The 144179-nt window shown below is 41.0% G+C and overlaps 1 protein-coding gene, 1 long non-coding RNA gene and 1 pseudogene across 27 annotated transcripts; 2 read left to right on the top strand and 1 right to left on the bottom strand.

Moving 5' to 3' along the window:
• Positions 1 to 4953: 4953 nt before the first annotated feature.
• LOC128106479 (40S ribosomal protein S8-like) lies at positions 4954 to 5634 on the top strand (annotated as a pseudogene).
• Positions 5635 to 26893: 21259 nt separating this feature from the next.
• Positions 26894 to 129543, bottom strand: Slc25a24 (solute carrier family 25 member 24). 26 transcript variants are annotated; one of them, XM_052731746.1, is made up of 20 exons: positions 129236 to 129348; positions 127805 to 127985; positions 126074 to 126319; positions 124136 to 124473; positions 120345 to 120471; positions 109873 to 109960; positions 99049 to 99160; positions 94324 to 94482; positions 89570 to 89722; positions 82121 to 82228; positions 81103 to 81270; positions 55218 to 55344; positions 51975 to 52062; positions 47336 to 47447; positions 45162 to 45320; positions 43505 to 43651; positions 34947 to 35054; positions 33032 to 33199; positions 29827 to 29977; positions 26894 to 27430 (listed from the first exon to the last, which is right to left on the bottom strand). In XM_052731746.1, the coding sequence occupies exons 4-20, from the start codon at positions 124202 to 124204 to the stop codon at positions 27246 to 27248; spliced, it is 2229 nt and encodes a 742-aa protein (XP_052587706.1). In that variant the 5' UTR covers positions 124205 to 124473; positions 126074 to 126319; positions 127805 to 127985; positions 129236 to 129348; the 3' UTR covers positions 26894 to 27245. The 26 variants fall into 26 exon arrangements, with proteins under 26 accessions (XP_052587706.1, XP_052587710.1, XP_052587704.1 ...); XM_052731750.1 differs by having other exon boundaries at positions 124136 to 124277; XM_052731744.1 differs by having other exon boundaries at positions 124136 to 126479.
• A 73-nt stretch (positions 129544 to 129616) lies between these two features.
• On the top strand, positions 129617 to 143296 carry LOC128106338 (uncharacterized). Its single transcript, XR_008216667.1, has 2 exons — positions 129617 to 129748; positions 141078 to 143296. It is a non-coding gene; the product is annotated as an uncharacterized LOC128106338 (long non-coding RNA).
• The last annotated feature ends 883 nt before the right edge of the window (positions 143297 to 144179 follow it).

Below are 144179 nucleotides of genomic sequence, written 5' to 3'. Positions count from 1 at the left end.
CGGACTGGAAGCCCATGCATGGAATTGCAGGCATGTGCCTGAGCTTATTCAAGTGTCCAAGCTAAGCGGTTACCACTGACTGCCAGCTTGACATAATTTAGTCACCCAGGAAGGGAGCCTCAGTGAGGAATTGTCTAGATTAGTCTGGCATGTGGGTGTGTCCACGAGAGAATTTCTTAGTTGGGTTAATTGAAGTAAGAAGATCCAGCCTAATATGGGTGGCACTATTCATGGGCAGAGTAGACAGAGAAAGCAAGCTAAGAGTAAGTGTGTGTGTGTGTGTGTGTGTGTGTGTGTGTGTGTGTGTGTGTGTGTGTGTGTGTGTGTGGTGCCCACCATCCCTCTGCTCTTGAATGTGGACATGACTAACTGCTTCAACTTCCTACCATCTTGACTTTCCCCCTTTGATGAGCTAAGCTGGAATTGTGAGCTAAAATCTATCCTTTCTTCCCTAAGATGCTCTTGTCAGGGTATTTGGTCACAGCAAAAGGAAACAAAACTAGAACACCAAGAGTTGCCTGAGCGGAGAGATGTTCTACTTCCTCCCAGCAGGACACTTGCCTCAGCAGCAAAGTCACACCACGTCATCTGAAGGTGTCTGGTATGCTAAGCTGTCCAGGAGGCAGTTAATATTTTAAATATGTGATTTTGATAGTCTTAAAAACTTGTATTACCTCAAGGCAATAAGTAGTGCAGTATTTACAATGCTTTAAAAAAAAACTGGTTTATTGATGGCATGACTAAATGAATTGCTAACAAAGAATGGTTAATCAATAAAATATTGTAAAAGCATGCCATTTGAACCACATATCTTCACAAGATGAAAGCAGTCACATAAGTTGGTGATATATATTATATCACAAGTGTTATTTTGGCCCCATTTTGAAGAAAATTATGAATACATTTGCTGGGTCCATTAATGCTCCAAGAGCCTTTCAATGGTTTTTCTATCAAGAAAGCCAGATTCTTTGAATGTATGCTATACTCGACGAATATATACAATCTTGTCGATTTAAAAATGTTAAAGGAGCCGGGCGGTGGTGGCGCACGCCTTTAATCCCAGCACTCGGGAGGCAGAGCCAGGCGGATCTCTGTGAGTTCGAGGCCAGCCTGGGCTACCAAGTGAGTTCCAGGAGGGGCGCAAAGCTACACAGAGAAACCCTGTCTCGAAAAACCAAAAAAAAAAAAAAAAAAAAAAAAAAAAAAAAAAAATGTTAAAGGAAGCCGGGCGGTGGTGGCGCACGCCTTTAATCCCAGCACTCGGGAGGCAGAGCCAGGCGGATCTCTGTGAGTTCAAAGGCAGCCTGGTCTACCAAGTGAGTTCCAGGAAAAGGCGCAAAGCAACACAGAGAAACCCTGTCTCGAAAAACCAAAAAAAAAAAAAAAAAATGTTAAAGGAAAGCCAAATTGATAAACATTTGGTGTTCCCAATTCTTTTCAACAAAGCTGCATCCCTATGTACTCAATAGATCTTTCTTTCTACTTTTTTCCTTCCTGATCAGTTATCCTCACGACAGACCATGTGGAGAGGAGAGGGAAGAGAAAGATAGCAATCTGCAAAACTAGGTGGTGAAGTCTGTCCAGAGATGATCTTCTGTTCATTATTTCTTCGCTTTTCTTAGTTGCAGAAAGCTATTAGGTGAGTTGAGGACAGGTGAAGAGTGGAGTAAAGAGAAGTCCATTGTAACTGTGAGGTGGATTCAGGGCAGGCAAGAAGCGGAGTATAGAGAAGTCCATTGTTCCACATAATTGTGAGATTTTTGTAGGGAAAGAATCTAAGAATAGAATAGGAGCTGAGGGAGGGGATAAAAGCAAGATGGAGACACAGAAGGCAGGAATGGTAAAGAAAGGGGCACCAGAGAAATGACCACTTGTGAGCGTGGCTGTTGGGCTCAGAGAATGAGCATAAGCAAACTACTACTTTATATTGCCTTCTGAGCTACATGAAGTCACACAAGCCTGATTTCAACCTTCATCACCTGAAACCAAGAGCTCAGGGCTAGGGCCTAGAAAGGAAGGATTTGTAATAAGTCTAAAGATGGCGTCTATTGATGGAGGATGTAAAGTACATGGAACCTCTTTCATCAGGATACGTTGTTTCACTGAGAGACAAAGCTCAGGATTAGGACCTAAATAATTCTCAGGATCTGGGGGAAATTCAGGTGGAGGCTGGCACCTAATAGAATAGCAAAGGATCCCCAGGTTGTTTGATCACTTTCAATCTAGCATTCCAGGTGACCAGACATCATTCTTCTTCCTCTGAAGAACAGTCCCCACGTGTTTAACAAGCCCAATGCCTCCGATGCTTTCTTTAAACTGTACCTCCTACAGCTATAGGTAAACAATAAAACAGAAGAGAAGGAATTTGGGAAGCAGAAATGTGGAGAAGAGATTGGTGGGAGTGTTGGTAAAATGCAGGACTACTGGTTGAATTTTAATTTCAGATAACATTTGTAGTCATAAGTATATCGCAAATACTGCTTGGGATATACTTATGCTTAAAGTAAATTACTGTTAATAGCTTAATCTGGCAAACCTAAAAGCAATTCTCCTCCCCTGTTTCAAAAGCCTTTGGTTCTATTGCAGGGAGTGGATATTTCTCTTTTTTATTTGACATTGGGTTTCAAGCCAATTTTATTTAGATTCATTCAGTATGCCTTACATCACAGCAGCCAAGGTGAACTAAACAGTTTAATACAAATAAGCAGTCAATTCCCTGCTCCTAGTTAAAAGCCATTACCAACCCAGTTATCCGTAACTAAGCATCTTTTCTGTTTCCCACATCAGTTTAGTATAGTCCTAGCATTTTAAAATGAAGACTATTTTCTGAGTGTGTTTTATTTCCCATTCTACAAAAAGAGAGATGAGAAGTGGATTTCCTTTCGCCATCACAGGGTTAGTCAGCTTGAACAACCTTCCCAATCAAATCATCTCAAATGCAGATTGAAACACCGTTTTAGAAATAACTGAAAATGCATCCCAGAGCTGGTACAAATGAAGTTCAAAACTGAGCTGAGAGCAGGAATCCTCCACAATAAGCAGGGACCAAACCCTACAGGAAGAGTTCGCAATACCCTGGAGACAAATGGAGTAAAACTCACAATGTCCAGGAGAAGAAAAGCAAACTCCTTGAGTCCTAGACAACACAGAGAATCACATGGAGAGCCCTGCAAACGAGGGAGATCCCAACCATGCTCAGAATAAAGGTGATGAGCGACAAACGCCCCTCTCTCCACAGGAAGAACGCGTGTCTGCCCCTGATGCTGGTACAGGGGGAAATCTAGCCTCTCCTGAGATCTCACAGCCACAGAGGAGTCTCCTGGGGATCAGAGTCTAAATTTACCCAAACTCTATGCCCCAAGATCTCACAAAGAAAATGTGAGGTCCCTCTAGGACCTCCTCAAAGTGAATGATAGCAGTAGGGTGAAGTTACTGAAACTCCCCCAAACGTACCCTGTAAAACCAAGAAAAACAACCTAAAAATGCAGACAAAGGGAACCCACATCTCTCTTTCAGATGCTGGCCAGAACCTCAGGATGCTTTCTCTGGTACTTTTGGTTCTTTACTGTTTCTCAAAAGCTTCCCTCCCCATCCTGTGGCTGCTCCTCTGCCATATGTCTGGCTCCATGTCCACTTAAAAGGCCTAGATTTCTTCCCTTCTCTCCTCCCCTCCCATCCACTGGAATGTTGCTGAGATTTAGTTCACTGCCCTGCAGTGTTTTTTTTCTTTTAAATGCTAATAAAATTATTCTTGAGCTTAAAAAACAAGTTGATAAATACTCAACACCAGCTTAAAAAAAAAAAAAAAAAAAAAAGGTTGACAAATCCTCCACATTCCTGTGGGTCTTGGAAAGTAAAGTGACCCAGAGGACAGATGGAGGGAGTGACAGAAAGCCTCAGAATAGTCAAATCCTGAGCCCGGTACAACTGCTGCTGTACTGTAGCTGTCCCCACCATTTTAAATCTCAGAGATTTCCCCTAATTTTCCCCCAGTGCCTCCCACTGACAAATCAAACAGTCAGCTGACATAGGAGCTGAGAAAACAAGGCTACTGAATACCAACTTCTTGTACTGTACAGTAAGTAAGAGAAGGGACAAAGAGAAGCTCATGTCAGTCAGGCAAATGACCAGGACAGCCATAGTTTCTTCCTTAGCGCTATGATCAAGAAGCTTTTGTCATGGAGAAATGACAAACAGGGCTTTTTGTTGACCTTCATTGAACTTGTAAAAACAGTGTGTTAAACCATGGAAGTTTTGAAACAATGTGATCCTCTCGCACAACCTAGGTTGACTTTGGTGGACACAAAAATTGGTACCAGAAGTGGGATTCTACAAAAATAAATAAATAAATAAAAATAAGCCCAGAATTGTGACACTGGCCTGGTGGTCTATGCGTCAGAAAAATGGAAACTGCAGTCAGAAGCTGAAATGGTGGTCCATTTTACACAGTGAGAAGCATTGAATAAAACTGTCACTAACCTGGAAGGCAGATCACCTGTCAAGTGAATGTATATGCCTTAGTGAAGAGTTCAGAAAACAAAATGTTAGTTGTATGTTTTGGTTACAGCTGACTGCTTCCAACAAGGAGCCAGAAGTTGACGTAAGTTCAGATATTTGATCCTTTAGTGGACAAGAGAGAAATTGAACAGAGTCCACAAATTCAAGAACTCATACAGTGCAGAAGGTGACTGCTTCTCAACTCCAAGGAGATCAGACAAAATATAACACCGAGGAAGTTGGAGCACAGCAAACACCAATTAAAACTCAGCTTTAGGACAAAGATGCAGTTCAGGGTATGGGCGTCAGCATTCAGAATCCTGTAGCTCCAAACTGATGGAGGTATCATCTGGAATAGACACTGAATTAGCATGACAACCAACAAGTGTTTTCACTGAGGAACTAACTCAGCAAAAAAATATTGTGTCTGCAGCTCTTTCCAGCCAGCGCCGAGCAATGGGCATGTCTTGAGACAACTGGCACAAGCGCGCAAGACCGGGGGTAAGAGAAAGCCCTACCACAAGAAGCGGAAGTATGAGCTGGGACGGCCTGCTGCCAACATGAAGATTGGCCCTCGTCGTATACACACAGTCCGAGTCCGAGGAGGCAATAAGAAGTACCATGCCCTAAGATTGGATGTGGGGAACTTTTCCTGGGCCTCGGAGTGTTGTACTCGGAAAACACGGATCATTGATGTTGTCTACAATGCATCCAATAACGAGCTGGTCCGCACCAAGACCCTGGTGAAGAACTGCATCGTGCTTATCGACAGCACACCATACTGACAGTAGTATGAGTCTCTCTATGCACTGCCCCTGGGCTGCAAGAAGGGGGCCAAGCTGACTCTTGAAGAGGAAGAAATATTAATTAAACAAAAAACGATCAAACAAAATCCAAAAGAAATATGATGAAAGGAAAAAGAATGTTAAAATCAGCAGTTAAAATCAGAACTGGAGGAGCAGTTCCAGCAGGGCAAGCTTCTTGCCTGTATTGCCTCAAGACCAGGCCAGTGTAGCAGAGCAGATGGCTATGTGCTAGAAGGCAAGGAGCTGGAGTTCTATCTGAGGAAGATCAAAGCCCGGAAAGGCAAATAAAACATCATTCATAGCTCATGTAATAAAGATGTTTATTGTTCTATAAAAAAATATTGTGTCTGCAATTAGGAGAATTTTTGAAAAAAATGCAAGTTCATATCTGTGCTCATGTACACATACAAAACATACATATATAAGTTTTTGTTACTAAAAATAAGATAATTGTTGGAAGGAGGAGGGGATAGTATTAGAAAGGAGGAGGGAATAGTATTAGAAATAAGCTTCATCTCAACGTAAGTTATTACATGGCTTGACTTTTTAATCATTTTGTTTTATGTTCTCTGAGATACATAAGTTTTAAAAAACCTAGAAAATGGACATGAACTAACTAACTAATAAATTTGGTGTATATTCAAGTTGGTTGCATAACCATAAGACGATTAGAGAAATAAAAGTATTCACTTAAGTGGCCTTAGTATATTTTAATAACTATTATCTAGTGTGGTATATCGGGATAAGAACCAAGTTGTAGAGAAATAAATTTTATTCATTAGTCTCATTTTCAATATAATATTTCTGTTATTATTTTGAAACCAATTAATATATTCTATAGGATAAAGCAAGTAAGGTCTTATGTTAATATTTTCACAAAAATTCTCATGGTTACACTGAGAATTTTTTTAAAAATTAATCAACCCTGGCTGTTAAATTGGAATTGAAAATACAGGTTTGGCTCATGAGATCCCTGGCTCCATGTGGAAGCATAGGTATGCTCTCCTGTGCATCTGCCCCCACAGTAGCTAGGAATGGCAACATTCCTCCTTATTCAGTAAGAAAGCCTTCACCCATGCCAAACTGGGACACTCAGTGTAAAAAATATGAGAATGATATCAAAATAGCTCAGTCCTTATCAGTATGGGATTGTATCACACTAGTAAAGAAACAGTAGCACCTCTTCTTATGGATTGGGCCTAATGGAAATGAATTAACAGGGAGAGTCAGGTGACTATAATGCAGGAAAGCTGCTGGTGAAAGATTTTTCCGGAGCCTTTGTCTGGACTTTCCACGTGTATGCTTCAAAGCAGCAAGCCAAGAAGAAAGGACAGTGAAGAAGCAATCTGGCTTCCTGTCTTTGCTAATCTGGAATCTCATCATCCATATCAGAAAGCTGTGATCACATCCGAAGATTCTGTGTTTTACCACAAAATCTCTGTAAGAAGATATAATGACCAGCTAGCTCTGAAGATGATCTTAGAGCAGTTGCTGTGTCATAAAACAATCATATAAATGGCATGTTGTTACATTTCAGAATGTGACCTTGTCTATGAGCTAGTCATAGTCTTCCAACCTAAGCCTGGTGTACTGGGCTGGGAAAGTGTGTAAATCTGAAATTGTTGACTGAAGATATCACCCATTATAACATCTCCAAGGTGAGAGATTAGATAAAGAATTTTTTAAGTGACATGAATATGTTTTCTAACATCACTTTTTTTCTGTAGGATATATATTTTATAGAGCACAGTTTTCAAATAGAACACATAGACCACTGTCAACTAAACTTTAGGAAATAAATGAAGGGCTACACAGTAGTTGTATCGACTGTTCTGATGTCACTTGTCACATTTGAATCTCTACCCACATCTATGGAGCTAAGTCTTGCTCTTAAACTGCCAACAGACATCTACACTGAGATTAAGGACAAAAAAATGATTTATTTATATCCAAGAGCATCATAGATAACTCCATAGATTAAGATCAGTAAGACTAAAACATTAGAAAATACAGTTTAGAAACTCCTGAAACATGGTTGACAGGGCATTTCGAAGAAGGCATTTAATCTGATGTCTCCCGTGTTCAAGAGAAGTTAAATGTTAGTGGATGAAATTTTAATGAGATATGTCCTCTCATTTACAAACTGAATCTTGCTTTGTATATAGTACTATATTAAAGTAAGGTATAATATAATAATTTTTTTATATTTTCCTTATATCAATTTATTTTAAATCACTTATAAAAAAGGTATACACATTACCTTTGGAATTAAAACTCAAAAGGTTTTGTAGTCTCTTTATTTTTTTATTCTTTATTTATTTTATTTTTCAAGACAGGTTTCTCTATGACTGTCTTGGAATTTGCTCTGTAGACCAGGCTGGCTTCTGTAGACCAGATCCTGCCTGCCTCTGCTCTCTCGGGTGCTGAGATTAAAGGTGTGAGCCAATATTACCCAGCATTATTTTTTAGTAATTAATGGAATGACATTTTATAGTATAAGTTTAGATCTACAGGACACTTGAACAGCTAACATGGAAAGGTCCCTATGCCCATTTGGTACCCTCATCCTTCCCTGCATTCCTCTTAGTATTTCTATTCACTATAGTCCACAGTTTACATTAAAGCGTCATTCTTCATGTTGTAGGTTTTGACAAGTCATTATCACGTTTGTCTTACACTTTCACACCTAATTGCCTCACCACATTAAAAAAAACACTATCCTTCACCGATTCATTCCTGTGGTAGTTTGAATGTAATTGGCCCCCTTAGGGAGTGGCTATTAGGAGGTGTGGTCTTGTTGGAGTAGGTATGGCCTTATTAGGAGGAAGTGTGTCTCCATTCACTTCCTGCTGCTTGCCAATCAAGATGTAGAACTCTCAGCTCCTTCTCCAGAACCATGTCTGCTGCATGCTATGTTTCCCACCCCAAGGATAATGGACTGAGCCTCTGAACAGTAAACCAGCCCCAATTAAATGTTTTCCTTTATAAGAGTTACCATGGTCATGGTTTCTCTTCACAGCTGTAGAAACCCTAAGACAGTCCCAGTCTCCCTCCCTAAAACTCAGGAAAGTTCTGGTCTTTTAGCGTCTCTGTATTTTTGCTTTTCCAGGATGTCATATGGTTAGAATTGGATAAGGTGTAGACTCTTCAGACTGGCTTCTTTCACTTAGGCTCACCTTTTACATAATAAACATAAAACTCTGTTGTGAGAAACTATGGAAGGCCGAAGACATGTCCTAGAGTCTTAGATATAGATATAATATGAAATGTACTAATTTAGATTCACTTAGATACTTGCAATTTTCAAAAATGTGCAGATAAACATACAGAAAGAAAATAACCACAGGAAATGAGTAATTAGTACAAATTTCAGGGTAATTACCATTGGGGAGTAGGTTTGTAGTAGAATATTATTTTAATGTGTGTTACTTTTGTTTATGTTGCATTTGTTTAATTCTGTGAAGCTGTGTTACTGTGCCTGTGTAAAACACCTGATGGTCTAATAAAGAACTGGCCAACAGCAAGGCAGGAGAAAGGATAGGTGGGGCGGGCAGGCAGAGAGTGTATAGAGAAGGAGAAATCTGGGAAGAAAGATCTAAAATCTAGCAGCCAAAGGAGGAGAACTCCAGGAGCCAGCCACCCAGCTACACAGCAAGCCAATGAGTAAGAGTAAGATTTACAGAAGTTAGAGAAAAGGAAAAGCCCAGAGGTAAAAGGTACTTGGGATAATGTAAGTTAAGGAAAGCTGGCTAGAAACTAAGCCGAGCTAAGGCCGGGCATTCATAATTAAGAATAAGCCTCCAAGTGTGATTTATTTGGGAGCTCGGTAGTGGGCCCCCCAAAAAAAGGGCAAAAAGAACCTACAATATAAGTTCATTGGGAGACGGTTCCTTAAGGGCCTTCTGAATTTTTATAATGTTCTATTTCTTAAGCTGAAGCATGAGTATACAGCCATTTATTTTACTTTTCATTAAACTGTGCAGTTAATTTGATACATTTCTGACCATACATTTTAAAAATAAAAATTGGGGGGCTGGGGCTATAGCTCAGAGATAGAGCACTTGCTGTACCATGTGTGAAGACCTAAGTTCAATTCTTAACACTATAGGTGAAAAAAGAAGGGAGGGAAAAATAAGAGATTTTTTTAAAAAATAAAAATATTAGTAAGTGATTTTCTCAAACTGTCAACTAGCCTGTGGTTGTCTTGATGTTACCTTCTTAGATTTGTAATGACCAAGAAAAATAAATGAATAAACAAAACCTCATTAATTCTCTATAATGGTACTCATCTAAGCCAAAGCCAATCATTCTCATCTTTAGAACTATAGTTCTCATGTTCCTATATCTCTAAGCCCTGATGGTGTGCCTTTACTTCCTGCCCATTGTCGACTGGATCTCCTTTCAGCTGAAATGGTTGACTCACTTCCTCATATATGTTTAATGAAGTTGTCAGCAAAAACCTTCCTCAGCATTTCGCCCGGCTTGTATTTCACTTAATGTCTTATTAGCATACATAATTGTATTTGCAGAAAACACTGCTAATTAAAAATACCAAATCTGAGAGAATAGCCCAACATCATTCTTGGCATTTAGCTTGTATCTACACCAAGCAAAATGCACAGTCCTAATTCTTTTACTGGATCTGAGTAGCATGACAGAGCATGAGCAGTTTCTCCAGAGTCAGTGAAGAGGCATAGTCAGACAGAGGAGGAAGATGAGACACCAGCGTGTCTCATTAACAACACTGATAATTAGTTTACAAAATAGTGATGTGGTGGTTTGAATGACAATGGCCCCCATAGACTTGTATGTTTGCACACTTGGTCTCCAGTTAGTGGAACTGTTTGGGAGGGATTAGGAGGTGTGGGCTTGTTGGAAAAGGTGCATCACTAGGGATGGGTAGGCTTTAAGGTTTCAAAAGCTCACCCCATTCCCAGTTAGCTCTTTCTCTCTATCCCCCTCTCCTCCTTCTGCTTGTAAATAAGGAGTGTAAGCTCTCAGCTACAGCTACAGCACCATGCCTGCCTGCCTACTGCCATGCTCCTCACATGATTGTCATGGACTCACCCTCTGAAACAGTAAACCCCAATAAACACTTTCTTCTACAAGTCATTTTGGTCATGGTGTCTCTTCACGGTAATAGAAAAGTAACCTAGACAAATGGGTTTCATTGTGACATTTCACAAATATATAACTTTTCATCTTACACACATTCTCCTGTCAAGCTACCCTCCCCTCATACTTCCTTCCCTCCATGTTGCTGGCCCCCTCCCCTCCCCCAAATAGTTACCCCTCTGCTTTTGTGTCATACAAAAAGACATAAATATAGGTATACATACAGATACAAATATGATCTGTCCTTCCTCAATTATCCTCTCTTCCTACCCTATCCCTCCTTTTAGACCTGTCCTTACCTTCTCATAATCTCACTTTGATCTTCATGTCACATACACACACACATACACACATACACACACACACACACACACACACACACACACACACACACACACACGTTTATTTAAATCTAGCTTTTATGTATGATATTTGTTTTTCTGGATATAGTTTGTTTCCCTTAACATAATAGTCTCTGGTTCCATTCCTTTTCCTGCAAAACCAATCATTTCATTCTTCTTTAAAGCTGAACAGAACCTTACTGTGTGTATGTACCATGTTTTGTTTATCTACTCACTTGTTCCCGGGCTCCTGGTCTAGTTCTGTATCTTGGCTATTGTGACCAGTACAATTAACACAGATATGCAAGCATCTCTGTGATAAGCTAACTTAACTTCTTTGGAGGATACACCCAGTAAAGGTACGTCTGGGTCACATGGAGCTCCACCTGTCATAGAAGCTGCACCAGCTACATTCCCACCAGTAGCTCTCTTTCGCATACACACTTGTCAGCACTGGTTCTCATCTGCTTCTTCATGGCAGCCATACTGACCAAGGTGAGATCGATCTCAGTGTGGCTTTACTTTCCATATCTCTGGTGGCTAAGGATGCTTTATGCTTTTCCAAATATGTGTTAGCCATTTGTATTTCCAAGAACTGTTTATGCAATTCTTTATTGATTAGAGGTTTTTGTGTTTAAAAGTTTTAGTTCTTTATAATACTAAATATGGATCCCCTTAAATCAAGGTTGAGGTAATATTGACTTTCAATGTGAGTGAGTGGAAGAAAGAACATGACCACAACTTTTCACAACTCTGAGATATGATCAAGAGACCAAACCTGGGTCAACAAGATGGCTCAGCAGGTCTTACCAACAAGCCTAATGACCTGAGTTTGATCCCCAGGACCCACGTGGTAGAAGAGAACCAACACTTGCAAGTTGTCCCCTGACCTAAACATACCACACACACACACACACACACACACACACACACACACACACACACACACCCCTGTACATACACATATACAGAGAGAGAGAGATAAATAAATAAATAAATTCAATTTGTAAAATAAGAGACCAAACCTAAGAATTCATGGAATAAAAGAAGAAACTGAGATCAAAATACAAGCGTTAAAAGCTCTGTTTGATCCCAGCACTTGAGAGGCAGAGCCAGGCAGATCTCTGAGTTCAAGGCCAGCCAGATTTATGGAGCGAATTCCAGGACAGCCAGGGCTACACAGAGAAACCCTGTCTCAAAAAAAAAAAAAAAAAAAAAAAAAAAAAAAAAAAAAAAAACCACAACTCTGTTGAAAGTAATGTGAATCCAAACACAAGAGACATTTAAATACATGATTAAATAAGTAACCATCCAAGGCACGTTAGAGTCAAGATGCCAAAACTACAAAACAAAGAAAGAATATTGAAGCCATAGGTCTGGGTGGGTGGCTCGGTGGATAAAGTACTTGTTGAAAAGTATGAGGACCTATGTTAGCATCCATGTAATAGATAAGAGTAGCAGCTCATATCTGTAACCCTAGTGCCAGGGAGCAGAGACAGCCAGAGACAAGGCTTGCCTGCCAGTCAGCCTAGCCAAAACAGTGAGCTCCAGGTTCGGTAAGACACTCTGTCTCCAAAAATATGTGGGAAATGATAGAAGACATCCAAAGTCAAGCTCTGACCAACACACACAGGTGAGCATATACCACATGCATGTACACATACACACACACATGATACATAAAAGAGAAAAGGATAAATTTGTAAGAGAAAAACCTACTTTAAAAAGGCAAACACGTTGAAAGAGCATCACCAACAGAAACTGTGAAGTCCAAGAAAGCACAGAACAACATATATCAAGCTGTAAAAAAAAAAGAACTGTAAACAACTGCCAATCAAGTTTTGTACATACAGCAACACTGACTTTTAAAAAGATGGAAAAATACAGAAATGTTAAGACAAGCACAAACTAGAGCAATTCATGACCACCATGCCAGCGATGCAGAAGATAGCCATTGTTGGACTCCCAGACAGCATCTCATAAGACAATCGAATAGGTCCTCTTGCAACACATACTCATTCTATCAGTTCTGCTCTTCTGGAGAATCCTAACCCACCCTTGTGTATTTTCAATGTCCTTCCCTGCTTTCTTTTTTAAGGGATACAGTCTATTATTTCTTATCCTAACCCCTCATCATCGCATCACATGGCCACATCTAATCTGGCATCTTTCCTGAGTTGGTACCAAATAAACTATAATTTCCCATAGGAATATTCTCCTTTCCAGTCCATTCCCTTCTCATACCAACTCTGGCCTTCTCCTCACCAGCACCTTATTTTCAAGAGACTAAAATAGAGATTTTGGAACTAGACTGTCCTACATTCTAATTCTGACTCTGTCAGTTAAAAAGGATACAACTATAAAGAAGCTCTGTGCCTCCTCTCAGCCCAGTGGAATAGCACCCATCTCTAAAGATCTTGATCAGATACATTGGTAAACAGCAATCATGATCATTTCCTCCATTCTCAGTACGAAAATTCTGAGTGGTATCCCAGTGTTATCTTCTCTGGGGTTAGGAATGAGATTGTTTTTCGTCTTGCATTTATATTAAGAAAGAAATTAATATATTAAACTCTAGGAAATTCTTAAGAAAGAAATTAATGTATTAAACTTTTTAACCAAAAGAAATCTAATGAGTTGGAATTGTGTATTTGGAAAAAGAAGATTCCCCCAGTCCTTCACTCAATACCCACACAATTTGAAGTAGTTTACTAACTACTCCTGATATCTGAGAGGACCCAAGACCCGCTGCTCTGAAACCTCAGGCACAGGTATGTCTCCGTTCACTTTCCTAAAAGAACAGAACACTGCTGTGAGGCATGCAGCCATATTTCCTTGATGCAAGTCCCTCTTTGTTGTCTTTGTTTGTTTGTTTTACTTTTCTATTAATTTGACAATTTAACATCTCAATTAAACATCCTGGGGCCAGAGAGGTGGCTCAGCACATAAAAGTGCTTGCCTCCAAGGCTGATGAGCTGAGTTCGACCCCAGCGTTCCACAAAGTCGGAGAGGGCTGACTGGTTCTCCCCGACAATCCGTCCTCTGACCTTCACACATGCACAGCAACGGAAAAGCGACTAAGTACGGGGAGTGAAGGAAATTATGTATGTGAGGTTCCAGAACATAAACATTCTATCACCACTACCACCATCATGACAATGCGGGTGAAACACGCAGCGAAATGCTCTATTCTACTAGAAATGCATGAAAATAAAAAGGGAAGTGTTGACTGCTCAACAAAGACAAGAAACAATTCCATGGAATATGCATACACTGTCTTAGTTGGGGTTGGTTTCTATTGCTGCTGCAGTGAAACGCTATGACCCAAAAGTAAGTTGGGGAGGAAAGGGTTTATTTGACCTACACCCACACATTGCAGTCTATCATTGAAGGAAGCCAGGACAGGAACTGAAACAGGGCAGGAACCTGGAGGCAGGAACTGATGCTGAGGCCACGGAAGGGTGCTGCATACTACTGGCTTGCTCCTCATAGCTTGCTCAGCCTGCTTTCTTATAGAACCCAGGACCACCAGCCCAGGGAATGGCACCACCCACCATGGGCTGGGCCCTCCCCCATCAGTCACTAATTGAGAGCATGTCCAGCCAGATCGTATGGAGGCATTCTCTCAATTAAGGTTTCCTCCTTTCAGATGACTGCAGCTTGTGTCCATTTGGCATGAAACTGGCCAGGACATATATTAAGAAGATATCCTTGTTAGACAACAAGACACAAGCTTGAGTAAAGACCTACTAGTCTCTGAGCCCTCAGTCGTCCAGAATCTCATTGTTAAGGTAGCTGCAGCCAAACCTCTAATGCACACCACAAGAAGAGTAAGTCAATGAAATTACTTTCTGCTCTAGCGGATGGGAGAGGCTGCCTAGGAAAGGAAGGGGGCATTTATTCAGGAGAGGCATGAGTGCAAGGGCAGTACAGGCAAGCACCAGCAGAGATGATACAGAGAGCTGCCTCTTTGCCAGGCACCTAGATGTAGGGGGTAGAAGAGATAGGAGAAAAGACTCCAGAGGCCAAACCGGACAAAGCTGGAAGGGTCTTGGATGCTCTGTTCCACCGCTTCACCCTGGCAGAGGGGATAGAGGAGGCAGTGGCTGTAACTGGCTTAGAGCAATGAGGACAGAAAGAATATGGAGGTCATGAGGTCATGTTGGTGGCAAATTCCGAAGTAACAGGTGACAGAGAAGGAGGAAGAGATGGGACCAAGGAGAGCCAGCAGGTTCCCAGTAAGTAACTGGCTGTGTTTTAAAGAGTTCAGAAGGTGGAGTGGTGATAAGGGATGGAAGGAAGAGCAAAGGATATTCATGAGGCCCAGGCAATGAGAAGCCTGCAGTTCTGAGGCGCCAGAGTGAGCGTTTGAAAACAGAGGGTCATTACCAGAGCCTGTAAGGTGACACTGATGGACAGAATTAAGAAGTGAGAAATGAGAGAAGGCAATGGCTAGCCTCTGCTCTCCCTAGGAGCCTAAAGCATCCACCTCAGAGGCCAGTGATGAAGTGCTGAAACACACCACACAGTGGCCCAACCCCACATCCAAACTCATCCTGTGTTCCACAAACACTTCTGTTTAAGCTCCGTAGCCTGAAAGCGCTGCAGAGATGAAAGGGGGAAATGTGTTGCCCTGCATTAGAGTCCCTGGCATCCGTGTACTTAATCTTCAATGTTTTCAATTAAATCATGAGGAAATAATTATGCAAACTGTAATTTCACCATCCACGGGGAAATGATCAGTGCATTATCCTTGAGGGGTTTGTACCAGAGCATCTAAAAGCCTTAGATAAGGAACTAATTTAATTTTGGTCCCCCTCATGCTAAGATTTCATACTCTGGGGTAATATATACAAAATATGAAAAACATGCACAGTCTGTAGGTCAAGAATATCAATGTGCTTATTAATGAGCAGGGAGATGACTTTCCTATTTCTGAACTTCTTACATCACTAACACTCTTTCTCACATGCTAATCTCTTTTATTCTTACAGATATTATGATACGAGGAAAGGATCTAAAACTAAGCTATATTCAAGGCAAAGTGTGCCCTGGGAAGAGTCTCATTTTTGTATGTTCATCGTCAAATTTACAACACTTCAAAGAATTTTATTAGCTGTCTGAAATCAATTCAAGGAACCTCACTTATCTGAGTGTTATCAGTATAGCACAAGGACCACAGGGACCCACACGCTTCAGGCCATCCCTCTGGCCTCCTCCGAAGACTTTCATTGTCTGTCAGTTCCTTTTAAAAATCCAATTGTCTCTAAGTTTTAACTATCTCTATTCAAGCCCTTATCCGTTACTCTCTCTGGCTTTACCTTCTCTCCTCTACTTGTTTTCCTAAGTTTACAAACCTGCCACCATCCTTTGTTCGTGCCTTCCTCATAAGCTTCCTCCTCTCCCTCTTCCCTTCATAGCCAAAACTTTCAAAAGAATGTCTCCCCTCACCATCCACTCTTCCTTCCTCCCCCTTTTTCCTCAGCCCACTGCCTTCTGGATCCTGGGGCTGCCACTCCAGTGAACTCTTCCTTTGGAAGTCACTCAAGGTCTCAGTCCTGGAAAAGACCAAGGGACTTGTCCTTTTGCAGACATCTTTACTAACTCTTCTCCCTTGGCACCGAGCTACACGCGGTGTGTCTTTCCTGCTCAGCCTCCATGGCTGGCACTTTGCATTTATCAGCCACAAGCATTAAAGCCATGAGGGCTGAGTTGGCTGATCTAATGAGGAATAAAAGAAAGGCACAGGTATCTCAGCCCACCCACATCCTGAAGCCATGCTCCCAATGCAGACGTCACATGTTCTCCTCTTTCATTTATTCATTCAATACCTATTTGTCAAACAGAAATCATGTACCAAGGAATGTGCTTGACGCGCTGAGAACACCGTTATGAGGAGAGGGGAAAGCTGCTTTCTCTCTGTCCCGCCTCCAGCCGCCATGCTCTAGCTTCTCCTTCTCTTGGTAGGAGGTGGCAGCTCACGTGGGTCCTTCTGCCTAAACTCCACCTGCGATTCTTTTGGGAAGCATTCCTGTGGGCATGGCATGTAGATCACAGTCTGGTTTATTTTATTTTATGTATTTTAAATTATGTATACATGTGAGGGTGGGTATGTACACATGGAAGCCCCTGAGAGAAGGTCAGTTCCCCTGGAGCTGAAGTTACACCTGATTGTGATCTACAGAACATGGATGTTGAGAACTGAACTCAGGTCCTCTACAAGAATAGTACGGGCTCTTAATCACTGAGCCATCATCAGTTCAGTCACTTCGTCTATCTGCCTAATCGAAGTTGGTGACGTTGCCCCAAGTGAACATCACAGTACAACTGTGATTGTTCCAGAATGTACACCTTCATGCCTCCTTGTTTTTACATATGCTGTCGTCTCCCTCCAGAATCCTTCAACTACCGTCTGTGTGTCGTATCATTTTCTCCTTCTCTCAAAGGCTAAGCAGAACGTCCATCTCTCTCACGATACCTCCTTCACACCCCCTGCATCCTGTTCCCATAGCTCATCAACACGTTATAGCTCCTACCAGCACTAATTATATCGAAATAGTCTTTTTTCCTGTCAGCCTTCACACTAGATGATCTCTAAGAACAAACCAATGTGATATTTAACTCTGTGCGTGCTGATCCCTTGAGAGACTCTGACATAGTTATTTGTTGAATTAATGACTACATTGTTGTGGATACCATGAACACTTGCTACAGTGTGTCCTCAGCAACACTGAGGATTTTCTGGGTTGATGTCTTCTTTACCTCTCGCCACTTTTCTAGTCTATTTATGGACCTCAAATGGAAAAGAAAAAAAAACTGACCTCTTTTTTTCATCCCTCAGGCTCTTCTTTATTAAGTTGAAACTGAAAATACTAAGCCACAGAAAGACTTTTTGTCCAGACTCCTCCTCCCAGTGCATTTAAATAAAGAGGCCAGATTTCCTTTCATGAAATTTGACTCATTCCTTCATAACGGAATAAAGGTTAACTTTAGGGAAACAGTATATACAACCAGAGATAATTTAATGATTAATGAGATGTTACATAACCGTTTAATTGGTTATTCTTCATTTAAAAGGCACAACCTCTGTGTTCTACAATGTTGAATTTCCTTTCATTCTTTCCAAGCATGTCATTGTACAGTGATTTCTACACAGCCCTCTTTGAAAACCATGCCTTCCGCTCATCCTATTCCTGTCCTTTGAAAAGAGCCATACCCACCCACATCAGACCTCATTGAGATTGAGTTAAAGACGACACAAAGAAATATAGGTCATCACTCTGCCTCCAGGATACCCAGAGGCTCCTGCTGCTCGCCCACCCCACTGTGTCTCCCACTGAGATGTCGAGATTCCTCCATGCTCTCATGTTTGGGTCTGTGTATGGCCCCTATGCTCTCCCGGTAACGTGGAAGACTCTCACCTACAGCTGGACTGAGTGTTCCTCCGGGATAGAATATTCAGAGCTGCCTCTTGCTGCTCACCGAGTGTCTGCTGGCCACCAACACAGCCTTAAGAAGTCCAGGCCTAGAAGGAGAGGGGGCTGGTGGGATGCCATGCTGCCTCATATTCCTAGTTTAATTGGTCCGTCATGTGTTCTAAACATGATGGAGAGATGTGGATGCCCCCAGCGCCCGCTCTCCCTTTAGCCCATTGGCCCACGGGTACCCTCATTTAAAATCCCTGCTCCAACAGAGGTTCTGACATTTGACCGTGCATTGCCCTGCTGTCAACCCTGTCCCTCCAAATTACCGTCCACTTCCTCAACTTTATTAAAGATATTAGATACCTGGATCAACAGACATGTAATTTCAGCAAAGGGTGTGTAGCTCAGTGGTAGAGCACTTACCTACTATTCACAAAGCTCTGAATTCCATCCCTAACACTACCACTCCTCCAAACATCTTCACCCCATACCATTTCTCTGTTAAATTTGTAACTCAAACACTCTGCCTGACCCAACTCTTTCCTTCCAATTGACCTGCCAACCATTACTACTATTCTTAATTCTCTGGGACCTCCGATCCATGGGCCCACACACTTTTGTATACACGTCTACAGGTTTCCCATCCCCCTCTCTCAACTCTGCCTCACTGGACCACACTTCCTACACCCTCCCCAGAATTCCAATGTCCTTCCCTCTCTGGCTTTCCCCTCACATGCCCAGTGAAACCCTGGGTGGGCCCAGCACATGCTCTCTTTGTGCAGGAAATCTTACCCATTCTCCCCATCTTCTCCTGGCGGCCTCCATGGAATGCAAGGCAAGAGTTGCTCTCTGTCCTCTCCTGGAGGGGGCGCTGCTTCACCTGCTAGCTGCTCCTCCTCACCTAACTCCCTCCTCCCCTCTCTCACCTCCTACTAGAGACCAGTCTCCACCCTTACCCCCTCTACTCACTCCTTAGGTTATCATCTGACGTCTTGGCTTTAAATAGCATCCAGATGCTCATGACTGCCAAATGGTGCATTTAGAATTTCATAACTGCCTACCTGAAATTTTAACCTGAATATCTAATGATTTTCACTGTTTTCTTTTCTTTTTTTTAATCCCAAGCTCGGTGGACCCAACTTGATTGCATAAGAACCACCTGGAGGTGGCATTTAGAAAAAGAGGAGGGGGGGGGAGGAGGAGGAGGAGAAGGAGGAGGAGGAGGAGGAGGAGGAGGAAAAGAAAACGAGCTAGCTATGTAGCTCAGGTTGGTTTCAACCTCTCAATATTCCTATTTCAGTCCCAATTTTTCCTACATCCAAAAACCAATTCTCCAGCTCTCTGTTCTAACAACCTTGTTATTCATATTGCCTCTCCACCTGCATTATAGGCAACTTTATCATTCTTTCTTAGGGCAAAAGCCGAGAGTCATCCTTAACTCAACAGTTTCTCATCCCCTCTCTGACTCGTCTGCTCTGTCTAGAGGAGCACTGAAAAACACCGTGCTTCCTCTGCAGTTGTTTGGTTCAAACTGCTATGTGTGCACAATATTAGTTTGCATCCTAGACTATCCTAGACTATTAGTTTGCATCACTGCCATCGCCGTGAGGACCAGGCTGCGTCCCTCCCCCAGCAGTCATGTTCCTTTGCTCTAGGGTCAGTGGAGAGTTTTTAAAGCCACCTGCCTCCAGCTGGGTGTGGTGTCACTTCCCAGTAATCACAGAACTTTGGAGACAGGGGTACTGAAACAGGAGGACTGAGCGTTTGATGAGTATTTGGTTGGGTGTTTGAGCATTCCCAGCAGCCTAGGCTGTTGTCATATTTAAAGCCACTCTAGGTGGCTCTTGTGTGGTCAAGTTTTCAAGCCACTGTGCTAGGAACGTAAAAATATTTTCAAAGTAAAAATAATTAGTATTAATCAACATTTAAATGCTAAGTGGATTTGGGTATCATACACAAAGACAATATCCCAAATAGTACAGTAAATCATAAGTCGAACTGTGACGCTATGTAACTATACCCTAGCCTCTTTGCATCCCTTTAATCTTGGCTAATCTTTGATTTCTTATTTTTGATTAAAACCTTTTATGACTCTTGAATGTTGATCTTTTGCTGAGACTATCTTTCCACTACAGATCACCCATTCTCCGCTCTCACTCCTCTGTGTCTTTCCATTTCAAGTGCAGATTTTCTTTTCTGTGAATTTGGAGGAAATGAGCTGAAAAGAAATGAAACTGAGAACACAGCCACCACGGGCAGGGTGGACAGAGTTCAACGACTGAACAAGGCCACTTTCATCACCTCAACTTTCTTTCTGAATTTCCTAGCATTTTTCCTCCAGAGGCATTCAGGCTGTGGCGTTTTTATGGGGAGGTCACTTTGAAAGTTGTAATGGTTAGTTAACAGACAAGCGGAAAGAGACAGTTGGGAAGTAAAGAGTGACAGCAGAGGGGCTGACACTCTTAATTCTAGCATTGGGGAGGCTGAGACAGGAGGGAAGAGAGTCAAGGCCAGCCTTATCTCTGTGGTGAAAGCCTGTCTCAAAAAAGAGAAAGAGAAAGAAGAAAAAGAAAGGGGGGAGATTGGTACTGGGAGTGTGGCTCAGTGGTAGAGTGCTTGCCTGACATGCACAAGGACTGAGGTCTAAACCCCAGTCCTTGAAAATGAAAGTCAAAAGTGACTGGGGAATAAGAGGAAGGAAGAAGTGACGGGTAAGCATCTACCCCCTTCCTCCATTCCTGTCTCTGGCAGGGAGTTGGTAAGAAACCCACAGGTGGTCAAGCGGGTGAGACACGTCATCACGTCCGAACCTGACATTTCTCTTCCACATCCTAATTTCTATGTGTTTTTTTCCCCTGATCAAAACTTCTATGTGATGGTGGCTATGGGCTTTATTGGGTGTTTCTTTGTTATTGTTATTTGTTGTTACTGTCTTATTTTGAGATGGAGTCTCTCATATCATTGGCTTCAAACTTGTCACCAAAAATGACCTCGAATTCTTGATCTTTCTGCCTCCAATTTTCAAGTGCTGGGAAGAAATTTCAGGCTAATCCCACGATGCAGTTTAAGTCATGTGACTTTCCTACTAAATTCTTCCTCCGAGCTTGCTGCCCCAGCATCTATTAACGAGGAACTTCTTTTTCATTTCTCTGGTGGGGGAGCATGGGCGTGCGGGTGCCCTTGTGTGTGTGTGCACATGTGTGTGGAAGCCAGGAGTTGACACTGTGCATCTTCCTCAATCTCTCTTCCCCTTAGTTTGTGAGACAGGGTCTCTCACGGAACCTGGAGCTCAAGAATTCCTCTGAACTGGCTGACCAGCAAGCCCCAGGGATCTGCCTGTCTCCAACACGGGTTACAGACGCATGAAGCTGTGCTGGAATACTGGGGATCCGAACTCAGGTCCTCATGCTTGCACAATAGGCACTTTACCAACTGAGCCATCCCCCGAGCCCAGCCGCCAATTGTTATTTCTTTTAAAACATATCAACCAGAGTACTCCACAAAAATCAATGAAAACAACGCCTATAAGAAAAAAGAAAAAAAAAAGAAAAATCGGAGAAAACTAAATTCTGGGAGCATTTTATTAGTTATTTTATTTTTATTTCCACATTTGTATCATAAGCTTCAGTTACAATGACACCTTTTCAAATGATTTTGGGAAACGAAAAAAAAAAAAAGTATTTACCCACATAAATATCCCCGGAAATATTTTCCACGGTTGTGAACATGTACCTACGGTTCGCTCCGTCAGCAGCTTTGTTTGTTCTTCCAAACATGTCTCATTTCACTTTTAAAACACAGCATTTTTCTGGTTTTGGAAAAACGTCTTTAAAAGCAGGAACAAGCCCTTCTCTTCAGCGGAGCACATGAACGGCTTCTCTGTCGCCTCCTCTCCGGGAACGGTAACAGGCTGACCCTGATTTCACTCCTCTAAATAGGGTAACGGTGGTTTGAGCAGGAAATCTAAATCCGGCCTCCGAGGTAGCCCAGTGATTTTCCAGGTCAAGGCAACGGGAGAAAGCAGAGTTGGGAGCCTTTGCAGTCCTCTCCCAGGTACCGAGAGGCCCCGGCGCTCGCTGGGAGAAGTCTGCCACCTAGTGGACCATAGAGGCCACTGACGCCACTTGTAACCCTGTTAGTGGCCTCACGAAGTAACTGTGTGCAAAAACCACACTGAACCCCATAAATATGTACAGTGAGTTGTGTTATTTTTAAATAACAAGTTTAAAAAGTAAGTGTTTCTATACAGACAAATATAGCAAAGTTTCATGGTCCAAAGCTTCTGTTAATGCCAAGTAGATTAACTCGGGAGGCAGAGCCAGGTGGATCTCTGTGAGTTCAAGGCCAGCCTGGGCTACCAAGTGAGTTCCAGGAAAAGGCGCAAAGCTACACAGAGAAACCCTGTCTCGAAAAACCAAAAAAAAAAAAAAAAAAAAAAAAAAATAGTGCAAACCACCGCGTGGTGGTGGCATTCAAAGCCAAGAAACAAAATGTTCCTCCTAACGGAAACTGTGCCCGCAACTACCACGTAGACGTCTCCTCATACAGTAGTGTCATGCAAAGTGGAGTGTTTTTATTTAACAACCCTCTCATTTTGACAGCGACCTGTGTATCCTGGGTGCTTTTTTCCTCTACAGTGAATGAATACTTGGCCTATGTCTCAATGATTAAAGTCACACGGTTGTAAACTCCCATGCAAAGAGTATTTTCTAACTTGTAACATCCATGTAATAAATCACTCATACTGTCTTTTGGGAATAACTGATAGAGTCATGTGAAATTGATGAGGTCAGACCTAGAGCCCAGGCTGGGCCAAATGACTCTATTCGCGCTTTCTTCTTTTCATTCCATTTGTCACATTTCTTCAGGTTATACTAGATAATTGATATTAGTTTCTATTAAAGAGGCACAGGCACCATTTATATTTGATAGCATAGCCCAGACCCACCCCCTCCCAACTCTAGGCTTACTTTCTAGTTGCGGCTCTAATAGCTGGGTTGTGGGAGGGGGGGGGGCGTGCCATTTCCCTCTCTTGGCTTCTACCTGGACACTGTCTACTGAATTCTGTCTGCTGTGAAACCACACTGCCACATATCAGTGACACTTGGGGACTTGGACGTTCAGTGGATAAAATCTGTTGTTTATGCTAAACAAATGAAAGGAACCACCCCTCTGGGTACTGAGCTTCACACCACATATCACCAAAAGCTTCATCCTGAGTCACAGAGCACCAGACTAGAGACAGCTTGATATTCAGTCTCTCTATACCTTCCCTTTCCTCTCATCTCCAGCCTCCAGTTAGCATTTCCTCCCCTGTGGTGTTTAAATGTGGAAACAGAAGTCATTTTCAGTGAAAGGCTCTTCTGTTGTTGGGAACACCCACATTGCCTGTAGAGTAGACTCCAGGGGTCCTAGAGAAGTGAGCAGAATTCTCTCAGCATCATAGAGGAAAAGAGTGAACCCAGTGGTTGGAAAGGAGACAGAAGTTGCCAGATTCTAGTCCTATGTCATCCCAACTAAGCCCATTCCAAGTATGGCACAGTGGCTGGAATCAGACACACGAAGACTGGTATTAAAAACCTCTTGGCACTGACTGATGTGGACCCTGAGTCAAAGAGGCCAAGATTCACACATCACTGTCTGGTCGTTAAGTGATGGGGGGGGGGGGGGGTTCTGATAGGTTTAAATTAATTGCATGACCATGTCACACACTAAGATTCAAGTGGGCACCTGCTTCAAGATGACAGACTGGCTAGGGGGATGCATGTCTGCAGGAGACACTTAGAGGTGGCAGGATTTAAACTAATCTGCCCTGAGCCATGGCTGTGGCTAGTTCGGAGAGCCCGTGTAGAGAGATTAGTATCAACTCATTGGAAGACATGGGTGTCTAGGGGGCATCTGGAGTCTGTGGCAGGCTTGTTCTGACCGGTTCTTCAGAATGCATCAAAATCCCTGGACAGTTCCACTCCATGCCCACCCTCCCGAGTGACAAAACAAACCACTTGTTTACTATGGATGGTTTTGTGGAAGACAAAGGGAAAATGGAGGTTTTTATGTCTCTAAATTAATTCTCTTTAAAAATTTATCTTCTTCCTAGAGATGGACAGGCTGACAGCAGTGGGGGGGAGGACACTATTCTACCTGCAGTGGAAATGATGTCTATCTGAAACAGGCCTTCACCCACTGTTTCCAATAACGAAACCCCGGAGTAGAGACGTTTGGATCTTGTTTGGGGAACTTCACCAAAGAAGTGCTGCTATTGCAGAACTGGGCAACAGCAAAGGAGAACTAAATAGCTAACGGCCTTGCTGAAGCCCTCCCCATGTCTTCCGCGACTACCCTCCTTTGGGCTCACTTCCCACAGCCCTGTGCATTGGCCTGGCCTCCTTCATCTCCCTTCCTGGGGCCACTGCCCCTGCTGTATGCTCTACCCAACATTAGCAAGGCTTGTGCCCATCCATCTCCACACCCTTGTTTCATTTTTATGAATCAGAGTCTATACTTATGTTTAATTTGCATTAGAAAATTTCTTAATTACTTACTCGTAAACTTGCTCGTGTTTTGTCTCACACAGTTTCCAGGTAAAAACACTCCCCACCAAGATGTGTCACGCTAATCCTACAACCTTGGAGTCTTCTTGGTACTGGAAACCCCTTGGGCTGTGATCCTCACTCCTAAGTGTAGACTCAGAGTACCATGTAAAGCATGTCTTTTGCCCAAATGCGTGATACCATCGCTGCTCAGGGAAGGCAAAAGATTAAAAAAGACTCCAAGCAGCCAGGTGTGAAAAGCCTCGTTTGAACCACTGACAGTGGTATAAATGTGTAACAACAAAAAAGAATGTATGACTTGTCAATTCTTTTCCAAATGAGTGTCCTTAGTTAGCTCTGTCAACTCTCGGCTAAGAGTCACCTAAGACAGGAGTCTTGATTGAGGGGCTGACCTGTGGGCAAGTCTGTGGGTGACTGTCTTCAACGTCAGTTGTAAGAAGGAACAGCCCACATGGTTCCTGCTTCTGCCCTGCCCTGACTTCTCCCCATGGCGGACTGTGTCCTGTCCTTTCCTCTCTGTGTCGCTTAAATTCGGAGAGTTTTGTCCCAGCAACGGAGAGGACACTAGGACAATCAGGAAACAAGTCATTTTACAAACAGACATACATCTTTAATACAAATGAGCAGTAACTGTGTAGCAATGTCAGAAATAAGCTGTCTTCAATGAGAGGCTTTTTTCCCAAAAGATACAAGTTGCACAGATAAATCAGTGATACTTTACACATGTTCAATGGGGAGGCACTTTAATTTCATAATGAACTATGAATATTTTCATAGTTTTCATCCATTTGAAATTCCAAAAACATTAACAGAATTACTCATTTCCATAATTGTTATGAGTAAAAAAGGAATGAATCCTGTACCTTAATATTGTCATTCTATGCATTACTCAAAAGTACAATAACCCTGAGGACAAAGGAGAGTCGCTCCCTTGCCTTACATAGTATAAAAAGGCTGAGACAACAGCAGGCATCCGTCACTAACACAAACCAAACTATGTTGTAGAATGAGTCTCATAAACACAAGTCCATCTTTTCTCTTTGGTTCAAAAAATAAAAGAGGTAGGCTAGAGTCAAAGATTCCCATTTCACTAGATTTTTCATAAAGCAATTATAACATAAATTACCAGAAACTAAATGAGTATATGGACTAAATCTTAAAATGTTAAGAATATATATATATGGTTTTTTGAGACAGTGTTTCTCTGTGTGGCTGTCCTGGAACTCATTCTGTAGACCAGGCTGGCCTTGAACTCAGAGATTCACCTGCCTCTCCCTCCCAAGTGCTGGGACTAAAGGTGTGTATCTCCACTGCCCAGCTAAGAATATTGAATATCTTCTTATAGAAGAAATAAGATTTTTCTAAGTTGTAATAAAGCAAATCATAAATGATAATTGACTACAAAATCAGCTTCAGTAAAAAGTTTAAGTGCTGTTGGTAATACAAATGTCCCACTATCTTCCTAAATCTTGAGGCAAGTGAAAATGTGACACGTATGTTTGCAGACTGAGCCTTTCATTCAAATACATACAATGAATATATACTGCTGTTGAAATGTGCTGGTGTCTTAGCTTTGAGCCACTCCATCTGAGAAGCGCAGGTTCAAAAGACTTCAACCGTAAAAGTGAAATGAAGGTGTCATTTACCTGAAATCAACACTCAAGTCATGAAAAGAGCAATTTCAGATTGCTGTGAAGGTCCCAGGGAGCCTTCCTGATTAAGAGAATTTGATTCAAAGAGAAAAAAAAAAAGAACAAAACCAAGACACTCTCTAGGACATGGTACAAGTCAATGGTTTGTTCACAGATGTTTTCGAAAGCAATGGTAGAAGAAGGATCTACCAAATAACTTGTATCAATAATTTAACAACATATGACAATCAATGTCTAAAATTGGGGACCAAATAACAATTCAAGCAGAACAGAAGAGTGTCCACCGAAATAAATATTATCTCACTGCTCCTCCATACACAAATTTGGCTACTATAATTCATCCTTATTCTGCTGACAGATGAGGATATAAACTGTGCAAGATTGATTTGAAGTACAGTGATTTTTTTCTACTAATGTTCCTGCAGGAGAATTTTATATCTATAAAGATATCCAAAATATATAGAACAATTTAAGTCCCAAGGCTTTCTGATCTTTTTTTTTTAAAAAAAATTTGGGTATAAACAAATTGACATAAACTTGGACCAATCAGAACAAAGATTAGTGATTTATAATTCTATCACACAAAATGATTTCAGCTTAAGTAAGTACATTTTCAGATTTAGGGTGCAAGGCAATATAAAGTACAATTTTGTGGCCTCTTCAACACTTCTTGAAACTGTGATTTTGAACATGACTGAAGATATAAAGCTGAGCCCAGATGCTTGAGGTGATTGCAGAGTCTCTTCCCTTTGGCTGGGGAAAACAGCCTCTTCTGCAATAGATTTGCTGCAATCCCAGAAGACACTGGAGAGCGAGAGCTGACAGCTTTGGTCATCACGGAAAAGAAGGCTTGGACGCGTCACTTCCGAGCTACTCCTAGCATCTGCTTCATATTTTCGTACACCACATAGCTGATGCCGACAGCAGGGAGCACCTTCATGAAGTTTGGGGTGATGCCTCTGTAAAGTCCTGACACTCCTTCTTTGGAGACTATTCGCCGAAAAAGGCCAACCATGTTCAGCTGCGGGGCCCCTTCTACCATGGCTAGCAAACAGATAAACAAACAGAAAAAAAAGATAAATAAAACTGCAGGAACCAGGCTAATCCAATATTCAAGCATGCCTCATTATTATTACAACAGACACTTAGGGATTCAGAATGGCGTCTGGAATACAATGGACCGATAAAAATCAATTACAAAAGCAACCCTCTTTGTGCATCACCCACCAGTGAGTTACAATGATGGCAGCTCCTTATGAAGGGTTGTTCTAGGTTAATTACTTTCCATGCGAGCCCTTCAGGATAAATACATACATTTCATAATTGAGCAATTAGGAACTTAGTTAGCTAGTAGCGAAACCAAGAAGCTGTGGTTGATGCTCAAGCCCGCCACTTTTAACCACATCACTCCATCACAGCATCCTCCCCAAGCCCTGACTAGAATGGCTACATTTTGGATAATAGGGGAAGGGGAGATTTGGAGAAGTTTAGACAGAGAATAGGAGACCTGGGCCTTGTAATTATCTCAGGAGGGGGAGAGGTGAAGAAAGGAGGAAGAAAAAAAGAAGGGGTGGAGGAGGAGGAGGAGGAGGAGGAGGAGGAAGAGGAGGAGGAGGAGGAGGAGGAGGAGGAGGAGGAGGAGGAGGCAGCCCTGTATTGCTGGTACAACAAAGGACAAAGGCAGGAACGGGCATGGGGGAGGGGACCACGGTGATTTGGGGATGTGATTATCACCCATAGGGTACTAAGGGGCTGGAGATGCCCACATGTTGACTAGCTGTTTTCTCCAAATTGAAGCATCCCCACAGGATCGAGGAGACTCCTAAGACTCAGGAGATAAATAAAACCTACCAAGCTCAGTCAGCTTCTGAAACTAGAGGAGTCACAGGACCGCTCCCCACTCCCCAAGGTTACGTGCGCAGTTATAACTACTGCAGGTGGGAGACTCCAGGACACGTTTCTGGCAGGTTATGCAGGGACCTCCAGGGATTTGGCTTCCGAGGCTGGTCACTTGCACTGGTTGCAGGGTAGGGTGGGGTGGGGTGTTGCCCCTTTAAGTAGCCGTCACTCAACTCCAGTCATAACCCCGGCAAGCTCACCAACGCACTATGCTAGACGCGGGTGGACCTGTTCCTTTGGTCTGTCCTTACCCTATCTGGGTGAACAGACAGGTCAGCTCACTCTAGCCTCCACAGAAAAAGTCGCACAGCAGCAGAGTGGGGGTGAGGGAACTGAACCTGAGGCACAATATGATGGCTAAAGACTTCGGAATTCTCGCTGAGAACTTTGGAATTGACACTGGAAACTCTGAAAACTTACAAAAATGTCTGAGGAGATAAAGCCATGAGTGGGCCTTGATGAAGAATGGCAGATCTTGGCCGCTGTGCTGGGTCAGGACTTGAGCTCAGGGGAAGGGTGGGCTCACCGTGCAGCAGTTTCAATCCCGGAGTGGGTCTGAACTCCAGCTCCATTCCCTGACAAATGCATAACCTTACGGACACTCCTTAACTGTTTTTGCCTGTTAGTCCTTTGTCAAATGTGGATGATATTAGTATCAAGCTCCCCAAGTGATCCCAATGGCAAAATGACAAACTGCACACATTTAGTTTGCTATTTTGCATTCCTCTCTGCAGCCATGATTACCTCTCAGCCCCTCAAATACGCCACTCTGCAGGCCTGTTCCTGGCTAGCTCCCACCGCATTCCTAGGCTTCATCTGGAGATGGGGTAGAACTCACGCCATGGGGTGTTTTATAAAGGGCCATCTTCCAGTTGAATCCGTGTCTTTTCCACTCTCCAGTGACCACATTCATGCCTGACTTGCTGCTTTCTCTAACCCTAGCACCCATCCGACAGGTGTCTGGTCCCTGATGACTCAAAAGAGTGTAGACCAGTGACTGCTTGGGTGAAGGAGGGGTTGGGAGTGGAACCGCAGATGCCCAGTACTCATTTGGAAGGGCAAGTACAATAGGTGAAGGTGACCAGGGAAAAAGAAGAACAGAAAAGAAAGTCAAAGAGTATTTCATGCTTTCAAAGAGCAGGCATCAATAAATGCCAGGAAGCAGCAAGAAGAGAGTAGTCTTTAAGTGGCAAAAGAGTCAGGACAGTGCAGCCTAGGAGCCAGCAGAGAGAGTGCCACAGAGAGGGAGTGCCACAGAGAAGGAGTGCCACAGAGAAGGAGTGCCACAGAGAAAAGGGCTTAGGGTCTGAACAGCACTGATAAACAGTTCAGTCACCACTTTGAGAATTTAGCAACTGCCAAATTCTTTACACATATTCCTGTTAATTCTTTTTGTCCCTCTTCATGGAAGACAAAATGAAAAAAAGAGATGTGGAGCAAAGACCTGAGCCCAAATCTGCTAGATGTCAAACCTTATACTCTTAAAAAAGCATGTGATTGACACAAAGTGTTACCACACCCATCCTGGAATGCAGACTCACCTTGTGCCTGCATTCGAGTCCTCACCAAAGCCAGGGGGTAACTGGCCAGCTGCCCACAGGTGCTAGACAGGGCCCCACAGCTCAGTAGCACCACCACACCGGGGTTGACAGAGTCTTTTGCAAAGTTCTCCAGCCAGTAAGACTTCAAAAGCTGCCCCGGAAAAAAAGAAACCAATCAACCAAGGAGATACTCAGCCATCATTCACTCAATGTAAACATCTTCAGGGCTGTTTCATGTAGTTAACTCTTTAAAAGTAAAATATTTTAATCATAAACCATATATGCTAATACATTTTTTTAAAAGCCTATATACCTAGTTGTGCTGGTTTGAATGAGAATGCCCCTGTAGAGGTTTGAATAGATATGGCCCCCGTAAACTCATGTGTTGGAATGCTTGGCCCATAAAGAGTGGCACTATTGGGAGGTTTAGCCTTGTCGGAGTAGGTATGCCCTGGCTGGAGGAAGTATGTCACTGTGGGGGCTGAGACTTTGTGATCTCAGAAGCTCAAGTCAGTCTCCGTCTGCTGCCTATGGATCAAATGTAGAACTCTCAGCTCCTCCTCCAGCACCATATCTGCCTGCATGCCACCATGCTTCTCACCATGATGATAATGGACTGAACTTCTGAAACTGTAAGCCCGCCTCAGTTAAATGTTTTCCTTTATAAGAGTTGCTGTGGTCATGGTGTCTCTTCACATTCCCAGTTATCTCTCTCTGACTCTTACTTGTGGATAAGGGTGTGAACTTTCAGTTACTGCTCTAGCACCGTGCCTGCCTACGTGCTGCCGTGATCCTGGCCATGTTGGTCATGGACTCACCCTCTGAAAATGTAAGCCCCAAATAAACATTTTCTTTTGTAAGTTGCCTCGGTCATGGCATCTTATCAGAACAATAAAAAAGTAACCAAGACTCTCGCTTAATATTTTAAATTTGTTTTTGTTTTTGTTTGTTTTATAGAATTGTATTTCTCAATGGAAACCTTGTGGGCTAGGATGTTACATCCCAAGTACTAAGACTAGACAACAACAGAAGGACCCTGCCAACCAAAAACAGTATATTGACAAAGCTGTCTTTTGAATATGAAGGAGAAATTAAGAGCTCCGTGGATAAGTAAAAGCTGAGAGAATGTACCATCACTAGACCTGCAAGAGATGACAAAGGCATCCTTCAATCTGAAACAAAAGGCCAATAAGCTGCAGCAGGAAACGTGAAAAGCCCACGGTAAAATGAGTAAAGAGGAAACAATGGTCTTCTAATATTGTAATACGGGTGGGTATGTAGACAACTTTGAAATCTGATACAGAATTCAAAAATAAAAGCATGAGAATTCATTGTAAATCCATGTTAGGGGACTCACTATGAAAAGATGACTTTTGATAACTGCTTGTCATCAAAACAGAACAGGGACGCCCAGGGGTAAGGAGTGGCTTTATATACAATTCTGGTTGACTTGAGATAGATTTTTGCAATGTCAAGATTTTTAGATTGGAGGGATTTTTAGCTTTGTAGGAGGAGTTTGGGAGTGCTCCCTATGTTTCTATTTTTTAAAGTAAATTTTATATGAAGAGTTCAAGAATCAGTAGCAATCACTTGTCATTGTTACAGAGAATGCACATAACTGCAAGTCTCTATTACACACATGATTGCAAGTGTCATTCTTCTGTTCCACAGGCATCATAGTTGATTTCTTTACACCAACATCACCCCCAAACATGTGAGTCACTGGTGTTAAGACACTGGTGTAGAAAAACACCAGGCAACACATATTTTTCAGCTCCATTATAATCCATGGCAACACTGTCACATATGAGTGATCTCTCATTGGCCCAAACATTGTCATGTGACACATTGTTGCATGTATTGTATGATGTATTATTATTGAACCAATAGGAATAATGAAATATAAGACATGAATGAACTTTAAAGGCTTTCTGTTAAGTGAAACAAGCAGACACAAACAAATAATATTGTGTGGCTCCACTGATGAAACACCCAGAATACATAAATTCATAGAGACTGGGGGTAGGTTAGAGGTTCAGGAGGTTCAGGGGGTGAGGCAGAGGGTAACTGCATAATAGTTTGGACTGATAGAAAAAGTTTTGGAAATTTACAGTAGTAAAGGCTGTACATTAGTGCAAATGTAATTAACATTACTGAATTTCATGGTTAAAAAGAAGTTTTTATGTTTTATCACAATTTCACAAGTTAACAATGAAATATTCCAAAAGCCCATAGATGGTATGTTTTAAGTGGGTGAAATGCACGGCATGGGAATTGTACCTCAATAAAGCTGTTCAAAGTAAAATGAAGTTATTTTATAAAAATTAGGACACAAAGCTAGGTAGGTGGAGAAGAAAGAGATCTATGAAAAAGTGAAAATGAGTATAATAATAAATGAATAATCAATATATTTAAAAATAAGTCTTCTGAGATATAATATGTAATATATATATAATAAAATAAGTCTTCTGGGTGGCTTCCATTACCTTCCTTCCTGAGCTGGGGCTCAGCTCCCGCCTAGGGTGTGTGCTGACTCACATCTGTCACAGCATGACAGACAATCTGAATTTCTCTTCGGGCTTGCCCATCTCCTCACCAGACCTTTGGGTTCTTAAAGGCCCTGAGTCCTTCTTTCAACTCAGTATCTAAAGCAACGGTTTGAATGTAGTGTGTGTTCAGTAAATGTCTGTCAGATTCCTAAGTTAAAGGATCCATGTGGCAGGGGTGACCCACTGTTTTTGACCTGAGTGGCGGGAGTGACCCGGGTTTTGTATTCTGAGTTGCCTGAGCTGAGTTATCCGAACTTAAGTCTCCATGCTCATGCTTCATTTTATAGGCTGAGCCGCCCTAGGGACCTCCAGCCCTAGGGACTGCCAGATGACAAGGGATGAAGCTTGGTTTTATCAGTGCCCGATTTTAGTAGTCCTAACACATTTCTGCTTATTTTTTCTGTGCCTCCCAGTCCCTCATGCCATCTTCTAAACCGAATTTTCGTCCATACTCTTTGTGAACAAAAGTAAATATGCAAGGAAAGCTAACACAAAACGTGACTCAGTACATGTGTGCTCTCACAATCAGGGTGCTGGAAAGGTCGAAGAACACACTAGGGGCAGTCCAGTCACACACAGCTCTCCTACCGGCACCCAGCTCTCCACCTTGCAGACTACCTACACTGCGGACAGGAGCATGCTGGACCCTCACTCACCTCATACACAGCGAGATCGATGCCTGCATAAGGAATGATGCCCAGTAAGTTGGGAACATAGCCTTTGTAAAAAGCCCCAAAGCCTTCCTGTTTCAAAATCTTCTTGGCACAACCATATATTCCAGAGTATTGTCCAGTTTTGGCTACAGCTAGCCGGGTTTTCAGAACCTAGATACCAGAGAATGGAACACAGTACCATTCACATTTAACATCGAACAGTTCAAGCGTATTGATTTCATGAAGCACTACGAAATTCTCTCTCTCAAGAGAATGTCCAGTTCATTGATAGAGTCTCCCTCATGGGTTGCTTCCATCGAGAAGCTAAAATCAGAGCCAGGAAGGGCCAGTTATTTCAAAGAGAGTCTAAAGGAGAGCTTTGAAAAAAACAAAAACAAAACAAAAAATGTGAACCAGATAATCTTTTGATGTCATAATAAAATTAATTGTCAAGGAAGGTGAAGAAAATGGCCTAGGGGACAACTCCAGTATCTTCAGCTTGGAGCCCAGGCTGAGGAGGTGGAGGGGTGGGAAGGGGATGGTATTGGTTGAAATGAGGGATGTGTGGGTAGTCTAAAATATCTCTAGAGGCTCAGAGGTAACACAATCTACAAAGCACTTATGGTACAAGCATGTGGCCTTGAGTTTGATGCTGTAAAACCCACATAAGAAGTCAGGAATGGGAGTGGATGCCTGTGGACCCCCTGGGGAGGTAAGACAGACAGCTCTCTGGGGTTCACTGGCCTGTCAGCCTGGCCCATAACAGTGAGCTCCGGCCAGTGAGAGACCCAGTCTCAAAATACAAAGTACACAGTGCCTCCTGATGAATGATACCTGAAGCTGACCTCTGGCCTCCACAGGCACATGCACACACATGTGCACCCACACAAGCATGCCCGTGTGCGCACATACACACGCACACAAATCTATTGGCATGCATATCACAAAGAGGTTCAAGTTAAAGGTATATTTTGCTTAGGTCTTATAAGCTATTGAAAAACCTTAGTTGTATCCATAAAACTATCCATATCTACTGTATTGGTTTTGCTGTAAAGTGGGAGTTGGCAAACACTTTTTTGCAAAGGCCAAACAATAAACATTTCAGTCTTTGCTAGCCTCAAACGCGTGTCTCCGTTAACATGTTCTTTGCTTTCCCTTCACTTCTTCCTGTCTTTGTCAGGTGTAACAACAATTCTTAACTGAGGCTGTGCACACAGGGCACAGGTGGTCTACAGTTTGCTAGCCAGCCCATGTTCTTCTGGAAGGATGTCTAGTTGTTATTACCATCCTACAACCAAAGCCTCAGCTTCCACTGCTGGGGTTATGGTACAAAAGCTCGCTGGAAAGGAATGAGAGCTGTAACCCTTATCAGCTCCGTGGCAGCCAGCCTCTGAGACGGCTCCTGAGGGTCCTGTGTCCACGGATGCTCTGCTTTGCGGGGTCCCCTCACACACAGTACCAGGGTCAATCTGTGTAGCCAACAGGGCACAGTGAAAGCAACAACAGGCAACAGTTTATTCGCACGCCATCTCTTTTTCTCCCCTGGCTCACATCACTGACTGTAAAGGAAGCGAGGTTATCCATGCTGTGAGGATACACAGGCCATCTAGAAAGGCCTGCCTAAGAGACCGATGCTTCCAGCCGGCAGCCAGCGAGGCCTGGCAGCAGCCACCTCAGTGAGCCTAAAAGCAGACCCACTCCAGGTTAGCCTCTAGATGACGGCAGGCCTGGCTGACACCTTGACAAGAGGCGATGAAACAGCCAGGGAGCCCCAGCTGTGCTGCTCTCACACTCCTAATTGCCAGAACTGTGAGATGCTGAGGCTTGTTTCAAGCTGTTGAGTTTGGGTTAACTTAGCACACAGCTACAGCTGGCCAGTGCAAATGCCACCAAGCAGTCAGGCCACAGCGGTACTTACCTCCATGGGATAGATAAAAGTCTGTGCAGTTGCCCCAGCCATGGAACCAGAAACGAACCTCTCAAAGGTTCCTAATTTTTGTCCTTCTTCGGTAAGCAGCTTCTTGTACTGTAAAAAGGAAGTTTTAAGATGCACACTAAACCGCCGTCATTGGACTCTGTAACCTACAAGACCCACTCCGCTGCCCAAACCCACCGAACCCACATCCTCCCCCTGGCCAACCATCCCCCACAACATCGACAACCCCTAGAGGCACAAGCACCACCTGCACCAGCTGGAAGAACAGACCCACTCCACTGCCCAATCCCACCCACCCAGCAGCCTCCCCCTGAACAGCCCTCTCCAGCAATATCAGCAGACCCTATAGGCACAAGCGCCACCCACACCAGTTGGAAACCATAGTCACAGGCATAACCCACAACAATTGGAAGAACAGACCCCAAGGGCACAAGTAAAGCCCACACCAGCCAGAAGAACTGGACAATACACTAGATTTAGGCACCCAAACCCCCACAAACCTCAGCTGAGACAACCCTACTCAGCCTGACAATCAGCCAATCACCAGAGCCCTTGGGCATTCAGGGCAAAAGACAATAAAGGAACAAAACACACATCCAACAAAGACATCACAAGAATCAACACCTGTACCTATAACTATCCCAAACCCAGATGGGTAAACAGCAGGGTAAGAACACATTCAGCAACATAAAGAGCAATATGGCACCGCCAGAACCTAGTCATTCTACAATAGCAAGACTTGAACATCCCGATGCAGATGAAGCAAAAGAAAACAACTTTTAAAATGACTTTATGAAGATGATAGAGGCCTTTAAAGAGGAAATGAAAAATTCCCTTAAAGAAATGGAGGAACAGACAAACAAAAAAGTTGGAAGAAATCAATTAATTGCTTAAAAAAGCCAAGAGGAAGTGATCAAACAGGTGAAAGAAAAAATTCAAGACTTGAAAATTGAAATAAAAGCAATAAGGAAAATACAAACTGAGGGAATTCTGGAAATGGAAAATCTGGGAAATGGGACAGGAATTACAGATGCAATTATAACCAATGAAATACAAGAGATGGAAGAGAGAATCTCAGGCATTGAAGATACAATAGAGGAAATAAATTCATTGGTCAAAGAAAATGTTGAATCCAACAAATTCTTACCACAGAACATCCAGCAAATCTGGGACACCATGAAAAGAACAAACCTAAAAATAATAGGGATAGAAGAAGAAGAATTCCAGCTCAAAGGCCCAGAAAATATATTCAACAAAATCATAGAAGAAAACTTTCCAACCTAAAGAAGGAAATGCCTATGAAAGTATAAGAAGCTTACAGAACACCCAATAGACTGGACCAAAAAAACAGTCCCCTCACCACAAAATAATCAAAATACTATACATACAGAATAAAGAAAGAATATTAAGAGCTGCAGAGGAGAAAGGCCAAGTACACATAAAGGCAGAACTATCAGAATTACACCTGACTTCTAAATGGAGATTCTGAAAGCCAGAAGGTCCTGGACAGACACTAAGAGACCATAGATGCCAGCCCAGACTACTCTACCCAGGAAAACTTTCAATCACCATAAATGGAGAAAAGAAAATATTCCATGAAAAAACCAGATTTAAACAATACCTATCCACAAATCCAGCCCTACAGAAAGTACTAGAAGGAAAACTCCATTCCCAAAGAAGTTAGCTGCACCCACAAAAACAAGCCAATAGTAACCTCACACCAGCAAATCCCAAAGAAGGGAAACACACACACCTACCACCATCACTAACAAAATCAAAAATAACAGAAATTAATAATCACTGGTCATTAATATCCTGCAATATCAATGATCTCAATTCACCTATAAAAAAAACAGTCTAACAGAATGGGTATGAAAACAGGACCCATCCTTCTGCTGTATACAAGAAACACACTTCAACCTCAAAGACAGACATTACCTCAGAGTACAGAATTTGGGAAAAGATTTTCCAATAAAATGGACCCAAGAAACAAGCTAGTGTAGTTATCCTAATATCCAACAACATAGATTTCAAACTAAAATTAGTCAAAAGAGATGGAAAATGACATTTCATATTCATCACAGGAAAAAAAAATCCATCAAGATGACATCTCACTTCTGAATATTTATTCCCCAAATACAAGGACATCCATGCTGTGGCTGTGTTCTGGATGCTGTGAATGTGTTGCTCTGATTGGTTGATAAATAAAATGCTGATTGGCCAGTAGCCAGGCAGGAAGTATAGGCGGGACAAAGAGACAGGAGAATGCTGGGAGGTGGAAGGCTGAGTCAGGAGACGCTGCCATGAGAAGCAACATGTAAGGGACCAGTAAGCCACAAGCCATGTGGCAACTTATAGATTAACAGAAATGGGTTAATTTAAGATATGAGAACTAGATAGCAAGAAGATTGAGCCATTAGGCCAAACAGTTTAAATAATATAAGCATCTGTGTGTTTATTTGGGTCTGAGTGGCTGCGGGTCTGATTGGGACTGGAGAAAACTCCAGCTACACATCCACATTTGTGAAAGAAGCATTACTAAAGCTTAAATCACATATCAAACCCCACACACTTCAACACCCCACTCTCACCAATGGACAGGTCTGCCAGACAGAAACTTAACAGAGAAATAAAGGAACTAACAGATGTTATGATTCAAATGGACTTACCAGACATCTATAGAACATTTTACCCAAACACAAAAGAATACATCTTCTTCTCAGTACCTCATGGAACCTTCTCTAAAATTGACCACAAACTCAGTCACAAAGCAAACCTCAACAGATACAAAAAAAAAATGGAATAACTCCCTGTATCTTATAAGTTCACCAAGGCTTCAGATTAGAATTCAACAACAACACAAATTGCAGAAAGCCTACAAACTCATGGAAATTGAACAACACTCAAGTAAATCACCAGTGGGTCAAAAAAGAAATAAAGAAAAAAATTAAAGACTTCCTAGAATTAAATGAAAATGAATGCACAACATACCCAAACTTATGGGACACTATGAAAGCAGTGCTAAGAGGAAAATTCACAGCACTAAGTGCCCACATAAAGAATTTGGAGAAAATCTCACACTAGCAGCTTAAACAGCATACCTGAAAGCTCTAGAACAAAAAGAAGTAAACTCACCCAGGAGGAGTAGATGCCAGGAAATAATCAAATTGAGGGCTGAAATCAATAAAATAGAAACAAATAGAACAATACAAAGAATCAATGAAACAAAGAGTTGGTTCTTTGAGAAAATCAACAAGATGGACAAACCCTTATCCAAACTAACCAAAAAGCAGAGAGAGACTATCCAAATTAACAAAACAGATACTGAGGAAATCCAGAGAACCATTAAGTCATATTTCAAAAATCTGTACTCCACAAAATTGGAAAATCTAAAAGAAATGGGCAGTTTTCTGAATAGGTACCACATACCAAAATTAAATCAAGACCAGATAAACTATTTAAATAGACCAATAACCCCTAACAAAATAGAAACAATCATTAAAAGTCTTCCAACCAAAAAAAAGCCTAGGGCCAGATGATTTCAGCACAAAATTCTACCAGAATTTCAAAGAAGAGCTGATACCAATTCTCCCAAGTTGTTCCACACAATGGAAGCAAGGAACATTACCAAACTCCTTTTATGAGGCTAAAGTTACACTGATTCCCAAACCACACAAAGATGCAACAAAGAAAGAGAATTACAAACCAATCTCCCTCATGAACATTGATGCAAAAATATCCAATAAAATGCTAGCAAACCGAATCCAGGAACATATAAAAAAAATCATCCACCATGACCAAGTAGGCTTTTTCCCAGAGATGCAGGGATGATTCAACATACAAAAATCTGTCAATGTAATCTATCATATGTACAAACTGAAAGAAAGAAAAAACACATGATCATCTCATTAGATGCTGAAAAAGCCTTCAACAATATCCAGTACCCCTTCATGATAAAGGTCTTGGAGAGATCAGGGATACAAGGAACATATCTAAACATAATTAAAAAAATATACAGCAAGCCAACTGCCAACATCAAATTAAATGGAGAGAAACTCAAAGCAATTCTGCTAAAATCAAGAACAAGACAAGGCTGTCCACTCTCCCCATATCTATTCAATATAGTACTTGAAGTTCTAGCTAGAGCAATAAGACAACAAAAGGAGATAAAGAGGATACAAATTGGAGATAAAGAGGATACAAATTGGAAAGAAGTCAAACTTTCACTATTTGCAGATGATATGATAGTATACATAAGTGACCCCAAAAATTCTACCAGGAAACTCCTTCAGCTGATAAACACCTTCAGCAATGTGGCAGGATACAAGACTAACTCAAAAAAATCAGTAGCTCTCCTATATACAAATGATAAATGGGCTGAGAAAGCAATCAGAGAAACAACACCCTTTACAATAGCCACAAATAATATAAAATATCTTAAGGTAACTCTAACCAAATAAGTGAAAGACCTGTATGACAAGAACTTTAAGTCTTTGAAAAATGAAACTGAAGAAGATATCAGAAAATGGAAAGATCTCCCATGCTCCTACATAGGTAGGATTAACATAGTAAAAATGGCGATCTTACCAAAAGCAAATCTACAGATTCAATGCAATCCCCATCAAAATCCCAACACAATTCTTCACAGACCTCAAAAGAACAATACTCAACTTCATATGGAAAAATAAAAAACCTAGGATAGATAAAACAATTCTGCACAATAAAGGAACTTCCAGTGGTATCACCAACCCTGACTTCAAGCTCTATTATAGAGTTATAGTAATAAAAACAGTTTGGTATTGGCATTAAAAACAGACACATGGATCAATGGAATCGAATCAAAGACCCTGACATAAATCCACACACCTATGAACACCTAATTTTTGACAAAGAAGCCAAAAATACACAATAGAAAAAAAGAAAGCATCTTCAACAAATGGTGTTGGCATAACTGGATGACTGTATGTAGAAGCATGCAAATAGATCCATATCTATCACCCTGCACAAAACTCGGGTCAAGCCCAAGCGGATCAAAGACCTCAACATAAATACAGTTACACTAAACTTGATGGAAGAGAAAGTGGGGAGTATACTGCCTTGTACACATTGGCACAGGAGATCATTTCCTGAATATAACACCAGTAGCACAGACACTGAAATTGACAATTAATAAACAGGACCCCCTGAAGCAGAAAAGCTTCTGTAAGGCAAAGGATGCTGTCAGTAAGACAAAATGGCAGCCTACAGAATGGGAAAATATTTTAATCAACTCCATATCTGACAGAGGGCTGATCTCCAAAATATATAAAGAACTCAAGAAGCTAGACATAAAACACCAAATAATCCAACTAAAAAATGAGGTACAAATTTAAACAAAGAATTCTCAACAGAAGATTCTCAAATGGCCAAGATACACTTAAAGAATTGTTCAACATTCTTAGCTCTCAGGGAAATGCAAGTCAAAAGAACTCAGAGATACTATCTTACACCTATCAGGATGACTAAGATCAAAAATGCCAATGATAGCCTATGTTGGAGAGAATGTGGAGCAAGGGGAACACTCCTCCATTGTTGGTAGGAAGTGCAAACTTGTACAGCCACTTTGGAAATCAGTATGAAGGTTTCTCAGAAAATTGGCAATCGATCTACCTCAAGATCCAGCAATACTACTCTTGGCATATACCCAAAGCATGCTCAGACATACCCCAGGACATTTGCTCAACTGTGTTCATAGCAGCATTATTCATAATAGCCAGAACCTGGAAACAACCTAGATGCCCCTCAACTGAAGAATGGATAAAGAAAAGGTGATACATTTACACAATGGAGTTTTACTCAGTGGTTAAAAAAAAAAATGACATCATGAAATTTGTAGGCAAATGGATGGAACTAGATAAAAATCATCCTGAGTGAGGTAACCCAGACCCAGAAAGACAAGCATGATATGTACTCACTCTTAAGTGGATATTAGATGTAAAGCAAAGGATAACTAGGCTACCATTCACAGCCCCAAAGAAGCTAGGTAACAAGGAGGACCCTAAGAGGGATACATGGATTGCCCTGGGAAGGGGAAATAAATGAGATCCCCTGGGTAAACTAACTGGAAGTGGGGGTGGGGGTGGGGAATGGGAACATAAGAGATCGGGTTGGTCGAGTTGAGGAAGTAAAGGAGAGAGAGAGAGAGCAACGAAAGAGATATCTTGATAGAGGGAGCCATTATGGGATTGAGGAGAAACCTGGTGCCAGGGAAACTCCCAGGAATCCACAAGGATGGCCCTAGCTAAGACTCCTAACAATAGTGGAGAGGATGCCTAATCTGGCCTTCTCCTGTCATCAGATTGGTGACTACCCTAATTGGCGTCATAGAACCTTCATCCAGTAACTGATAGAAGCAGATGCAGAGATCCACAGCTAAGCACTGGGCCTAGCTCCAGGAGTCCTGCTGAAGAAAGGGAGGAAGGATTGTACTGTACGAGTCAGGGGGCCTCAAGGTCATGGAAGGGGAACCCACAGAGACAACTGACCCAAGCTCGTGGGAGCTCAGAGACTCTAGACCAACAGCTAGGGAGCCTGCATGGGACCGACCTAGCCCTCTGCATGTGGGTGACAGTTGTGTAGTTTGGTCTGTTTGTGGGGCCCCTAGCAGTGGGACCAGGACTTGTCCGTGGTGCATGAGCTGGCGTTTTGGAACCTACTCCCTGTGATGGGATGCCTCACTCAGCCTAGATGTAGGGAGGAGGAGCAGCTTGGTTCTGCCTCAACTTGATGTGCCATGTTTTGTTGACTCCCATGGGAGACCTTACCCTTTCTGAATGGATGTGTTAGGTGGAGGGAGGGAACAGGAAGAGAGGAGCTAGGGAAAACTGTGGTTGGTATGTAAAATAAATTTTTAAAAATTAATTTAAAAAGATATATATTAATAGCAGCTTTAGGGTAATAGTGCCCCCTCCTAAATTCTTATATTAAATCCTAATCCCCATTGTGATAGTATTAGGAGATGAAGCCTTTGCGGACATTTGTGGTTAGAAGAGGTTCTAAGGCCTCAGGATAGAACTAGCATCCTTATCAGAAGAGACACCTGACAGTTTACATTCCACCAAACCATGCACCGAGGCCATATGACTATGGAGCAAGAAGCCAGGAAGAGAGTCTCCACTGCCTGGCCTCTTAATCTGATACTGCTTAAGCTTGAAAACTGTGAGAAATAAGTTTCTACTGTTAAACCACACCTTAGATGGTATTTCACAGTGGCAAAACACAAATCAGATCCTAGAAATCAATTCATTTACAGGATGATGAGATGCCTCAAGATGCATCCTCTACATTAACAATCCTAGCAGAAACGTGGGGCTTAAATGCTGATTCTGTTTCCTGGGAAGTAGGTTTTCAAATTAGATCCCCACATGGCTGGCAATATACCTCAGTGGTCAATCTCTTGCCTGGCCCATGTAGCAACCCTAAATTCAAATTCCAGCATCATTAAAAAGAGGGAGGGGAGTGGATAGAACAGAGTAAGCCTGTTGGAGGGGCCAGGTTATGAATATGTCAAGTGGTACCAAGTGTGCTGTGTGTGGGCTTTCAGATACACCGAACTTCCCCATATTAAAATAACAGCGTTATTTTTGAATATGTATCTTAGGCTCTGGCTTTCCTATTATAAAATTAGTCATAATTTGAATGCTCAGGCATTCGAATCAGGAAAATCTTTTTTCCCGGAATGGGCTCCACCTGAGGCCAGCTGTTCTTTGCTTCTCTATTCCTCAATCAAGAAATGGATACCACCAGCTCTGGTCATTTCAGAAGAGTGGCACTTCTCCAGGACAGTCTCTCCAGAACAGCATTAAACGTACTCAAATAAGAAACTGGAGTATGGAGTTGAACGTTAAGGCTCGTATAGACCATGATGAACAATTACGGAAGAGATGACAGAAGAAAAACTAATTGTATAGCAAGCAGCTCCAATGACTCTGCCAACAACTGCAGAAGCCAATCTCTAAACCCACCACTGTGTTTTAACCTAGTCAACAGAGAGGGAAGCAAATGCCTTCATTTACTACCTCATTCATTCACTCAACAAACACTCAGCCCTTCACCCATGCTGGGCTCTGCCCAGGGGCTGGAGTGCAGGGAGAAGCCAGACACCCCTGCCTTCATGGAATTTTCAAGCTAAATACAATTCCATTCACACAAAGGAATTCATCTGAACAGTTTTCTTTCCAGAAATCGAAGTTTGTAAAACTTAGATGAAGTGCCCTCTGCGTCCACTAGAATTCAAGACGAGTCAGCCAAAATCATGCTTTGAGGAGCTACTTAGAAAAAGAGGTCGGTGGGGAAAGCCTCCCTCTCTAAACGGTATTAGGGAATCCAAAATCCCATAATTCAGCTGTGTGAAATCATTGAGTTTATCAAGTTCTAGTCTCCCATAAGGAATTGCCTGGCGGAGTACTAGGAACCGATACCCAAAGTAATGCATACTGATCTTTCCTGAATGAGTTAACTAACTTATTCTGTTAATCATTTCCACAGGTAATAAAAATTACCTGTTCATAAGCCCAGAACTTAACAGCTGTCTCGGGAGCAATTTTAATGACATTTGTGCCGTTTCCTCTCCAAAGGGAACGGACTCCTCCTTCCTTCACCATCTGCCGAAAGCCTCCAAATATATTCATTGATTTGGAACCATGAACCTAAAAATAAAAGCAAAGTGTCACGGGATACTTCTGCATATTGTTGAAACTGTTTTGAAAGTAGGTCTGAGCTGAATCCAAACGCTGGATACTGAATGCTAAAGCCTCCCGAGAGCGTCTCTGATGGGCTGCAATGTTCTGCTCACCAATTTTAACATCAATACCAGGAAAGAAAGGCATCAGGGCTGCACAGGGCACAGACAGAAGAAGATCCACATTTGGAACTTTCCTGGACTCGGCCCTCTGCACTTCCTTTCCTTGGTTAATTTGAATCCCTATTTCTTCCCTGTAATAAACCACGACCATGAGTCTGTATTTTCATGAGGCCATCTGGTGAAGTATCAAGCCTGCAGGAGACTTTGGGAAGCCCTTCAAATGTGTAGAAATGACAATCTTAACAAATCCACTTTATTTTAAATAATAAACTTCATAATAACTTATGACAAAGGAAAAGATGTGTGCCTATTCAAGTTTCCTCAAAGTCAGTTTACTACTGTACTAAAGAAAAAAGCATCTATCTTTTTTATTCAAATAATTTTTAAAAAAGTGTTATATATATAAAGCACAACTTTAAAAACATTTTTAAGGAATCTTAGAAATGGCTTAGTGCCTCTAAGACCACAGGCTACCCTTGCAGAGGACACAGGTTTGATTCCCAGTACCCACATAGCAGCTTACAACCATGTGTAACTCCAGTTCCAGGGGATTTGGCACCTTCTTCTGGGATCTGTGGGCACTGCATGGCAAAACACCCACACACATAAAATAAAATAAAAACATTTTTAAGCAACTGCTATGGTCTTCTAGGTTATTCCAGTATGCCAGAGCCTCTGTAAATTCAACTTGAGGGCCGCCCTTGTTAGATACTCTGGCTCCCATTATGGAATGGAGGAAATGAGATCTCAGAAGTCCAAGGTAAGAACCAAAAAATCTGGAGGTGAAGTGACGTCATGCCTCATCTATTCTTCTCCATTAAGGAAACTTTAATTCTTACAGTCTCAGTCTCCTCATACGTAAAGTGAAAGCACACCACTGGCTTTACTGAGCTCCCATGAATATGAAACGGGTTACCGTGATGTGCACAAATGGGTATTCTTTCTTTTCTCCAGGTCAGTGAGCAGTCAGGTCTGTCTAGAAACCTGGGTCTTTTCTGCTAACCTGAGCTCTACAGTCACTTCTGAAATTACATTCTTATCACCAAGATTCTAGACTTGAGAAATCCTCTGTTTTCTCAAGTCATAACATCAAAGAAAATATAATTTAATGAGAACGCTATAACAGTGGCAAGGTTTTTGTTTTTGTTTGTAATTAGACATTTGAAGTTATAGAATACCAAAGATTTCATTACAAACAAGTACTAACAATTTGTGGTTTAATGGAACAGAACCAAATACTTAAATATGTGCCTAATCTGAGGGTTAATGGTAGCAGAATAGAATTGTCTACGGAATGAAGGCCTGTGACTGGACATAGCATGTTTCCATACAGGCTGGCGCAAGGCGCGGCTCACCTGCATCATGACCTTGAGGCGATCCAAAGGAGCAGTGCTTGTTCGAGAGATGGCGCCAGCCACACCTCCTGCCAGAAGCTGCCGCCACCACTGTCCTGATTTTTTCTCATCTTCTGTGAACTCATCCGGAATAGTTAAGCTGTCCCCTATGTCAATTCCCTGGTAAAATGGAAAGAGATCCCACAGTTTAGTCCCAAACAGATAAACCCAGAACTTTCTTTTTGTGTCAGAGCTGTTACTGTTACGATCAAGGTTCTTCCTTGGGATTGACAGTGAACCACTCTGAGCACATGTGAGTGAGCATCTAGTCCCCCTGAATGTAATGCAGAATCAACGTAATGCAGAGTCAATGCACAAGACCTGGGAACTGTCAGTTACAAAGTCACATGTTTCTCTTTCTTTTCAAATCAGGTGAGTTTTATTGGACTGAATTGCAATGAAGGGGTAATATTTTGCCACACTTAGTTAATCCTTGTCAGTCACTTTTCACAATCTAGAGGACCACACAGTTGGGGACAGCTTTGAAAAAACTACTTAGCCAGTACTTCAGACACTCAATTTGTCTTAAGTCCCATTACACTCTGTACTATGAAGTATATATAAATTTAAATATGTAAATTTTAAAATTAAACCATGAACGTAAATAGCTCATCTTCTCATCTTCTATATAGTGAGAACAGTGTTATTATTATGATACTTTTGCAACTTAATTATCTAACTGCTATGGTGGGTATAACTAGGTCATAGAGCACTTTCTTAGCACGCTCCAGGTCCCAGCACCACACACAAAACATGACATTGACATAAAACTTTATGGGCAGGAATGGAAGGTAATGAGCCACACTTTGGCAGTAATGTTCTCTTCTTTGTTACCAATAAAATTGATTTATGATTGTATCATCAAATGTTATCAACTATCCCCAAAGATATAATACAAGATTCACATAGTATAAAATTTATACACGTAATTGATTTTATAATGCTCTGTATAAGCTTTGGCATTGTTACTAGTGACAGTGTGAACTCCAGGTGTATTGAGTGGGAGTCAAAGATACTTCTCTCCCAGCACAGAAGACAAGTCCACAGGTTGAGGGTTGGGGGAGCCCGCAGAAGGTCCCCAAGGGCTTCAAGGAACAGACTGTACAACAGAACCTAATTTACACCACTATATTTTAGCAGAATGTTAATGAAACAATCACAATGAAATTTTAAGATGTACACACTGGCAGGAAATGCTATGCATGTGAGTCAAAAAAAATATTCTCTAGCATTCAATGAGTAATGCAATGCCTTATGACAGCGATAAATCTAGGCAGCCTGACTAAGTAAGCAGTTCCGGGAGGGACCTGAGGCCATGTCATCTTTAGCAATCTGGAAGTGCAGAGATGATTTGGTAATACGCGACTTCTGACTTTGAGACTTCCCTATGGCAAAAGCATTAAATGTCAATGAAACCTGGGCAGCTAGTTCATCAAGATAGGACTTCTTCCAAGTTTTGAGAAAAGCTGTTTTTATATGCCACCTTGGGGACTTTAAAGATGCTCTATAAATCTGTGCCTAATAGAATAAACAGATCTAGACGTTAAATATCTACTGGGACTTTCCTGGGACTTGGCCAACCTTCCCAGGGTGTTCTGGTGTTCTTGAGTGGCAAGCATTGTGAAGCAGAGCTCCGTTAAGAGTAAGTGACGGCAAAGGTTGACAGCCTGGCTAGAACTCCAGTGACTAGAGCCAACCTATCCTAACCACTTTAATATCGACTTTCTGCCCACCTCTGTGTGTGACCTAACATCTTTGTGACTGTTAGGTAAACCCTTTGGAAGGTATGAACAGACCAGATGCCTAGATTCTACCAACCCAAGGGTTAAGATCACACAGCATCTGATGTCCATAACAGAAATTCTGCTACTTTGCTTTAAGTCTCATGTTTCCACTGATGTATTTGAAAAGTATCTTGATTTATGATTTTCTTTGCTGTATTAGTATAAAAATCTCATGAAACTATGTCCGTGTCAGAACACGGAATGTGAGGTAACCTGAGTCTGTGTTCCCAGGCCACGGTCCCTCGTCTAGATACAAAATAAACGATCTCTATCTTCTTTGAGGTGAGAGCTGTTTCTTGCATCAGCACTAGACCTGAGACTTAGAGCTACAGATACAGAATGCAAACTTACAGTCGAGTGTTTCCAGAAACGGACAATCTCTTCAATGTCCGTAACAGGGTTAAATAAAAAGTAGTCCCTCCATTCATTCCAGTCCACTGTCATTGTCCCGTCCGCGTCGATGCTGGAAGTGTGAACAGACGGTTAAAGAGCAAGACGTGGGCACGGCTAGCATTACTGCTCATTTTACAGAATGAGATTTTGCTTCCCAGATCAATTTGTATTGAATTTTAAAAACCCATTGGCAGGTTTAAAGGGTTCACCACAGAGCATTTGGTTAGCAGGCATGAGGCCCCGGATTCCACCCTCAAGGAAAACACACCACTCACAATTCTACGTGACTGGAAGTAGAATCATGTATATTATGCTCCTTCCTGACCATTTTCACTATTTGGAGAAAACCAGATCCATGTATTACAGAGAGAGCCCGCTGCAGACTGCCTTTAGCACCCTGTCAAACTCAAAGTCACTCGGTTAAAAGACACAACGACTGGATAATGAAATATTGAGAGGTACTAATGAATAAATTCAGGGTCCATTTTTTTTCCTCTCACAAGCTCAGGGGATTGTTTCTTAATATCCTAAGACTGAAATATTTGGGTATGGTTTTTGAAATAGATTCTAAATATGCTATCAGTTTTCTTCTCCTCATCAACATAAGAAAATCAGCAGTGATTCTAAGAAGTTAAATTCTTAATGCGTGATTATTTGAGTTTTGAGAAATCCTGGTATCTCACCCACTCTGAACTTAGCATGCTGTCATCTTCCACGTGTAAGTGGTAACACAAACTCTGAGTTTTTTGTGTTTTTCGTTTGGGGGGCATTGTTTGTTTGTTTTGTTATAAGCTTCTTGACCGAAAGCCCATTCTATAAGACTTTCCTCAGAACAATGCAAAATTACACCGGGTTTGATTGCGCTCTTCAATACAGATAGTTACCAGAGTGGCAGGTACGAGGAGCTTGGTTTTGATTGAATTCACATGTATGAAATAGTGTTTTGATGTTTCCTCAAACTGTATGCTATAGTCTATGTGACAGTGCCACATGCAGGCAGCATACAAATGAAGTGGAATTTTCAGATATTATTCTTATGTTTTCAGTACATTTTCAGTTTCGATTGCTCATGTGAGATCAGACTTCAGCGTTCACTGGCCTGGTGCAGAGGTGGCGATGCTCCATATCCACTCAGAATCCTACTCACTACTTGCCTTTAAAATGCATTCTGGGTTGCAGTATTAGCAGCTCTGATTTTATCAATGCAATGATTTAGCTTTTAACCCCAACCCCCAACTTGCCCTTTCATGAGCATTTTCTACGAGGCAAGTGTCACCTTAGAAACATCCTGCAACTTTTTATCTTGTTTTGTTTTTTGAGACAGAATTTCACTGTGTAGCCCTGGCTGTCCTGGAATGCACTCTGTAGATTAGGCTGGCCTCGAACTCACAGAGATCCACCCGCCTCTGCCTCCCCAGAGCTGGGATTGGAGGCGTGCGCCACCACCACTGTCATCCCACCACTTTAATGTTTTCAAGTCAAAGTCCCCTTGAGTTTCCACTCTGCCCATGTTGTGGGAAAGCATGGGTCCATCTGTGGTATTTTGTTACACAGCACATAAGCTGACTGGAAATTCACTTGGATCTTTTGTAGAGCTTGGGGTTAGAATTTGCTTTATTCCTAATGCTGTCAAAGGACATACAAGAAAAATGATTTCTGACCTTAAGCAAGAGAGGAAAAAAATTCACACTTTGCTAAGGGTTTGTCAATATTCTTTGCCTTTTCAAAGAACTAACTTTTTGTTTTGTTATGATGCAAAAATTCTCCATAAACTATTTGCATGTAAACTGAGGGCAATAACACATTTAAAAGATTATACACTGTGATGAAGTTAGTTCTATTCCAAGGATGTAAGAAGTCATCTTTCCAGATGACTCAGGAGTTAAAAAGCACTGGCTGCTCTTCAGGAGGTTCTGGGTTCAATCTAGCACCTTCACGGCAGCTCACAACTGTCTGTAACTGCAGTTCCAGAGGATCTGATGCCCATGGGCACTGCATGCATATGGTATCCACACACACACATGCCAGCAAAACACCCATACACATATAATAATTTTTAAAAAACTGTTCAACATACACAAACCAGTAAAGTAATATAGCACATAGTAGAACTAGAACCAAGGACAGAAACCACATGATCGTCTCAATAGATACAGGACAAACCTTTGACAAAATTTTACATTTCTATGATAAAAGCCCTGAAAAAGCTAGTGGCAGAAGGATCATATCTCAACCTAATGAAAATTACATGTGACAGTCCTATAGACACCTTTACACTGGTGGGGTAAGATGGAAAAATTGCCTCTAACATCAGGAACAGGCCAAGGGGTTCAATAGTTCCACTCTTATTTACCACAGTGTCTGAAGTCTCAGAAAGAGTCATAAGACAAAAGAAAGAAATCAAAGAGATACAAATAAAAAGGAAACAAATCAAATTACCCTATTTTCAGATAATATGATTCTATAGTTAAAAGACCCTGAAGATTCTCCTAGAAAACTCTTAGGCCTGGTGACACTTTTGGTAGATCAGTGCAGTACAAAACTGACATAGAAAAACCAGTAGCTTTTCTATAGACAAACATATAATAACAAACATACTCAGAAGGAAAACATCTCATTCACAATAGCTGCAAATAAATAAATAAACAGTAGGAACAAACCTAACCAAGAAAGTGAAAACTCTCCTTAACAAAAGTTTTATATATAAAATACTGAAAAAGAACTAGATGGCCTAAAAGATGGAAAGAGCTTCCAGGCTCACAGACTGACAGAATTACTATTGTTCCAATCACCATGTTACTAAAAACAATCTGTAGATTCAGTTTAATCATTAGTCAAGTTCTAATGGCATTCCTTACAGAACTCAAAGAAACAATTAGTTGTTTCTTAAATAAATCTTAAAATTCATATCAAAACACAGAAGAGCCCAAATAACTAAACCAATTCTGAGCAAAAAGAGTAACACTGGAGGGACCACCATAACCTGACCTTAAATTATGCTAGAAAACCATAGCAACAACAGTAGCACAGTACTAACTCAGAAAGAGGTGCTTAAATCAAGACCTTAGAACAGAGTGCCCAGAAGTAAGCCCACTCGGCTACAGATGCCTGATTCTTCTCGAAAGACAGCCTCCTTAACAAAATAAATAAAGGAGAAAGAATTAGACACCCAAAATAAAATAAAATAACTCCCACAAATAATCTAATCAGTAAGTGGTCAAATGAGTTGGACAGTTTACAAGATGGATAAATGGGCAGTAAATATATGAAAAATGTTAAATAACTCTTAGCCATCAGGGAAATGAAAATTAAAATCACTTTGAGGTCCCACCTTACCCCATTCAAAATGGCTAACATCAAGAAAGTGAGAACAGTGGGTGCAGGAGAGAAAGGAAGCCTTATGTTATTGATGAGAATGTAAATTAGTTCAGCCTCATTGGAAGTCAGCATGGAGATTCCGGGGGAAAAAAAAATCTAAACTAGAACTGGCAGGTGAGCCTACCATTCCACTTCTGGGAATGAACCCCAGGGACTCTAAGTCAGCACACCTCAGAGGTACTTCTCATCTGTGTTTATCGCTGCAATACTCACAATAGCCAAGACATAGAATCAGTCTAGATGCCCATCAACAGATGAAGGCACGCACGCGCACGCGCACACACACACACACACACACACACACACACACACACACACACATACACACACACACACACACACACACACACACACACACACACACACACACACGAATTGACCACTCTAAAGAAGAAAGAAATTATGTCATTTGCAGAGAAATGCTTGGAACTGGAAGTGAGCATGATAAGAAATAAGCCAGGCTCAGAAAAACAAATATGACAAGTTTTCTCTCATGCAGAATCAAAATATTTTTGAAAGATGTAAGCAGAGGGGTGCCATTTGGGTGACGGAGGCCAGCAGGAGGGAAGCGGGGTGAGAGAGGATGGTAGAGAGGTGAATGTGACTGAAGCACATTGTAGGAAAATGTCACAGCGAATCTCATTACCTTAGAGAGTTAACACATACTAATACTTTCTAAAAATGAGGAAGAAATCAAATTCATTTAAAAAGTAATAGCCAGGGGCTGGAGAGATAGTTCAGAGGTTAAAAGCACCAAGTGCTCTTCCGGAGGACCTGGGCTCAGGTCCCAGCACACACATGGTGGCTCACAGCCACCTGTAACTCCAGTTCCAGGGAACCTGACACCTCTTCTGTGCTCCACAGGCACCAAGCATGCAAGTGACACAAAGACAAACAAAACACCCATCACACATAAAATAGATAAAAGAAATAAATGCTTAAAGTGACCGCAAAACCCTCAGCTCCTACCTCTAGACATAAGCCTCACTGCTGTCCCAGCGCTCCTGAAGACTTGCGACAACCGACTAGTCCCGCTCCCATCCCTGCACTGCAGATAACGTGTTTCCACAGAAATGCAAAGGGAATGAAGGACAGAAAGACAGCCAGGCGTGGGTGATGAGGCACGCTGAGATGCAGGGAGGTATCCGAACGTGGCACGTAGAGACCAGCATGGAAGACGAGACTTTAAAGCAGTTGGTCAGTTTGATGGAGAGCTCACCTTTGAAGAATCAGTTTTGCTTGATCTTCAGAAATATGTAGACCCAGCATCTTGAGAGACTGGACAATTTCGGAAGGCTCGATTTTCCCTTCAAACAATGAAAACAGTGTAAGATCAGACTCAGAATCTGAGAAGATTTCTGGACGATGAGAGTGAAAATAAGCATTTGGGTAAGCCAGTGAGCTTCTCAAATGCATAGTGTGGCATCAATACTCAAAATGTTCACAAATACCTTAAAAATGTGCACATATTATTCGATTCATAAAGCCTAGTGGATAAATGGTGCTATCCCTCCAAACAGAAGGCCAAAAGCTCCCACGGCCTCGTTGGGTGATGGCAGCAGGAGAGAGCTCTAAATCCTGATCTCCTACGAGACAAACTCCATTAAACTAGAAATTGTTTGCTGGAAAGTGCCCATATCCACATTTCAGTAGGTAGAGGGGCATTCACGAAGCATGGAGTCATGTGACCAAGTGAGAGAGAGCAAGACATGAAGAAATTGAGCCAAAGAGCAGAGAATTATCTGAGAAATATGGCAGTGAAAATAGACAGTAAGGACCGAAAAGCAATGGAAGAAAGAATAAATTAATACAAAGGCCATCTGAACACGTTAGAGATGGAACAAACCAGGAGAAAGGGAAAGAGAGAAAACAACGTACACCATAAACACAGGCCCCCAAGCTCTTCCCTCAAGTGGCTCAAATACTCGTGAGGGTCCCGACAGGGCTGAAACCACTCAAAGTGAGAGGCTCTGCTACCACTCAACATGGACAGCAAGCTCCTGGGGGGGGGGGAGCACACAAAGGACAGGGGGAAGGGAAGACATCCTCTGAGAGAGGAACTAAAGAAGTGACAGGATGCTGAGGGGATCCACCCAGAGAGAGGAAACTGGCAGAGGAATCTGGACGATGTTAGGGGACAAAGGGGGCATTATTTCAGCAGTGAAGTGCTGTGAATCTCTCCCAGCATTCCCTTGGGCCACACTCTTAAAGACTTAGTGGTGCACTGTGCAGCAGCCATGTTCTGTAAAATTACTGCAGACACTGGATTAGCAAACATAGTTCTGCAAGTGATTCAGGTACAGGTTCCCGGGAGACTCTATCACAGCAGTTCATCAGCTGATCTAAGGTTGTTTCCCATTTCTGTTCCAAAACCTCATGACATTGAACTCTTGGAAAACTTTTCTAGAAAATCTGCATTTCTGCATGGCACACATCATGACTTTCTTGGACTTGGAGGCACTAGCACCACGTATGGGGAACATTTTATTAAGTAAAATTATCCACCAAACCATGTTCAAAGATGCAAAATGCACAAAACAAAACAGATCTTGAAAAAGACAATTGCTTATAGTCTTAGACCTAAAATAAAGAAGAATGTCACCTTGTGTTTTAAGAATCAGGAATGTCACCTTATCCTTATTGTGTCTCAACTAGGAATGTCTATGTTCAGTGATTTAAAGTTTTTACTCTTCTGTGCATGGCCACAAGTAACTGGAACACATATCTTGAGACTACTTCTGAGGTTAAATTTTAGCAAGTAGTAATATCCACCAGTACAAAGTCCACAAATGATGAGAATGTAAACTACATATGTTTAAGTTAAGGAATTCTGATAAATGAAAATATAAACCTATAATGATAAATTGTTTCAAAATATATGTGAAGAAATAAGTAAAGGCAGAACTCTCTACGTTTATGAAAAATGTATTGTTGAAATTTCATTTCTATTTCCTGTGGTTCAAGTCTAGTTTCCTGGAGTGGACAATGATATGCACACCACTCATGCACTGGATGGCTGAGCACTAGTCATATAGCAGTTGGTCCTGAGATTGTCTCAGCTCCCAGCTATTAACAGGACAAGGACAACATTGTCTCTGCCACTCAACTGTAGAGGGATGAAAGTTTGCATGCAGGAAGGAGAGTTAATTTTAAAAACTGAATTTGCCTGAGGATTGGACTCAGAGGGCTTGAGGACAATATACACAGTGCAAGGTTTCCTGGAGGTTACAACCTCCACCTCCACCACACACTGAGCCCTTAGCCATTGTGAACCATCAACAAAACCATCTAAAAGGTTTGATTATTTGAAGGAATTTGATTGTAAGTTAATGTTCAGTCTAAAACAGTAGATAGCACATTATAACTGTCAATACAAATAAGGCCTGTTGACTTTCTTTCTAAATAAAGTTTTATTTGAATACATCCATACAATTTGCCTACATTCTGTCTTTGGCTGAGATGCAGCCACAGCTCAGACTACATAGCCCACACAGTTAAAATATTTACAACCCAGATTTTTATTAAAATTTTTTAAACTAACCCTTGAAAAGAATGATATTTTTCCATTTATTGTTCAACTTCTTTCTTAAATAACAAGTTTGTGAAGTGAGCCATTCACTAGGCTGGGAAAGGTTTAGGGCTGCATTATAATCTTTGTAAATTCATTCTTCCTGTCAGTGGTTGCCTCTGGACATGGGATCTGATGATTTTCCACTGCTGGTTATCTTCCTACTTACCTGGGACTCTATTCCCAAGCTACTACTTTAAACAGAGAAAATGCCACCCCAGCCAGAAGGTACAGAAAAATGTTGAACTACTCTCATTATTAGGATCAGAGACCATCTTTCCTAAATTAATCTTTCAAAGAGATTATAAAGTGTAAGATATGAATATGAAGTTTTTATTGTATAATGCACAAGTCATGCCCCCATACGAAAAATAAATACTTCTTATTGAAAGAACAAGTAGGTAATTATTATTATTATTTTTAAACCACAGCTATAAGTGAGATCAGAATAATCTCAATAGTTAACACTTTATGGCAATTTTTAATTCAGTAGAAAAAACTATAAATTTTCTTCACTGAAAATATGGACTCGAGGCTGGAGAGATGGCTCAGTGATTAAGAGCAGTCAATGATCTCACAGAGGACCCAAGTTCAGTTCCCAGCACACATGCTGGCTGGCTCAGAACCACCTATAACTACAGCTCCAGGGGGTTTGCAGGCACCTGTACTCATGTGTATATAACCCTACACACACACACACACACACATACACACACAGAACTAAAAGTAGAATAAAATCTTAAAAAACAAATGAATAAAAATATGAACTCCCAAACACATTAATAAAATAAGTACTAACACAAATAACAGTCATCTGGAGAGATTAACTATATCTTATCTTAGACTTGGAAAGCATAAAGGCAACTTTTCATAAGAAGTGATAACAGGACATACCATCACTATTCTTGTCCAAACTTTTAAATGCTAACTTCATTTTCTTCTCATGATCTTTCAGGTATTTCATAAATTCTTCAAAATCCAGCTTCCCATCTTTGTTGACATCGCCAGCAATGAAAATTTTCTACAGAAAAAGAGAGAAAGAGAGAGAGAATTTATCGTTGGCATGGGCTAAAGTACTGAACTAATTGTGTACAAGCTTCCAGTTTGGGCCAGATGTATTAGTATCCATTACGGCATAGCTTTGCAACCTTTCCTGTGGTTAAGATTCTCAGAGTTTCACAAGCAGTGGATGGTGCCAGTTTGATCATTACAGGAAGACTAGGGCTTCTCTTTTAATTGTCTTGTAATTCCCTCTGTGGGAATAAAGACACGAACCAGGGCCATCTCTCCCGAGCTTGCTGCCGTCTTCATCTGTGTTTTATATAGACCCCAAGATGGGGCGGAGCACAGGAAGCTTTGCGGTGTGAAGGGAGAGGTTTGGCATGTGAAGGGGTGGGCACAGGCCGGCTAGCCAGGAGCAGAGGGTCCAGGGTGGTTGTATGGAGAGGCATAACTGTCTTTCGTTAATCCCAAAGTGAAAATGGAAATCAAAATTAGGAGAACTGTCAGTGTGATTCATCAAGTCCTGGCCATTTGGGGAGGGGCTTTTACAGGAGCTACTGTGCAACTTCCTGGGCTGTCTCTAGAGACATCAACTGTCTCCCTCCAAGCCTGTCAGTTGTAAGGACCAGGTTTCCTGGCTGTATGTGCTGAATCAATGTCTATTTTTATTTATGGCCCTGCCATTATCTGTTTGTATATTCAGTCCCTCCTACTTATAGAATAACAAAAGAAAATTATTGCTTCAAATTTACTATTTTTCATAATAAAAAGGGTATCTTTTGCACCTCACACTATAAATGTACATTTCTCTTTTAAAAAGTTAATTGAATTCCCAGTCCATATGAGTGAAATTCCTTCTACAGACATAAGAGAACCCACACATTTGAACTTCTTAGATGTGACCTTTTCCTGAGGGAAAAGTCCAAGAGTTATTTTAAAATAGAATGTTCCATGTGGTTGGTGCAGAGCCCGGGGGAATGACTCTCCCTTAGTTTTGATAAGTGAATGCTCACCCATAATGAATGGATCTGCAAAGCCTCACACCTTTTGCCAAAAAGTTTTGCAGGAAAATAAAATGTTGAAAAGGAATAAGTGGGTTTCAAAGAACTTAACTTGTTTATGGCAAAATCCAGGTTTCCTTCTGAAAGGCTAATTGGTATCAAATAAGCAAATATACATCATGTTTTGAAAGAAGAGGGACCAGGGTCCCAACATCCACCTCCATATGGGAGATTTCCAACTCTTGAAGTTCCCACCCTTAAGATACACCTCTTAGAAGTTGCAGCACTACCCCCAATAGAATCACTGGCTGAGTGCCAAGTCATTAAAAGGAACACCTTTGAGAAACATTTATCCCAACCACAGCAAAAGACAAAGCAATCACAATGTAGTGCTTGCCATATAGAATCAGCTTTAAAGACAACTGGTTGACCAATGGAAAGCTTAAAGACTCCAAAAGTCTGCACAGTTAATAGGATGATGACGACTCTTAGGAAATTCACCCCCTTAGGAACAGAAACAAAACATAATTGTTCCCAGCCACCACTGAGCCCCCAAATACATGTGGACTTAATGTTCCGGTTCTCTAAACCCATGACACATCTTGGGCCCATACGCTGTGGTGGTTTGAACAAGGATGACCTCCATTGGCTCATATATTTGAATGCTTGGTCCACACTGTTTGGGAAGGATTAGGAGGTGTGGCCCTGTTGGAGGTGCATCACTGAGAGTGGGCTTTGAGGTTTCAAGAGCTTATACAATTCCCAGCTAATTCTCTCCCCCTGCCTCCAACTTGTGGATAAGATGTAAACTCTCAGCTACTTCTCCAGTTCCTGGCTATCTGCCTGCTGCCCTGCTCCCCACCATAATGGCCATGGTTTCACACTCTCAAACTGTAAGCAAGGCCCCGATTCAATGCTTCTATAAGTTGCCTTAGTGTCTCTTCACAGCAGTAGAAAAGTAACTAAGACGTGCCAAAGCTACTAATCTAGGCCTCTGGTGACATGTGAGAACACTGAACAGGTTGACCCCCTAAAACAGAACCTTAGCCAACAGCAAAAGCAATCAGAAGTGGGAAATTTGATTATAGCCACAAGGAAAACTGAAAAATATTCTTGAGGACATTAGCTATGAGGATGACCTTGAACTTCTAATCACCCTGCTTCTACATCTTCTGTGCTGGGATTAGAGGCCTGCACCACCACAGCAGTATATACAATACGATACGATACGATACGATACGATACGATACGATACGATACGATACGATACGATACTATACGATACTATACGGTATTGGTGACCCACCACAGCAGTATATACAATACGACACGATACGATACGATACGATACGATACGATACGATACGATACGATACGATACGATACGATACGATACGATACGATACGATACGATACGATACGATACTATACGGTATTGGTGACCTAATCGAGCACTCTACCTGCTACCTACATCCCTAGTCCCTGGATTATTCTTAACAAACATAAGCAGTGCTAAACCAGCAGCATCTCAAAGGACCCAGGTCAAGTTCGGGAATGTGTGAATTTGGCTTCATTCTGCTTCAGGAAGCCTCTCTAGAGGTCCTGGCCCGGACATCAATCTGAGCTTCGTGAAGCCCACCTGGTCATCCTCCAGAGATTGCTTGACCCCTAAATCCTCCAGGCCTTCCTGAAATTCAAAGATGTCCAAAGCTCCATCTTCATCATGGTCCAGATACCAAAAAAGGTCTTCATAGAGGGAATCCATCTGCAATGTCTCCTGCGGCCAGCGTGACCCCTGCTATGACCCTCTGAGTCCCCCCAGGGGCAGAAGTCCCCAGGATAGGACAAAGAAGATGTCTGTTCAAGATGAGAGAGAGGGGCCAAAGGCAAAGCATCTGCTGGGGTTACCGCACTGGAAGGAGAGAGCTTCATTCTAACCGTCCTGGGAGTGCAGGGGCCACGTGCAGGCCAAGAACCACTGAGCTACTCCTGGAGAGGGATTCGGCCCCTAAGACCGCTGGCTGGAGACCCTGCCTCCACGCTAAGTTCAACAGCAGCCAAGACAGAACCAGCCATGCCCCGCCACAACTTCCAGAGACCCCAGCACAAGACTGTCTAACAAGGAAGTTTGTGTTTCGTCTTGTTTTGTTTTATAAAAACGCGAGAGTAGAGCGGAACTGGGCTACTGCTCTGTACTCCGCTAACAGGAGTAGAGGTCACCTGACCACTTTGGGAGACTGTGTGTGGTTTGTGGCTTGTTATTGTTTTCTGGGATGCTGGGGAAGGAATATGTTGGAAACACGTGCACGTGCTAGAAAATCTCTAATCGCTCCACCACGGAGCTTCGGGTTCGGTCTAAGCAGAGCGTTTTGTCAATAGGCAGATTGCACCTGCCCAGGAATCCTCTTTTTAGGGGTGAACCGCACCAGACAGGCCGTCATAAAGACTGAAAACAAAGAGAAAATAGCCCGTGTGGACCTTTTCTTCTGTGTTCCCTCCATCTCCACCTCCCACCCCGGTTTTTTTATCTTTTATTTTCACCGACTATCCATAGTCACTCTGGGGGCAAAACTGCTCCATCCGAACCCCTCTTGAGAGGCACCCAGAGGATAATCCCCAAATGACCAGACGTTAAGGCAGCTAGACTCCAACGAGAATGCAGGAGAGACTATTATTAGTATCTGTGGCTTTTTAATGCTCACCCTCCAGAAGCATGGGAAGCCCTGAACCCCTTATTCATGTACCTGTGGCCCCTCGTGCAGCTTCCACACAAGTGTGGAAGTGCCGTTCCACAGGAAAACTCCCTGCTTTTACATGACTTACTTTTCAAACTGAATCATTTTAAAAATGAAAAAAGGAAGTTGAATGTCGCCCAGTGAGAGGGCCCACGCCTGACGTTTGAGGGTCAGATAGAAGGCTCCTGAATGCGAGGCCAGCCTGAGCTAAAGCATGATGAAATCTTCGCTCAAAAATAAATGAATAAATAAACATTTTAATTAGACACTAAAATTCATAAAGAGAATTCAATTCTGCCATTCCCCATTAGCTTTGGCTCTATATGTCTCATCACAGTGAGTGCTGAGAGCAAGACAAAGGCCATCACAAATCCTAGACAGACTCCCTCGAGGAGAAAGTTGCACCACAGTTAAACACAGGCACTGCCGTAAACTGCAATAGACACTTTCCCAAGAGCTGTTGAGCAGCTCACAGAAAAGGTTGTTTCACAAAACCTGTTTGTGGCCCAGTCGTGAATGAATTATCCCACAAAAGAGGATTTTATTTTACTTTTTTAGATGTCTTTATTTTATGTGTATGAGTGTTTTGCCTGCTTGTGCATTTATATGCATTTCATGTGTGCTGGTGCTGCAGAAGGTCAGTAAAGGGCACCGAGGCCCTGGAACTGGAGTTACGGATGGTTGTGAGCCATGATGGTCTGAGGAACAGGGGACAGTGTTTTGTCACTATTAATTCCCACAAATTCTCATTTTTCCACTTTTAATGTAATTGTGTTCTCCTCTGCCCTCACCCATCTCTCCTTCTGCACCCTCTTTCTAGCTTTTTGTTTTGTTTTTAAGTCAAAGATTATACTGGAACATTTTAAAAGATAGCCCCAAAATGTGGGTATTATCTGAAATACTCTGATGAAAATAAGACACAGTTAGGACACTGGAGATGGAGGAAATAATCTGAAATTTAATGTTTGGACACAGAAGTCATAAGTAACACAATACTGAAGAAGAGTCGAGGAACTTAGGTGGAAGTCTGTTCGTACACTTATGCTTAGAAGACTTTGAAACAGTACAGCATCCTCTGCTTCTGAAATCTGGACTTACAAATAAGGCAATACAAAATAGTAAAGGGAAGTATGCCCAGGGTGAATTTCCATTTTGGGGTTCTTTCTTTGGTCCACACTTATTTTGTGGCAATATTATATGAGTATATGGAAGAGAGAGAGGGTATGGGGCTGGAGGGAATCAGGTGTTCCTGAACCCAGGTTCATGGTAACAATTTAAATAAATGTGCTCAGTTAGCTTGAGAAGTTCCAGGCAGTTTTAAGACTAAGCTGTTTGCTATAATGTCATAGGCAGAGCTCCTACGGTGACTTTCTTAGGATACACTAGATTCATAGAAGCCTGGGACCTTTGAAGCTGAGAAGATTGCTGTATGGACAAAACGTTTGGATCACTCGGCTTCTGTGCGGCTGTTAATTTACCTTATGTACGGGTATCCAGAAGTAGGGCTTTCCTGAGTAATTAGTTCCTAAGAGTGGAGCCCTCATGAATGGGATCAGTGCCCTTATAAGAGCCAGTAGACCTCACTTGCCTCTTCCACCATATGAAGATGGCTCATAGACAGAACTTCAAATAAAAGCACATGTGAATGGCTATAGGCTTATGGAAAGGTACCTTTAAGATACACCCTAGCACATGGCTCAGTGCTTTGTGTAGAAGTATCTATCCTGTGTTTGGATCCCCAACGTCATGTAGAAAGCTAGGCATGGTGGCATGCTTCTGTAATACCGGCACTGGAAATTCAGAAATAGGAAGATTGCAGGGTCTCGGTGCCTGGCCAGTGTAGTCAAGTGATGAGCTCTAGGTTCCGTTAGAGCCCTACAAAAGAGAAGGTGAGGCACAGTAGAGGGAGGCAGCCGACACTGACCTCTGGCCTCCATACACACTTGCAGAAGTGTGCACACGTGCACACACATCTTCACACATATTAAAAGATGTGGTGTCACATGTACTAGATGACAAACCTCTTGAGGACTCAATGTCAAGAACTTTTCATTTTTTCTTTAAAAAAAGGACATTTTATGTTTTCATAATCACAGATGGAATAGAATTGAATGCAAAACAGCAGTTTAGCAATGTTTATTGCTTTGCTTTAATTTTTTTCAGGTTTTAACTCCATTTAGAAAATTACAATTTTTCTCTGAACAATGGAGATGTTAGGTTAATGTCCCCCCTTGTTGTGATGCTGGGGATCTAACCCAAGCCTTCACACACACACACACACACACACACACACACACACACACACACACACACACACACACAATACAAATGTTGGCCTACTGAGCTTCAGCTCCAGACTCCACTAATATCTCAACTATCTGAAACTTGATAATAGAGGTGCATTTTAGGGCATCATGGCAGGGAGGTTATGGAATAAGAAAAACAAGGGAATTCTAGCAACATTCTCATCAAATGTTCTAATATGTACAAAATCAGTATCTTGTGTGTTTTCCCCCCAGTTTATATTCTAAAAGCTAACGTTACCTTTTCTTTGTGGAAGTAAAACTTCTGAGAGAGGAAAACAAACAGAGAGAGAGACTCCTTTATAAGGTCTACTACGGTCTTCTCCTGGGGAGCATTCCAAGCCTAGTCAGTTCCCGTCCCAAATTCCCAACAGTCTGTGTCCCCTGACTTTGCCACAGCAAGTCTGTTTATCTTTTTATTTTACTTTCTCTGCCTCGAATTTCTCCCATTCTTCCTGATAAATTACCATGATTGTTGAATGAAGCATCTCCTCACTCTTACCCTAATCAATTCAGATTTATTTATAATTATTTTTCTACTTATTACACATGTAGATAAATAAGCTTCCATGGAGCAACATTCCGTAAAATGCTACTTAACCTCTCTTGTCCACTCTGAGTTCAAAAATCTTACCTTTTATACAGTGAAGCGGAGATGACTGATTGGGTTCATGAAAATGTCAAAAGGATTTGCTGGCAAAGATTGAATGAAGTTCACTGTGAAATATGGATCATTATCTATCATACATTAGCTTAGTCATGGTATATTACAAGCTATGGAATCAGACCAGAGTTAAATGCTTTGACCAGTTGCTAGATTCAGGGTCATAGTCAAGTCACTGAATTCCTAGAAAGTTCAAATATAAAGTGGAAATGATTAGAAATCATCCCAAACCCTAGTACAAAGGTTTTTATTTAGTCGGTGTTGTTGAACAGTGTAAGACAAAGATCACTAAGCTGGGGTGCAGCAGTGAACAAGCCCAAGAGTCATGAGCCATCGTGGTATCTCTAAAACTCTTGCTATGTGTTAGTTGGTTAAATACATAAAAATCAACAAGCAAAGAACGAATAGGGCAATTTCGAAAAGTGAAAAGAGATTCTTGGTAAAATACTTGCATATTATAACATGACGCTATCAACCTTGTGGTTTAGTCTTCCCTATCAATCTTGAAAATGCTGTCAGCTGGCTTTCCTGACTATCTTGGTCATGACTTTGGTCTTTTCTGTGTGGTCACACGGGTACCTCTTATAGAGGTGTATTCTCTACCCAAATACGTCAGTTGTGACTCTGAATTCTCTACAGTACACAAAGAAGGCCTGTTCCCCACAGCCAACAAAACCTTCTTTGGTGGGGCTGGAGAGATGCTTCAGCAGCTAGGAGCACTCATTGCTTTTGTAGGGCACTGAGGTCCATATCCTAATAACTCTGAGTCCTAGGAGAACTTACATGAATTTTCTCTCTTAACATCAAAGTAAGGGGCTCAAGGAACATCATGAGAGCAGGGGCACAGAGAATGTAAGAGCCAGAGGTGGGGGGGCATGCTGTGAAATGCCATCGCCCAGACATGAAGTGTCTGTGGAACACGTGAACTTGCAGCAGCTGTGGTTACCTGCACAAGGTCTGTGTAATAACAAGCCAGTTAAAAATACCAGTGTGGAGTGGGAGCTGTTCCCGAGGCTCCACCCCTGGCTGAGGAGCCATTGACAGCTGCTGGGGGAGGCAGAATCACTTTTTAGCCGGGCGTTGGTGGCGCTCGCCGGGCGTTGGTGGCGCACGCCTTTAATCCCAGCACTTGGGAGGCAGAGGCAGGTGGATCTCTGTGAGTTCGAGGCCAGCCTGGTCTCCAAAGCGAGTTCCAGGAAAGGCACAAAGCTACACAGAGAAACCCTGTCTCGAAAACACCAAAAAAAAAAAAAAAAAAAAAAGAATCACTTTTCGTTAGGGGGTGGCCACAGGAAGGCTGCCCAGGCCAGTGGATGACCACACACCCATTCACATATGGGCTGCATTCATTAGTTAACTAAACAAAAGAGGGCTTGGAGCTGAAAGGCAAATATGCTTGGGAGGGGGCTGAGGGAAGGTGGAGGTGGATATGATTAAGATGACTTGTATCCATGTATGAAATTTTCAATGAATAAATTTTAAAAAGAGAAAACGAAGGTCATAGCATCAAAAATGTAGCACAGCAATTTCACAACTGGCTGGCTCTTAATTTTGACTCAGGATTGCCTGCCATAAAGTCCTTTCTCTTCCCTCAGTAATTTTGGAATACTTACCAATGCTTAACTACTGTGTACTTTAAGCCTACTTTCCACATTCTACTCAGATATTTGTTGTATCCAAAGCTGGAAAAAAAAACTGGAGCCTGGAGCTGGCAAGATGGCTCAGCTGGTATAGGGGCTTGCGGTCAATCCTAATGACCTGAGTTCAATCCCCAAAGAGAGCACTGACTCCTTTAAGTTGTCTTCTGAGCTCCACAAATGCACCATGGTATAAAGGTATGTGGGCACATATAATAAGTAAATGTGAGCAATAGTATAAAATCTAAAAAGCTTAAAGATATTTGCTCTCTTCTAAGTGCTAAATTTATTGTAAAAAGCTTGAAAATAAGAAGAAGAGGTAAAATTAAGTGAAAATCTAGGGATTTCCCTTCAAGGTAAATATTTGTTTTAGGGACAAACTACTGTCGTGAAACTTGAAGAGTTCCATAGTTCTCACCCCTGTGTACTCTGATAGACCATCTCCTCAGTTCTTGACAGTACACCAACACTTGACTATGCTTTAGTCAATATCTCTTGACTGAGTCATCAGATTGAAGTATTTTATTAGCTTGTTTCCCAGATATGATGATGAACTTCAAATGCCAGTTTGATTAGTATATAAAGGATGTGCATGTAACCAATAACAACATTTCTGGGTGTGTCTGTGAGTAATTTTGGAAGAGATTAGCATTAGGATCAGTAGACTGTGTGGAAGGGCATATGCCAATCCACTGAACAGAACAAAAAATTAAAAGTATGAAGGAGACTAAAAGGCACTTCTCTTTCAGGATGGGAACATTTATAAAAACTGGTATCCTAAGTGGAAGGAATTGGAAATGCACAGACTGTGGATCAGCAGCGAAAACAATGTTTCTTCAAAGCAATCTACAGCTCAGTTAATATGTGCAATCCTTGGACTTCACAATTTCCATTTTTCAAAGTGTATCCTATGATAATGAAAATGTGGTACATATGTAACACCATGGAATACTGTTCAGGGACATCTGTTAAGGGAAGTGAAATCATGGATTTTGCAGGTAAATGGAGAGACCAAGAAATAATCATATTGAGTGAGGTAACGCAGACCCAGAAAGGCAAGCATCCATGTTTTCTCTCGTTGGGGGCTCCTGCCTCCAAATCTGCAGATATGAGTACATAGCCTGGAGCAACGTCAAAAACTAGGAGAGTGAAACAGGGTCGTTGCTGGGATAGGGGTGTTGGGGAGCAATAGAGGGGGATAGCAGTGTACCAGTGATCTGATCCGGGAAAGGGGGGCTCTTCAGGTGGAGGAGGGAAGCAAACACAGAAGAAGGAGGGAAGGGGGTAAAGGGAATGGTAGGACACAAAAGTGATCTCATGGGGACTTGCGGAAGGGGCTTTTAGGAGGTGGGAAGAGGGACGTGGGTAAAGTAAGAGTAAGGATGTCTGAAAAAGCTGTAAGTAATCATGCCATTAACTATTTGCCTAAAACTAATTCTAATACCTGTAATTCTGTATATAAATATGCATTTATAGTTTGGGGGTGGTGTTTTTGTTTTTGGTTTATTGTTGGTGTTCTGTTTTGTTTTGTTTTTTGTTTGTTTTTAGAGACAGGGTTTCTCTGTATAACAACCCTAGCTGTTCTGGAACTCGACTTGTAAATCAGGATGGCCATGAGCTCACAGAGATCGGCATTTAACAGTTTTAACAAACTTTTCTTGTCTGGGATGACAATGCTCCCTCCAAAAACCAAAGACCTCCTAAGCAGACATGAGAAGCCTTCTTTAGAGTTGTTGGCCAGCGATGTCCAAGAGACTCCCCCCAAATTACAGCCTATTGCTACTGCCCTTGGTTGCTGAAGACACCATACACTGCAGAAACAGGGCCCAGAGGTCCCTGAGCTGGAACTGTTCAGAGAGCCTCCTCTCCGAGGATTAGGGTACATGGTACCAGAAGATGCCACTCAAGCTTCCAGAGGAGGGAAGCAACCAAGAGCTGAATCTAGCTGTAACACCTATGAAGCACAACACCCAGAATGGCACAGTAATCCTAGGGGGCATTAGTGGCATGCATACCTTGGTGGTAACCAACAGCTCTCTCATTGGATTTAAGATCCTCTCAAAAAGAGAGAAACCATGTCTGGGACAGGAAACCCGGCTTTCTACTCAGTGCTAGTGAAGTCATCGATATTGCAGGAGAATCTACAACCACTAATTTACTAAACCGGCATAATCCTTAGGGACAGGCTTACACTGACAGATAGGTGTCGTGTTCACCCCTCATTAAGGAGACTTCTCCTTGCAACAGACAGAGACCACTACAGAAAACCACAAACAGTCAAAATGCAGCGTTGTGGAGCCCAGACCCAATGGATACATCTCCAATACACTCCCACACTTAAGGTTCAGGAAACACTGTAGAAGACGGGGAGGAAAGATTGTAAGTGCCAGGGAGTTTGCTATGAGGTTGTGTTTCCTAATAATGTCAGAAATGACATCCATAAAATCTCACCAAAATCTCATCCATAAAGTCAAAATGACTGTCCAAATAGAAGCTGAAAAAGGATAATAGACATGCCAAAGTGAAAGGAGAAAAGCCCATGAGGCCTCAGCCCTACCCTGGGACCTACAGGTAAATAAGGAGTGCTAAAATTAGGAGAAATGTCTTCTCCAAGGAAGAGCACACAATACCAAATGGTCAGCCCTGAAAACATGCGTACAAGTAGCATTATACAGACTGAGCAGGTTATATTTCAGCATATCTATGTGTGTGTGTGTGTGTGTGTGTGTGTGTGTGTGTGTGTGTGTGTGTGTGTGTGTGTACATATATTCAATAACATTGTGGAAAGAGGCCCTAAGTTTGGAGGAAAGCAAGGAGGAGTGTATGGGAGAGTCTGAAGGGAGGAAAGGGAAGGAAGACATGTTGTAATTACGTAAGTTTTTTAAAAATGTACCTTATGAAGATACCTGGACCAAATGAGACAAAAAATGAAAGCAAAGGGATTCTAGTGTAATTTTATTTGACACAATTTTGAAACTGTCAATAAGCTAAATGGCAGAGTATTGGCCATCTATTATAAAGACATGAAGTAGTGTATCATACAGTCATTAAAATGCTGCGAAGTAGTACCTGACAACCTCTTTGGTCTCAAGATCCTTTCAGAATCTTGAAAATTACTGAGGACTCCAGGAAGTTTTTGTGTATTGTAGGGATCATGGCCCATTCAGGGTGGGATTATTTGCCTTCCAAGGACCCTGCATAGGGGACATGACTGACTGACATCGTCTGGCCTCCAGCCATGGTACCTTTGCATATACTGCAAAGACATCCTGTCCCCGGGCCACTTGTCCCCAACACAAGTGTCCTCTCATTCGCTTGTCAGTACCATTTGGCTAATTCCCTGTCAGCCTGTCCTAGACGGTCTAGGAATTCCTGTGTTGAAGGCAGCTCTTCTTCAAAGCCCACACCTCCGTGAATGAGGAGGGAAAGCTGAAGCCTGGTTACCTAAGGATCCCTGAGTGTTTGAGCACAAAACAACCAGAGCTGCCATACTCCAGCCACAGGAGAAGGAGCCTTGGGAAATGAAGAGAAGGAAAAAGAAGGAAAACCTTCCCAGCATGTGTCTAGGCGTGAAGGGGTGGCGTTCACTGCATGTGTGAGGAGAAACGGCCTGAAGTGGAAACAGACAGGTTATGGATGTCCAGATCACAGTTAATAAGGCATACAAGTTGGCCCGTGGCTAAGGAATCCCCCTGCCAATCACATACCACATGTTTATCTGATTTTCCCCAGCCTGTGTTTGGCTAGCTGGTCCTACTTATGCTGAAAACAGAAACACTAACAACTGAGGCCTCCAGGACAGCACAGAGGGGAAGGCACTTGCCCCCAAGGCCTGAGTTCCATCCTGGAGTTCACTTGGAAAGAGGAAAGAAGTGACTTGGTGAGTTACCCTCCATATGAGCTCCACATACATGCGATGGTTCTCACGAAAGCACATGTGCACGCACACACAAGTAAATAAACAAGGGTATAAAAAAAGTAACACAACTGATTTAAAGTTCAGTTTTTTTATTTTTTTTTAATTAATAAAGGACAGGTCACTGCCACGTCAGTGTATTTCAGATGCTAGCCCTAACCTTTTGACATCACTTTGATCCAATGAGTGAGACAGAATTGTTAATCCTGAGTGCTGGTCTTTTTGGAGGGCGCAATGATTAAATAAGCAATACCACTCGAGACTCATAAAGGCAGTGATGCGTGAGGTTAGGAAGCCACAAACAGCAGTTCACAGTCAGCCCATCTCTGGAAGGTGGTCCAGGAGGACACACCACAGAGGTGAAGGTTATTCAAAATAAAAATAGCTTCCCCTTAATTATAAAAATAATGTGCATTTATTCTCCTAAACTGAAATACTACAAATGTTGTAAAGAAAAAAATTAGAAAATGAATCCCTTCTCATTGAGGAGTAACTATTACTAACCCTTTGCAGAAGAATGCATTAATCTGGGACTAGCTTGATCAGGCCAGGCATGACCACTGGTAGTGACACTATACTCTGAACAAAATATAATTTATATATATGCACAAAATATATATGTTTATTAGTGATAAACCTGAGCTGCCCTGCTATATATGCTTATATATACATAATTTTTACCTAATTTATTTTATATATAATACATTTTGAAAAACTCGACTTTTTCTCCTGATTCTGAGTGGTTGTTACTGTGGGGTGACAGTAACAATTGTTACTGTTTTGGGAGTTTTGTTGTTGCTGTTTGTTTCCATTCATTTGACCCAAGTAAGAAGAGGACAGAGCCCAAGCTGACCTGTAACTTGTGGCAATTCTCCTGCCTCGGCTTCCAGAGTTCTGGGATTATAGGGCTGCACAATCATGCCTGGCTACTCCCTCTCTTTTTAAAATCTCACCAGATGCTTTGTCTACTTTTATTCATATTTTCAAAAAACAAAAACATTTAGGAAATTTAAAGCACTCTTAAAACGATGCATGAGTCAAAGAAGCCGTGCCAGTGATTAGAAAACACGAGGAAGAGAATAATACAAACAATACCCAGCATACCTGTGAGATGCAGCTGTGGAGAGCCTAAGAGATGCTATCACTCAAAATTAGTAAGTCAGGCCTCTGATTCAAGAAATAGGAGGAAATGAGTCAACCCAGAGTGAGTAGAACAGACACACTCAGCAAAAGTACCCAAAGTTGGTTCTTTCAGAGTGTGTATTAATAAGCAAAACTATGGCCAGAGTGAAAAAATGGAATTAGCAGAGACCAGAAATGAGACACGTAATGATTCTTTGGGCAAAATGGGTCGCTTCCAAAACACGTTGTAACTTACTAAGAGGACATAGTAAAGTGAAGAGCCTCTATTAAGGACATTGACACTGAAAGAGAAGTTTTAAATATAGATACAGAACAGTTGGTAGCCCTCGCAGTAACTCAAGCACGTTCCTCCTGGGACAGGAAAGCCAGTGCCCTCTTGCACAGCAGCGGGCTGGACAAGTTCCAGATCCCGTGTCCCCACCCTGCCAAGGGGCCTGGATGTCAGGGGCACAATTTACATGACTCAGAGGAAGTACAACTGTTTTACAACAGGTCAACCCTCCAGATCAATATGTGCACTTAGGGCACTAACTTAGAAAGTCATAAAAACGGAATGTGGCCTTTCCCACTCAGCCAGCGGCTGGGAGCACGGCTGGTTTTAACCCATTTTTGAAACAATAAACTCTAGTAGTTGTAACAAAGTTGCTTCCAGGAGTTATAAAGTATCTCCTTCACCTAACTTGAGACCTACAAAAGTCTGACAGCTGAACCATGCAGGGTTTGCAATGGACAGGGAAGGAAAGAGCTAAGAAGCAGAGATGTTCTCAAAACGAAAGCGTTGACAGTTTTAAGTGTGCAACACTAATTTATCTGGAAAAATACCCGCCGCCTTCCAGATCCAACTCTCAGGAGCTCTTTCAGCCCGCTGGCGGGCATAGTTCCGCCTCCTTGCCTGGCCTCAGGCCACCGCCCTCTGGGTACCTGGCTGTGTCCCTAGAGCGCCTTGCAGCTGTCCCAGCGCCCCATGGCGACCCACCTCCTCGGCGTCCTGGCCCAGTGGGATGCCCAGGCTCTGCAGCCCCTGCTGCAGCTCTCCGATGTCCACCACGCCGTCTCCATTGCGGTCCAGCGCCCGGAAGAGCGTCTCGTAGCGCGTGGGCGGCTCCGCGTCCTGGCAGGCGGCGGTGGGCAGCACGAAAGCCCGCAGCCAGCGCAGCATGGTCCCGGGGAAGTCACTGCGGGCTGCGGGCTGGCCGGGCGCGATCCGGGTGGTGAGGCCTGGCTGGGTGGGGCGGCAGTCGCAGAGCCTCTGGAACGTCGTCGGGGGGCGAGGCTTCTGGCTCACAGGAACCTAGCTGGGCGCAGGGTGTGGCCGCCCAGCTGCTGCTCGGGGCGGAGCTGCCCCAGGCCTGGGTTGGCTGCTGGGACGGGCTGGGCCAGATTCCCGCCCCCCGGAACGTGCAGACAGGCGGGATGGGGTGCTCGGACGCGGGAAGGGTTTCTGCTCTGTCTGAAGCCCCTCAAGCAAAGCTTTGTCCCCAGCTTGTTAAAACTTGGAGTGCGGAGGTGTTTTGAAGGGCAGGTTGCTCAGTCTCAAAGGCCCATTGGAGAAGTGCTGTTTATGTTTGCCAGAAGGATGGGAGTGGGTAGGTAACTGGGATGGTGAGTCCATTGTGGAAAGGTCTATCAGACCAAAAACAGCAGAGAGACCTTTTTCAGAGGACAGCATCGGTCACCCAGGAGGCCGGAGAGAAAGGAGGGGAGATAGAGAAAAGAGGGTCCCTTCCCACAGCACACAGAGAAACTTTAGCTCCTTCCGCTCAAGACAAGTGTGATTCTGGGGTTCGGCATACAGTTCATATGAGACACAGTTTCGAGGATAACGGGAGAAACATTGATCTACAGAGAGAAGGTCCGAGACCTGATCCTCAGCTGTGTAATTCCAAGGACCGGATGCAGCTTCCCTGAAAAACCTCTCATCAGTAAAATGAGAATATGAACAGCTGCCTCGCCATCGAGTTGGATGCCCCTTGACTGGAATATTCTCCGTTCAGTCGCTCTACTCAGTAGAAACTGTGGTTATATCCTGTTGTCTTCAGGTATTTAAAATGAAAACTAAAACCACCTGTTTCTTCAAAAGCCAGGGTCTAAGTTCTTGAATATACCTCCTTCCCTACCATTCTGTTTAAAGCATAGTGTATGAATATTAAGTCTGTAGATGAGGGCTGCCTGCTGTTAATAAAAATCGTCCTGAAACCAGATCCTGTTGTTGCCACATTGTCGTCTTGGGAATTAGCCCCTTCCTGGGAAAAACCTTTAGACATCATCTGTTCCTGTTACTTCTCCTTGAAAACGGCGTCAAAGGCCCTCTCTGGAGATCTGCTGATCTCGAGAGAGACGCTTGCCAACCCAGAAACAAAGGAAAGATTCCTGAGTGGACGAACTCCTAAACAGCCAGTACTGCGTTCACAGGAGGAAATGCCTCTCCGCATAGGACATTCTGGAAAGAAAAAAATTATATATACATAGGGACAGAAACAGATCTGGAGCTGCAAGAGTTACAAGTTATTTTTATTGTGGGGAGGGGTGATATGAAGAGCAAAGGGCAGCATGTGGATGGGGGTGGTGGGACTTCCCTAGATCTTGATTACGCAGGTGCTTGCTTACACAGTGTGTGCTCATCAGAAACCTACATGGGTTTATTTTGTTCTGTGTAAAGAGTCTCAGTAAAGCAGACTTTAAAAACCAGGCTTAAACATGAACAAAATGGAATAAAGAATTCTTAAACAAGCACTGTAAAAATCAAATATAAGTTTGTGAACTGTTTAAATTTTAAACTTTGCTATAAATAATACCGGGAGCCATCGGCCTGCAGAGCCAGGGTTATGAACTGCTCAGTAACAAACTTCAGGTCTGTCTGCCCAGGCTTCCTGCATAGGAATCACACAGAAATAAGAGCAGTGAATGGTTTGGGAAGAAGAAATAAATGTGTGCCACGAGGCAATGAGACGCTGGGGAGATTCAGAAATTCGATCAGCTTTTTGTTTGTTGAATCTAATAAAAACTTGGGCCTATCTTCTAATCATCTGGGAATAAGTTTCACTGTTTTATGAATATATGTTCAATGGATTGAGAAACACCGTACACAACTGCTGTAGTTTGGATATGGATGTCCCCAGAAAGACCCGTGTTGAAATCCTGGTCCTAAGCTTAGCACTGTGGAGAGGGGGTGGAGCCTTTTAGAGGTGCGGCCTACTGTGAGGTCTTCAGGCCAGTGGGGGAGAACTGTACCATGGGGGCCGTAGAACCCCAGTCTCTGTTTCTTGCTACCCAGCCATGAGGTGAGGTTTTATTCCACCCCGCACACGCCACTGTTGTCTATACACACACACAACACAACACACACACACACACACACACACACACACACACACACACACACACTCCACCCTATCCCCCCTTCCCCCCAACCGCAAAGTGGCCTATAAGCAGTGGGGTCATGTGACCGTGGACTGGAACTTCTGAAACCTTAAGCCCAGGAGAACCTTTCCCTACTTATAAACTGATTATCTCCGCTGTTTGCTATGATGGTGAAGGATGGCTAATACAAATAACAGTCACAGCAAGTTTCTGCATGGGAGAAGAAAACGTCTGTGGACTTCACACATCTCCATGAGAGGGCTTCCTTTCCTGTGTCTGTTGGTAAGGCCCATGGGCCAGGGGCTCCCACAAAGGCCACACAGAAAACCCCAGACTCATATTTGTTTTAATTTCTGTGGTCAGGGAAAAAGTCTAGCATTCAGCCTAATTCAGCACTTCTGCTTTAAAAGGCTTCTGGCCTCCTCCTGTCCTTCATTTCCATGGAAACAGCAGACTGTTTTGACCTCATCCATTTTGATCCTTGAAGACTTCAGCACCGACTTTGGATTCCTTGGAGTGGTAGTGGATCTGCTTGAATAACCACTCTAGAGCCTCACAGTTTGAGCAGGTAAACATGTTTGCTCTTTTTACCAGCAGCTACTAATTGTCCTGATAAAGACAAAGCACCAGCCCTCCACGAGGACCCGAGGACCTGTTCTACCCGGCGTGTTTAACAGCTTCACTGTACAGCTGCAACCATCGCAGGAAAGAGGATCTTATGCAGCGAAATATGAACCTGATGTCCTAGCAGTGTAGTGAGGAAATAACCATTTCAAATTTAGGCTCCTTCATACCACATTTAAGCTACTGGGAAATTCTATCATACTCTCTACGTCATTTAGTAGTCCGAATTCCAGGTTAAAAGGTGGATGAATTCTGTCTCTTGGCCAGACTATCTACCAACCCCTTCCCAAAATAAATGCAAATAATTCTCAATTGTAAAAACATGGCACTAAATTACTAACATCACCACCATAACTAAATCATGTGAATACTTCACATTTAAAAGTAATTGTAATTGCTTTAAATAATAACTGGCTTTAAAATCATGCCTCAGCATTTTGAAAATTGTTTTAAAAGCTGTGTTAAAACTTCAGTGTTTCAATATTTATTCAAATTATGTCCTGAGAACTATACTAAAATTTAGTGTAAATAATATGAATCTTTTTAATAACAGTAATCATAGGCAGTGGATCAATCTTGTATATTTCCACTTTATAATAGAATACTGACAGTCTCTCTTCCCTCTATGCCTCCTCTGTCCTTTCGTTACCCTCTTCTCTCCATCTCTGGTCATGCACGCTTCCTTCTTTCCTTCCCTCTTTCCTCCCCGTCCCTTCTTTCTTCTTTCCTACCTTCCTTACAAGTTAAGAGACACCAGGCAGGTCTGAGCGACACAAGCTGTGTGGCAGGCATCAAAGGTGGCTGAACAGGACGCCTGACTGGATTGAGTGAGTACTTCCATACAGGAGAACAATCTGAATGCAATCGCGAGGAAACGTCAGATAAACCAAACAGAGTATTCTACAGTCTGTAACCTTCAGATCTGTAAAGATCATGAAAGTCGAGGAATGACTTAAACAATGTTCTTTGATGAAAAAGACCAGAAATAAAAGAAGTTCAGCATGTGACCTGAAAGGATATCATCTGCAGAACTGGTAAAATTTGGATGGAATCTGTGAATGAGTATACACAGGCTGCTTCTTTTCTATGTTACACGGGCTTGCTAATTTTGCAAATTGGCTTTTGAAGTGAACAAAGCCCCAATATTCTTTAAAAAAAAAAATTCCTCTTCTCTAAGATGGGTTTACTTATAACAAATTTTCCTTCACAGGAGCAAACTAAGTAAAACCAGCTTGTTATGACCAGAACAAAGTACAACCCATAGTTTATATAATACTTTCATGAGGTCAGCAGTGTGATACAGTAAAAGCCAGACGATGAGAGAAGGAAGAAACAGTGGTCACTGATGTTCAGTTGAATGGCCAGGAATGGGGTTAGAGCAGAGAACTTACCTCCCTGCATCTCCCCCATACCGTCTCCTGTGATGTTGCTAGCATCATAGAAAGGAGGTTGGGATTTGTCTGGGAAGCTAGCAGGTAGAGGTGAGTGATGGCAGAGCTTGTTCTATACACCCAGAGTCTATTAGGGAAAAGGAAATGGCACGTAGAGGGTGCATTGTGTGACCCATCCTTGGCCTAATATCACAGGGTGGATTAAGTCAGCAGTGGTTCCACTAAGCCTCTGTATAATTTAACCTTCATGACTCTTCTATCAGCCATGAAGGATAAACTTTCCAAATACATTTCTTCATTTTTACGTTGAAAATATTCCACACAAGCATTGAAGGCAAGGCTTGAGGTGCAGAATGGATGTGCAATAATTGAGGTTTTCTTACCCACCTGTGGAATATCTTCTACTGAAAAAGCAACACACGGGTTCCAGACTTGCCCAGTATAAAACACTCTCTTTGCGACACAAAGCTTGACTGCTTTCTCCTTGCAGACACAGAAACAACACCCAGTGTATGAGGAAGACTCTGCAGACGTGGTGCACTGCAACCGTGATCATCGTCCTTATTCAGAGGCATACTCAGTTTTCTTTACTATCTAACTCTCATTCCCGCCTCCCTACTTTCCAGTGGGAGAGAAAGTTCAAGGCAAATGAAGTTCAAAGGGTTACTGGGAGTAGTCAGGAATGCTCGAGCCAGGAACAATAACAGAAGTGACCACAGGCTGGAGGGAAGTGAAACTCGTAGCTAGAGCTTTATTACAGTCCAGAACAGTGATACATGTTAAGTAAGCTATTGAAAGTAAAGCTCCTAGGAAGTTTTGTTGCTCTAGAAGACAAATTAATAACACAATAAAGCTACAATGTAATACAGGATTAGGGGTGAGGAGAGCTGGAAAGATATCTCAGCTAGTAAAATGTTTGCCTTAGAAGCATGAGGACCTGAGTTCAATCCCCTGGCACCCACATTAAAATAATAATAATAATAATAATAATAATAATAGACATGGCAGTGCACACCTGCAATCCCAGTGCTGTAAAGGTAAAGACAGGGGATCTCTAGGGCTTGCTACCCAGACAATCTTGCCTAAATAGGCAAGCTCCAGGTTCATGAGAGACCCTGTCTCAAAAAATAAGGTGGAGGGCCCTGGAGAAGGCTCAGCAAGTAAAGATACCTATTGTTAATCCTGATGATCTGAGTTTGATCCTTGGGACCCACAGGGTGAGAAGAAGGAACTGACCCCCAGCAAGTGACCTCTGGCCTCCACACACATGCCTTGGCACTTGCACACACACACACACACACACACACACACACACACACACACACACACACAATCTAATAAAAATTTAAATAAAGTGGGGAGTGATAAAAGAAGACACCTAATGTCAACCTCTGGTCTCCACATGCACAGCTACACATGTGAACACATGCAAAAAATACACACAAAAGGTGAGAATAAAACTATAATAACATTAATTATTTTATATAAACTACTTCCCTGAATCACATTGGAGTTAGGTACTATTGCAATAATTACCAATGTTCTAAAAAGAAAGGACTATAATTAAGGTTGGAAAAAGAGAGGTAACAAAAGGTGGTATAATAACCCTTGCCCTCCACCGAATATAAAACAAGTGTAAACAGATGTTCCTTCCCCTGGATGCGGCTCATTCAACTAGTAAGTCTTCACTGAATGCCTGCTATGTGCTACCCAAAGACCTCCACATGGGAGAGACAGCAATGAAGAAACTAGCTGAGGCCCCTGTGTTTATGGAGCTAGTCCAGCGAGGCAGAACACAGTGTGCTCGTTCCAAAAGGAGTCTAACACTATAAGAAATTTGGGTCAGGGGCTGGAGATACGGCTTCGCAGTTAAGAGCATGATTTGCTCTTCCAGAGGACTTGGGTTTGGTACCCAGCACCCACATGACAGCTCCCAACCATTTGTAACTCCAGGTGTCACCTTTCCCTCCCAAGCATGGCAGCCACCATTCCACCTGCCTCCATGAGTCTAATCAATCTTGGTACCTCATATAAGAGAACATACAGTGTTTATACTTTGTAACGAGTTTATCTCACTTAGTATAATATCCTCCAGGGTCATCCATATTGTAATATGTACCAAGATTTTCTTTTAAAAGAGAAAGAGCATTCCATTATATGCACGAACCACAGTTTATTGACCTGTAGATGGACTTCCAGGTTGCTCGAACATTTTGGTTATTGCAAACAATGCTGATATGAGCATAGATGAGCAAGTAGCTCCTTGAACCCCTGCTTTGAACTGTTTTTTCAAATAGCATAATGTAGCTGGAGATTTCTCCAGTACCACCAGGCCCACAGCCACTCAGACCCAAGTAAACACACAGAGACTTACATTACTTATAAACTGTATGGCCCTGGCAGGCTTCTTGCTATCTAGTTCTTATATCTTAAATTAACCCATTCTATTAATCTATAAGTTGCCACATGGCTTGTGGCTTACCGGTACTTTACATTTTACTTCTCATGGCAGCGGCTGGCAGCATCTCCTGACTCAGAATTCTCCTCTCTCCTGTCCTGCCTATACTATACTTCCTGCCTGGCTACTGACCAATCCGCGTTTCATTTATCGAGCAACACATTCACGGCATACAGAGCCATATCCACATCAGCGTAAGCTGCGGGACAGCAGGATCATTCTTCTTTTTGATGATGAGACCTCCTGAGAACTATTCTCCACAGCAGTGGCACCATCCTCCATCAACAATGCACAGGGCTCCAGTTTCTCCACATCCTCACCAGAACTCTGCTGTTTTCTAGGGTTTTCTCAGTAATAGCCATCACAGTGGTGTAAAATGGGATTTCATTTAGGTTTGAATTTGCTTTTCCTGTGGTCAGGAATATCAAGGAACTTTTATTTGCTTATTTGTGTCATTTGTATATTTTCTTTGGGAAAATGTCAATCCAAGTCCTTTGCTCACTTTTTAACTGAGTTTATGGTTGAATGTGATCAAAGTTCATAGCATAATGTATGAAAATGACACAGTAAAACTATCCATTTCTGTACAATTGATATTTGCTAATGAAGTAAAAAAAAATAATACATAACTAACCAACTATTAACAGAGTTCCGACAATAGACATCTTATTTTAAAGCGAAATATAAGGTCATAATAGCATTATTGCTCAGTCAACTTTATGACCCCTGAAGCTCCCACTCACAGTGCAAATAAAAGGCAGCGACTCTGAAGAGGAACTCTGGAGACAATGTGCTGTGAGTCACACACTTAGCCCTCCCTCCCTCCTTCCCTCCCTCCCTCCCAGCAGGAGACAGCTGCCCCACCTCCAGCTCCAGCAACTGGTTTCAATTAGATTACCTGAGATGGTTGAAGTGAGTAGGACTTTTGAGGACACCAATGGGCCCTCAATTAAGAAATGTTAGCCAATGTTTTCCCAGTGGAGTGAAAGAGAAGCCGCTGCCCCTAGCAAATCATTCTCAGGGTTTGTGGAAACCATGTACACAGGAATTCCCCCAGGCTAGGCAAGAAAGGCAACTCTTGTCTACAAAGATGTCTAGAAAGATAAACCGGTCTTGGGGTGGGGGTGGGGTGGGGGGGATGGGATGTGCAGAAACTGAAGGGACACAGGACTAGCAAGGGAAGTGACAAAGCGTGTCGCCCAATCCATAACATTCTAGAAGGAATTATGGAATGGGTTTCCCTTTGCTGAAGAGATGAACTATAGTGTCAAATTTAAATGCACTGACTTTTGCTTTACTGTGTAAAACATGCTCATAACTTAAAAGGAGCATGCTAGCAAAAACTCTAGTGTAGCTTACCAAATGTTTTCTAATGTGATTGAACGATATATTAGCACCCAATCAAAACCTAGTTTTAGGTTTAAGGAGACAGTAACAGGAAATGTAAAATAAGAATTCTGTGGATAATAAAGGATTTGAAATTATTAAAGAACTCTACCAAAACTATTGTTTAATTTGTATATTTTATAATAAATAAAGACAAAGTAATTTTACAATTAGTTGATATTCCTTTCCTTTTAGGAAACAGTAAGATCATCTGAGAGCCCAGGATTATCTTGTACCTTAGTGATTGTGGCAATGGTGGCGGTTTGATATTCCACTTCTAGGTTAATCCCAAAAGGAATTTCACTAGTTCGTGAGCCACACAGCCGATGCCCACTGCAGGAAGCAGCTTGATGACGTTAGGGGTAAGACCCCTGTAAAATCCCCTCTTTCCTTCTTTAGTGTATATTTCTTTAATGAGCTGCAACATAGGTATTGTTTCATTTTTCCGGATAGCTATAAATTTTAAAACATAGTATAATTCAATACTTCATACTTACTTGTTAATCTAGCCCAAAGATAATGAGAATTTATAGAAATTGAAATCATTTCAGAGGATACTCATATATAGAATAATCCTATGTTGCTCAATAGGGTAGTAACTATACATGTGACTGTTTAATTAAAATTAAATTAAATTTCCACTCTTCAGTCATATTAGTACATTTCAAATGCCTGACAGCCGCATCTAATTGGTGGCTACTATACTGGGCAGTACAGATATAGATGATTTCATCAGTGCAGAAAGTTCCCTTGAACAACTTGCAAGTCTTTCATGAGAGACTTCACAGAAGCATTTGGAAGTGGGACTGAAGGGTAGTTGAACAGAAGAAGGCATGAGTGATGCTAGGCAGGGAAATTCTCCACCTCAATTGCAATATAAATTGAACCCAAAGCCCAACTTAGAAAGAAAAAGCTAAAGCATATCCTTAATTTACTCAAAAGATAATAGCATTGTGTTGTTTTTCCATCTTTGAAAAGTGATTTTTTTCATTTGTTAACATCTAAATCCCTAATATTTCACCAAGAAAATAAAACACACAGTCCTTAACATCACCTCCCTGAGCAGACTGAAGTACAGAGAGTCCCAGAGCCGTTTACAACAGTAACAGCAAAACCAAGAAGAGCGACGTGCCTCCGCGGGTTAGCTGTTGCTTTGATTTAAAGAAAGAAAGCCTACACTGCTCTGCATGGCACTTCCTAGTTAAAGTCCTCTTAAAGAGATCATCAGTAACTGCAGCAAATGTGGAAGGTCCCAGACAGAACTTTGGAGGGAAAAACAAAAACATTTGGAACTTACAAAAGTTTCCAAGAGAGATAGCTCAATGGTTAAGAGCACTTGCTGCTCTTCCAGATGACCCAGGTTCAGTTCCCAGGACCCACATGGAGGCACATGACCATCTCTAACTCCAGCTCCTAGAGATCAAGTGCACTCTTCTGGCTGCTTCATGCACTGCACTTACAGAGAACATGTAGATACACTCAAGCAACACACTCATACACATAAAATAAAATAAATAAATTAAAATAATAACAACAATACATTCCGATCTAATATTTCAAACTGGTTAGCTTTCCTTAACCAATTCTATCAGTTTTCTGTTTTTCAAACCATCAATTCCTACTTACTTAAAACATATTCCTTACCTTAGTGATGGCATCACTAAACTAAACTACTGAAACACTCACCTGCCTGCATGCGAGTTCTAACAAGGTTCAGGGGGAAGCTGGCTAACTGACCACAAGTGTGCGACAGTGTGCTGCAGCCCAGCACGATCATTAACCCGGGGTTCACTGAATTCACTGAGTAGTGTTCCAGCCAGTAGTTCTTCAGAAGCTGGTGGAGAAGAGAGGACCTTTCATCTTGCAACTCTAAGTAGAATAAAGTTTAGCACCTCAGCTTCACACTCTGCATTTATATGTCTATGTTTCTTATGTGTTGTTGTCTGGCTTTGTTTTTATTTTTGTTTGTTTGTTTTGTTTTCCTTTTATTGTTTTGGATTTAGAGACCAGAGCAATAATTCTGGATATTCTCCACAGAAACTAACACAATAGCATTTTTATGCCAATCTCAAATCTGTCCTGAGACAAATGTATGATCATGACCATGAAATGCCTGTGACCCTGCCTGATAACACTACACTGTCAGGGTTTCACTTCTAGGCTGGCTCTCATCTTTAACCCATGTTTATTCATTTCCTTGATTCTAATCTTCACAACCATGCAAGAATAGTTCTGTTTTCTCAACCTTATCTACACATCAGATTCTTCTGTGCAGTTAGGAAATCTGAATCCCAGGCTGTTGCGAAATTGTTTAACTATGCAAAGATGTGTTGCATTCATTTAACTATGTAAAGATGTATTACATTTGTTTATGTTGTGGAATATTTGTTTAACTGTGTAAAGATGTGTTGCTGTTTTACTTTGCCTGCCTAAGGCACCTGATTGGTCTAATAAAAAGCTGAACGGCCAATAGCAAGGGGGGAGGTATAGGCAGGACTTCTGGGCAAGGAGAGTAAGTAGAAGGAGGAATTTAGGCTTGGAAAAGAAGAAAGAAAAAGAGATAAAAGGGAGATGCCAGGGGCCAGACAGACAGACACGGAGGAAGCAGGAAAGTAGGACATATAGAATGAAAGGTAAAAAGTCCTGAGGCAAAACATAAATGAATAGAAACAGGTTAAATTAAGTTAGAAGGGCTAGTGGGACAAGCCCAAGTGAAGGCTGAGTATTCATAATCAATAGTAAGTCTCTGTGTCTTTATTTGGGAGTTGGTTTGGCAGCACAAAGAAAATTCCAACTGCAACAGTTCTTCCTGGGAAAATTAAATCAGAATACCTCAGGATGTGGCCAAGGGGGTCTATTCTTTTAAAGATCTACAAGTAGGTGATTCTGATGCACTTCCAGGGCTTAAAAACTACTATTTTATCAGAAGTTATATCTATAATCATCATTACCAAGAAGTAAGTTACAAAAAATAAACAACAAACAAAAATAAAAATGACTAGATTACCAGATGTCTAAGAGAAAGGCAAATGAGAACATCAATTTGATTCTTGATCAGAAGCTATTTCATGCAAAGCCATATCTATATTCCAAAATAAAAATCTTGTGTCACATTGTCAAATATAATGTATAATGTAATGGCTTTGAGAATGAACTCACCTCAAAGGTGGCGAGATCTAAGCCTGCATACGGTACGATGCCTATCATGTTGGGAACGTAGCCTTTGAAGAAGGTCCGAATGCCCTCTCTCTTCAGAAGCTTTCTGCCACAATCAATAATCCCAGAATACTGGCCAGTTTTACCTAAAATCAGCCTGGTCTTCATCACCTAGGTGTAAAAGATAGTAATGTAATAATAGGGTATTGATTAGATTCACCTGGCTTATGCAGCAATCCAGTGAGGTTTGTTATGTCATGCTTACAAATTTTATAAAAATTATAGCTTATGCCTGTAATCTCAAGACACAGGAGACCAGGACAAGGGATTGCCAACAAGCTCAATGTTAGCCTGGGCTGAATAGTGATTTCCAGGCTAACTTGGACTATGGAGTGAGATACTGTCTCAAATAACCAAACACAAACAACAACAATAAAAACGCCTCAAACAGTGGAAAACTAAGTGTCTATGTATTAAAATTTCCTTTCCTTTGTTCAACCTGCTATTTCCACTGAAAATGCCTTTCTTCATAATCCCTCATGTTCAAAGCCTATGCCAAGATCACACATTCTGGTCCTGTCTTTGATTGAATTCTTAACCAGAAATAAATAAATTCTTCCCTTTGAGTTTCCCTAGCACTATATAGTGAGCTCTCTTCTACAACTTTTTTCGATTTTGGATCATTGATATGAATGTATATGTTTTATTTTCCTTTATAGACTATGGAATACATGATCAAAATCCCCATCTCAGTCCCCCTTGGATCCTACATGGCACCTAGCAAAGTATCTTAAGCTCAGCATGCATACAATCCATATTCACCTACCAAGTGACTAAATAAATGTATTTTCTTGGTCTATCTACAACATCATTTGTCTCAAACAACAATAAAGTTAATTGAGACTGACACTTTATACAAGATTCAAATCATACAAAGTTATTATAATGATCTGGAAGCCATTTCTGATTGTTAGTTGCATTAAAAGCATTATTTTAATTAAAATGTTATAATAATACATACCTCCATGGGATAAATACAGGTTTGGGAAGTTGCACCAGCCATGGAACCAGCTATAAATCTTTGAAGAACTCCTAAATTAGATTCATCAAAACTAAGAAATTTCTTATACTGTATAAATAGAAATATTGAAATGTATAGTATTACTGAAATATATGCCTTTCAAGTTTTATAGCAGTAACTAAAAGTATAAAATTATATTAAAATATATTACATATCAGGTGCTGAATATTAGCACAACCTAGTACAATACTAAATTTTAGTTTCTATGTAATAGATAAGTTAAAGCTCTCTATTCAGCTTTTTTCTTTTATTTATTCTATGGAATAATTCAATAGCTACACTAAATTACTTAAGTCTATTCATGAATGTGTTATATCATAAGCAGCATGTAAATAACATAAACAGAAGTTGTATTTTTATCTTTTTTTGGCACTCTGCTTTGCACATAGAAGACAGTGTGTTTGGTAACTAGATAATTAGAAACAGCATGGCAGACTCTTTGGTTACAAAAGTATAGTAAGGAAGACTAGGACAGTAAAGCTTATGAGGACTCGGTTAGCCTGCGGGCCACCCTTGTCAGCCCTATACAAGTGTTAGGATGGAAGTGCAGAGATGGTCCGGTGGCTAAGAACACTTGCTGTTCTTGCAGAGGACCTGGGCTCAGTTCCCAGCACCCACTTGGGGGCTTACAACCATTCTTAACTCCAATCCCAGGGGATCTAGTATTCTCTTCTGACCTCCACAGACAGTAGGCATACACACAATAAACATACATGCATGCAGGCACACACATTAAAAAAAATTTAGGATGCATGTTGTTTGTGGCCTGGGATTTTGCATGTCAGACTTTCAAGGTGACAGAATGCTTTACTTGGCAGAGAAAATTAGCATTCAAGCTGCAGCATGCATTGGCCTCTTTTAGGCTGATATGCCATAAGAACTGGGGGGTGGGGTGAGCAGAGCTGAAAGACTGTCCAGAAAAGGGGGTACATAGAAAAGTTGCTAAGAGATCAGTGCCGTTAAAAAGGAGTCATGTTGCTGAATATAGTGGTGCGTGCCTATAATCCCAGCTACTGGGAGACTGAGGTAGCCTTCAAAACAGCAAAATTTCATCTTAAATTTTTTTTTTAAATGAGGGGGTGAAGTAAATGCCTTTTTAAAAAAACTAAAATCAGCCGGGCGGTGGTGGCGCACGCCTTTAATCCCAGCACTCGGGAGGCAGAGTCAGGCGGATCTCTGTGAGTTCGAGGCCAGCCTGGACTACCAAGTGAGTTCCAGGAAAGGCGCAAAGCTACACAGAGAAACCCTGTCTCGAAAAACCAAAAAAAAAAAAAAACTAAAATCAAAAATAAAAAGGGGATATTACAGCTGGTATCACAGAAATAAAAATAATTATAAGATACTGGTCGATTATAAGATATTGGTCTATGAAGAACTATAGACCAATAAACGATATAACTTTGTCCCCTAAAATAAAGTCATTACCTGAAATATGAAGAAACAAAAAACCTGAACAGATCAATAACAAATAAGGAGAAAGGATCACCAATCAAAAATCTCCCAACAGAAGAAAACCAGTAGTCGGATGGCTTTAATTTAAAAAAACTGATGTCACTCTTTCTCCACTCTTTAAGAAAAATGAAAAGGATACTCCTAAATTCACTTCAGGAGGCCAGCATCACACTGGCTCCAAGCCAAACACATAATAAAATAAAACAAGAGGCAGTACCCCAAGTGAATATAGATGAAAAACTCCTCAATAAAACACTAGCAAACCAAACTTAAGAGCACACTTAAAAGATCAGCTCCCGCCGGGCGGTGGTGGCGCACGCCTTTAATCCCAGCACTCGGGAGGCAGAGCCAGGCGGATCTCTGTGAGTTCGAGGCCAGCCTGGTCTCCAAAGCGAGTTCCAGGAAAGGCGCAAAGCTACACAGAGAAACCCTGTCTCGAAAAAAAAAGATCAGCTCCCAGGATGAAGTGGTATGTATCGAACACAAAGATTTAGCATACTCACATGTATCAACGTGGTACAACACTTAAGTAAAAGGAAAAACACATTATCATCTAAATAGACAGAAAAGGCACTGAGCACGGTTGAAATTCATTCATGATTAAACTCTGGGTAAAAAAAATTTCAAATAGGTATTTATAGGAGGAACTTTTTTCCATTCAATCAAGGTCAAACAGAAAAAGCTCTCAGCTGACTCTGTGGCTTGAGTGGTCCCTCTTCTACTCATGTTGGAATTTAATTGTCTTTTGTTCTAGTTTTATTTCTGTTGTTGTGATAAGAAGCAAGTGAAGGGAGAAAGTTTATTTCAGCTCATGGTTCCAGGATACCATCCATTATGGCAGGGAAGTCAAAACAGCAGGGGTTTGAAGCGGCTAGTAACATCCACAGTAAAGATCAGAAGGAGAGAAACCGCATGCACGCTTATTACTCAGTTAGCTCTCTCTATCCTCGGTGTTGCCGCCCATTTTCAAGCTGAGTCTTCCCACACTGATTAACATAACCAAGACAAACCCCACAGGTTGCCTGTGGACAACCCAATCTAGACAATCTCTCATTGAGCCTTTCTTCCCAGATGATTCTAAACTGTGTCAAGTTGCCCACTAGAACTAACCATCACACCATTGTAACTTTATTAACAGTTTGAGAAGGGATAACCTAATTATCACCGGAGTGGGTCAAAGATTACTAAAGTGAGCTGTAATGGAGCTAGGTAGCCTCTCTTGCCTCTTTCTCTTTGATATGCTTTCTTTTGACCTCCCATCTTCCACCACAGGATTGTGTAGCTTGAAGACTCTCAAAGGGTTAGTAGCCTTGGACTTCACAGTCTCTGGAAGTGTTAGAAAGAAATTTCTTTTCTTTATAAGTTATCCCGTGTCTCACACTTGTTGAAGCAGCATACAATGGATGTAGACAGACTGAGACAAACTTCATAATCCATGGGGGAAAGTAAAAACTTCCCCTTCAAGATCCAGGATGAGACAAAAACACTCATTCTCATCACTTCTGCTCAATGGAGTATTACGAGTTCTAATCAGAGAGACTACACAAATTTGTGCAGCTTGAAGGTTTCTAGAGGGCTTGGACTTCAGGGCCAGTCTCTTTTCTTTATAAATTACCCAGTCTATTACTTTTGCCAAATTTCCTTTGTGTGTTTTTGTTGTAATAAATCATAGCCATGAGGACTGGAGTAACATGCTGACTCCTATGACCTCCCCAGTAAGTTTACTGAACCTGGGGAGACAGAACTTGTGGGCTTTGGTATAGCCTAAACTTTATAATATTTTATTTAGACATTTTGCAACCATTTTCCAGCATATTTAGGACACAGAAGCATATTTGCTTCGTGTTCTATGTGTCTATGTCATATACAATGTTTTCTTAGTTGTCATAAAGTCTTCCTGTCTTTCCCAGTAACAAATAAGTTAAAGTGTAGTTGTCATAGAAACAACTTAGGATGGATTAAAGATAGCAAACACTCATTAACATTTGTGTCAGACACTGCTATAAGCATGGTATACACATCATAATTCTTTAGGTTCCCACGACACCTCATCCTTATTCCTTCTATTTTAAGTTAAGGGACATTTACAAAACTTAAAGCACAGACAGGGGAAGTAATGTGACCTACTTTGCATGACTAGAAAGAGGGAGAGTTAGAATTTGAATTTAGAAAGTGTGGCTGCAAATTTGGCATGATTGTTCAGTGGGTAGAGACTTGCTCCTAGGTCTGACAACCTGAGTTAGCGCTCCAGATCCTACAAGGGAGCGAGAGAGAACTGATTTCTGACGGTTGTCCTCTGACCTCCACATACACGCCCTGGCTTTGTGAACCTGCGCACACACACACACACACACACACACACACACACACACACACACACACACTTAAAACCTCTTTAATTGAAAGTTTACAAAGTGCATGACCTCAACACCTTACCTACTGTTCTACATAGTCTCTCTTAATTACTGACAAATGTTGGTATCTAATTTAATTTACAATGAACCTCAATTCACCTCTTTAATACACACTAATACGTGATAGCCCTTGTGAATCTCTAATGTGAGATCAAAAGCAACACCTCAAGATAAAGGACCTGAAGCATGATGACTTGGGTTCTAATTCTGACTCTTTCACTGACCAAATACGGCTTCAGTAAGAAGTGCATCTTTCCTTGCCTGTGTTTTCCCATCTACAGAATGGCGTTGTGCAGCTCATTCATTGGCATTCAGTACTGAACAGGCACTGTTCTGGAAATGAGCTTGCACACCCTATTCTAAAGAAGCGGTTTTTCCTGAACAAATATTTTAAAACAGATCCTAAAGGAAAAGACAAACCTTGACCGACAGTGACTGCTAGGTGTATACTAACATACATTCATTCTCCCCTTCATCCTCAGAAATACATTCATTTGCAGCTAGTTGTTTTACAACTAAAGACAACACTCCTAAGTTCTTTCCAGCTAGACCTATTTGTGTGTCTAAGTCTAAGCTAATGGCATGAAGCTTAAGTATTCTGTGTGGGAAAGTATCCTAGATGGGAGGGATGTATCCATCTTTGATTCCTTCCCTAGTTATTGCCTGGAAGTTGGGTGTGATAGCTGGAGCTCCAGCTCAGACTCATGACAGAGGGACTACAACACAGAAGACAGACAGTGAACCGGAAGTGACGGAATTTCTTTTTGCCTACAGGACATCTTTGCACTCTCTGCCTTTCCTCGGATTTCTATGTGTGCATAAGTGATGGATTTCTGTCTTAAGTTGTGTGGGGATTTCTGTCACACACACCTCTGAACCTAACTCTGACTTACGGAAAGTAGTAAAAGCAACCAGCAGATTGCAGCAGGAAGAGAAGATTCTAAAGGAAGTCTCTTCTTGGAAAAGGAAATGCAAGATATAGATTCTAGGAAGAATTTCCATAAGAAGGAGAAAAATGTAAGAGAAAATGTGAACAGCATTAATACAGGAAAAGCAGGGTTCGTTAGGGTATAATTTAAAGACTCTTCTGTCAAAGCAGTATGTTGTCAAGTGGCCAATGGTAAGTGTCCAGGACATGCCAAATGGGGAGAAATTACAGAAGGCTTAATATTGGGATAAGGACTTCACACAGTCTAACCTGTAAAATACAGTCTCTGGAGAAATGCTGCAACTCACTTGACCTAGCCTCACTCAACACCCATCCTCCAGTAAAGTTCTCTGCCGAATCAAGAGAAAAGTGGGCCTCCGAGAAAACCTGGAGAAGAACACGGGTTAACTAGGGAAAGACGGGCTTCTCGACAGCAAGAAAACTGGATTCTAGGTGCAACAGAACAGGGCTGGCTACCGCTTTTCACACCCTCTGTGGCAGCCCCTTCGTTCTTGTTATCCCTACAAGGCAATGTGTCCCTGAACAGGCCAGCAGGAAGCAGGATGGGGCCGAAAGGGAGGAAGCATCAAGTAGGCTGTTGTCTGTCACTCATCAGAAGTTGCACAAAATAGGGAAAGGAGCCCTTTGCTGCCTCTCTGTGACTCATTCCACCTCACCAGGGCTGCAGGCTAGACATTTTAAGTCAAAGTCCTGGTTAGTAACACCGTTACCTGGAGTGTCCTCTGTGTCACTGCGTGCCCCCTTAAGTAGTGACAGTGGCATGCTGATGACACAGAGTCTAGAACATTCTTCTTCTTCATTTATAAATGACAGCATAGACATTCCCAGTTAACAGTCATGAACACACATTGGACACAACTTTTTTATATGTTTACAACACACTATTTCTCTCTCTTAAATTGGTATTTTCATTTAGATGAATCGTCCCTGAATTTCAGCATGGACTTTTGATAGAATGTGGATCTGGAAGGGCAGAGAGTTGATATATATCTTGTTTTCTTATGTACCCCCAGACTCTACTATAAAACCTAAGACCTAGCTCATGTGTGTAGGCACATAACAAATACTGAAATAAAATAATTGCCAAAATTCAAAAGATATTGTAACTCAGATCTCCTGGATCTATCTGCTTCCAGATACAACTTTATACTCATGACTATTCAACTGACCTTTGCCACCACCAATCTTGTTTCATTTCCTTGTTCCATCTATACTATGACTCTCTTAAATTTTCATAGTTTCCCCTCTTTTGAGCCTCCAGCATATCTTTGTTTTCCATTTTTACCAAAGAAACTGAAGCATTAAGAAGAAAGCAACAAGAAACCTGCTTACAGCTGTCCTGACTCAGTAGTGCTTCTCCTGGGCCTGTGGTTGAAGAGCCTGGGCAACACCAAGCCTTCCTGAGCCCCAGCTCCAGTTTCTTACCAAAGCTCTTCTCCTTTTAAGGACAGTCACTTCGCATACCGCCTTGGTCTCTGTAGTACCCCCCTCACTGGGTCACTTTGGGAGCATTGCTTTTTCCAGCTCTAGGGAACCCCTCTCTTTGGACCCGTTCCCCATCTACCCCCACTTCCCTCCCTTCTTCTTCTTCTCGTGCTGAGAAAGAGTTGCCAGTCTCTCTCCTCTATTTTCCCAGCAACCACTGAGATCGTGCATTCATTCATTCATCCATTATTGTTTTTTAGTTTAAAATCCACAAAGACAAATGAGACCCTTTTGCTTGTTTTTATTTGCTACATTTCCATTACTTAGGAAAGGGTCTTTAACACATGAGGTGTACACTAGCTGATAAAAACAATACCGTTGAATGAGTCAGCAAATCTCCATTTTAGGAAGAGCTGTATATTCTAATGACAAGCATTTCAGAGCCATCATCTGTCTACTTGCTTTTCAACCATCTGACCTAAGAAAGGGTAACATCCATCTTTTAAATTTTCATAAAACAGTACGGCTCTGTGCCCACGTGAGAAAGGTCCTGCAGAAGAAGCACTTTAATGCCCTAGCTAAGCATTTATTTAAAGAGGAGAGAATTATTCTAAAATTCACAATAAAGAGGAAAAACTTGAGAAGCTTATAGAGCATCCTTAGACTCTTATGAAACCCAAATAAATTGCAATATTTGAAAACTGATGTCTGTCCTGTCTCAAAGTAAATTACTTAAGTAAAAACAAGATCTTAAATCAGACCAAAAATCTTTGAAATTCAGGGAATATTTCTCAATTTTGTCTTCACTAAATAAGAAGGCTAATTCTTGATTCATTAACAAATGGGCTGAAATCTCTGAGAAACATTCAAACCGTTCTAAGAAAAAAATTATGAACTGTTTTGTGAACACCTCTTATGCTGTGACAATTAACTTAAAAGAATGAGTCACAGACCTGCAGTGATAATGCAGTGCAACCCCTAGAAGCACTCTATAGTAATAAAGCACGGATGAAAAGAAAAGTCAGTAATATTTACATGGGCAACTCTTGCTTATATACACTTGTGCTCTCTTTCACAAAAGTCTAAACTTATAAAAAAATTAAATTGAAAACATGACCATTGAAAACCCCATAGTCAATGACACTTTACCTGTTCATAGGCCGCTATCTTGAGTGCTGTCTCTGGTGCGATTTTGATAACATTCACACCATTTCCTCGCCAAAGAGAAAAAGGTCCTCCTTCTCTTAGCATCTGCTTGAACTCATCAGCCAATCTCATTTTACTCATTCTTGAACGACGCACCTAGAAATAAGTGGCAAATTTATTTAAATTTATTTTGCTGGTAATATAAAACTACTTCATTGCTAGTGAAATAATTATACCTGTATACTTCATAACTTTCAACAGCTGTTTAATTTTCCTTCAGTCACAAAAAATCGATGTTAGTATTTTTTTTCTTGTCCCCAGTTACACATAAAAATCATGGTAGCCTTCCCTCTATCCATTGTTTTGCATCCCATGCTTCAAATAAAGTAAAATCACAGAAATAAACATTTCCTGCATTTTAAAATGCATGCTGTTCAGCATAGATGATGAAATCACCCACCACCTTGCCTTCCAGAGTTATGAGTCACCTGTGTGCAGTGTATCCAGGTGGTATATTCTACCTACTCAATAATCAGTTAGGAGCTATTTCCATTATCAGATCTACTACCGCAGTATTACCATAGTGCATATGTTCAAGCATCCCTTATTTTACTTCATTAAGGCCCCAAAGCTCAGCAGTAGCGATGTTTGCAATACGCATGTGCCAGAGGCAACATAAAGTGCATCCTTCAGTGAGAGATGAAAGTCGTGTAACTTGCATTAGGGTATATTACTATGAATGTTGTACTTTAGTATTAATGCTGGTAATCTCTTATTGTGCTTAATTTATAAATTAAACTTTATCGTGTGTATGTATGTATGTATGTATAGGGTAAAATACAATATTCCAGGGTTTAGAACTATCTGCAGTGTAAGGTAACCAATGGGAAAATTCTCCCAGAGATGGGGACTATTGTAATCTAAAACATCAAAGAAAAATAAAGACAACTTATGGAAGACAGAGACCCTCAGCATAAGCAAAGTGTGTGGTTGCAATCAAAAGTACCCCAAGATTATTAAAGAGCACACTGAAATGTTGAAATACACATTGAAATGCATTGAAAACAGAACTGGATGAAAATACATCAAACTTTCAAGGTGAATACATTGAGACTTCAGGGTATTGTGGATTGCATTGTAGCGCTCAAATATGTTGAAGCCCAGACTCCTATTCCCTCAGGGTGTGGTCCTATTTGGATAGGGTCTTTGCAGATGAAGTCAAGCTGATCTACTATTACCTTTATCCTTATAAAAGGGAAAATTGGACATAGAGAAATAGCATACCAAGAAGGAAGGCAATATGAAGTATCCAAGTCAAGGAAAGGCACCGGGAGCAGACTCCCTCAGCACCCTGAGAGCAGTCAGCTCTGCTGTCTACTTGACTGGTCCTCCAGAACTACAACACCACACTTCTGATTTTATGCCAGGCTGTGGTATTTTGTTACTGAATTGAATTTCTAACAAAGGGAGCTGTGGGAATTACAGGTCAGCTAATGTCTACCTCCATGCTTTCCTGTGTTTTTGTTTTCCTGTCATCTTATGGTTTTAAAAAATGTGTGTGTGAGAGACAGACAGACAGACAGAGTCTGACCTTAAATTTGCTATGTTACTGAGGATGACCTTAGACTCCTGATTCTCTTGCCTCCACTTCCCAAGTGCTAAGAGTACAGGCCTGTATCATCACTTTAATTCATTTCTTATCTACTCTCCCTCCATATTCTCTATTTTTCTGCATTTTCCTTTCCTTTTTCACATCCTTTTCCTACTCTATCTGCTTTAGTTCTTTCCTTTTTTCATTCTTTCCATTACCCCACATTTGCTCCATATTTTTAATCTGAGATTTCTTTGTTTAATAATTTCATACATACATAATGTGTTTTGATCAAATGTCTACCCCCATTTCATCCCCTCCATGTCCTCCCCATCCCTTCCATCACTTATCCCTCTCAACTTCATGTGCTTTTTAATCCACTGTGTGCATTTGATGCTCAAGGATGTGCATGGGTCTAGGACCATCTCCTGGAGCACAGCCTCTCAGGGGCCACATCCTTGGGGATGAAACTCCCTCTCTCAGCAGCCATCAATTGCCAATTGCTCCTCAGAGACAGGATTTCATGAAGGAGCCTCCCCTGCCCATGCTGTGGTTTTAGCTGGCTTGATCTCATACAGGTCTTGTGCATGTGGTTGCAGCTGCTGTGAATGCACTGTGCAGCAGCCCCATCATGTCCAGCAAACACTGTTTCACTGCAGATGTTGCTGCATGCTTTTTCACTCTCCCTAATCCAATGACGTATGTGTAGCCTTTAGAGATCTAATCATCTCTACCTTGGTGTACCTACAATGTTCTTTCCCAGATTGTGTGAAGCAAAACCTCTAAAGTAACAATTACTCTTTTCAATATCATATCATCATCACAGATTTATATGTCTGTAATGTTCTGGACAATAAGAACTATGCTCGTTCATCTTTGCAGTTCTAGCACCTAACATGGAATAAGCACATAAGCTATCTTTCTTCTTAATTTTCCCTCTTGGCCCCATTTCCACGTCTGCTACCTCTCAACCATGTCTCCTCTGTGTACCACTGTAAATGTCTGTAGCCAAATTTCTAAGAGGTCTTATTAAATAAAGAACATGTAGCCAAATATAGGGGTGAAAGCCTTAGAGATCAGGGAACTAGTGAGAGCCACCAAGCACCTTACCTCACCAGCTCTGTAGCTTCCAAAATGTGAGCTACTTACTGTCTATCCATGTCTTTCTTGCCTTGCTGTTCTGCCCTCTCATTGGCTCTTAGCCGAGCTACCTCACTTCCTTGTCACTGCCTGTCTGTACAGACCTCCAGGTCTCTATGGTTGGCACTGGGATGAAAGGCGTGTGTCACCACACTTGGCTCTGTTCCCTAGTGTGGCCTTGAACACACAGAGACCCTGCCTGCCAAGTGATCAGATCAAAAGTGTGTGCTATCACTGCCTGACTTTTGTGTTAATGGCTGGCTATTTCCTCTGATCGACAGGCAAACTTTATTTATTAACATACAAATAAAATATCATCCCAAATGTCCTTATTATTTTGTTTATATGTAATTTTAAAATTTTTTATTGGAGGCCCAGGTACTGGGAAAACTTGATTTTCTACTTTAACATGTAACAGAACATTTTCGACTCTGTCTTTCCTAACAATTGTCCAAATTTAGCTTCCTGGCTGAATAGAATATGGGTTACACATGGAATCAAACACATAGAAGGGTAGTGGGTTAGTTGCCCTATTACCATAACTAAACTATATTCCCCATATTTTAGATGATTAAACTAAAGCCTTTATTTCCATTGGATAAATTAACCAAGATATTATTATATAGCTACATGAGACATAAGAAGAAGAAATAAAATAGTATCTATTCCCTCTTGGTATTCCCATGGTACGAGTGTGTTTTCTGTCCAGTTCTATAATGGCACTTCAGTATTTATTATCTAATTATCTATTTCCCTGATGTATTATAATTCCCCCAATGTTAAAAAGTGTGTCTGACTTGGTACAGTACCTAATGCCCCTTAAAGACCTAATACAGGCCAGGCAGCAGTGGTGTACACCTTTAATCCCAGCACTCAGGAGGCAGAGGCAGGAGGATCTCTGTGAGTTCGAGGCCAGCCTGGGCTACAGAGTGAGTTCCAGGAAAGGCGCCAAAGCTACACAGAGAAATCCTGTCTCGAAAAAAAAAACAACAAAAAAAGAAATAAATAAAGACCTAACACATAATATACTCTGCTAAACAGGTATGGAATAAATAAATAAAGCTCCCTTAATCCAAAATAATATCCTTCTAACACAATATATATTCTAAAAATGACATATAAATTTAATATTTAAGCAGAGTCACAGATTTTGAGAGAATGATGAACAATTACAGACAAATTACAAAGTTCTTAATTAGGTAACATTACAATTTTACATAATTATCATAGTATACTATAATAACTATCCATAATTCATCACCAAAGGTTACCAATATAACCAAAACAACAAAGGACAATAAAACACCCAGATATATCATTTTAATTACCAATTTAAATTCACTATATTGTTTCTTGCGTTTTATATTCTTACAGCAAAAGTATTTAGCAAGTATTGAATTGTAATTATGAATTTTAATAATTACTGGGTAGCCTAGTTGTGCTTCTGAAAACCAGTCTAATAGAGGAGTTCTGTTGTTATTTGAAGGTAAAATTCCTGTGAGTATTGTATGAGGTCGTGTTTTCACACCATGAGGAAGCAAGCCTCACACAGGGACCGGCTCCTTTGGCCTCACGTCTTTAGAGATTTCTTTCACGGCAGCCAGGCAGTGGAGTTCCCCCCATGTGGCAAGGAGCAGAGAGAGCGAATGTCCAGCTAGCTCCCCGTTTCCTTTTCTTCTCCTCTGAGGCCCAGCGTCACCTAGAGTGCTGCCCGCCTTCAGGGTGATTCCTCTCCCTTAGTTAATCCTCCAGCAAATGCCCTGATAGACCGCTCAGGTGAGTGCTTTGTTCATCTGCTAAGCTCAGCCTAGTCCAGTGAAACTGACATTCAAGATTGATCATTCCAAACACCATAGAAGCCTCTTGAAGAAAAGGGCGGAATGTTTTGATAGGAAAGAGAAAATCATTTACATTTCCAAGAAAGCACAAAATCTCAATGAGAAGTACTATGACATCTGCCAGACACTGAAAAGTAACGTTTTAATGATCGAGGACTCTCCATGTCCCTTCAAGGCACGCAAACTACCTGCATCAGGACTTTCAAGCGGTCCAAAGGCGCCGTGCACGTCCGCGCGATGGCACTCGCTATTCCTGCGGCCACTAAGCGCTTCCACCACTCCCCGGACTTCTTCTCCTGTTCTGTAAATTCATCGGGAATACTTATGCTCTCCCCTATATCAACTATCTGAGAAGTGAAAAAGAAGAATTAGACACTGAAGTGGAAACACTTGAGAAATCAAAGCATAACTTTCTACAAAGATCAAGAAAAACTTTTCACACAGAGCAAAAACTTCAACATTTATTTTTCAAATCACCTCCTATACTGAAGATTGACAATTTGCTTAGTACTCGGTGCTTATACTCAAATTACTTGGTATAACACCTTCACATACAGATTTAAAATAAAATTTTCATTAAATTAGCTATTAATTTAAAATAATTCTCAAACCATTTAAATAATCTCTTCCACGAAAACAATGTAAGCCTGAGAGCAGGGAACACGCCACTCACACCGTGTCTGCCACATACTAGGTGAGGAATAAATACTGAGTAAATTTCCACACTCTATTCCAAACTCATACATATGAGTTAAAGTCAGGAGGCAAGAATAGCAACTTATGCACTCTGACTTACTCAGTGACCTTCTGTTGACTGATTTTCTCTTTAAAAATGTGTATTACAGTGAGTTTATATTTAGTAATTTTACCTTTAGCAACCATAATTTATTTCCTGAGGAGTATGTTTTAAGTGTCGAAGCATTGCGTTTCAGTGAAGAGCACCAAACTAGACTTGGATTCTGTTACTGTCGATGAGATAGGTAAGCGGCTGCTCTTCCTAGCTTCCCTCTTTGATTTATTCATTCTGTTAATGCCCTTTCAGGAACCTTCTCAAATTTGTTTTCCCTCTGCCCACAGAGGTTTCTTCTTGACTCAGTCGCTTCCTGTCTAATAATGCACAATCTTGACTGATTAGTTTACTCTGTTTATTGTTGGCTACTCTTGTACAAAGTAAGCCGGATGAGGCCAGCAACCTGGTCTCCCTGTGTACTGCTGGAAACCTAGATCTCAGCTCCTGAAGACAAGGGTGCTCAATCGACATTGGTGAAGCAAACGTCAACATGCCAGGCTCTGGGCTTTGCATTAGTGACACAGTCATGGAGAAGGGGGTTTCTGCCTCTAGCTTTTACAGTGCTCTGTTATCATTGTCTCTATAATAGGAGACACAGGGAAAAGATACCATCAACTACAATACAGAGCAACAACTACAACAACAAAGGTAGCAAATACAAGTGCCCAGAGAAAACCCTACGGAAACACTGAATGCACAGATTGGACTTGATGGGTTAAGAGAGTGGAGACAAAGTTGAGTAGGCAGGTAAAGTAGAGTGGATCTGGGAGGAGTTGGGTAAGGGGTAAATATGATCAAGACACATTGCACAAAATCTCAAAGAACTAATAAAAATAAAATAGTATTTTAAAAATAAAAATTACAAATTTAAAATGCAAGAAAATAATTCTTTATAGTTAATGTAACTTAGAAGCCTCAAAGCCCAAATTTGAATTCAAGTGTCATGACCTCAGAGTCTCTATGGGCCCCCACAGATGTGGGTTTTTTTCCTCTTCTTTTTTGATTTGTTGTTCTGATATTATTTATCCCTTGTGTTTTATTGGGTGTGGTTAACCTCTTCAGGTTGAAATTTTTCTTCTAGCACTTTCTGTAGGGCTGGATTTGTAGATAGATACTTCTTGAATTTGGTTTTATCATGGGATTTCTTTCTTTCTCCATATTGTTCTTGAAAGTTTTGCTGGGCATAGTATTCTGGTCTGGCATCTGTGGTCTCCTAGAGTTTGTAGAACATCTGTTCAGGCCCTTCTGGCTTCAGAGTCTCCATTCAGAAGTCAGGTGTTTTTCTGCCTTTACCTGTTATTTGGTCTTCTTCTCTTGCAGCTTTTAATATTTTTTTTCTGTATCTTCAGCATTTTGATTATCACGTGCTGTGAGGAATTGATTTTCTGGTCCAATCTGCTTACTATTCTGTAGACTTCTTGTGCCTCAATAGGTACTCCCTTCTTTAGGTTAGGGACATTTTCTTCTATCATTTTGTTGAAGATATTTTCTGTGCCTTTGGCCTGTGTTTCTTCTCCTTCCTTTATTCCCTTAATCCTTAGCTTTGTTCTTTTCATAGTGTCCCAGAGTTCCTGCATGTTTTAGATTTAACGTTTTCTTTGACTAATATATCCATTTCTTCTGTCATGTCTTCAATGCCTGAGATTCTCTTCCAATTACATTCTGTTGGTGAGGCTTGCCTCTGGGGTATCCATTTGAGTTCCTACATTTTTTTTCCATTTATCCTTCAGTTTGGGTTTTCTTTATTGATTTCATTTTTACTTGCAAGTCTTGAACTATGTTCTTCATTTTATTTCAGTTTGTGTTTTCATAGATTTATTAATGGATGTATTCATATCCTTTTAAAGGACCTCTAACATCTTCATAAAGGTTATTTTGAAGTCCTTGTCTTGTGCTTCAGCTATGTTGCATTTCTCAGGGTCTACTGTGGTAGAGTTGCTAGGTTCTAGTGGAGAAATAGTGCCCTGGTTATTACTGATTGTGTGTTTATGCTGATGTCTGGTAACGCTAACTGGGAGGTCCAGCCTCTAGTCAGCACCAGGGTATGCAAAAAATTCCATGAATGTTGTGAGGGCTAGACTTTTTCTATCTGAGGGGAAAAAATAAGGAAACATACACTTTCTGATAGTAACTTTCTCTTTTACTTCATCTTAAAAAATCCTCTCTGAAAATCTCTCTAGCTCTCTCCCCTGCCTAGCTACTCATGCCCTCTCCTCAGCTCCCTCTGCACACCTCCCCCACACTCTAATACACACTCACACACTCCCTCCACATCTCTTCACATCGCTCCTCTACATAGCAGCAAGTCTTTTACACAACCCGTTCACACACACACACACACACACACACACACACACACACACACACACACGCATGCACGCACGCACGCGTGCACACACACACACTTTCAACAGTTTCCCTCCCTCCTCTCCTCCAGTTCCCTCACCCCCCCCCCACTCCTGTCTACCCCACTCCCTATCCACTCCTCCATCTCCATTCAGAAAGGGGCAGGCCCCCCCACAGGCTTGAACAAAGCATGGCACATCAAGTTGAGGTAAAGTAATCCAGCATAGGGAACAGGTTCCCAAAAGCCAGCTAAGCACCAGGGACAGGTCCTGATCTCACTGCTAGGAGCCTTACAAATGCAGCAAGCTACACAACTGTCACACACACATGCAGAGGGCCTAGGTCAGTCTCATGCAAGCTCCCTAACTGTTTGTTGATCCAGGGTCCAGGTGCTCCCACTCAGGTCAACCGTGGGTTCCTCTGTCATAACCTTGACCCCCCTGGCTCAAACAATCCCCCCTCCCTTTCTTCAGCAGGACTCCTGGAGCTGGGCCCAGTGCTTGGCTGTAGCTCTCTGCATCTGCTTCCCTCAGTCACTGAATAGTGTATTTCTGATGACAATTAGAGTAGTCACCAATCTGATTACAGGAGAAGGCCAGTTCAGGCACCCTCTCCACTATTGCTAGGAGTCTTAGCTGGGGTCATCCTTGTGTATTCCTGGGTGTTTCCCTGGCACCAGGCTTCTCCCTGACCCTGAAATGCAGCCCCCATCAAGATGTCTCTTTCATTGCTCTCCCCCATTCCACTGGGGGAATGGAAACTGTAGTCAGAATATATTGTATGAAAAAAATCTATTCCCAATAAAAGAAAAATGTAATAATACATCCTGAGTAGTAGTTATAGGAGATAAATTAAGTGAACATGGAAAGGCTGGTCAAAAAGTAAGAAATCAGATGTGTTATCAAAATACTATAGAAATCAAAACCAGATGAGAAATGATGTTACATGCTCCTCACATGTTCAAACATTCAGGAACACAGATGAAACCAAGAGGCTAACCTAACAAGTGTTTATTGAAAACATGTTTTCTTAGATTGTTTTAAACACATTGACTAATGCACTAATTGAACTCTGAAAACTCATACACCTATCTCCACTATCTCATGGGAGACTGAGGCACGGAGACACAGAGAGTGGGTGTGAGGTGTGGGTTCAAACGTGCACACTCTGACTCCAGAGCTAATAGTTTCTTTTTCTTCTGGACTGTCTATGGAGAGAAGAGGGAACAGTGATGAGAACTGAGTGTTGTGGGTGCAGCATTTTAACTCCCCCACCTTGCATCTAAAGGACTTGAAAGACTTTCAGTGCAGAATTTCTTTTACTCCTTACAACTTCAGGTCAAGGGGCTTATGAAACTCAAAAGAGCAGATAACTTGTACATTCCTTCCTTTTTTACTCTAAATTCTGAAATCTTAATATGTAATTTTATATTCCCAATGCCAAAAGACCCACTCAAGCATGTGATTATCTGTGTAAAAAGAAAACACATATTTTTCACTTTTCTAGGACAACACAACTACATATAACAACACTATTTTTAACACAGAATAGATCCTCTTAGTAGGCACCTATTAAGACATAGGTTTTAACAAGCAAATTGTGGTTTCTATGTTTGCACATAAAATACTAACACTCCTTACTAAATAAGAATATTGTTAAAAGTAAATAACACATCTTTAGCCATTGAGACTAAAACTATAACGGGAACTATGTAATGATATTTACAACTATAACAGTTAAAGAAAAATAAAAACAGTAAAATGCAGAGTAACCTTACAGTAGAATGCTTCCAGAAACGAATAATTTCATTGACATTTTTTGCAGGGTGGAGGAAAAAGTAGTCTCTCCATTCATCCCAGTCTATTGTCATTGACCCATCGCTATCCATGCTGAAACACAAGTTTAAATGGTGTTTGTAAGACTTGCAGCAGCACTGTTACTCACATTACTCAAACGCTCCTGGGATGTTTGTTACTGAAGTCACTCCTTGGATTTTATCAGTATCACTGTATTTTCATTTTTCCTTTTTAAGACTGTCTTTTAGAGCAACATCAGATTTTAAGAGAAATGGAGAGGATGATATAGACAGCTCTCGTATATCGCCATACCTATGCTCTCCTATTGGTTACATCTTACACGATTGTGGTTTATTTGTTACAGTCATGACTAATGGCTGACACATTATTCATAACTAAATTTTATACTTTATTCAGACATCCTTCATTTTAAACAAATGTTCTTTTAGCCTCACTGAGATATAACAATCTATTCAGTTATCATGCTTCCTTAAGCTCTTCCCTACTATGGCAGTTTCCAGACTTTTCTTATTTTTAACAATGTTGACATTCCCAAAGAGCACTGAAGATCAGGGGCTAGAGAGACAGCCCAGCATGTAAAATATTCGCCTGGCAACCACAGAGATTTGAGTTCAGTTCCCAGAAACCATGCAAAAATAAGCCAGGCACACTGAGGAAGTAGAAACTAGAAGGTCCCCCGGCTCACTGGCCAGCCAGCCTCGCATATACAGGATGTTCTAGCCACTGGCAGACCCCCATCTCAGCAAAGGAAAACAAGCAAACAAACAGAAAGGTGGATGGAGTCTATGGAACTTGAGCTGGCTTACACATGCACATATACACATAAGCAGGAGGACACACACGGACACACACACACACACACACACACACTCACGAGTACTGATCAGATGTTTTGTAAACTGTCCCTTCAGTGGATTCCACTATATATTGACTTTTTAATTGTTTATTTGAATGTAATTTCCACATGTTCCTTGTATTTCTTGAAGAGAAAGATTATTTTAAAGTCATATGCATATCTCTAGCACCGAGCAGGCAAATGACTAAGTTAATAAATCTGACTAAATAACTTTGTATCTTTTGGATCTTCTAGTATTATTTTTGCCTTTGACCCTCTTTTCCTTGGTGGCTTTCAAATCAACTTTAAAGTAACCTTTTATACATAAACTCATTTTTTATACCTAATACTCCATTTTTACCATGTAAAACTCAGTGTTAACTCAGCCTTCAAACATCTCCAGAGCAGATGCTCAGTGGGTAGAAGTGCATGCCACACAAGGCTAGTGACCTGAGTTCAGTTCCCGGAACCCGCGGTGGAAGGAGAGAGGCGACTCCTGACACTTGTCTGCCACCTTCCACACAGGTGTCACGGCACATGTGCGCCTGCACACACACAACGATAAAAATTAAAATTTCATCTTAAAAAATGTCTCTTTAAGTGTGTCTGGAATTTTAGTGATATTTTTCCAAATGGAAATTTTGTGAAACAAAATTCATTCCCCTGACAAGGAGCCTCATGTCATTTCCAGCTCCAGTGAAATCACTGTGAACATTCATGCACTGACAAAATGCAGGTAATGAGTGTCCACGGGCACTGTGGGCAGAACTGCGTCCTGTGTAGAGAAGGGAAAGAGATGAGCCAATCTCCCCTCGGTACTGGTTTCTGGCTGGGGGTAGTTTCCAAACAGTAGCATGCAAAAGTAGGAGCCTAAGTAGAGAATGAATGGGTAGAACAAAACAGATGTGCAGCTCAGAGCTCCCAGAGAGCAGCACTCATGGTGTAAATTATGTATACAAGTGTCCCTTTGAATCACTGGCCAAATACTAAGTTACAAATGATCCATCAGCCTGACCATAAAACAACTGTGGGACCTGGATGTGGCGGCTCCTACTTGCATTTCCAGAATTCTGGAGGCTGAGACAGAAGTGATGAGTTCAAGGGCCATTCTGAGCTACCAAGTGAGTTCCAGGACAGTCAGCTACACAGACCTCATCTCAAACAAACTAATAAAAAGAAAGGACAAAAGAAAAGAAAGTACTGAAGGCCGTGTGCTTCACGGAGAGTCTGTGGCTGAGCTACATTAGGAAGAAAGGAAGAACAAAGGTGTCCATTTACACAGTGGTCCTGTGGAACATACAAAGAGCACTCGCGATAGAGCTTTCCTCCCTGAGTACAGTTCAGTGGTGGAGAGCTTGCTCAGCACGTGTGTGGTCACAGGTGCGATGCCCAGGACCACGACCAAAAACAAAATCTATTCTTACTTATAACAGAAATCTGGAAATTGATGAACCAATTCTATAATTTAGCAATTTGTAATAACAATGATAAACACAAATAAAGAACACATATACTATTTTAAGCCAATTTAACTTATAATGGTAAGCAAAAGAACTCACGGACAACTTCATAAATACAACAGGTTTTCTTCTGACCTCCCCATGCACGGGTGCCACATATGTGCCAGCCACCCACATATATACATGCATACATACATACATACACACATACATACATACATACATACTAAAATAGTAAAAATTTAAAAATAAAATTGGGAGATTCTCAGTAAAATAGTTCTTTTTAAAAGACAGACATAAACGTTGTGGTTAAAAATGAAGAAGAACGTAACTATCGATCTGGAGAAAATAAGCAGGTAGTAAGAACGTGATGAACAGCTCCCACGGGCCCCGTGACGGGTCGCTGCAGTCAATATGGGGGCAGCTTGCAGCACCGCTCTGTGGCAGGCTCGGCATCACATGTGTCTCCACCTAGTGCCGCCAGAATGGCCAAGAGGAAGGTTAGCACAGCAGACAGGCAGCGAAGGTGGAGGCCAAGGCCGCCCTGCCAGGCTGTTAGGCAGACCCACGTGGGGACCTGAAGGAGGGCCCGAAGCCAGAAAAGGCCTCTGATGGCCATAAATCGCCAGACACAAAAAGTGCAAACGAAAGGGAAGAGGGGAGCAAGGGACAAGCAGGCTCCAGGGGCCGACCAGCAAACACAGATCTGCCTGTGGAAGTGTTGAGACAGAGAGCCAGAGTCCAGCCTCTGAAGCAGAAGGGGAAGAGGCCAAGTCCCACTAGCCATCCATCGTGTCTGTCAGTGGCCCTGCCTCCCTTCTTGTACAACCCAGAGGAATATTTGATCAACTATCTTGTAAATGCGAGTTTTTAAGAAGCTCTAGAAACATTCTTAAATGGGAGGGAGAGATCCACCTCATCCCATTTTTTAAGTGTAAATGATTTTTTTACGAGGTGAAATCATTCGCTGGTTATTTATTTTTTGGTACAACAGAAGACAGTGGGGTACTGAATTAGAAGAGGCTGCGTCAGTCTCGGGATCAGCTAACATTCCATAGAGGGGCTAGTTTTATATCCTACAATACAAAGCATACTAAACTACAATTTGGAGTTTCAGTTGTGCATTTATGTCTGGAATATGTCTGATCTCATGTTTCTAGTAGAACCATTTCCCAAAAGTCCACCATTTGGTCCCTGCTCAGTCAAAACCACAACATCTCTGGTAGTGGCAGTCCATTTTCCTAACAGTTGTAATAATGCACTGTGAAAGATGGAAATTTTTGAGTGTGTACTGTATATAATATAAAATTGTGAATCAGTGGAAATGAAGATTCTGAGGTTTTGCCTTGTTGTGTGGGGTCTTCAGTTTGAGGCTAGAACATCACTGGAAGAACTGTTCATAAAGAAACACAATGGCTCTTCAGAATTCTGGGCACATGAACACAGCATATGACTTCAGAGTTTGGGCACATTGCATGGGATGTCTTTCTGTATGCTGTGAATATGTGTTGCTCTGATTGGTTGATAAATAAAGCTGCACTGACCTATGCAAGGCAGCTTAGAGGCAGGTAGAAATCCAAGCAGATAGACAGGAAAAGAAAGGAGAGGCAGAGCAGACCACCATCCTGCCATCCCAGTATGTAATGGCACACAGGTAAAGCCATGGAACACGTGGCAACATATAGATTAATAACTAGCTGGCAAAAAGCTTGAGCCATAGGCCATGACCATAAGTTTGTAAATAATATTAAGCCTCTGTGTGATTATTTTATAAGAGGTTGCAGGACTGAGGGGCCGGGCGGGACCAAACAAAACTTTCAACTACATTTGGCTGCCCAACATGTTGGCTCAAATTTCCACCTAAAACCTGAGAGAACTTAATAAAACGGATTCTAAAATGGAGCCAAAACCAGCTTCCTACTTCATGTCTCATGAAGGCTGTGAGATGCTGCAGGATTCGGGCTTGAGTTGCAGCATGGCGGATTCCTGCTGCAGTACACAGAGGCATCTCCAAGCCACGCAGCACACTGCATGGTGGATTTAGCTTTTGCTAGTACAGAAAAAAAAAGGTTTCTGACATGGACCCACTGCCTCCCAGAGTCAGTGGAGAGCATGGCTCCCAGAGCTGGAGGTGAATTACCTCTGCCACATTAACAAGCTGAAATGGGTGTATAGACAGTTATATATATATAAAAAAAAAAGCTTTAAAAAATAAAGTCTTTAAAGAGACAGTAAAATAATATAAAAAAGTAAGCCACATAAAGATGGAAATCACACACTGAGTCTGGATTATATTGTCTTTGGGATTTTTAACTGCAGAAAGACATTTGATTGTAAAGACTACTAAATTAAGGCAATATATATATTTTAAAGGTATCTTGACTTCAAAATTTGTGTCTAAGGATACATTGCTTTGGTAAAGAGGGTCTGCTTTTGTTTCCACAGAAGATGAGAACCTGTGGATTGCTTCCAAGCTGATATGGTTTGACCAGACAAGATCCCCTGAAAGATCTCTGATGACATCATGGCCCAGATGATCCAACATCCAAAATCAGCTTCAAAATAACTGGCTGAGACAATCTGTCTTCACAGACTACAGTCAAGATTTAACTATAATTCTAAATTTTCTCAGGATCCCCATAAGATTACCAGTGCCCCAACCAGCAAAAAAGTAGTATGAGACACTACACCCAAGTTCCCAAAATATTTTTTATAAGTGTTTATTTTTATTTAAAGGGGGTTGATTATAAATACAATCTCTTTCTAAAAATAAAAAGAGGGTATTATAGATATGATAGGATGAAAAGGTAGATTATTAAATGTAAATTTAAAGAGCAACAACTTGTTTAAAATGTTTTATATTGCTATAGATTTTAGTTTATTACAAATTTAAAGTCAATTTTGCTATACTGTATGTATATTTCTACTCTTGTTTAAGGTACTATGTTTATGCAATTCATTTAAAATTATAAAATATAATTAAAAACAGATTAATAGTCATCTATGATAATCACACTTATAGTCATGTTAGTTAAGTTTTTAGGTATACATAGATATATTTCAATTAGGTAGGTAATCTTCAAAGACTTACAAAATATGACATTTAAAATGTTTTAAAAACTTAGACTTTCTGGACAGTGAGACATGTCTGCTCCTGGCAGCACCGATTTACTTCAAAGAAAAAGATAGGCATTGATGACACTCTATATGGAGTTTATCTTCTTGACAAAAATAGCCATTTGGGGAAGAAACTGCTCTCGCCTGGACTGCTGATAATATGATATATAAACTAGACAAGCAAGCCCATAGGAAGGTGACCACTAAAATTTACAAGGCAGGTTCCTGCCTTGCAGAGGAGACTGAAAAATATTCTACAGGACACAGTGTAACTGAAAGTTTTTCTGTGTCCCAGCTGGCAGACAGTTGGGACAAATCTCTCTCACCTGCCAGTCCTGCAGCCACTCACACCCAAGTAAACACACAGAGGCTTATATTAACTAAAACTGCTCGGCCATTAGCTTAGACTTATTATTGACTAGCTCATTATTGACTAAAAAACTCTAGACCTATTAGCTAAAGATTGATGCCTCAACATTACAGAGGAACTGTAGATGACTGTCCAGGCAGCCAGCTGTCTCTGTCATTTCCAGAATTTTGGAAGTTGCTTACAATGCATTTCCTGTTTACTTAGGTAATATTATATCCTTCTGAGGTCTTTGATGTAGTTAAAGACTAGATAGTTACAATTTTCCTTGGTTATGATAAAAGATAAATTAGGTATGAAACCTTAAACTTACAAATACAGGATAAAATATTTCCTTTAATTTTGCCAAATACAAAATAGACTAGATATTGCAACTATAATTCTTGCTTGATAACTGTTTGTTATATATAATTTTACTATATTAAAGCTAAAACCTTCCTTTTTGATTAGATAGAAAAGGGGAAATGCTGTGGGATGTTTTTCTGTATGCTGTGAATATATGTGTTCCCATTGGTTAATAAATAAGCTGCTTTGGCCTATGGCAAGGCAGCATAGAGGCAGGTAGGAAATCCAAGGAGAGAGACAGGAAAGAGAAAGGTGGAGTCTAGAAGACACCAGCTGCTGCTGAAGGAACAACATGCCAGTAGACTGGTAAGCCACAGAACACGTGGCAAAACATAGATTAATAGAAATGGGCTAATTTAAGATATGAGCTAGCTAGCAAGATGCCTGCCATAGGCCATGCAACTGGTAATTAATATAAGCCTCTGAGTAATTATTTTATAAGCGGCTGTGGGACTGCGGACTAGGTGGGACCAGAGAAACATGGGACCGCGGGGCCAGGTAGGACTGGAAAACTTTCCGACTATAGCACATGTGTTAAGAATTGAAATGCCTGTACAATGCTCCTCAATCAATAAAATCTCAGTTGTGAAAAAAAAGAATGATGAACAAACTTGCCAATATATTTGAAACTTAGGTGAAACTAATAAATTCCTAGAAATATTATTTATTTATAGATTTATTATTGGTACATTAATTATCATAATGGGTTTCATTATGAAATTTTCATATATGTACCTGTCTTTAGATCATAGTACCTGTCTTTAGATCATAATTTGCTTCCCCTTTATACTTTCTTATTCCCCTCCCAACTTCCTCTGATCTCTTCCCAAGGAGGAACTTACACTTCCATGTTGTGTGTATTGTGTTCACATGTGTGTGTGTGTGTGTGTGTGTGTGTGTGTGTGTGTGTGTGTAACCCAATGTGCTTAGTTAGGTTTAGTTAGGTTTGCTTACAGGAACATGAGTGAGGATTTGCTTAATGGAGCATGGGCACCTGACCAGTGATTGTACCACTGAAGAAAATGTCTCCCCTCCCATCAACCAGAAATTACATATAACCCCATGAGTTCCCCTCATTCCATGACAGGATACTGATAAGCCCAAATTGGTGAAATCTTATACAGGAAATCACAGATGCTGTGAGTTAAGAGTGCAAAGACCATACCACGCCCTAAGTCACGTTCCACACAACTTCTCCCCAACTTCCTCTGGCTCTTACATTCTTTCACCCCTTTTATAGTGATACTCCCTGAGCCTTTTAGGGGGTGATATAGATGCTCTGTTTACAGCTGAGCATCCGACATTCACTTATTCCTAGCATGTTGATTCAGTTACCTCTGACCACTGCAAAGAGAAGCTTCTCTGACCAAAGCTGACAGCAATTGTAATCCTCTGCTAGACATAAAATAGTTACTTAGAAGGTGATTTGATAGACACATCATATCCATTCAGCAAAACAATAGTAGCTTCATCAGATGGCCCATGATCTCACGTGTGTGTGTGTGTGTGTGTGTGTGTGTGTGTGTGTGTGTGTGTGTATGTGTGTGTGTGTGCAGGTGCGCCTTTCTGTGCTGGCATGTGTGGAGACCTACAGTTGACCCTGGAATGTCTTTCCTCCATCAGTTCTCCAGCTTATTTTTTTAAGATAGACTCTAAACCCAAAGATCAGAGTTTCATCTAGATTGTCTGGATAGCAGACACCCAAGAGCTCACACTTCCACCCCTGCTACTGGATTACAGGCATGAGCCATTCTATTAGCTTTACATGAGTTCTGAGGACAGGACTTGGGTCCTCATGCCCATGCAGCAAGCACTTTCCCACTGAGCCATTTCCCCAACCCCACAGGTGGTCTTCAACAGGGTTCTTTAATGTTTTGAGCTCTTTAGAGACTGTTGAATATTAATCCTCTGTTGGAGTACATCTGGCAAAGATATTTCCCCAGTTCTCCACTGGGTTGTCTATTCTCTTTGCTTTTTAATTCCATGTGGTCTCATTTGTAAATTGCTGCCCTTACTTATTCAGCAATTGCAGTCCTGTTCAGAAAGTCTTTACCTACACCTATATCTTGGAGTGTTTTCCCTGCCTTTCCTCCAGCAGTCTCAGAGGTCTTTGATCCACTTGGTGTTAATTATTGTGTGGGCTGAGAAATAAGGAACTGGTTTCATTCTCAGCACATCCAGTTTTCCTAACACCCTAAAGGCTGTCTTCTCTCCAGGGAATACTTTTGGCATCCTTGTCAAAAAAGCAGGTGGCTGTAGTTGCCTGGACTTATAGCTGGGTCCTCTATTCTATCCTGTTGATATCCCTGTCTGATTTTGTGCCAGTGCCATGCTGTTTTTATTACTATGGCTCTGCAGTATAATTTGAAGTCAGGTACAGTGATCCCTCCAGCACTGTTCTTTTTTGCTCCATATTGCCTTGGCTACACAGGGTCTTTTATGTGTCTATATAAATTTTAAGATTCTTTTCTTTCTATGGAAAATAGTGTTAGGTATTTTTGACAGGAATTAGGCTGAATCTGTAGACTGCTTTTCATAGGGTACACATGGACACATACACACATACAGCTTTAAAAACACAACTTTTTAAAACTGACTAAAGAAGGACTGCAAAGTATGAATGGTTCTGTAACTGATAGTGAAATTTAATTAGAATCCTCCCACATAGAAAACACAGGGCTCAACTACTTTTGTGTGGTTCTTTTAAACCCTTAAGAAATAAAGAACTGTAATGACTAATAATAACTCAACTGAACACCTAGAAGACAAGCCTCCAGACACACCTGTGAGGGACTGTCTAGGTTAGCCTCTGAGATTGTCTGTGAGGGGTTATCATGATTATGTTAATTGATGGGAAGGCCTACCTGTGGTGATAGATTGTGTACCCTAATAAACTTTGCCTGAAGATCAGAGAACAGAACAAGGCACTAGATTAAACATAGAGGTCAGGCAGTAGTGGCACACACCTTTGATCCCAGTACTAGGAAGCACACACGCCTTTAATCCCAGGAAATGATGGCTGGGCAGAGAAAGGTATATAAGGCGTGAGGAGACAGGAACTAAAGGCTTTCCCGCAGAAGCGTCCCTTTCAGCTAGAGGCTTTTTCAGCTGAGGAAGCTCATTTGACTAGAGGCCTGTTGCCTGAAGCTCTTTCAGGCTGAGGAGTTTGTGAAGTAAGAGGTGGTGGCTGTGGCTTGCTCCGCTTCTCTGATCTTCAGGCAAAGTTTATTAAGGTACACAATGTATCACCACACCTGCCCATCGTGAGCAGCGCCATTCTTCCTGGACTGTATAAAATGCAGAAAAGTGAGCTGAGTGCAGGTGTGCATGAGTTAGCTCACGGCTCTCTGCTCTCGACTATGGATGTAATGTGACCCGCTGCTGGAACTGAGAGTCAGATAAACATTTGTCCTTTAAGTTGCTTAGGTCAAGTTATTCTATCACAGCAACAGGAAACATAACTAGGACAATAATCCAATTCTATTCTATGTTTTACAAGAAGACCCCCAACTCATTCCAGGTCAATATACCCTAAATAGCAAAATTAAGAGAATAAGCACAGAAAGGCTGATCTGGACAAATTCTCTTATGAAAACAATTGCAAAAATCAGGAACAAATTTTAGCAAATTGCATACATTGCACGTGTGTGTGTGTGTGTGTGTGTGTGTGTGTGTGTGTGTGTGTGCATTCAATTTCTGTGCGTGTGGAGGCAAGAGACCAATCTCTGATGTCATTCCTCAGGAGTCATCTACCTCATTGGCTTTTTTTTTTTTTTAAGTTAAGGTCCCTCATTGAGATCTGGAATGTCTTGGCTGTTATGAGGCCATGACCAAAAGCAACTTGAGGAGAAAAGGGTTTATTTCATCCTACAGTTTATAGTCCATCATATAGGGAACTCAAAGCAGAAGCTCAGGACAGGATCATGGAGGCAGAACTGAAGCAGAGGCCATAGAGGAACACTGCTTACTGGCTTGTTCCCCATGGCTTCATCATTGGTTTCTTATACAATCCAGGGCCACCTTACCCAGGGGTCATGCCCCCTGAGTAGGCTGAGTCTTCCTGCATCAGTCATTAACCAAGCAAATGTCCCAGAGACCTGCCTATAGGCAATATGATGGAGGTATTTTCTCAGTTGAGGTTCCTCTTCGCAGGTGACTTTAGTTTGTGTCAAGTTCACACACACACACACACACACACACACACACACACACACACACACCAGAACACAGGACTCGCTGACTAGGCTGGGTTGGCTGGCTAATGGGTCCAAGGAATTAATCTGTCTCCACATTCCCAAGCATGCCACCACCCTAGATTTTATGTGGCTGTTGGGGATGGAACTCAAGACTCATGCTTCACAACAAGCACTTAACCAACTCCCCAGACCCCATGCAGAAAAAAAATTTCAATGTGTTTACCACAAGTATGAATGCAGATGAATTAATAAAGTCAAAACTGAATAATATACTGTACTTACAGACTCAAGAAATACATGTTCAATCATCTTATAAATGTAAACCCATTTGAATTTTAAAACAATCTCTCTAAAAAATAAGAGACAGAGCTTGAAATGTCACATGTATAGCAATTAGTTTCTGGCATAGACCATAAAACACAAAACTAATTTAAAAAAAAAAAAAAACAGGAGCACAGTCTGACCTTCTCAGGATGTCATTTGCCTGAGTGAGAGAAATGTGGATTCCCAATGATTTCACGGCATCAATTACTTCTGAAGCATCTAGTATTCCTTTAAAAAGTGAAAAATACAAAGATAAGTATCTGAAAAGATGACATAGCAAAATATGTTTAGAATGCAACTATATTTGATTTAAAAGTCTGTGTTTGGTGGGTCTTTACTCCCAAATTCATAACTCAAAGCCTAAGAACTCCAAAAGGTTGGCACCAAGTTTACATTCAGTAGAAAAGTCTCTTTAAATTGAAACAAGATAAGTTTTACTTAGTTATTTATCTAATTAAATGTGAACACTCATATTTCAGGACAGAAGTATTTATGAATATAATAGCTCATGGCCCAGACAAATCACTTAGGATATTAGATATCACAGGCACACTGCATTACTCTAAACTCCAGTTTCTAAATTTCAAATCATATCACATCACATCACATCACAACACATTTGACTATTATACCTACCAAAAAGAACTGAAAAAGTTGTGCTAAAGACCTGATTCAGGGGACAAGAATAAAGGACTGTTTATAGAGCAAGCTTCCAAAGATCCAACACCCCTAGAGAACCAAGCTCTTTGAACAGAAACATGTACTGTGTTAAAGAATTCAAATGATATGTGAATGTATATATATACATATATATAATTGAATTATATATGTATATATCATATATAATTAAATATGTGTGTATATTTATACATATATATAACGAAAATTTCCCTCTTGCTGAGCAGGCCTTAAGTCCAATAAGAGAGCTGTTGGTTTTTACCAAGGTATGTATGTGTATGTATATATATATGCCTACTATACAGTTCACTTTCATGTTGCTAGATGTTGTGAAGGGAAAATTTTAAAAATCCATATTCTCCTCAAACTCTAAAACACAAATATAACACGTATCATTTTCCAAATCCAAAAATAAAGTCAGATTCTTTTCTTTTTACTTTTATTATATCTTTCTCTATTTTTTAAGACTGTAATGGGATTACATCATTTCCCCCTTCCTTATCCTCCTTCCAGCCCTTCCCATATACCCTCCCCCTGCTCTCTCAAATGACTTCTTTTTAATTGTTGTGATATGTGTGTGTATATCAATATGTTTATATATGTATATATTCTTAAATATGTAAATACACCCTGATTAGTCCACATAGTGTTACTTGTATGTACATGTTTTAAGGCTCATCATTTGATCCTGGATAACCAAGTGGCATGCCCTTCCCTGGGGAAGACTATTTATCTTGCTCTCAGAATTCCTTAGCTGCCTGTCGCTCTTTGCCTGAGGTTGAAGTTTCTTGAGCTTTCCTCCTTCCACATTAGTACATCTATTGGAGTCATCCTTGTTCAGGTCTTGTTTAGGCAGCCATGTTGGTGAGACTCAGTAGGTGTAACTTTCTGCCCCTCTTCAATAATGACCCCTGAACCTTCAGTGCAGGAGTTGTGCTGGAGATGAAATCAGTTGGAACTTGGCTCCACAGCTCTGCATTTTGATCAGTTGTGATCTTCTAGAATGGTCTCCATCTGTTGCAAAGAGAAATGTCCTTGATGAGGAGTGAAGACCGCACTTACTGTGGGCATAAGGACAAATACTTATAAAGTAGGTAGGGATTGTGCTGCTTTGGTAAGTGGCTGTTGTAGGTTCTCCTCCAGGATCCACGACTTCACTAGCCCTGGGTAATTGGCTAGGTTTCCAGTACCAGCCATGATTTCCCTCTTGTTGAGCAAGCCATAAGTCCAATAAGAGAGCTGTTGGTTACTGCCAAGGTATGTGTGTCACTACCGTACCCTCAGGGTTATTGTACCATGCTGGCCACTGTCGTGGATCCTAGGCATGTCCAAGTGCCACAGTGTGTATGTGGAGGTGAAAAGACAACTTTCGAGAATCAGTTCTCTTCTTCCAGTGTGGGACCAGGGACCAAACTCAGGTTGTTAGGTTCGCACAGCAAGCGCCTTTCTCCCAGAACCATCTCACTGGTCCTGGTAAACCGTGAATGCATGTATCACTCTTATACCAACTTTACTGTTGCCTGGTTAAAAAATACATCAAAAAACAACCATAAATTCAGTCATACTTTTCATTTGTATAAACCATTTATAGAAATTATGTATGAGAAACTATATACATGTGAGGCATTACTAATCCATCAACAAAGACACTTTTTCATACAGAGTTCTCAATTTTTCTTTATAAGAATCAAATGTCTCAAGCTCCAGACAAGGCAGTTTCCTGGCCTACAAACCTTGTTTCTTCAAATGATAAGCTCTAATCCTTACTTAAGGAATTGCAAATATTATGCTCATCTGTTAAATTTATTTAATTGACCATCTGCTATGTAAATCAACATCTTCACTAGGGTTACTACTGCTACAATGAAGCACCATGATCAAAAAGCAACTTGGGAAGGAAAGGGTTTATTTCACCCACAGTTCCCTGTAAGAGCTCATCAAAAAACAGTGGGGGCAGGAACTCAAGCAGGGCAGGAACCTGGAGGCAGGAGCTGATGCAGAGGCCATGGAATGGTGCTGCTTACTGGCTTGCTCTCCTTGGCTCACTCAGCCTGCTTTCTTATACAACCCAGGACCAGCAGCCCAGGGATGGCACCACAGGCCCTCCCCCATCAATCACTAATTAAGAAAATGCCCATCAGGCTTGCCTACAGCTTGATCATACAGAAGCATTTTTCTCAGTTGAGGTTCCTCCCTCTCAGATGACTTTAGTTTGTGTCAAGTTGAGATATTATCTATCACAATCACTATACTAAATGTAATCTAATTCAAAGACTGATAAACTCCCCTAAGGGCTTGGCAAATTTATATGAGAGTATTAATATTTTTTAAATATTTTGCATTAGAAACTCCAGTAGTACAATCAGTTAGCACATGGTACTTCTGTTATGTTAGTTGAAAGATTACAAGCAAAATACAACAGAAGGGTGAATAAGAGAGCGTCAAAAATGAAGTATTGTAAAGGATGAACAAGACACTACCAAAAACATAAAACAGTTCCATAAAAGGAGTAGTATGAGCAAAGTGTGGTTATTTATTTCACAAAGATCAATTTCAGACTCACACAGTATTAAAAAGTCATGATAATTCATGTGTTGGCAAGGGGTAGTGACTCAGGGGAGCATGAAAAGGGCTTTACGATGCTAGTGATGTTCTGCTTCTTAATCTGGAAGCTGTTTTCAAGTTGCATATTTACCTTATAAAAATGGAGTTTACAATTATAGTTTGTAATTCATTAAAATTATAACTTGTCCATTTTACTGAATATATTATACCAATAAGCATCTCTCTTCATGCAGTCTCTCCAACTGAGTAGGTGGGCTTCTTCCCTAGATGCTCAAGAGGCAGCCCATCAAGACCATAAGCCCTGTGTACAAGTCTTATTAACTTTGCTCACACCTACAAAACCGAAGAAAGTTAAATGACCAGTTCACTAAGACACGGGCCCACACAAGAACAAAAATCCTCAAAGCTGTGATTCACTGGGATGGCCACTGTAAAGCAAAAATACTTAGCCATCCTGAGTTTTTGGTCTCCTCATCTGAAAACATGGCTCCCATGAAGATAGTGTGAGATAAAAAATAAGATACAGAAAAATGCCTTGATACATAGTATATAGGAGAATATAATAAAAAGTAGTTCATTTCTGTTTCCTCAATCCCCAAAAAGCTCCATGCAAGAAAGAACACTGGTGCTGAAATTATGCTTACTTTATTTACACATTTGCAACTCTGTTTTTTGACCATATGAACTGAACAGAGCAGGAATTCTGAGAAATTTGGGTGAGAAAGTCCAAAAGATCAGTTCACAGTAGGACTTGAATGCCTCCAGCTAGTGAGTCTGAGAGTACATCAGCCCTTGTGCACCCGTCTGCCCCCACAAACTGACATACAGAGTCTGGAAAGGACTTAATCCTGTCTACTATGAATGCTTCACTCACAAGCACACGGTTAACTGAAGACCAGAGGAGGAAAAGTCAGATGCAGTGAGCCAGGGCCAGTAATTAGACTGTGGGGAAAGCACTGGCTCCAGGATCGATGGGAAAATGTTGGAACACAGTGTTGAACTCTTGAACACAAGGGGTCTATGAAATAAGGGTTTATCGAGCTATATTAAATGACATTCAAAAGGCGAAAGAATCAATCCTGGTACAAATCCTCTGAAGTACCAGCACAAAGTCAGACATCAGTTGAGGGGGAAATATCTTCTAGACCTAAAGAACCAGGGTGTTATATGATGAAATTTTGTAAAAAAGAATTACAAAACCTACAGATAAAGGACTGAGACCATGTGAAATGTCAAGAGACCTGGGGTAAGAGGTTAGGCCATAAAGAAAAGTTCCTACTACTCTTGACTAGTTAGTTGGTTCTAAAACAAAACGTGATGTGGTCTTGGTGTGTGATCTTCCAGCACACAAGAAAAGAATGTGCCGTTTTCTTCTTCGCTGATTTCACTTGACTCCATGGATTACAATGACCACCTTTATATCTTTATCTCCATTCTGTGACCTATAACTTAACTTAGAACATTCCAGAATTCTCTTATCACTAGTAAGTACCCTCTCCTAGACACCTTGCAAGCACTTTGCAGACTCAGAGGAAAGTGGTTCCATGTACATACAAACTGAAAAGGATGTACCTTAAGACTCTACTATCCTGGTATCAGATATAAAACAGAGGGGAGAGTATATTAATTTTTATAAAACTTTAGTGGCAAAGTACCCAAAGCTAGAAGGTTTAATTCACAACTCTGAAATCAAGGTGTAAGCAGCACTCTGGACCTTCTGATAGTTCCAGGGTAGGATCTGTTCTCTGTCTCTCTCCTAGTCTCAAGCTTTCATTGGCATGTAGATGTAGCATTACAAGTCTGTCAGTCTTGGCATCACCACCATGATCATCTTTTATGAGAGCACCATTCAATAACAGAATAAAACCTCATCTGAATACCCTAAACTGATTACACATACAAAGATCATGTTCTCAAATAAGGCCCCTTTCTGGTGTGCTGCAGGCTAAGACCTCAGCATATCTTTCTGAAGAGACACAACTCAGCCCATAAGAAATGAAGTATTCTCTTTCTCGCCTTCAAGTACCCTGGCCAAACTCTACACAGAGGGGATTACCACGACATGTGCAGTACTAGGAACTAAGATAACAACACAGAGCAGGCCGATAAATCAAAGCAGAACCCCTGAGGGGTTGCTAGGGCCTGAGCTCTGCACTCTAGATGGTGGGCAGTATCCCTGATGAGAACTGTACCTACTACTTCAACTGGGGTACTCAAGCAATGAAGCCAGTAGAAGGCAAATGGAAATGCTTCTAGAATGGTATCTTTGGGGGCTGAGCTGTAATATTCCCGTTTGACTTATCAAGACTTACAGCATGATACTAATACAACAGCTTGGGAATTTCTTCTCGGTGTCAAACTTAATTTACTTCAGGAGCATTTTCTATTACCAAGGGCTATTAGCAGATGTATTAGCCAAGGTTCTCTAAAGGAACAAAACTGGTTAAATGAACATATATTACAAAAGATATTTATTACACTGGTTTAGACAATATGGTCTGGGTAGTCCAACAATGGTTGTCTATATGCTGGATAGGCTGAAAACTTCATAGAGGTTCAGTGCATGGGGCTGGATAGCTCATCAGTCTCATCTTAGAATGAAGGCCTAGAGGTTTCCTGGAGCCACTGGTCTTCAGTTCAGTTTTGAAAGCTGCCTTACTTTTCTATTGCTGCAATAAAACACCATGACAGAGGCAAGTTACAAAAGAAAGTGTTTAATAAGGCTTATGGCTTCAGACACTTAGAGTCCATGATGGTGGAGCAAAAGCATGGCGGCAGGAACAGCTGAGAACTGACATCTTGATCCACAAGTAAGAGGCAGAAGGAACACTGGGAATTAAGCAAGTCTTTTGAAACCTCAGGCCCACCACCAGTGACACACCTTCTCCAACAAGGCCACATCTCCTAATCCTTCCCAAACACTTCCATCAACTGGGGACCAAGTTCTTACACATATGTGCTTTACAGGGGCCATTCTCATTCAAACCACCACAAAGACTAAAGAAGTTGGGTTCCAGTGTCAGCCAACGGAGGGTAGTAGCAGCAGCAGTAACAACAAGAGTAGATGAATTCACAAGGCAAAAATAGAACCTCTTTTACCCCAGACCTCTTCATACATTGCTAAAGAGTGCCGCCCTGAAGCCTTCTACCCATATACCAACCCAACCAACACACCACACACCCATCATCTGCCCCTACAGTTAATCCTTCCAAAAAGTACTCTCACACACTTGCCCAGAGGCATGTCTCTTAGTAGATTACAAATTAATTCAAGTTGATAACCAAGATTAATCATCACAATAGGGATAATAGAAACACTATATTTTCCTAAAGGCATTTTAACTTCACTAATTATCTGAGGGTTTTCAGCTTCACAAATAGTCATGGTGGTGATAGTCAAGAACAGCATAAAATTTCACAACACTAGAATATATCTATGTTAGGCCAGCATATGACCAGATCTAATTAACCAGACTATAACCAGGTCTAAAAACCTGCATAAATAATGACTGCACTACTGTTTATAAATGATCAGAGCTAACAATATAAGAATGATTAGATGATTCACATACTGTTACCAGAGTTGTTAGGGTCATAGCCAGGCCAACAAGTCACACTGGGCCACCTGTCCTCAATAAGCCAATTAAAAACAAAACGAGGTTGGAGAAATGACTCAATAATTAAGAATGTGGACAGCTCTTGCAGAGGACCAAAATTTGGTTCCCAGGACCCATGTCAGGCTGTTCACAATTGCCTGTAACTCTAGCTCCAGGGGATCTGAAGCATTTGGCCCCCATGGGCACCTGCATTCACATGCACATACCCATGCACAGACACACTTACATACACATACATGCACACATATGTCCACATTTTTAAAAAATAAAAATAAATTAGAATTAAGAAAATAAAAAAGGTACAATGGTAAAAACAAGAAAGGGGTGGTTCTTCAGTACGACCGTATTAGAAAGAAGAAGGTCCGGTGCCACACCACCCACCAGGTCCATCTTTCCACATGATTCAGGTTTAAGCAGAGAGCCAGAGGTAGGTATGCAGAATGAAGCAGTCCTGGTCAAGGTCACCCATCAACATGGTCCCTGCTCCAGCCTCTCCTTTACAGCAGCATGACAGGTTGTCAGAACTGTGTGAAGTCTCTTTCCAGGAGAAAACCTCTCCTTCTGGTAGAAAAACAAGCCAGTCTTTTCCTTCTCCCAGCATAACATTCCTTAGGAAATTCCTATGTCCTGGAATCCATTGTTTCCATAGTCTGACAGCCAAGGAAGTGGGGGCATAGTGTCTCTAGAATATCTTCATTCCTTCCAGGACAGCCAAACAACTGGAATATTTCCCAACCACTAAAAATTATGTTTGCAAAGGAAATGAAAACACAATATAACATTAAAAGAGACATGGTACACAAAACTATACATACACGGCTGTGAGTTCATTTAAAGAAAAAAGAAACCAAGAGAGAAACAAAGTCTATAAGGAATTATGAAACTGATCAAAATGTAAAAATTGATCTCTAAATAGCAGTGTTAACTGTCAACTTGACAGAACCTAGAACCACCTGGGAGATGACCCTCTGGGCACATGCGGGGGTAATCTCGACTATATTAATTGAGAAGGGAAACCCTGCCCACTGTGGGTGGCACCATTCCCTAGATGGTGTCCCAAACTATATAAACCAGAGAAAGCAAACTGGAATTCATTCAGCTCTCTCTGTCGACCAGCTACTTCAAGCTCCTGCCATCCAGACTCCCCACCAGGATGGACCCTTGAACTGTGAACCAGAAAAAAACCTTTTCTCCTTCTGTTGCTTTTATCAATTTTTTTCTTTGACAGTTTCATATATGTACATAATAAATTTCAGTAATTTTCATACCCTATTATATCCTTTCTAATCCCCCTTTCCCCAATGAAACCTTTTTTCTTCCCAAGAAATTCCTCTGCTATTTCCATGTCTTTTTCTGTGTGACCCACTGCGTTTAACTGGGTTGTTTGTGAGACTGTGAGTAGGAGGTCATTTACTGGAGCACGGGTAGCTTCTTAGGAATTACATCACTGAGAAAAGTGACTATTGTAGAATATTTTAAGGTGTGTTACTTTTGTCTATGTTGCACTTGCTTAACTCTGTGAAGCTGTGTTACTGTGCCTGTCTAAAACACATAATGGTTTAATAAAAAACTGAACGGCCAACAGCAAGGCAGGAGAAAGAATAGGTGGGGCTGGGAGGCAGAGAGAATATAGAAGGAGAAATCTGGGAGGAAGAAAAGGAAGAAGCAGCCAGAGAAGGAGGAGAACTCCAGAGGCTAGCTACTCAGCTACACAGAAAGCCACAGAGTAAGAGTTAAGATTTACAGAAGTAAAAGAATGGGAAAAGCCCAGAGGCAAAAGATAGACGGGACAATTTAAGTTAAGAAAAGCTGGCAAGAAACAAGTCAAGCTAAGGCCTGACATTTACAAGTAAGAATAAGCCTCCGTGTGCGATTTATTTGGGTACTGGGTGGTAGGAAGACCAAAGACCAAACACACAACAAGTGACACCTGTTCCCCTAGCCACCATTAACTGCTCAAAGTCCCTAAGGAAGGGTGGGGCCTCATGTGGAAAGATTGACAGGCCCAATCATATTTATCTCTGTGCAGGTAATCACAGTGATTGTGAGTTCAAGGGTGTAACAGCCATTCATTCCACACACCTCCCCATCCTCTGGCTTTTCCGTTCTTTTTGATTTTCTCAGAAGGGGACTCAATGTTCCCTTGAGTCTTGGAGGGTAACACAGAGGACCTGTTTACAGACAAGCATTCCACCGTCCTTTATTCTCGGCAATTCAACCAGTTATGAGTCTGCATTAACCACTGCCGTAAGATGCTTCTCCGACAAAGGCTAAGAGCAACACTAATCTTTGGATATAAACATGTGTATTTAGAAAGCAGGGTGACCAGGAGTTGGTGTAGAAAAAACACAGTGGTTCCCCTGAGGTCCTATGATCTCCCTACCTCCAACTCTTGAACAGGTTTATAGTACCAGACAAGATTTCTCTTCTTTGAGCAGGCCTAAAACCCAATCAGGAAGCAGTTAGTTACCCCTATAACATTCATGAGATCATTGCTCCCATGGCTCTATCTTGCCTGGCCAGTCGTTTTTTATAGCTCTCAAGGTTCACAGCTGAGATGACCTCCTCCCCAGGAGCCTGCCTCTCACCTTCCAGCCCTATGAAAGCTAGACAGCAGGGGGCATGTTCCCAGGTCAGTACCAGCACATTCCTCCATGTTCTGTGACCAAGGAGTGTGCTATCTTCAGCAATACTCTTACTATCTATTTCTAGTAGACACAGCAATGGCAATCGTTTGGGGAGGGGCGGGGTCTCCATTGGGGCCTCCCTTGGTCAATATTTTGTTTGTTTTTTGTTGTTGTTGTTGTTGTTGTTTTTGAAACAGGGTTTCTTTGTGTAGTTTTGGTGCCTGTCCTGGATCTTGTTCTGTAGACCAGATTGGTCTCAAATTCACAGAGATCCGCCTGGCTCTGCCTCCCTAGTGCTGGGATTAAAGGTGTGCTCTACTGCCTCCCGGCTGGTCAAAGTATTTTATCACGGCAATAAGAAAAGAAACTAAGAGCGGGATTATAAGAAATGTTTATTTTCTTTCAGAAGTTTGTCTGTATCACCTAAATTTCCTGAAACAAATATATTCTCAAAATAATTAAGACTGTCATTTTTTAGAATGTCATGTGCGTGGGCATGGGCGTGTGTGTGTGTATGTGTGTGTGTGTGTACATGATATGGGGCATGTGTGCCACAGAACACCTGTAGAGGTCAGAAGACAACTTTCCAGAGTGGCTGTCTCCTTGTGCTTTTATATCAGTTCCGAAAAATTAACTCAGAGTGATGGCTTGTGTCCAGCTCATAAATGTCATTTTTAAACTCCCATACCAAATTTTCTATTTATTTATTATGGTTGGGGTCACCACAACATGAGGAACTGATATATATATGAACGTGCTGGACATGATAGTGAACATCTTTTATCTCAGCACTCAAAAAGCAGAGACAGGGAGATCTCTGTGAGTTCAAGGCCAGCTTGGTCTACATAGCAAGTTCCAGGCTAAGCAAGGGCTACACAGTGAGATTTGCAACCTCAAGAATTTCCTACAAAAGAGAAGAAACTCAAGTTGCTTTTGGTTATGATGTTTTATCACAGCAATAGAAACCCAAAGACATCTATTACATTATTCTCAGTAATATAAAAATTATTGCTAGATAGTAAATTGGATCTGACAGTAAGAAGAAATTAAAAAGGCTAGTAAAATTAATCATTAGTACTAGCACTTATTCACATCAAACTAACTGTGGATAAAACATACACATACCATCATTATTTTTGTCCAGACTCTTAAATGCCAGTTTCATTTTCTTCTCATGGTCTTGAAGGTACTGCACAAATTCTTCAAAATCCAGTGCTTGATCAGCATTGGAATCTGCATTTTGAAAAATTTCCTACAAGAGAAGAAACGCATTGTAACAATCATATGTAAAGTCACTACACCATGTTAACATTGGCACATTTCACTCATACTATTTATGGTATCTTTAAGTGTCCATTACCTAGTTTTTAAATCATTAGTGTAAGCCTAAACACATTAAATGATTCAAATATTTTCAATTCATGCAGTTATGAAGTCAACAGCCATCACATCATCTCAAATAAATGTGAATTTATGATTAAATATTTACTTCAGGTACACACACCTCATGGGCTTAAAGATATTAAGGTATAAAGCCTTTGCTATCAGAGACAAAAAAAATCTGTCTACTAAATGTGATAAATATTAAATTCTAGTACGTTCCTCAGATTAATAGTTTGAGACTAGCCTTGTAAAGTAAGCATGTACGTTCAAGTCTAAGTCATTAAGCTTTTTAAAGTAAAAAAGTTAACATTATAGGGCTGGATAGATGGCTCAATAGTTAAGAACACTTGCTGCTCTTCCAGGAGACCTGGGTTCAGTACCCAGCACCCACATGGTAGCTGTAATTCCAGTTCCAAAGTATCTAGCACCCTCTCTGGACTCCACAGGCACCAGACACAAATACAGTACACTTACATAAATACGTACAAAACACTTATACTCCTAAATATAAATAAATCTTTCAAAAACAATAATATTTTTAAAAAATGTATATTCACATAAGACTCTTACTACACTGACCATGTTAATATTCATTTTGTACCATCAATGTCTAGCATAAAATATGAAATATAAAGGCCTTTAATAGATATCTCACACTCAGTATTTATTGAGTTTGAAAATAAATGCTATAAGCTGAAAAACTAGATCACAGTGCACAACACACACTGAACACTGCACACATCATACACTGTACAGCACATAATACATATCACACTGCACACTGTCCAGCACATACTGCACAGTATACACTGAGCACTGCATACACCACATACTGCATGCCACACATTGAATACCACATACTGCATATCACACACACTGCACATTGGACACACTATACACTGCATACTGTATACTGCACACTATACACCACACACTGCACATTGAATACCACATACTGCACATCACACACTGAACACACACCACACACTGCACATTGCACACACTGCACATTGGACACAGTGCATACTGTATACTGCATACTGTACACCACACACTGCACATTGAAGACCACACACTGCACATTGAAGACCACACACTGCGCATCACACACACTGCACATTGGACACACTGTACACTGCATACTGTATATTGCCCACTGTACATCACACACTGCACATTGCACACACTGCACGTCACACACACCATACACTGCGTATTGCACACAACCCACTGCTGGGAATAAAAAGACAAAAAGTTACAGTTTCTAGTATGAAGCAAATTATAGATACTAAAGATGACTTACATAACCAAAGGCAATATGTTAGGTGAAATAATGCAAGGAATTCAAGGTACAGTAAGCTTGGAGATACTAAATGAAATGAAAATACTGAAAGACTCCTGTGAGCCTTCATAGTAGAAGACTGCTTGAGCTGAGATTCACAAGGAAAAACATTTGCTAAGCAGATAAATAGGAGTCAACATTTCTATAATATGTGAAATATTTGCATGGAGATAGAACAGATGTTAGTTATAAAAATATAGTAATACTAATGGTGATAATAGCCATCAAAATATATTGAGCATTTAGTCCTAAGCAAGTTATGGATATAAGTTCATTTCATCTCTATCCTGCTGTGGAATAATCCTTCTGTACACTTTAAATATGTCAACTGTGATTCATTAATAAATAACTTGACTGGCCAATAGCTTAACAGGATAAGGTTTGGTGGGAGAGCCAAACTGAGAATGCTGGGAGGAAGAAGGGCAGAGGTGTCATCAGCAGAGACAGAGAGAAGCAAAATGGGCATGCTGTACTGAGAAAAGATACCAAGCCACATGGCAAAGTGTAGATAAAAATATGGGTTAATTGAAAATATAAGAGTTAGCTAATAACAAGCCTGAGCTATTGGCCAGGCATTTGAAATTAATATGAAGACTTTGAGTGGTTATTAAAGAGCAGCTTCCAGCTCAGGAAAACTCCACCTATACTATCCAATTTGCTAAAAATGAAAATGAAAGGAAGAAAAGATAAAAAAAAAAAAGAGGGGGAGAAATGCTACAAAAATTATCTCAAATTAATGGTTCAGGTTGGTGTTTTCCAGTAAGTAGGACATATATCATGCTCATATGATGTCTTAGTTAGGGTTTCTATTATTATGAAGAGACATCATAACCTCAGCAATTCTTATAAAGGAGAAACATTTAATTGGGGTGGCTTACATTTTCAGAGGTTTAGTCCATTACCATCATGTTGCAACATAGTGTCATGCAGGCAGACATGGTGCTGGAGAAGGAACTGAGAATTCTACATCTTGATCCAAAGGCAGCAAGAAGACTGAGTCTACACTGACTGTAGCTTGAGCATAGGAGACCTGAAAGCCCACCCTGACAGTGACATACTTCCTTCAACAAGGCCACACACACCTACTCCAACAAAGCTATACCTCCTAATAGTGCTACTCCCTTTAGGGGACATTTTGTTTCAAACCACCACACATGACAACAGTATTAAATCACAGTTTGAGAAAATTAGTCTTTGTTAGCAAGAGATTCCACAGAGTCATTGCATCTGGCTTGAACTCTGGAGTGCCAGCACCTAGGTTTTGAACTACCTTTTGTTTACAGTCAGGGATTCTTATCTGAGTTCTTCCTGAAGGATTTCAGAGCCTTTGCAAAACTTAGTCTTAGGACCTGGCAAACCAGGTGCTCTCGTGGCTGAGAACTGCTTAGGCAAATGGTTCCTTCAAACAACTCCAGGTAAGAAGTTTTGGTATGTGGAAACTGACTTGGAATTGACTAGGAATTTGGAAATTGACTAGGAATAATCTGTGTAAAAATAAAAGGAGGCTTTTGCAAAGCTGCAAGTCTCAGTCCATCAGAAGTTGGACGTCCCTATTGCAGAGAGCCTAAAATTCATCTTGGAGTGACCCTTCTTCAATGGACCTGAGCAAAACAGAACACCAATGTTCAAGTATCATTCACTCTGACTATATCATGGGAAATGTCTGTATTGTTCTAACATGCCTGAAAACTTACCAACTTCTTACAGAAAAATATAGCAGAGTAGAAGTCTCAACTTCACAGTCAATACAGTAAAGCATTTAAACAAAATTTTAAAATACAACTTTTAAAATGTTCATTTTATGCTTATTTATAATCTACTCATTTTCTACCTATGGCAGAAATATAAAGTTTTATTTTCAAAATAAATCTTTGAGAATGATATTAACAATATCACAGAATAAAAAGTCTTGGGTTCCTTTCCCCCACATGCACACATACCAGAAAGCCTAACTATTGACCACACACACCAGAACATCTTTTTGAAACCCCTAAGATTTAGAATCAAGCCAAAAACAGCTACATAATTGGCAGAAGTGAATTGTAAGAGCAAAAACAAGTCTCCCTTCAAGCATGATGCCTCTCCCAATTCATTGAAATCAGAACAATGTGGTGATATTGTGTCCCCCAATATATCTGAACAGAATAGCCATAAGATATACATAGAGGCCAGGAAATGGTGGCACACATACCTTTAATCCAAGCATTCCAGAGGCAGAGATCCATCCAGGCCAGGCCACAAACAGTGGCAGCGAGACCATGGAGGTGGCAGCTGCTGCTGCTTCATGTTACTGCTTGTTTCTCATTGTGTTGATGGCGGCGGAGATGCTGTTACTGGGGATGAAAGGTTTAGCACTGCTTGTTCAGAGAACAATCGCCAGGGCCATCGTGTTACAAGAAAGCATTGGCAAAGGTCAATTTGGAGAGGTTTGGCGAGGCAAGTGGCGGGGAGAAGTTGCTGTGAAGATATTCTCTTCCAGGGAAGAACATTCATGATTCAGAGAGGCAGAGATTTATCAGACTGTGATTGCTCCAAACCACAAAGGAGGCACAAAAAAAAGAAGATGAAAGAAAGAAAGAAAAGAGAATAAAAAAGAAGAGAAAAGAAAAACAATTCTGCAGGGAACCATGACCATGCCTGACAGCCACTTTGAAATCTTCAAAAGGTGACCGAATCCCACAATGACTATTCAACATGGACTATGATAAAGCCATTAATCACCCATTGGTGATTAATACCACCCAAAGATCGGCTTTGGACTACAAACTGCTCAGGACAATTTCAAGATGGCTAGCTGAGATGATCCAGATTCACAGACTATTCAAACAAGGACTTGTGACAAGCCCTGCATTTTCCCATTATGCTGAGACTGGACAACACATGATACCGCTACCTCTCCCAGGACTTGACAATTAACCCAAAAATTTTCTTTTCAGGATCCCCCAAAGATTTCTTCACCCCCATAAAGCAGGAAGTAATTTTAAGAAAATTAAACTCACATTCCCAAGAGGTGGGGTGGGTGGTTTTTGTTTGTTTAATGAGTTATGGATATTGTCATTGTTTACAATGGTTGGTTACAAGATGTTAACTGTTAATGGTCAGGAAAAAAGCTAAACAAGGAGATTAGATTCAGGGTTCTTGTTTAAAAAAGAAAGAAAAAGAAAAGAAAAAAAAGAGGATATATGCTGTGGGATGTTCTGTATGTCAAATGTGTTGCTGATTGGTCAATAAATAAATCACTGATTGGCCATTGGCTAGACAGGAAGTATAGGCGGGACAAGGAGGAGAATAAAGCTGGGAAGTGGAAGGCTGAGTCAGAGAGACACTGCCAGCTGCCATGATGAGAAACAGCATGTGAAGATGCCGGTAAGCCACGAGCCTTGTGGCAAGGTATAGATTAATGGAAATGGATTAATTTAAGCTGTAAAAACAGTTAACAAGAAGCCTGCCACGGCCATACAGTTTGTAACCAATATAAGTCTCTGTGTTTACTTGGTCGGGTCTGAGCGGTTGTGGGACTGGCAGGTGAGAGAGATTTGTCCTGACTGTGGGCCAGGCAGGAAAACTCAAGCTACAGATATAGATATGAGGTACATCATTGAATCTACTCTGAAAAAAACATATAGAAATAATAGGATAAAAAGGTAGATTTTTGAATCTACTCAGAAGAGAAAAAAGAGAGAATATGGATATGATAAAAAAGGTAGATTATTGAATCTACTTTTAAAAGAAACTACTTGTTTTAAATATTTTACATTGGATTGGATTTTTGTATATTGTATACAATTTTGGATTGGACTCACCAAAATAGGATAAATAGTGAAATGTTTTGTCTGAATTTGCCAAATGTTAATGGACTGGACATTGTTAATATATATAATGGAGTTTTGTCTGAATCTGTCAAATGTTAATGGACTAGACATTGTTAATATAATTCTTGACTGTATATATTGTATATACTTATTGGATATAGTTATATGCTTCTTTTATTATCTTAGACAAAAAAGGGGGAAATGTGGTGATATTGTGTCCCCCAATATATTGTGTATCCTAATAAACTTATCTGGGGGTCAGAGAACAGAATAGCCATTAGATATACATAGAGGCCAGGAAATGGTGGCACACATACCTTTAATCCTAGCATTCCAGAGGCAGAGATCCATCCAGATCTCTGTGAGTTCAAAGCCACACTGGAAATGGCCAGGCATGATGACACACACCTTTAATCGCAGGAAGTGATGGCAGGAAGCAGAAAGGTATATAAGGCCTGAGGACCAGGAACTAGAGCCTTTTTAAGCTTTTAGCTTTTAGCAGTTCAGCTGAGATCCATTCAGATGAGGATTCAGAGGCTTCCAGTTTGAGGAAACAAGATCAGCTGAGGAGTTGACAAGGTGAGGTTGTATGTGGTTTGTTCTGTCTCTCTGATCTTTCAGAATTCACCCCAATACCTGGCCCTGGGTTTGTTTTTATTAATAAGACCTTTTAAGATTCATCTACAGTACAAGGCCAGATAGACTCTCTTCATGATCAAGTTCCTACAAGACAAAAGACAACCAGAGGTAGCCACCCAGCTTCCCTAGCATTCCAACATGGTGTCTGGGAGGCCCAGCCAAGTCTTACTGTACATGGGCCACTGGGAGTAGCAATATGGTTGACTACTTGCAGTCAGACAGAAACCAAAAAAAGGGCGTTGGGTCAAAGAGTATAGTGACAAGTACATAAATCTTGATATTATCTCTCTATTCCTGCTGGGCTTTATAGTCAATCAGAAATATTAGTTAACTTCATGGCCACTTTTAAAACTGAGCTGGTGGCCCTCAGAAACACAGTATGAAGCTTAACCTAATTTGTTCTATAGAGATTCTAGTTTATACACACAGCCACAGTCCACACTCCACCAATAATTACCCAGACAAGGAATGCGCAACTCCATCCATTACAAAGAATCATAGAGACTGGAATTGCTGGACCCAGAAAGCCAAGGAGTAACTCCACTCATCCAAAATCCCTGCCTGATGACACCAGACAAGGACAGCCCAACACACATGCATTTTAGAAAAGCACAGTAACTCAATTTCCCTGACCTAACATATCAGACAAATACTAAGCCAAAAGCCCAAACCTATAGCTCCAATTTGACAAAGAGGAAGACTCAATGGTATATTTCTAAGAAACACAGTCTGTGGTGGTTTGATTAAAAATGATCTACATAGGTCCATAGGAAGTGGCACTATTAGGAGGTATGGCCTTTTTGGAGGAAGTATGTTTCAGTCACTTCCTGCTGCCTGCCAGTCTGGATGCAGAACTCTCAGCTCCTTCTCCAACACCATGTCTGCCTGCATACCACCATGCTCCCTTCCATGATGATAACTAACTAAACCTCTGAACTGTAAGCCAGCCCCAGTTAAATGTTTTCCTTTATAGGAGTTGCTATGGTCATGGTGTCTCTTCACAGCAATAGAAACTCTTAAGACACAGGCTCTGATCTCACCTGTCCCAAGAAGTACCTGGTCCTAAATCTTGAAACCAGTCTAAGACTGTCCAACTGTACTCAAATTCCTCTTCTGGAGAATATATGCTATGAGGCAATCAGACCAGAAGGTGCTTAAAAATCTAACAAGAAGCACTACCCAGCACATGAGCAAAGTCATCAGCCGAGCCAAGTAGCAGAGACCATGCAACAAGCTCTACTTACCTAATCATCACTTTGCCCTTCCAGAATCATAGGCTAAACTAAATAGTGGATGTATAGTCATGACCAATTACAAAAATACATAGACCAGACAAATGGACTGCCTCCCCAAACACATAAACAATACAAGGCATTAAGGATTATGAAGAATCAGGGATTTGGACTCACTTTTCAGGCCCAGCAGCAAGCAGAAAAATCACACGTTACTAGCCCAGGGTCTCCATTCTGCTGCCCTCTGGCCTCTGTGATTCCTGTACAGTCTCAGGTCCAAAACTACTGAGTCAGGTTAGGCGGCGGTGGCGCATGCCTTTAATCCCAGCACTCGGGAGGCAGAGCATGTGAAATTATCCTGAAATGCACCATTACAGTGAGATATTGTAAGTTAATGCCTTCACCAGGTATTTAGGAATTACCAAGTGGAAGACATAACAGCTTTTAGGTTAAAGAGCACATGAAGGATTCAATTTCCCTGACATGATGCAACTTTCTTGATTAAGAGCACTTAGCTTAATTTCAGATCACTGAACAGGGAGAGCAACACCCCAGCATGTTGTGACATGCTTGCAGGCTTGGGAGTATTCCTCCCAGCAGACTCTAGGGCAAGGGTGCAGAGGATGAAGTTTTAGAAGTTGACATCATGGTACCAAGATATTGAAACTCAAAATTAGCCAGTTTGCAAGGCCTGGGGGGTGTTATCCACTGCTTACTTGGTTTTAAGCTCTGCAGAACCAGGTCCTATAAAGGAAGCACTTCCAATAGATACCAACTTGAAGAATTTAAATTGGTCCTTATCTCCCACCCTGCATAAAAAGCAGTTCCAAATGAATTAAAGATCTCAATGTTAGATGTGAAACTGAAAATTCCAAAGGACAGAGTAGGGAGTACACTTAAGGCTAGAGTAAGGAATTTCTGAACAGGATCCCTCAAGAAGGAAATAGGGTCAAGGATCAACAAATGGGATTTCGTGAGATTAAAAGGCTTCTGTAATGCAAACTGTTAATCAACTAAAGAGGCAACCTATAGAACAGAAAAAAATAAAATCTTTGCCAGTCATTAGTATCTCGACTATACAAAGAACTCAAGAAACCAAACAAAACCAAACAAGCCCATTTAAAAATAGATTAATGAACTGAACAGAGAGTTCTGAAAAGAAGAAATGCGTATGGCTAAGAAATCATTAGTGTTAAACCTCTTTAGCTATCAAGTCAATGGAAATTAAAATGACATTGAGATTTCATTGTACACCAGTCAAAACGGCTATCATCACTTAAGAAAAACAGGTTTGCTTTGGCCGAAGGCTAACACAGTCCTGACCCTTCTGGACAGGAAATGTTCAGAACCTCAGAATCTCCTTCCAAAAGCCCGGGAAGTTTTGTCACTACAGATAATGACTATTTTGAGAATGTTGACAACATGTTTCACTGGGGCTGTGTTATTCTACATAAAGAACCCCCGCAAAAGGGAACCCCACTCCTCCTCCACACGCTCAGGAAAGCTCTGGAAAAATTCTGAAAGGGGCAGGGCAGCAGGTTGGTTCCACTCAGTGGGGCAACAGTATTTCCAACATTCCCAGTGCCGCATTCTCTCTTGGGGGCTCACCTTCTCGGAGTTGGAACCAAAGGAGGAACTCCAGTTGTGCAGCCCATCCCTGAGCTCCAAGATGTCCACCACACCATCCCCATTGCGGTCCAGGTCTTCGAAGAGGATCTCATAGGCCAGGCGGTCATAATCACTCTGGCAGGCCGCGGGGGGCAGCACGAAGCCCCGCAGCCAGCGCAGCATGGCCCCGCGGCGGCCGCCACGATCCTCCCGGGGCACCGCTCCCCCTGGGGCGACCGACGTCTGGGCTGCGCGCCCGCCGGCAGCAACCGCCTGAGACGCGAGCAGCGCCACGGTTCTTCCGCGGAACCCTGGCGAACCGGGAGCGCTGCCCGGTGGGAACCGGGGCTCCGCGCGCCACGCCGCGCACCCCCCCGCACCGGAAGCGGGACGCTGGGGCACCTGAGGCTGGGACCACCCGAGGCTGGGAACCGCCCAGCCCTGAAGGCGCCGTCGGAAGAAGTTGTGAGTGTGAAGTCCTGCGAAGGGCTGCAAAGGGCAGCACAGTTCCCGGTAAGTGTGCAATCTGCTCGCACAGAATTAGCAAGGAGAAGCTTCCCCGGGGCCTCTCTCCAAGGTCTAGGGTGTGTCACTAAGGGTCGATTCCCCTCTGTGGGCTGCTTGAAGAAGAAGAAGAAGAAGAGGAGGAGGAGGAGGAGGAGGAGGAGGAGGAGGAGGAGGAGGAGGAGGAGGAGGAGGAGGAGGAGGAGGAGGAGGAGGAGGAGGAGGAGGAGGAGGAGGAGGAGGAGGAGGAGGAGGAGGAGGAGGAGGAGGAGGAGGAGGAGGAGGAGGAGGAGGAAGAGAAGAAGAAGAAGAAGAAGAAGAAGAAGAAGAAGAAGAAGAAGAAGAAGAAGAAGAAGAAGACAGCCCCGTGAAACAGATTGGGCAGCCTGTTCAAAATCACCGTTGTCTACCCGGCCCAGGGAACCAGGACTTAATTTGTGCTGGTTCGTTCACTGTTTACTGTGTCTCACACTCGGGCCTTGAGTGAAGCGGCTGTGCCTCATGCTGAGGGGAGAGGGGTGCAAATGGAACTTTCCCCCCCTTGGTATCCGGGACCCTAAAGCCACCCCTCACTCTAAGAAGACCAGCAGGTAGGCATCAGCACCGTGTGGAGACTCACCCTACCTAGTCTGAAGAAGGAAGGGAACAGCCTGCCCTCCTATCCGTCCCCTGCTGCTGTCTCAAAGAAATGGTTTCCCATTGACCCATTTCCTCCTCCTCATTTCTCATTTCCTTCTGAAGAGACTGCGTTCAGCCGTTACCACCACCACCTACCTTATTGAACTTCTGTATCACAAAACTCAAGAGACCCTTTAAAGGCTTTGATTTATTAACCAGGTCTTATGGACACAGTGCTGGCCACGCTCTCCATCCTGAAACATTGCCTTTGTCTTCTGGGATACTACAAGCTATGGCCTCTCCTCTTTCTCTCTCTCTTATGCCCCCTTCCCAGGCTCCTTTGTGAGCCCGGGATCTTCTAAACATGAGGCCTTGAGGAATTGAAATAGATGCACTTAAAGATAGAAAGATAACTCAATAATCATTTCTGTGAAGCTGTGTGCCCTCTGGTCACATTCTCTGAAAGCTAGCAGGAGAGTATAGACCCAGTTTTTTGTTTTTAGTTTTATTTTTTATATGTGCAAGTGTATACTCTGTGTGTGTGTGTGTGTGTGTGTGTGTGTGTGTGTGTGTGTGTGTGTGTGTGTGCCAGCACATCCCAGAAGATGGTATAGGACACCCACACACGCACACCCCCAGAGCTGGAGTTACAGGTGGTTGTGGGCCTGAGAACCGAACTCTGATCATCTGGAAGAGCAACAAAAGCTCTTAATAGCTGATCCATTTTCCAACTCCCAAGACCTGTGTCTTTAAGTGAATTTTTTTTTGTTCAAGCCCAAATCTTACACCATGAAGTTCATTTATTTCTTAAAGTAGTACTGCTTTACATGTATTTTATGATGTTACTTATTTCGTATAAGTCTTTTTATACCACATGTTTCTAAATGCTAATAGTATAAATATAACGAAACATTGAACCTGCTCTCATAGAACACTCAACATCTAATACACTCTAGGGTGAAATGCACCTTAAGTGATGTAATAAATACGTGACCAAATCTCATAAAATATGTATTTGAATTGTATTACTTCATTGAATAAATTCATAAATTAACAATAAAACAAAGCTATTAAGAAAGCTGTAGAAAACATAAGTACTGAGCATTTATAATTATTAAAGACCATTTTTCTTTAAAAGGTAATTGTAAGAAACAAACAACATATTGTGGAGATTATAACATGTCAGAGCTAAATGTATGACAGTAATAAAACGGATATAAAGGAGAACATGGATGTATATGGCTAAAAACTCTTTGCAGGATATGTGATAAACATATTTTAAATACATACAAGCCAGCTGTGTTGGCTGCCTTTTAATCCCAGCAATCAAGAGCCTGAAGCAGGCCTATGAGTTCAGGGGTAGTTTGGGCTACATAGTGAAATTCTGAGATGCTATCAAAACAGAGAGGGGCAGGGAAGAGGATAGGAAACCTCAATAACAATATCAACCAATTAAGATTTCTAGAGCACTGTGTGCAACAATAACAGAATATCTATCTTTTTCCTTCACTTGCACATGTAAAGATCACCAGAAGGGGCTGGAGAAATGTCTCAGCGGTTAAGAGCACTGGCTGCTCTTTCAGAGGTCCCAGGTTCAATTCCCAGTGTCTACATGGCAGTTCACAACCATCTGTAACTCCAGCTCCAGGGGATCTTACACTGTTTTTCTGTCCTCCTCAAGCACCAGGCACATACATGGTGCATAGACATACATGCAAACAAAACCACATATATTTTTAAATTGTAACAACCGTGTATGGTACATAAAACAAGTGAATACATTTTAAATGATTGAACTTATACATCGTATACTCTGACTCCAGTAGAATTACAATAGAAATTAAGCACAAAAAGATAGAAGTACCAAAATATGGACAAATTAAATAACATTATTTTTAATGACATGCTAAGAATTTGAAATCACAAAGGGATTTATAAAATATTTTGAAATCTTAAAGGGAAACGACAACTCGACCTACTACAGCAGATACATCAGAATAACATGCAGTCTTCCATGGCAACCCTAAAAGCTAGGAAATCATGAAACAGCGTATTCCAACCCTGAAAATAAATAACTGCCAACTAAGACTGCCATAGCCAGCAAAGCTGTCTTTTGAACCTGATAGTGAAATAAGACGTTTAAAAGCAGACATAGACTAGAACAATTCATGACCACCCAGCCAGCACTGTGGCAGAATCTTAAAGAGATGCTATACACAAAGACACAGAGAAGGAATCCTAATTACAATACCACAAGAGTGAGTAAATGTCATGAGGGGAATGGATAAACAAAAGAGACCTTAAAAGGAATCCATTATGTCAACACACTAAACCAGCAAACCCCTAATACTAACAGAAGAGAGATAAATGAATAAACAGTATCCTTCAAAAGGAGTAACAACCAATAAAATCACAGGAATTAGTAAATGACCCCTAACTGTTAAATCGCAATGGTTCCAAAGTACCACCAAACAGGTACAGACTGGCTGACCAGATTCAAAGACTAGGGCCTGCAAGATAACCTGGTGAATAAAGACACTTACTCCTGGTGACCTTAGTTCCTAGAACCCATGTAAAAATCTGACTCCACAAAGTTGTTCACTAGCCTCCACATCCATGCTACACATCATACACAAAAAATAATAAAGTTTTTTAAAACTAAATTCAACTACCTCTTGTCTCCAAGAAACACACCTACAGACTAAAAGTCAAACAATAGACTCCAATCTATCAAGCAAGCAAAAGCCAAAAACAGGCTAGTTGTAACTATCATGATATCTGATAAAGTAGACTTCAAAATTAGAAGAAATGACTACTACATACTAATAAAAGGAATTCCTATCAAGAAGACATAATGCATGTAAATATATGTACACTGAATGGTGGGGCCCCTCATTTCAAAAACTAAACACAATGAAAAGTGAAAGACTTATATGACAAAAACTTCAAGTCTTCAAAGAAAGAAACTGAAGAAGATATCAAAAGATGAAAAGATGTCTCATGCTCATAGATTGGTAAGATTAACATAGTAAAAATGGCCATCTTACCAAAAGCAATCTACAGATTCAATGCAATCCCAATCAAAATTCCAACACAAAATTCTTTACAGACCTTGAAAGGACAACACTCAACTTTATATGAAAAAAACAATAAACCAGGACAGCTAAAACAATCCTGTACAATAAAGTAACTTCCAGGGGTATCACCATCCCTTATTTCAAGCTATACCACAGAGCTGTAGTAATAACACACGTTATTGGCATAAAAACAGATTCCTTGATCAATGGAACCAAATTGAAGAAGACGAATGTAAATCCACGCACCTATGGACACCTGACTTTTGATAAATAAGTTCCCGGGCCAAAGCTGCCACACCCACTTTCACTACATTGCCCACTCAGGCTTCTGCTGCTGCTGCCACTGCTCACCCTGGCCCCTCATGCCTCACAGACCCTCTGCCACAGCTGTTGCAGCAGATTTGGTGAGACACCTGGGAAGTCCAAAGAGCATCCTTCCCACAGTAAGGATGGGAAATGTCACAATGCAGGGGGTTAGGACTCTGTAGAGTGCCCCAATGGATGGCTTGAAAATAGAAAAATTAAATGAAAGGATAACTGACTTAGCTGGAGTTGACATAGTGCTGCTTATAATTACTATTAGCTTGGTAATACATATTTTATCCTTTAAAAAGTGGTTTGGTAACTGTGACAAATATGAAAAGTTGTCTGATAAGATACAAGCCTTAAAAAGACTTATTAGAAAATAAGAAAAATACTCAGACACAGACAGAGGAATTTAGACAAGAACGTACCACACCACTGCATGATGAAACTGAAGAGGGGCAGCTTAGGGGTTTTAGGAAACCAACCTTAGTTTATCCAGTTACTATACAAGAACAACCAGCAGAGCATAGGCACCCCTGAAATTATACAGAAGCTAAATGGAATCCTATAGAAATATTAGATTTGAGGAGATGTAAGGAAGCAGTCGTTTTATATGGTATGCATTGACCTTATGTGAAGTAGATGTTAAATTCATGGGCAACTCATAACAGAATTATCCTGAAGACTGGAAAGAATTTAGCTACAGCAATTTTGGGAACTGGTCCTTGGTTACACTGGCAAACATGGTGGCCAGAGGAAGCTAGGGTATTAGAACAACAAAATAGGACTAAAGGCATTAATACTTCCCAAGACCAGCTTCTAGATGAAGGCCAATATGCTGAGTTGCAAAGACAGTTCAAATTGATGATCCCACTTCAGCCCTATGTCATTTAGCAGCCTTAAATGCTTGGGACAAGGTTAAAGAATCAGGAAAGAGAGCTGAGTCATTTACTAAAATTATGCAAGGCCCAAAAGAAGCCTTCACTGATTTTTTGTCAAGATTGACTTCAGTTGTAAATAGAATAGTATCAGATCCAGAAGTCAAACAAATATTAATTGAATCTTTGGCTTTTGAAAGTGCTAATTCAGAATATAAAAGAGTGATTAGACCTTTAAAGGTAAGATCTGCACTAATACATGAATGGATTAGAAATACAGCTGATACTGGATCTCATGCTTATGATGCTACTTTGATAGAAGTGATTTCTAAAATTTTTAAGAAAGCCGGGCGGTGGTGGCACACGCCTTTAATCCCAGCACTCGGGAGGCAGAGTCAGGCGGATCTCTGTGAGTTCGAGGCCAGCCTGGGCTACCAAGTGAGTTCCAGGAAAGGCGCAAAGCTACACAGAGAAACCCTGTCTCAAAAAACCAAAAAAAAAAAAAAAAAAAAAAAAAAACTTTTAAGAAAAATCAAAATGTCTGATGTTTTAATTGTGGTAAACAAGGTCAGCTGAAAAGGGATTGTAGGCAAGGCACTCCTAAAAACAATGTTATTTCTAGAGATGATCCAAATAGAAGGCCCCAGCCTTCTGGAGTGTACAGAAGATGTAGCAAAGGCTGGCATTGGACTAATGAATACAGATCAACAAGAGACAGAAAAGGTCACTCTTGCCATTGAGAAACAACTTAGGGGCCTTTTCACAGGCCCCAGTATCAAATTTTGTTCAATCATTCTCTGTCAGCATTGGAGAAACTCATCCATAGAGAAATTAAAAGACTTAATGTCTGTTATTAAAAACCATACTGGTCTGGATGTGATCAAGGACAGAACAGCTTTAGTAGATAAAACAAAAATTGTAAGAAAGACCATAAAACAATATTTTGGCAAACTTCTTTAAATGATCAAAGACCAAAGCTAAAAATACAAATGAATGACATTGTAATTGAAGGATTACTGGACATAGGTGCAGATGTAATCATAATTTCACCAAAATCTTGGCATCTAGATTGGCCTCTTCAGGAAGTAAATATTGAGCTTTTAGGAATTGGAACTTTATCTCAGGTAAAACAAGGTATAAGGCCCGAAGGACAGATAAGAAAATTAAAGCCATATGTGGCTAACATGGCAATGAATTTATGGGGATGTGATCGTTACAGCAATAGAAAACACAGATTAACATTCCTCCAATCTCAGAAACGAACCATAAAATAAAGAATCCTACTGAGAGAAATATTAAAAGGTATTATCAAGAACAGTCACCAATCATTCAGGTTGTACATAAGGAAGATATAACAGCTGTTGTTCTTCCAAAGGTACCAACAGCCTTATCTTTAAAAATGGTTAACTAGCAAAGCTGTGTGAGTGGAACAATGGCCTTTGATATCAGAAAAATTACGGGCACTAGAACATCTGGTAACTAGGAGCAGCTAAATACTCAATAAACTGACAAATCAACCAGTCCTTGGAATTTTCCTATATTTGTTATTAAAAAGAAATCTGGAAAACAGAGAATGGTAACTAATCTGAGAGCTATAAATAAGGTGATTCAGCCAATGGGCTCTTTGCAGCCTGGAATTCCCTTGCTTTCTGTATTGCCTAAAAGATGGTCTATTATGGTGATTGATTTAAAAGACTGCTTTTTTACTATACTTTTACAAAAACAGAATCGAGAAAATTTTCCCTTCACAGTGCCTACTTTTAATAATCCCCAGCCTGTTAAAAGGTATCTTTTAACAGGTACTTCCACAAGGAATATTAAACAGTCCCACTTTATGTCAATATTTTGTACAACAGCTTTTAGAAATAATTCATAAACAGTTTCCTCAATCTATAATTTACCATCATATGGATAATCTCTTACTGGCTGATTTAGGCACAAATACCTTGGGAAAAAATGTTTGAAGAAGTAAAGAGAATTTGCCTTGTTGGGTATTACAAATTGCTCCTGGAAAAACACAAAGATGAGATTCTATTAATAACCTAGGATATAAGATAGGTTTATAGAAAATTCAACCACAGAAAGTACAAATCAGGAGCGATCAATTACTAACTCTTAATGATTTTGAAAAGTTGCTGGGAGATATTAACTGGCTAAGGCCCACACTTGGATTAACTACTCAAAAGCTAAGTAATTTATTTCAAACTTTACAAGGTATTAAGGTCTTAAATAGTCCAAGAAAATTATCAGCTGAGGCTGAGAGAGAATTGGCTCTGGTGGAAGAAAAATTACAGGATGCACATGTGGATCTCTTGAATCCAGGGTTTGATTGTATCCTGGTCATACTACCTTCTACACATTCCCCTAAAGGAATTCTTATGCAGAGAGAAGATAATATCTTAGAATGTACATTTTTTTTACCACACAAACAGGAAAAATTAAAGACCTATGTAGAGAAGGTTCCTGAATTGATTCTGAAAAGAAAACTGAGACTTTTTCAATTAGCTAAAAGTCTAAGAGTTTCATTTTTAAAAAATACCATGTTAATAGCAAAGATTGGAAGAAAGATTTTTTTCCATCACTTGGCCAAGTAAATTATAAGAAAATGTTCTGCTTGCTCCTTGTGTAACCAAACTCCACTACCTACAGGAAGCAACTCAAAATGTACTCAATGAAATTAAATTTGGCAAATGGATGTGTTTCATTTTGCTGAGTTTGGGAAATTAAAGTGCACCATACCATAAATAAATATTCAGGTTTTCAATGGGCAACTGCTTTGAGTTCTGAAAAGGCTGATTCTGTAATTACACAATTATTAGAAGTTATGGCCATAATGGGAATACCTGTACAAATTAAGACGGACAATTCTCTAGCATATATCTCTAAAAAAAATGAATCAGTTTTTTGCATATTACAAAATAAAGTATATTACAGGTATACCACACAACTCTATGGGACAAGCAGTTATAGAAAGATCTAATTGCACTGTAAAAGATATGCTTAATAAATAAAAAGGGACAATAAAGAGCCCTAGAGATAGATTGCACAATGCTTTATTAACTTTCAGTTTTTTAAATGCTAACAAGAAAGGGATGACAGGACAGCTGCAGAGATACATTGGATAATAGAAAAACTACTGAAATAAATCAGCCTATATATTTAAAAATGTGTTGACCTCAGAATGGAAACCAGAATATGTGTCCTTTTGGGAAGAGGTTTTGCTTTTGTTTCCACAGGAAAAGAAAGGCTATGGATACCATCAAGATTGATAAAGATTACATTTGAGCAGAGACCTCTTGATTAGGAGATACAATAGTTCATCAAACAGTTTGGTCATTCAAGCCCTCTACAAACATAAAAGACAAATGGTCTTTTTGCGATCCCAATTCAATTAAAATTCAAAGCTGGCTTTGGAGTTGGATTGTGGCTCTCTCCTTCCCTAAATGCAAGCATGCTTGTTAAAGGAAAATCCAAAATAGAGTATTTTCTCCAAATTTGCCAAATACAAATGGACTGGACATTGTGAATGTAATTCTAACTTGTTAATTGTCCTTATTGTATATAATTTTACTGTGTTAGACTTAAAATCTTTTCTTTTTACTTAGATAATGCCTGATAATTGTTCTTATTGTATATGGTTTTACTGTGTTAAAGTTAAAACCTTTCATTTTTATTTAGACAAAAAGGGAGAAACGTTACAGGATATTTGATCACACTGTGAAACTCCAAGCCTGTGTTAATAAAATTAACCCCGGATCAGTGGGCGAGGCCAGGGACTAGTTGACAAGAATTAGCCATAGAGAGTACAAAGAACCCAGGAAGATGGATAGAGAGATATACAAAAAAGAGAAGGAAGGGACTTGGAGATTTGCAGGCCTTTTGGTTTGGAATGAGTGGAGAGATGCAATTTTGCTGGGTCTCCCACCAAAGAGCAAGGTCAGCTGGTTGCTTCTTGGTTTCTCTGATATAGCAGGTTTTCACCCCAGCATTTGACCCCAGAGTCTTTATTGGTAAACATAGCAACTTAGATAAAAACATCACAGCTGCTGTTATTTTATCAAAAGACACTGAAAAAGAGTTTCAGAGAAAATAAGAAAGTTTACTATTAAAGAAACCATGGGACAGTGGTGGCATACGACTTTATCCCAGTATGGGGGAGGGGAGTTGTAAAGGCAGGTGGATCTCTGTGAGTTCACAGCCAGCCTGGTCTACAAAATTCCAGGACAGCCAGGGCTATACAGAGAAACCCTGTCTGGGTTGGGAGACAGGGTGTTATCTTTATATGTTATGGCTGTTAGCTTGATGTTTTTGTGGGACGCCTAACAGTGGAAGAAGGGGTGTCTATAACTCTTTGGCCTGTTCTTGGGACTCTTTTCCTCCTACTGGATCACCTTGTCCAGGCTTGATATGAGGGTTTGTGCCTAGTCTTATTGTTGTGCCATATTCGGTTAATATCACTGGGAAGCCTGCTCTTTTCTGAAGGGAAATGGAAGAGGAATGGAGGAGAGGGGAGGTGGGGTCGGGGACTGGGAGGAGTGGAGGTAGGAGAGGCTGCGGTCCATATGTATTCTATGAGAGAAGAATAAATAAAATAAATAAATGAACAAATAAAAAGAAACCATGACAAGAAGTTGCTTCTAGGATGAGAGAGCTGCAGAAAATGCCAAATGCTAATGAAAACTCCAGTAAAATAGAAAGTGAGGACTGGGCACAGTGTCTAGAATGTGGGGCAGTGGGGGGGAGTGGATCAGCATTTTCTGTCAAATGGTGGGGCAGGAATCAGTTGTAGAGAGTCAAAGACTAATTAGATCTTTATCTAGTTCATACTGTACATAAAAGTAAATACCAGAAAACATAAAGGATAGAAGGATGAAACTTTAAAATGTTCTGAAGAAAATCTAAAATATCTTTGTGATCTCACTGTGAAAAGGGAGTTTCAAAAAAAGAAGCATAAGCAAAAATGTTTTTTTAAGCAGAAGATAAAAAATATGATTTGGTGAAGGTGATAGCATGTTTGCAATAACATAAGTCATTATAAAAATGAAAAATAGAGACTGAGGATGTGAGTTAGTTGATAGAGTGCTTGCCTAGCATGTACAAAGCCCTGGGTTCAATTCATCACCCCATAAATTGGGTGTGATGGTACATGCCTATAATCTCAGTGTTTAGAAAGTGTAGGCAAAAGGATCAGGATTTCAAGGTCATCCTCAGCTACAAAAAGAGTTCCAGGCCAACCTGGGCTATGTGAAACAATGATGACCATGATATTATTGATGGTGATGATGATGATGATGATGATGATGATGATGATAAAAGCCACAAATATAGTGAAAATTACAGGCCTTGCCACTAACAAAATGGTAGTATTCAGAAAGCATAAGGAATTCTATAGGTTAGTAAGAAAAAGATAAATATGACCTAATAAATGGTCAAAGAATCTAAATAGGGACCCACATAACCTATAAATTACTAGCTCTACATAGCAACAGTACTCACCTCACTATATCCTCAGTTCCTCTTTGCTCCCACTTAGATAACAGGATTTATCATCTATTTAATTTTTCTTGGTGCCTGAGACTGAACTGAGGGCCTTGTGCTGAAATCCCCAACCCTAGGATCCATCTTTTTTTATATACTATTATTTAATGAAAGTTACTTTTATACAATTCTACCTACATATTACCTGGATATAATTATAAGTCTCACAATTTAACAGAAAAATAGAGAAACATGATAAGTACCCTAACACTCTGGACATTTGGCTTAAATTTTGTATATGTATACTGCATTTACACCATTTTCTCCTTCCATCTCCTCCTTCATCCCCTTGACTCCTTTCCAAGTTCATTGCCTCTTTTTCTTTCATTATTATTGTTGCATATATATGATGCATTATTATGTAAACACCACCTGCTGAGTCCGTTCAGTGTTGCTTCTATGTGCATTATTTTAGGGACGACCACTTGGAATTGGATAACCAGTCAAGGGGCTCGTCCTTGGAGAAAGTTGATTCTCCCTTCTCAGCCTATAGATCTTCATCTAATGGTTGGGCCTTATGAGATTTCCATCAGCCATGGTGGCATGTCAACTGACAGTGTCATTGTTGAAGTCTTCTTTAGACTACCATATTGTTGTGAGTTTATGGGTACAGCTTCCCTGTTATGTGTGGAAGACACAATTTCAGTTCTGATGAGATACACATACACTTATATGTGTGTAGATTGGGGTAAACATAATATGATTCCCTGCAGCATTTTCAAACATCCTTGATGTTATTTATCCCTCCTCCCTTCCTCTCACACAGTATTGTCCTTCGTCATCTTAATCAATACCTTATACATCCCTTCATTCCATGATCCTGTTTCCATTTACTTATACATTTGACAAAGTCAGAGCCTTGAGAAAATCCAATTATCCTTGTTTTTTGTAACTTTATGTCTTCACTGTCATTTTCTATAGGCACTCTTCCAGTGCAACCAAAAAGCAGATGCAAGGCCCAGTGAGAGAGTGTGGATAAGGTAGAAGACCAGACTGGTCCAGTGGCTTCTATTTCTTCAAAGAAGAATGAAGCACAGAGAATCAGAAAGACAGGAATCAAGGACCAGAAGTCTGAAGAGAGAAGAGACTAGAGACAGTTATGAAGAATGAGAAGGCTGTGGTACAAAGGAAACCAGAGAGATGTTGGCGACTGTAAGTACTAATTTGTTGGCGATGCACTGATAGGGCATTAGTTTTTGGAACTGTGCATTATGTACCTTAGATTTGGGCACGTACCTGTCAGTATGTGATAGGAATGGACCATTACATCAGACCTGTGTTGGGAGTGCAAGTGCCAACCCCTTCTCTGCTGTGAGATGCAGCCCTACTTAGTTCCTGTGATGAAACAGTCATTCCAGAGGAGACAGGATTATGACGGCAATGGAAACTTCATTTCAGCCCTGGACTGAACAAATGGATATGTGACAGAGATGAGCTCGGCTCTTAGGACCCTGGTATCTTCTGTCTCCCACGGAAAATGCCTGTTGTAAGCAAGAAAACTCTCCATTACTAATGCACATGTTTCCAGAATAACAGAACAAAAATGCCCTGTTAAATTGCAGTCAAAATGACTGTGAATTCAAATTTTAAAACTGCTAAAAATAACTGTCATGTTTTAAATGGTGTCAGTATATTAGAAATATCTGTTTTGCTGATTTTTATGAATGTATAAAGTTTTTAATGAAAAAAATGAAAAAATCAACTGTAGAAATTGCTAGAGTTAATTATCTGTTAATTAATTAACATTTTATTAATCTGGATTTTGCTTGTGATTTTTGCTTGTTTGTTTATTTGTTTGTTGCACATACACTAAATAAGCAGAATGGTGTTGCTAGGTATATGAAGACTAAACAAGTAGCCCCTCCCTAACATTATGAAGCTCACAGAGACAAAATTTTTATATCTGTCTAGTTGAAGTATTATTTATTTTATCTATGACCAGATTCTATAGATTTAGCAAATGAACAATCTTTTCTCATATTTTAACTTTATTGCCCTTTAGAACCAATTTAGGTTAGGGGAGATTAGGTGTAATTTTGAGCTTGGGCAGTAGAGGGTAGCAAAGCATCAGAAGGACTGCTTAAGAATGCCTTTGTAGACCACCATGCAGACATTTTTCTATACATAGAATTTCAATGACTTTTCCTTTGGAGTCAATGGCATATCTTAGCTATAAATATAGGAAGTATGTAAATCTATTCTTATTAAAATTCATTCATGATTTGCCAAAATACATTTTAAAATAAATGTTTTACTGTTTTATTATTCTTTTTTATGTTATCCCTCTGTTATAATATCATGAAAACTGATGAACTGAGGTCAAGCACTGCATCAGTTTTCTCACAAATGTTGCAGTTTATCTGTCTTACTGGTGTCTTTCCAAGTTAACAATCAAGTGAAAGCCAGCGATAAGAACACCATGCCAACTATGGCTGTTGAAAGAATAATATCCCCATGTTGTCTGTGAGCAGCATATCTCCGCAGCGTGGAATTTGATAACCCTTTATTTACATCAGTTCCTTTGGCTATACTTCATATAAACAATATCCACGTGACCATAACATTTCCAAATGCAACTGTAGTGACGCGTTCTATGTTAAACTATTGCATTTTCGAGAGAAGAGAAGCTTTTGCTGGCAGAGCATGTTATTTACAGTTGCTGTGGAAGTCCCCCCTGCTCACTTTCACTTTAGTAGGGCATTGACTACAGTTGCTTATGGAGCGCCCAGTGGATCCTGAACTAGGGACATTCAGAGAAAGAGGGGTTTTTGTTTGTTTGTTTGTTTGTTTGTTTGTTTGTTTGTTTGTTTTAAGTTGAGTTGAGACATCTGTTTCTTGGAGCTGCTACAACAAACTACCAGAAACTGGGTGATTTAAAGCAGAAATTTAAGAGTTCAAGAGGCCAGAAGATCAAAATCAAGGTGGTCAGAATCAGTTCCTGCTGGAGCCTCCAAGGGAGAATGCACCGTAGACTTTTTCCTGGTTTCTCATGGTTGCCATAAGCCCCGACTTTCCTTGGCTCATAGCCGCATGGTTCTAATCTTTGCCTCATCACGCATGGCAGTCACTCCATGTGTCTGTTACTCTGTCTTCCCATGGCCAAGATCTCGTCATTGGATTAAAGGCTCACTCTAACCCATTTTCACCCCATCCTAACTAAAAGCATCTTCAAAGACTCCTGTTTTCACTAAGTTTAAATCCTGAGGTTTCAGGTAGATAGGAATATTGAGGAAACTCAGTATTTAACCCATTACAAGAAGTAAGGCTATTTTATATTCCTTCAGAGAAATAATAAAAGGGAAGACTAATGCTTCTCTTGATGGAGATAATAGGAATAACTGAGTATTTTATATTCAGAATAAATGCATCTAAACATAAACTCAAATGAGTGTTTTTTAATTTATGTATTCATATATTTACTTATTGAGACAGGGTCTTCACTATGTATCCCTGGCTGACCTGAAACTCACTGTGTAGACCAGGCTGGTCCTAAGTTCATAGAGATCTGTCTGTCTCTGCCTTCCAAGTGGTAGAATAAAAGTCAAATGCTACCACTCACTCAGATTCTACTTTATTTTATGTTCATATTATTTGTTGCCTATTCTAGAGAGGTTTTCAATTATCTTACAAAATAATTAATATGCATCATGCACAATATAAAATGAATGCTATTCATTGTCAAAAATAGTATGTATTTTTTTGCTGGGTGGTGTGGCGCACACCTTTAATCCCAGCACTTGGAGGCAGAGGCAGGCAGATCTCTGTGAGTTCAAGGCCAGCCTGGTCTACAGATTGAGTTCCAGGACAAGCTCCAAAGTTACACAGAGAAACCCTGCCTTGAAATTAAAAAAAATGAATCGGAAAAAAAATAGTGTGTATTTTTTTATTAAGCCTGGAGGATTAGCAGTAATTCAGTAAGAAAGGAAGATACAACAAAAATCCTTGCTATATATAAGTAGAGTCCAAAATGTTCTATGTATAAAAAATTCACCTTTACTTTATTGAAAGGGTGACAGAGAACAT

Source organism: Peromyscus californicus, unplaced genomic scaffold (genome assembly GCF_007827085.1).
Source record: "Peromyscus californicus insignis strain IS unplaced genomic scaffold, ASM782708v3 Scaffold_9__1_contigs__length_137607984, whole genome shotgun sequence".
Lineage (NCBI taxonomy): Eukaryota > Metazoa > Chordata > Mammalia > Rodentia > Cricetidae > Peromyscus > Peromyscus californicus.
Note: the sequence above shows the minus strand (reverse complement) of the source record. Positions and strands in the feature narration are given on the sequence as shown.

Excerpts from the sequence above, each read along its gene's own strand:
- Slc25a24 (XM_052731741.1), bottom strand. The coding sequence starts at position 129,418 with ATGCTGCGCTGGCTGCGGGGCTTCGTGCTGCCCCCCGCGGCCTGCCAG. Across the intron at positions 94,483-99,048 it reads GTTTCTGGAAGCATTCTACT|ATAGTTGATATAGGGGAGAG; the intron begins GTAAGGTTACTC and ends TTCACTTCTCAG. Across the intron at positions 27,431-29,826 it reads GACTCGAATGCAGGCACAAG|CCATGGTAGAAGGGGCCCCG; the intron begins GTGAGTCTGCAT and ends TCTGTTTGCTAG.